The 144,179-nt window shown below is 35.4% G+C and overlaps 4 protein-coding genes and 3 pseudogenes across 5 annotated transcripts; 5 read left to right on the forward strand and 2 right to left on the reverse strand.

Moving 5' to 3' along the window:
* Positions 1 to 47,186: 47,186 nt before the first annotated feature.
* LOC143624723 (notchless protein homolog) lies at positions 47,187 to 53,067 on the forward strand (annotated as a pseudogene). The gene is made up of 13 exons (XR_013152163.1): positions 47,187 to 47,342; positions 48,571 to 48,644; positions 48,745 to 48,834; positions 48,926 to 49,046; positions 49,472 to 49,596; positions 49,720 to 49,919; positions 50,028 to 50,091; positions 50,196 to 50,306; positions 50,388 to 50,525; positions 51,793 to 51,935; positions 52,019 to 52,073; positions 52,170 to 52,226; positions 52,938 to 53,067. The product of XR_013152163.1 is annotated as a notchless protein homolog (transcript).
* Positions 53,068 to 53,756: 689 nt separating this feature from the next.
* LOC143624721 (photosystem I reaction center subunit III, chloroplastic-like) lies at positions 53,757 to 56,034 on the reverse strand. Its single transcript, XM_077095281.1, has 2 exons — positions 55,643 to 56,034; positions 53,757 to 54,081 (listed from the first exon to the last, which is right to left on the reverse strand). The coding sequence occupies exons 1-2, from the start codon at positions 56,023 to 56,025 to the stop codon at positions 53,772 to 53,774; spliced, it is 693 nt and encodes a 230-aa protein (XP_076951396.1). The 5' UTR covers positions 56,026 to 56,034; the 3' UTR covers positions 53,757 to 53,771.
* A 2,466-nt stretch (positions 56,035 to 58,500) lies between these two features.
* On the forward strand, positions 58,501 to 66,542 carry LOC143624722 (hyperosmolality-gated Ca2+ permeable channel 2.5-like). The gene is made up of 9 exons (XM_077095282.1): positions 58,501 to 58,775; positions 59,865 to 60,005; positions 60,876 to 60,939; positions 61,059 to 61,262; positions 61,778 to 62,076; positions 63,235 to 63,514; positions 64,315 to 64,593; positions 65,289 to 65,522; positions 66,280 to 66,542. Exons 1-9 carry the CDS (start codon positions 58,501 to 58,503, stop codon positions 66,433 to 66,435), a joined length of 1,932 nt encoding a protein of 643 aa, XP_076951397.1. The 3' UTR covers positions 66,436 to 66,542.
* A 4,215-nt stretch (positions 66,543 to 70,757) lies between these two features.
* On the forward strand, positions 70,758 to 85,571 carry LOC143624763 (uncharacterized; annotated as a pseudogene).
* A 10,199-nt stretch (positions 85,572 to 95,770) lies between these two features.
* Positions 95,771 to 98,398, forward strand: LOC143624724 (DNA-directed RNA polymerase V subunit 5C-like; annotated as a pseudogene).
* Positions 98,399 to 101,756: 3,358 nt separating this feature from the next.
* On the forward strand, positions 101,757 to 106,212 carry LOC143624725 (obg-like ATPase 1). The gene is made up of 12 exons (XM_077095284.1): positions 101,757 to 101,846; positions 102,631 to 102,798; positions 102,970 to 103,093; positions 103,312 to 103,403; positions 103,763 to 103,861; positions 103,957 to 104,070; positions 104,154 to 104,218; positions 104,334 to 104,450; positions 104,571 to 104,646; positions 104,757 to 104,849; positions 105,178 to 105,228; positions 105,937 to 106,212. The coding sequence occupies exons 1-12, from the start codon at positions 101,763 to 101,765 to the stop codon at positions 106,033 to 106,035; spliced, it is 1,182 nt and encodes a 393-aa protein (XP_076951399.1). The 5' UTR covers positions 101,757 to 101,762; the 3' UTR covers positions 106,036 to 106,212.
* Positions 106,213 to 107,488: 1,276 nt separating this feature from the next.
* Positions 107,489 to 111,613, reverse strand: LOC143624726 (enoyl-[acyl-carrier-protein] reductase [NADH], chloroplastic-like). The gene is made up of 12 exons (XM_077095285.1): positions 111,326 to 111,613; positions 111,064 to 111,173; positions 110,921 to 110,976; positions 110,746 to 110,830; positions 110,578 to 110,625; positions 110,418 to 110,492; positions 109,050 to 109,161; positions 108,924 to 108,975; positions 108,777 to 108,828; positions 108,638 to 108,695; positions 108,024 to 108,122; positions 107,489 to 107,939 (listed from the first exon to the last, which is right to left on the reverse strand). Exons 1-12 carry the CDS (start codon positions 111,594 to 111,596, stop codon positions 107,782 to 107,784), a joined length of 1,176 nt encoding a protein of 391 aa, XP_076951400.1. The 5' UTR covers positions 111,597 to 111,613; the 3' UTR covers positions 107,489 to 107,781.
* Between the last annotated feature and the right edge of the window lie 32,566 nt (positions 111,614 to 144,179).

Genomic DNA, 144,179 nt, shown 5'->3' on the forward strand with positions numbered 1-144,179 from the left:
AAGCGCAGAAATCACCTATGTAGTTAGTACCTTTTTACAGGAATCAACCCTGTGATGGTAATTTTGCAGATATCACTTCTGTGGTATGTATTTTTTTTTCTTTTTTTTTTTTTGCAATCAGACCGCCCGTCATGAACCAAAAGTTAGTTTTCCTGTGAAAAGACAATAATCATTTACATTTTGCATCCATGTGGTCTTTTAATATATGCAATTTGAACCCTCAGTGTGTTATACATTTTCCTCCAAAATTAAAACTAACAGATTTTTGTCTTTCTTTGTTTGATTTTCTATGACCCGTTGACTTTCATTGGAAGCTGCTTATTACACTCAAGTTAGCATAAAGAATCCTAATCTTGACTATCTAAATGGTCCAATGCTTAACCAGATTACCAGAATGTAGATTATCCTAAGGTAAACTGTTTATTTGTATAAGTTAAAGTAAATTGACATTAACTACCAAATTGACATTCAGTTTGACACACAAACATACATACATATATATACACAGTTATACACAAAAATACATATATAGACACATAGATGCATATATAGCAGACACACTCAAACATAGATACACCTACATAGATATACACACATCGCACATAACACTCAGACATGCATACATATAAAAAGACACTTATCCCCTTACACAAATACATATACACACATCGCTTTACAATGTCAAACAATTGGTTCTTTAACTAATGAGTTCGTTTTTGTTATAATAATGAGAGTTTACAAAGTCAAATAGTGGCGCATACAGTTCTTCCACATACACAGATGCAACTGATTGACTTTGTAAAGAGTCAATAGGCACAGACACACAAATACATATGCATATGCCCCTATACAAATACATATACACATTGCTTTATGTGCACACACACATAAACACTAATACAAACGCATTATAAGTAATAAAGGTTGTCATTGACTCTAAACCAAGAAGATTGACATTGTCCACAAAAGATCGATCATGCCACAAGCATGCATACATACACACACATATACTAGGAATAAAAAGTACATACTAGGAAACTATGTGAGGCTATCTATGTAAACTAAATCCTAGATCCTAAGAAACTCTTTAGTATTTTGAAAAATACTAATCTTAGCCACTAGATCCTAGATCCAAGGGCCTAGATCTATTTTTACTCTTTTTAGAAAAACTATCTCTTTTTATTTTTACCCACCCTATATATATATATATATATATATATATATATATAGTTTGAGGCCCGTGTATTACACGGGTAATTTATGAAAATTTTAAATTTTAACCATTAAGTGAAATACAGTCAATTAGATGAGCATGTGTTGTTAATACAATTATAATTTACATTAAATTACAGAAATTACATAATTAAGATTACACAAATATGTTAAAAATATGTAAGACCTTCCTTATACACTATATTTGTGATTGTATTGGTTTGTATACATTGTTTATCAAAAATCAAAATCTTTAGTTCATGTCTGCTTGTAACTATTGATAAGGTAACATATAGGTTTGCTTATAACTCTTCTGTATGACAAATAAGGTTCTTCAAGTACAAACCAACCTTAGATAAATGATAATGTATCCATGAAGCTAACAAAAAAAAATATATTCATGCAAATAAAATATCATACCTTTTAATCAGTTAATATGATGTCATTTGAGATCATTTGCTCATGTTTATCAAAAAAACATGATTATCTCAAAAACCAGATTACCTGAATGTTGTTAATATAATCATGCCTAGAATTTTTAGAGCATGTTTGGGATTGAGTTTGAAATATACTTATTGGCTTTTTTAAAAAGCCATTTTGAAAAGTCATGATTTGGGGCTTTTAGAAAACTATTTTTTAACCTTTTAAAAATAATAAAAAATAATAAATATTTCTATTAAGTTATATTATAATAAGTGTGAATCTTAATGAACATTTATAACATATTTTAATAATAAATTTTATGAGTGTAGTTTAAAAAAAAAATCTATATGTAGCTTTATTATTTTGAATATAAACCATAATAAACACTTAAATTTATGTACTAATCAATATGCAACACTAACGTAAATCCAATTTGTCTTATATAAACCATAATAAACACGAATGTGTCTTATAAGGCATATTAAATTAACTATATTTAAATGTATTAAAAAAAGTATAAATCAAGTCAAAAAATATATGTTTATAAAGCATTTTTGTTCCGAGCTATACAAGAAAATATTGAAAACTAAATATTGATCTTTTAATTTTGAAAATATTTTATGCCACACAAAAAAGCCATCTAAATAAAGGATTAATTTCATATGTACCCTTACAAAATGACAGATAGTTCATATAGTAAATCGTTATACATATGGATTATAGTTATAATATTCGACTTCAATGATTTAATGATAAACACCAAGATATATATAATATGTATTCTCCATGTTTGTAATATTTATACAAAATATTTGAAGAAAATTAAGAAAATACACATTTTTTAAAGTTCAAATGCATATGAGAAAATTATTAAATCCAAATTTGAAATCAATCTTATATAAAAAATTATACACTGTTGCTCGAATCCCAGCTTAAATACAATTTTTAGTTTACCATACAAATCCAAATTCTTCGACAATGATGCATCTTTATTTTCTTTATTTGCAATTACCCGTGACTTTAAAATTTTATTCTAACAGATCTGTAACTTCAATTTTTATATTTCCTTATTTTCTTATTTCACCATTAATATTAATAAATGAATCGGTTATGATTTACATTTAATAAAAATTATTGAATTCATTTATTGAAATGGCTTAAAATACAAGTGCCATATGTTAAAATTGGTTGAAAAAAATATGAGGAGAGATATGAGATTGACAAGTGGCAAAAGTGATAGTCTTTTTTTAGAGTAGATAGATATATATCACATATGGTGAGTTCATCGGTGAATTCCAAAAAAGTAGGAAACTACGGAACTCAATCTTAGACCGTTCATCTATTCTTATGGTACACATTTTCTCTTCTTTGATCCTCTACATCTCACATGACTTTATCAAACTAAAAAACTAACCCCACCCCCCACCTCACCCCAGCTAAGAAAGCCCCACCCACACCCCCAACCCCAGCTAAAAAAATCTAACCCACCCACGGCTATGAAAAAACCTCAGTTTTGAGCAACGTTTCGAGGTAAATTTTACATCAATTGACCCGTATCCTTATTCCGTTCAAAAAACCTAAAATTTCCGTTTGAAATTCGAAAACAAAAAATTAACAGAGTTAAGTTTTTTTTTTTTAACATAGGTTCAATGAAAACAATTAGTGTGAAACGTGGGACCGGTGGCAGCTAGTTTCTTAGGTATCCGCCAACAGCAAAAAGATTAGATTATTAAATTCCAATTTGTCATATATATATATATAGACCATATTTAAAAACCCACATGAGTTATAAACACTCTAAAAACCCGACCACAACCTTTGATCTTTTTAATCAATGGATCACATTTAAAGAAAGTGATTCTCATTAAAAATATTACCATGTTTCCGGGAGATTAAAAATATTACCATTATTCAGATGGTATCTATCAGACATAAAATGATACATTACAAGAAAGTATTAGTTTCCTGATATTTTAAATCGCTTCAAAATCTAAGGTTGTCAAATCATAGGTTAGTCTTGAAAGATGATGCTGAGGTGATGTTGCTTAAATGGTCGATGCAATTAAACTAAAATACATGTAAAAATACAATATGATAACCGTGTTGTAGAAGCGGAAATCATATTCGGAAGTTATACTGGAACTCTCACTTTTTTTCTTAAAAAGAAAAATCCTACACTTTTAGATAAAATGATTAATTTCAAAGAATGGAATTTTCACTTTTTTTTGTTTTGCAATGAAGATTAATAAAAGCGGTCAGTCACTATAGATGGTTGCTTGGTTTGGGGACAATATTTTAGCTTGTGGTTGGTTATGTGTTACATTATCTAGAGTTAAAAACATAAAAAATATGAAACTACTAAGTTTTGATATAGAAAGTAAAGTTACAAATAAAACTACAAATATTGCGTACAAGAAAATATTTAGGGATTTATGAATTTTCTAACGACTTTATTTTTATATTATGTAATGTGTAATTTGTTCTACTATATAGTATATCTTTATATCTGTTGAATATAATTTTTTGTATTTGACATTGTGTTATTATTTAAAAATTTTTATTTATTTCAACCTGTGTGCTACACGAGTAACTAACCTATTGTGTGGGATTGGTTATGGGATTGGTTATGGGGTTTGAATGAAGATAACGACTTGTTTTTTTATATTGTTTAACTTCTGAACCACTTTTCTTTTTTATTAACTATTTATAAAATACATTATTTATAATGTAATAAGATCTGATTTTATTAATAATATAAATTAATCATTCCTTCAAAATTATGATTACTTACAAACTAATTTTACTTTATATATATATATATATATATATATATATGTTTGTGTGTGTAAATATATCTGTTCATATTAATACAAATTTTTATATATGTTTAAATAAATAAACATATATGTTTATTTGACAAGTTTACTAATTTCCACCCGTGTAGTACACAGGTTAATAACCTGGTGTGTGTGTATAGGATTGGGATCGTTTGAGAACCATTTTAAAATTGAGAACTTTGAGAACCATTTTTTACCAAAAAAAATTCTTTTTTAAGAAACATAAAAAAAATTATAAAACAAAAAAAACGCCAAAATAAAATTAGTAAAAAAACCAAAAATTTTTATCTTTCATACTGGTTTCATAAAAAATAAAAAAAAATATTGGTTATCAAAATTATACATATATTTATAATATTTATTCTAATTTTATACATGTTATTCTTTATGCACATATATACAATTAAGATAAATGATAATGTATATATGTGTGCATTATGTAAATGGAGATTAAATAAAATATACATATGTGTATAATTATTTTTTTTATGAACCGATATGAAAAATAAAATTTTTTGGTTTTTTTACTTTTTTAAAATTTTCGTTTTATAGTTTTTAAAAATATGTTTTTGAAGGGGTTTTTTTGTGATCTAAAATGGTTTTTAAAGTTCTCAATTTAAAAAGTTTTCTTAGGATCCTCACCCTATATATATATATATAAGGGAAAGATCAAGAGAAAACTCCTAGTTAGGGAGAAAACTAAAAAACTCCTAACCATAGGGTTATATTTGTAAAATGACCCAAAATGCATCTTTAACACACCTGACAGCTTCCTTCTTGTTTACGACCTTCCTCTCTACAACTTTCTAATGCGTGATGGACTCTCTCAAATCACTTGTAGATCGTGAATCGTTACAACTTGATAATTAAGAACCCTAAATCATCAAATAAATCACAGATCGTGTCTCTTCATTGTTGATTTCAACCATTAAACATGACATCTGAAGGTACTCTTGAATTCAGACTTTTATCTTCCTTAATCTTGTGTGTTTTTACCGATTTTCATTAGTTTCTTGTTAAACTGATGATATTGCTCTATCTACACATTCTACAATCAATATTGACTCTATAATTGCAGAATTTGGTGATTTTAGGTCAAAATAGCTAGAATTAGGTGATTCTAGGTCAAAAAACAGCCAAAATCTGGTGATTATAGGCCAAAAACGGTTGTTAGCCATGTAAAAGCCATAATTTGTTTGCTTCATGTATTGATTTATGGTTTAATTGGTTATTCATCAACAATTTTAGGAGATATATGAGTATTACAAATGAGTACTAATATGTAATACCGAGCATTACATATATGTAATAATAAAAGAAATATTACGATATGCAGCATCACATTGTTATACATGTTCAGTACCTAGTTTACATATGTTCAATACTGGGTATTGAGTATTACATGCGTGTGATAATGTATAATACCAAGTATTGCATGTATGTAATATTGTTAAAAAATACTTTATGAATAATCCTTACCTTTAGATATTTGTATCTTCTATGTGTTAACAGAATTGCTATGATATTGACATGAGCTCTGCAGTTGACTTTGTCTTTTGTTGATGTCACATTAGAAGTAGTTATCTTAAGGACTATAAGTTTGCCATTTGTTTTGGAATTACATTTATTTGAAGGTTTTAATATTCTTTTGTTGGAATAGTGGAATTAATTTGCCATTAGTTTGTCGTATGTTAGTTTGGAATTAGCTTTCCGTTAGTTTGTCGTACGTAATAAGGAATAATATCATTTGTTGGTTTAAAAAATAGTTGTTCAACATTATATTTGTTTGCATAATTCTCTTTATAATTCACAAAATGAAGGGAATTTTAAAGATTCCATTTGAGGACCTGTTTCGGTCTTGGTTTATGATCAGATCATATTGCACGTTCTGGGCTTGACTTTTACATGTCAACATATTAGTCATGGTGCAGATCTGATTATCGGATTAACAATTTAATATTTCATTTGCTCTTTTTTCATGATGCCCGTGTCGCGAACATCATGGTAACAAACGAATAATGATCTATTTCTTTGTTTGTGCAGATAATAAGTGATATTCTTATGGTTAACTTGTATTACACTAAAATGTGATTTTCCATTGGTTACGCTGCCACTCTTATGGTTTGTTTCCACTCTTTAAGTTATGTAGAGTTTATATTAATGACTTAAAAGCGGTTGGTTGAATTAGATGCTGGATTGGGTTGCTACAAATTTGTTTGGCTGCTACATATATGTTGGATTGCATACATTTTCAAAAAATGTGAAACAACCTCAATGTGTAAACATAAATGTCGATCTTGCATTGAGGCTCTTAAAGTTTTGGACAAAGGAATACCTAATCATATGGGAAGATTTAGAGATACTAACTGGAGGATTTTTTTCATAGACGAACGCACACATAAATCATGGGTTGGAGAAAGCACGCAAACCTGATGAATTCAACGAGAAATAGACATGGTTGGTTTATCGATGAGGACTGACTTTTTTCATGTTTAAGTATTTGTACTAGAATGTTCATTGAGTTATGAATGCTTTGGTCATTATATATGTATTGCATGTATGTATTCTATGTTTGTACTGCATATGTGTATTAGTTGTTTTACTTGCATTTTAAACACTATATATGCGCACTTCATAATATACAATATTATTTCAACATTATATGTGAATGCATACAATATTTAATGTGCATATGCCGTGCATTTGGTATTGTTTAACAATGTGGCATACACATACATGGTTAAAATATAATATGCATATTAAAACATAATGTTTCTATCACATCCCAATATTTATCACATATCAGTCACCCATTAACTACTACCATAAATTGCATATTAAAGCATCATGTTTCCATCTTCTCTTGATCAAACTTGTCAACCATAAAATGCACGAGTGCAGCAGGAATACCATTTACAACGAAATGCAACATCTTTCTAAATCCTAGCTCCCGAAAAACGCATCGTAGTTTTTTTGATAACCATGTGATGCCTTTGAATAACTGATGTGGTGACGATCAGGCCCGTATCCCGTGCCATAAAACTACTCTTTGTGTTTTACTCCTTCCATATGCTCATTTTTTTTCTACCTGTAAAAAGCACCGTTAATGCACATATTTAATAGATTAACAATTCATATGTGTATAACCTCTAGAATTCACATATGTAATACATCTACATTAGCAACACATACATGCATTACATCATTAACGTCTACATATAATGTGTGTGTAATGCATTACTAATATGTGTATGTAACGCATTACTAATACACATAATTGTGATACATCATCAAAGAACATATTATAATACGGTAGTACATAGATGTAACTATATATATTAAGCATAATCTAAGCAATTTTGATATTTTTTCGTTAAATTTACCTGTATCATCATCTTCTTCATGGTCTAACATCTTCCCCCAAGTCATATCACGTTCCCTTCTTTGCCCGTGCATTTTCTTGCCTGCAATTTCAACGAAAAAAAGTATATTATTTTTGTGTTTGTACACATATGCATTACAACATTAATGTGTGTATACAATGTGCTTGCAATGCGCTACTAATACGTATACTCGTAATGCATCGCCAATGCATGTGTGTCTGTAATGCTGTAGTACACGTGTAACTAATTATATTAAGCATATTCTACATAATCCGTACCATTCAACGTGTTATCTTAGTCTTCAATATATTTAGTTTCTCACCTCTACGCTCTGGTGTGTCTTTATCGTCCGCTAATGTCAATCGTTTCAGTTTTAGTGTAGGCATTGACTTCCCCGTACGTGGTCGCTTTGGCTGGAAAAAATACATTTAATGTCAGTTCGATATAAACTTGTGATAACAACACTGATTGTTTCCTTTTTTGCCCATGCGGGTTATTGTCAACTGTTTCAATATAACAATGTATTTATTATGTTTTATTCACATACGCAATACGCGTATCATATGAATGTGCTGCCAGTAATGTAGTACATGTATTTTGTAACTTACCGGTCTTGTCGTCCTTTGTTCCTTCTCCGTTTTTTGTCGCTCTATATACAAATCACACTTTTCTTGGGTTCTGTAATTGTTTGCTCAGCGTCTTCCATTATTGGGACCTTAATAGGCTTTGACGGGTCGTGTGTTGCGTCTCCTCGTTTGCGTTTTCCTGAAATTTGATTGTTTCTTGTTATGACATATAATTGTTAAATTACTTTATTTGTGTTAATAAACATTTAACGAACCGAACGTTCTTGATTTCATCTTTTTTTATTACCTAAATTATGAAACAACATTATAACTTGATATTCACATGTATGATAAAACTGTTGTGTTCGACTAACATATCCAAAAAACGCACAGCCAAACACACGTTTCACGTATTTGCATATGTGTAATACTCTTAACGGTTATGATTAGATGCATCAGCGTATTAAGGTTATAATGTATTACATGTGTGCATTATAACCAGATATTCACATGAACGTACGTAATTGTAGTGTTCGACTAACATGTCTAAAAAAACGCACAGCCAAACACGTGATCAATGTACCATGTGTGCGCAATCGCAAACAAATACAATTAGATACATCAACATATATATGTTATAATGTAATACACCTGTGCATTATAACTAAATATTCACACATACGGTAAAATTGTTGTGTTTGACTAACATATCTAAAAAACATGGAGCCAAACACGTGTTTTAAGTACTACATATGTGCAGTAACTGACAAATCATGCAGAGCATGAACAAAAATTAACTTAAATCCCCGTATTGTTTGTCGATTTAAAGCAACACACACAAACTTGTTCATATTTGGCACGGTAACATGCCTAGTCGATTCAAAATGCAACCAAAACATGCGATTTTTGGTACTACATATGTGCAGTAACTTACAAATCATAACAAAAATTAACTGCAATCATCATATTGTTTGTCGATTTAAAGCAACACAAACAAACTCGTTTGTACTTGACACGATATACACCTAATTGTCACTTGTAATGTTCCTAATCGACTCGAAATACAACCAAACACGCGATTCAGGTACTACGTATGTGCAATAACTAAGTAATCATGCAAAACATGAACAAAAAATAACTGAAATCATCATATTGTTTATCGATTTAAAGCAACAGACAAAAGCTCGTTCGTATTTGACATGGTATACACCTAATCGCCACTTGTAATGTTACTAATCGACTCGAAATACAACCAAACACGTGATTTTAGGTAATACATATGTGCAGTAACTGATAAATCATGCAGAACATGAACAAAAATTAACTGAAATCATCATATTGTTTATCAATTTAAAGCAACACACACAAGCTCGTTCATATTTGACATGGTATACACCTAATCATCACTTGTAATGTTACTAATCGACTCGAAATACAACCAAACACGTGAATATAGGTAATACATATGTGCAGTAACTGATAAATCATGCAGAACCTGAACAAAAATTAACTGAAATCGTCATATTGCTTGTTGATTTAAAGCAAAACACACAAGCTCATTCATATTGACACGGTTTACACCTAATCGTCACTTGTAATGTTCCTAATTGACTCGAAATGCAACCAAACATGCAATTTTAGGTATACATATGTGCAGTAATTGACAAATAATGCAGAGCATGAACAAAAAGTAATTAAAATTGTCATATTGCTTGTCGATTTAAAGCAACACACGCAAACTCGTTCATATTTGACACGGTATACACCTAATCGTCACTTGCAATGTTTCTAATCGACTCGAAATACAGCCAAACACGCGATTTTAGGTAATACATATGTGCAGTAACTGACAAATCATGCAGAACATGAACACAAATTAACTGAAATCATCAATTATTTGTCGATTAAAGCAACACACACAAGCTCGTTCGTATTTGACACGGTAGACACCTAAATAAGAATAAATAGTTTTGTGAAAATAATAAGAACCAACAGATAATGGACATGTGGCATAGTTTTTAATTTAGAATAAAGGGTATTTAGGTAATTTTCTATATGTATTAAAGTAAATTAAAACGGTTTTATGTCCTACATTCAAGGGTTGGACATGATTAGTTTTGTTTTTTTTTAATATATCCATCAATTCATATATATGCATTTAAAAGATTACGGTTACATATTTTAATGTTTCATGAAAGTTGTCATAGTGTTTCAAATTTTCTTGTTAACAGTATATTAGTTTATTAAATATGAATAAATAGTGTTTAAGTTCATGTATAGTTTCTAAGATCATGATGACATATTTAATATAAAAAAATGAAATTCTAAGTTCACATTAACATATTTGATAAATAAAATAAAAAAAGAGAAAAAAAAACCATCGCACATGCCTTTCATGATTTGACTAAAATAAACTTGCAGTTCAATCTTTTAATAAATTGTTTGGACAATATTGTCCTTAACAAACTATGGTAGATAAGTAATCCTAAGAAACAATATGGTTTTTTTGTAACTTCCAGTCTCAACCATTAGATGCCTTGATCTAATGGCTTAGCCTTATTCCTATCATTCTTAGAAAACAATATGTTTTTACAATAACTCTTCCCTATATATATATATATACAGGATTAAATACATTTTATTCTTAGCATGAAAATAGCGAGAACAATTTGCTATTATTATTAGATTTATTTTTATAGGTGTTTACTGTTATTTTTTGTTCGTATTTGCTAATTTTCGATTATGAGACGCTATAAGTATTTGCTTAATTATATTTTATTGTTATTATTAGATTTTTTCTTTTGCTGTTAAAAGTATTTGTTGGTATTTGTTGTTATTATTTTTTTCTTCATTTTGATTCTTTTGTTGTAATTTTTAGGTTTTTTTCTTTGTTATTATAAATTATTGTTTATGTAGATTGGTATTGTAGTGGATTTTGTTTCTTATGGTCTCATTTTTTTATAAATTGTTATTATTTCTTACGTTCTCATGTTAAGATTAAAATGCACATGAACCTTCCCCTATATATTATAACACCCGTCAACTCCGGTTTGAAGAACTAAAGCTTGTAGAGTATGTATAAGTCTCGGGACTTAACCGACGTTTCTCGAAAGCCTTCACGTCATCCCGGTATGTTAAAGAACCTAACTATTCCTTCTATTTTTCCTTACACTTGAATCTACAAGGACTAGAGCATAATATCTTAAGTTATAACATAAAAAAAAATAAAACCCTAGCCCCTTTTTGAAGTTGGCGATCGGCAGAAAGAAGCAACAACAAGACCATCGATTTTCTTTTTTGTAGCCAACTTTAAGCCTTAGAACTTCAATTCAAGGTATGTACTACGATTCCCCAAGTCTTTTTCATGTTAATTGACCCTCATATTGCGTGTATTGATCGAAAAACGTCTTGTTGTAGGCTAACCGGGTGGCTGCCCAATTGAGCTTTTCCGGGGTTGTTTTGAGTGAAGTTTTCGCATCAAAATCCCGCTAGGTATGACATGTACATCATATTATAATTTCATGGTCATTGGAGGTGTTTAGGTCGGTCAATCGATTTTAGTTCGAAAACTAGGGTTTACCGGGTGTAGAATTTCAAATTGTTGAGCTTGATGCGTTAGTTGATCGGATGACCGACCGATTCAGTTTGTGCAGCCCTAGGGAGGTTTAAGGGCTGTGGAACTTGGGCCAAGTTGTTGGGCCTTGGGCCAAGTCTTGGGCCTTGGGCTAAAGTGTTGGGCTTGTGCGGCCCATTAGGCTAAAGTCTTCCTACAGTCTAGTTTAGTAACGCGTTATGTATAATTTACAGGCCCTTGCTTGTGATTTTGCCCTTAGGAACTTCCTAGCTCGTTGCAAGTATTCGATCGATCTCAGGTGAGTTCATGATGCCCCTTTTTACTCTTTTAAGTTTTGGGCTAGCATGCACACCTAAGAGTTTTTCTTACTTGATGAAATGTTTTGAATGATTTTACATAGGCTTGCTAGTATTGGTAGGCCTTGGAATGTTATAGAATGTGTATGTGTATATATATATATATATTTATATATATTTAGAATGACCAATATTTGGCGAATGTTGTAGTCGTCTCGACTACTGAATGTTGCGTATGCCTACCTTGTGTTTGTATGCGCCGAATGTTACGTGTTTGGGTTGTACGTTTGCTCGACCCTGAATGTTTGTAGTCGTTTCGACTACTGAATGTTGCGTATGCCTACTTTGTGTTTGCATGCGCTGAATGTTACGTGTTTGGGTTGTACATTTTCTCAGCCCTGAATGTTATTTATTGAATGTTATATATATATATATATATATATATATATATATATATATATATATATATGATATATATAGAAATGCACGTATAGAGATGCTTATACGTAAGAATGACTATTTATCGAATGTGGCGACCTAACCGATGTATTTCCATTTACCGTTTTAAAACCGTTGGAATGATTATTTACAAATTTGTTACTTATTTAAAATTTGAACTCACTCAGCTTAAGCTGACTTTGTGTGCATGTTAGTGTAAGTTTCAGGATTTGGAAGAGAATGCCTTATCGCTTGAACGTGCACGGAGCTACTTAGGTGGTGAAGGGCATACTGGAAGGAAGAATTGTTATGAATATTTTATTTCAAGGAAACTTATAAAAGTTATATTGACTTTGGATTTTGGGCAAAATTCCCGGGTTTCGGGGACTTATTTCATTTTTCATGTTTTCCGCAAAATTGATACTCTGATACGTTGGTTTTAATGGAAGAAACCGTTTTCAAGTTTAATTATTTTCCTAAGTGTTTTGTATGATTACCAACTGTGGGGTTCCCGGGGTTCGGGGCCTTACAAGTTGGTATCAGAGCCATGGTTTGAGGGATCCGAGCATCCCCGAATGCTTGGACTCGAACTGTAAGAAAAGAGACCAGTATGCCCACCACGAGTTGCTGCACGCCAAGAGGTAACTTTAAATTTTTTTAGTCATTCCTTTACATTTAAGATTTCCCTTATGTGATTAACTGTTTAAGTGTTAGATGGAAGGCTAACGAGGTTAGGGGCAGGGGGTGGTTAGGACGGGCGGGTAAAGTAAACGACTATTTACACTTGATCAAAGTCACTAGCAGTTTACCCTTACCTTACATGTTCTAATTACCACTTGTACTTGACCGTGTTAAAATTCTGTCTTTGTAGGGATAAGTCATGGTTAATACTCGAGCTGCTAAGAGAGGTGGTCCTAGTGTTCGCGGCCGTGGTCGTAAGCCACGTGCCGCAGCCGAAAGAGAGATTCCTACTCCCCAACGGGATGAGACCCCGATTCGTGAGGAGGGGGACAACCCCGCCTTAGATCCTGCTTTGCGCGCGGCTATCACGGATGAGGTTTATCAGGTGCTCCATAACGCCATTCCTGAGATCGTTGCTGAGGCCGTCAGAGCCATGGAGGAATCACTAGTTGGTAAGGGTTCGGACAGGGGAAGGAAGAGTAAGGAGGTACAGGTCGAAGAGGAAGAGGAAGTGTATATGCCGAGTGGGGATGAAGATGAGGTGCGGACAGTTAGTGTATCGACCCGAGGTTGCTCGTATGGGGACTTTAAGAAGTGCGACCCCCTTCTTTAGATGGTACTAAAGATGCATTGGCAGCACATCAGTGGGTGAGAGAGATGGAGGCTGTTCTGAGGGTTAGTAAGTGCAAGGGGGAGGATATGGTGACTTATGCTACTGCATCGTTTCGTTCCGAGGCACTATGTTGGTGGGATAACTTGACGCAAGCTATGGGGGATCGTTCGATTAGGAGGATGACGTGGGATGAGTTGAAGAGATTGGTTCTCGATCAGTTTTGTCCTCCGCATGAATTAGATAAGATAGAACAGGAATTCTTGACCTTGGAGGCTGGTACTATGTCGCATCGGGAGTATACCACAAAGTTCAACAAGATGGCTCGCTTATGTCCCGATCTGGTTACCCCTGAGGCAAAAAGGATTAAGAAGTACGTGAAGGGCCTCCCGGTGGATGTTCGTAGGGGTGTGGTGACCACCTACATGAACTCCTTTCACTCGGTGGTTACCTTGGCAGGTACATTGTATGAGCAAAGGGAGAAGTTACCGCCGAACGAGGCTAGGAAGACCTGGAACACTAATTCGTATGGTAAGCGGCCTGGGGGAAACAATTTTAGTTCGTCTGGCAAGAGGGTGAAGACTAAAACTTCTTAGTTTAGAAGGGATGCGGCGTTCGGTAACTGCAAGAAGTGCGGCAAAATACACAAGGGGGAGTGTAAGAGTGGGTCCGGCACCTGTTTTCGTTGTGATAAATTTGGGCACCCCCATTACGAGTGCCCGACTCTGACTTGTTTCCGCTGCAGGGGTTCTGGTCACTTGTCATCAAACTGTTCTACCAGTAAGGTGGGGGGGTCCGGTCAGGGGACTTCCTCAAGAGGGAAAATGGATGAGAAGCCGAAGGCCAGGGCGAGGGCCTTTAACATCTTCAAGAAGGAAGCAAAAGGGGATGCGGATGTCATTTCAGGTACTTTTTCCTTATTTACCTTTCATTCCACCGTTATAATTTCTTATTCCTTTCAAATCGTATGTGTTGATCGTGTAGCTAAGCAGTAGTATAATATTGTCCTAGGTACCTTTCTACTTGATGAATTACAGGCGTTAGTCTTATTTGATTCGGGCGCCAGTAGAAGTTTTGTGTCTACCACTTTCTATTCCTCGTTGAACAAATCGCCCGAGCGCGTAGTCGATGTGTTTGAGGTTGAGGTCGCCGTAGGAAAATCCGTGTCCGTGTCTAGGGCTATTCAGGGTTGTTCCATCGATTTGTCTGGGTATAGATTTCCAGTGCAGTTGTATTTGATGCCGCTTGGCTACTTCGACGTGGTGCTCGGGATGAATTGGCTCACGAATGTTGATGCGCAGATCATTTGTGGTCAGAAACTCGTTCGTCTAAGGGCCCCGGATGGGACTCAAATTACGGTCTTCGGTGATCGGAATGTTGCGACGCCACATATTATATCCATGCTTAAGGCGAGGAAGTTGATGCAGCGGGGGTGTGGGGCATATCTAGCGCATGCTATGAATGTGAATACCGAGGTGACTACCGTCGGTGATGTTCCTATTGTTCGGGATTTCCCGGATGTATTTCCAGATGATTTGTCAGATGTGCCGCCGGATCGCTAGGTCGAGTTCCAGATAGACCTTGTACCAGGCGCCAAACCCGTTGCCCAAGCTCCCTACCGCCTAGCGCCGAACGAAATGAAGGAGCATATGGCTCAGTTAGAAGACTTGCTCGATAAGGGCTTTATTCGACCGAGCATCTCACCTTGGGGTGCCCCGGTCCTGTTCGTTAAAAAGAAGGACGGTAGCATGCGGATGTGCATTGACTATCGTGAATTAAACAAGCTCACTGTCAAAAATCGGTACCCTCTTCCAAGGATCGACGATTTATTTGATCAGCTCCAAGAAGCTAGTTGGTTCTCGAAGATCGACCTTAGGTCCGGGTATCATCAGCTGAAGATTCGGGAGGAAGATATTCCTAAGACTGCCTTCCGCACTCGTTATGGACATTACGAATTTTTGGTGATGTCTTTCGGTTTGACCAACGCACCGGCTGCGTTCATGGATCTTATGAACCGGGTGTGTAGACCGATGCTCGACTGCTCGATTATTGTGTTTATCGATGACATTCTTGTGTACTCTAAAAGTGAAACCGATCACGCCGGTCATCTCAAGAAAGTGTTGGAGGCTCTGCAGAAACACAAATTGTATGCAAAATTTTCTAAGTGTTCCTTCTGGTAACGTGAGGTTCAATTTTTGGGCCATGTTATCAACCCGAGTGGTATTCTGGTTGCCCTGCAAAGGTGGAAGCCGTGAATGAATGGGAGTCGTCTACGTCTCCAACTGAAATACGTAGTTTTCTGGGTTTGGCGGGGTATTACCGCCGCTTTATTCCCGATTTTTTGAAAATTGCTTCTTCACTAACCAAGCTGACTAAGAAGAGTGTTAAGTTCGTTTGGGGTACGGAACAGGAGGAGGCTTTTCTCGAGTTGAAGAACAGATTGACGCATGCCACGATCTTAGCTTTACCTGATGGCACCGATAATTTAGTGGTGTATTCTGATGCCTCTTATCAGGAGCTTGGGTGTGTTTTGATGCAGCGAAGTCGAGTCATCGCTTATGCCTCACGACAATTAAAACCTCACGAGGCGAATTATCCTACCCACGATTTGGAACTGGCGGCGGTTGTGTTTGCACTTAAGTTGTGGAGGCATTATCTGTACGATGTTCCTTGCACTATTTATACCGATCATAAGAGCTTAAAGGATTTCTTCGAGCAAAAGGAACTGAATATGCGATAACGTCGATGGTTGGAATTGATTAAGGACTATGACCTGGAGATTATGTACCATCCAGGTAAGGCTAACGTGGTGGCTGACTCGTTGAGCCGGAAGGAGAGACCGAAGACTATTCGTGTGAAATCCTACCAGCTAATTCTCAAACCCGACATTTTGAAGCAATTAGCTAATGTGCAAAATGAAGCGTTGCAGGTGGAATGGATTATTTCAGAGCGTATTTGGGGTCAGGAAATGTTGTTGGAAGACGTAGGTGATGGGGTGAAATATAAGGATGGTCGTTTATGGGTACCGAGGTATGGAGGATTCAGAGATAAAATTTTGGATGAGGCACACAAGTCGCACTATTCTATTCACCCGGGCGCGACCAAGATGTACCAAGACTTGAAGAAAAATTATTGGTGGCCTGCAATGAAATTTGAGGTTGCTCAGTATGTGAGTAAGTGTTTGACGTGTCTACAGGTTAAAGCCGAGCACCAGAGGCCATTTGGGAAACTTCAGCCGTTGGAAATACCTGAGTGGAAATGGGAGCATCTTACTATGGATTTCGTGACTAAATTGCCTCGTACTCCTAGGGGTAATTATGACACCATTTGGGTAATCGTGGATAGATTGACCAAGAGCGCTCATTTCTTGCCGATTCGAGAGACTTTTAATTCTGAGCAGCTGGCCGATGTGTTTATTCGTGAGATCGTCTCTAGGCACGGGGTGCCGATATCTATTGTTTCGGATAGGGATACGCGTTTCACTTCCAGGTTTTGGAAAAGGTTTCACGAGGAGATGGGCACCAAACTCCTCATTAGTACTGCTTATCACCCGCAGACGGATGGTCAGTCCAAGAGGACCATTCAGACTCTCGAGGATATGTTGCGGGCTTGTGTTATCGACTTTGGTGGTAGTTGGGACCGTCACTTACCGTTGGTGGAGTTTTCGTATAATAACAGTTACCATGCCATGATTGGGATGCCACCGTTTGAGATGTTGTGTGGTAGGAGGTGTAGGACTCCAGTCTATTGGGGTTCCATTGGTCAAAAGCAGTTGGGTAGTTTAGAGGTGGTCGAGGCTACGACTGAGAAGCTCGACAAGATTAAAGCATTTATGAAGGCCGCGTAGGATCGTCAGAAGTCTTATGCAGATAAAAGGCGAAGGCCTATTGTGTTTGAGGATGGGGATCGGGTTATGTTAAAAGTTTCTCCCTGGAAGGGCATTATTCGTTTTCGTAAAAGGGGGAAGCTCAGTCCGAGGTTTATAGGCCCGTTCCGTATTTTGGCCCGAGTTGGTGAGGTAGCTTATAGACTCGATTTACCCGAGAAGCTCGCGGGGATTCATCCTACTTTTCACGTGTCCCATCTGAGGAAATGCTTAGCGGATGAGGAGGCCCATGTGCCTCTTGATGATATTGAACTCGATAGTAAGCTGAATTACGTTGAGCAACCGATTGCTATCCTTGACCGTCAGGAGAGGCGCCTGAGAAATAAGGTGGTTAGGTAGGTGAAGGTGCAGTGGAATAATCGCAGGGGTTCTGAGGCCACTTGGGAGTCCGAAGATGAAATGATGAGGCATTATCCGCAGTTGTTCCTGTCGCATCGGGATTCGAGGACGAATCCCATTGTAAGGGGGAGGACTTGTAACACCCGTTAACTCCGGTTTGAAGAACTAAAGCTTGTAGAGTATGTATAAGTCTCGGGACTTAACCGACGTTTCTCGAAAGCCTTCACGTCATCCCGGTATGTTAAAGAACCTAACTATTCCTTCTATTTTTCCTTACACTTGAATCTACAAGGACTAGAGCGTAATATCTTAAGTTATAACATAAAAAAAATAAAACCCTAGCCCCTTTTTGAAGTTGGCGATCGGCAGAAAGAAGCAACAACAAGACCACCGATTTTCTTTTTTGTAGCCAACTTTAAGCCTTAGAACTTCAATTCAAGGTATGTACTACGATTCCCCAAGTCTTTTTCATGTTAATTGACCCTCATATTGCGTGTATTGATCGAAAAACGTCTTGTTGTAGGCTGACCGGGTGGCTGCCCAATTGAGCTTTTCCGGGGTTGTTTTGAGTGAAGTTTTCGCATCAAAATCCCGCTAGGTATGACATGTACATCATATTATAATTTCATGGTCATTGGAGGTGTTTAGGTCGGTCAATCGATTTTAGTTCGAAAACTAGGGTTTACCGGGTGTAGAATTTTAAATTGTTGAGCTTGATGCGTTAGTTGATCGGATGACCGACCGATTCAGTTTGTGCAGCCCTAGGGAGGTTTAAGGGCTGTGGAAAAATTATTTTTTTGGTGCTCGGGGCTGTCGGGGTTAGTGCTTTGTCAATCGAGTTGGCGGTGCGCGAATTTTCGTTTAAATGTTAAAGCAAGTGTTGTAAAAAGGAACCATCAACCCTATCAACTCGGGTGACATATTTATGATGAACGAAAAGGTTTAAGACAGAATTTGGTCCATTCGGGGCTGATTCGGTTAACAAATGGTTTTAAGGATTATTTCGCGCGCATTCGACCCGATTTGACTATCTTTTGGCCTTGGGCCAAGTATTGGGCCTTGGGCCAAGTTGTTGGGCCTTGGGCCAAGTCTTGGGCCTTGGGCTAAAGTGTTGGGCTTGTGCGGCCCATTAGGCTAATGTCTTCCTACAGTCTAGTTTAGTAACGCGTTATGTATAATTTACAGGCCCTTGCTTGTGATTTTGCCCTTAGGAACTTCCTAGCTCGTTGCAAGTATTCGATCGATCTCAGGTGAGTTCATGATGCCCCTTTTTACTCTTTTAAGTTTTGGGCTAGCATGCACACCTAAGAGTTTTTCTTACTTGATGAAATGTTTTGAATGGTTTTACATAGGCTTGCTAGTATTGGTAGGCCTTGGAATGTTATAGAATGTGTATATATATATATATATATATATATATATTTATATATATTTAGAATGGCCAATATTTGGCGAATGTTGTAGTCGTCTCGACTACTGAATGTTGCGTATGCCTACCTTGTGTTTGTATGCGCCGAATGTTACGTGTTTAGGTTGTACGTTTGTTCGACCCTGAATGTTTGTAGTTGTTTCGACTACTGAATGTTGCGTATGCCTACTTTGTGTTTGCATGCGCTGAATGTTACGTGTTTGGGTTGTACATTTTCTCAGCCCTGAATGTTATTTATTGAATGTTATATATATATATATTGATATATATAGAAATGCACGTATAGAGATGCTTATACGTAAGAATGACTATTTATCGAATGTGGCGACCTAACCGATGTATTTTCATTTACCATTTTAAAACCGTTGGAATGATTATTTACAAATTTGTTACTTATTTAAAATTTGAACTCACTCAGCTTAAGCTGACTTTGTGTGCATGTTAGTGTAAGTTTCAGGATTTGGAAGAGGATGCCTTATCGCTTGGACGTGCACGGAGCTACTTAGGTGGTGAAGGGCATACTGGAAGGAAGAATTGTTATGAATATTTTATTTCAAGGAAACTTATAAAAGTTATATTTACTTTGGATTTTGGGCAAAATTCCCGGGTTTCGGGAACTTATTTCATTGTTCATGTTTTCCGCAAAATTGATACTCTGATACGTTGGTTTTAATGGAAGAAACCGTTTTCAAGTTTAATTATTTTCCTAAATGTTTTGTATGATTACCAACTGTGGGGTTCCCGGGGTTCGGGGCCTTACATATATATATATATATATAAGGAAAGGTTCATGTGTATTTTAATCTTAACATGAGATCGTAAGAAATAATAACAATTTATAAAAAAAATGAGAGCGTAAGAAACAATACCCACTACAATACCAATCTACATAAACAATGATTTATAATAACAAAGAAAAAAACCTAAAAATTACAACAAAAGAATCAAAATTTAGAGAGGATCAAGAGAAAACTCAACTTTAGAGAGAAAACTTAAAAACTCTTAAAGAATTATTTTTAATTAAAAATAAAAAAATATTTTCAAAATTCTGTTTTTGCCATTATTCTTATAATTCTTACCCTTCACTCGAAAAATATAAAAAAAATATATAAAAAATAAAAAAAAATCCGTTGTAATGCACATACGTATTACTGCGATACCATTGTATTACACATGTGTATTAATATGTATTTTTAAGTTTAATAATGTTTAATTGCATATATTCAATATTTGTGTATTTTATATGTTGTGTAGTGTTGTTTATATGAAAAAAATAATAATAATAAAATAAAAGTCGATGTAGTGCGCATATGCGTTAATGTTGTATTACACATACGTACTAATGTGTATTCGATGTGCGTATTAGTCTTATATTGCATATATACAATAGTGTATATCAAATATGTGCAATAGTGTTGTATTCTATGCAATACAAACACTTTTGCATATATGCAATGCACACTATTACACATGTGCGCTACACCGACGAGGTCATCGACAAAAGTTTTTTTTTTTTTGGAACCAATAACAACATATAAGAATAATGGAAAAAAAAGAAACTTCAAAAAAAAATTTTAAAAAAAGTTAAAAAAAGTTTTTTAGGAATTTTTAAGAGTTTTTAAGTTTTCTTTTTAAGAGAAGTTTTCACTAGATCCCACCCCTATATATATATATATAATTTTCATGAGTGTTGTCATTTTGTATATAAAAATAAACTTATATATTATTAATGCTGAACAAAATGATCCAATTATAACAGAGAGACTGGTAAGCGTGCAACAAGCTGCGTTGCCACCCCCTTTTGAATAACAGTGGGATCGTTAAACAATATTTAAGAATGGGTCGGTACTCCGCTGCTGACATGTGCTGGCCTAACCCTTCGATGGGAATGATGGTCAAGAAATCTTATTCTTGAGCATGAGGAGCCTGAAGACATTCTAACACCGCTCTCTGGCAAGTGGATAAGCTAAACTTCTTTCCTAAACTTTGGACAATTTTACTATAAAGGGCACTCGCCAAAGTTCTTGGCTTTAAGGGGAGGTGTCCTTATTAGAGAACTCGCCAAGATCAAGATCTGGAAGGGGATTATGCAACCAATCCAACGCATACCCATAATCCGAATCAAGCTCAGCAACACCGCAATCCTGCAAAATGTGGTCTTGTAACTTCCAAGATTGTGCCCTCGATGCTACGAAAGCATTGGTGGAAACATCCTTAGCTGAATATAAACCTAAATCTCCAAAACGGGTTGGGAGAGAGGCCAGTCTCCATTGAAAATCCCCAAAAAATGGACCCCCCCCCACATACCACAATATCCTCGATCGCCTCTCGGAGCCCTTTATCACAAATAGAGACAACATCCTTTACAAACACAGGCTGGCATGTTCGGAGACCGAATAACAATTTTGCAATCTCCATACAAGAGCAAAGTAAGAGGAGCTCACATTGAGGGTACCTACTACAACAAAACATATGACAACATTTAGCATAAAACTGGTGGTACTTTTGTATTAAATAAAAGTTTTCACTTATATTTGGTTCGCAAAAAGATAATCATATATACTTTACTTTAAATGACATTAAAGTTGTAATTGTTTACGTCAATGTATGGACACAGCCTCATAGGGGTATTCGAATACATAAAACGAAGAATAAAAAAATTACCCCAGTTTTGCACTCGCCGTGAAGGTTGATGGGTATCCCGAGCACCATCTCAACCTCTTAGATCTGCCCCGCTCATGATACATTGCATACTTGTTAAAATATAACTCTTCTATTGTTCATCCATCAATTATAAGGGTACACCTAAATTGTAATATGAAGTTTACAATACATACACAAGTTACAAATATATAAATCAACTTTTTTCAACTCTATATAACTATACAAATGGCATGTATGTGTGTTGTAGAATATATCAAGTTGGGTTGACTAGGAAAAAAATAATGGATGATGTCTGGAAAACGTGTGCATCTTTTACCTTTCACCATAAATACAGGCTAGTGGCTAGTCTCATAATTATCATTCAAGCATCAATTGTAAGGTCCACTTAACTTATAATATAAAGTTAAATAAAACGTGTACAATTATATAAACCAGTTTTCTTTTTCAGCTCTTAAGGAGCATGAGTGCATATATATATATATATATATATATATATATATATATATATATATATATATATATGATGTCTGGAAAACGTGTGCATCTTTTACCTTTCACCATAAATACAGGCTAGTGGCTAGTCTCATAATTATCATTCAAGCATCAATTGTAAGGTCCACATATATATATATATATATATATATATATATATATATGATGTCTGGAAAACGTGTGCATCTTTTACCTTTCACCATAAATACAGGCTAGTGGCTAGTCTCATAATTATCATTCAAGCATCAATTGTAAGGTCCACTTAACTTATAATATAAAGTTAAATAAAACGTGTACAATTATATAAACCAGTTTTCTTTTTCAGCTCTTAAGGAGCATGAGTGCATATATATATATATATATATATATATATATATAATAGAGCTAGAATAGGGGTCCATATGTGAAGCATGGTTTGTCTGTTAAAAAGCAAAATGCAAATCTCTATCATTGTCCTTGTGCTTATACTGCATTTGCACATGTTACCTTTTTCATATTCCAAATCAATCGTTAAACACCTTCCTGGTTTTTCCGGCGAGCTTCCGTTCACTCTCGAAACTGGGTATGTGTCTATTTAAATTCTCGCTCTCATTATGACATTTAGAGTTTTATATATATATACGTGGGCGGAGCTTTATTAGGGCCAGTGGGGCCGGCAGCATAAGTTTCGCCCATTATATTTGAATAATATTATCTTTATTTTGTTGGGCCTTGATGAAACATGGGTTTTTCGAATATTTTTGGCTCGACAACGTAAATGTTTAAGTTTCGTCACTGCTTTATATGCATGATGTCGGAATTTATGGTTGAAAGGTATGTCGGAGTTGGAAAACAGGAAGAAGCACAATTGTTCTATTATTTTGTTGAATCTCAAAGAAACCCAGACAAAGACCCGTTGCTTCTTTATCTCACCGGAGGTCCGGGAACTTCGGCCATTCTTCCCTTCTTCTATCAAATAGGTAAATTTTCTCACCTTTTATTATATTTAATTAATGTGTGTATAATGTATTCATAGAAAGTTTAGATTGAAATAGTGTGAATACACAATATTGAAATAATGTATGTAACCGTCTTTGTTTCTCTTTTTTGTTATTTCTGATTATCTATGTGTGATGTCTTAGGGATTAGATCAGTATCGTATCTGCGTATCATACCATACCATATTGGTACCAGTTGAAAAGTAACTAAAATATCCTATTGCCATTTGTTTTCAATGATTTTGGTATTCTTCAATCTTGGTAATTTTTATATTTTCAATGATGCCTGTACCAATCAATCATAATAGGGAAGGTATTCAGTATAGAGATTAGCTCATATTGGACCTGTAACGAAAACGCTCATCCCTAGTATTTGGTATTCGAATTGATACCTATCTCATCGTACACTATATGAGGTAAATTTCAACCATATATGTGTCTATAAAGGTGAATCACACAAAACTTGTAGCCTTAGCTTTTCGAATTTAGATCCATTTTTATCACTATTCTATTAAGGACCACTTTTCTAAAATATCACGTTTATGAACTTTTTAGTTTAGTGAAAAATCATGGGCAGTTAATTTATTAATTTATTACCGTAGTGAAATAGACAAACAAAAGGTCACGTGGTTGAGCATCTTAATTAAATGGAACATCAAAAGTTTAGTGTGTTCATTGGTAAATACAATGAAATTTTAGTGTTACTGTTAAATACAATGCTTCTGGATTATGAGATGGTTTATATATAATTCATTGATGAAATACTATTTTCTGGTCATTTTTATGTAGATTTCAAGCATAGTTTAGTGTATCACCGTTAATGCACTATTTAATTATTATGAATTTAGATGCACAAGGAAGATAATAGAAAATTAGATGTGCAGATCTTGTAAGTACAGATGCACGAGGAAGATAATAGAAAATTAGATGAGAAAAGTCAATTTTACATGGGTAGTGTTGTAATAGGGCTAGGTTCAAATAAGAAATTTGATTTTCTTAAGAAGGCTAGAAAGAATGGTATTTTTGTCTAACACTTTAATATCAAAATTCACTTACTTTAATCTTAAAACCCACTTATATTAATTTCAAAACTCAATTACATAAAACTCATTTACATCTTCACTCATCTCCTACAATCACCACCACTCCACCGCCCACCGCCACCACAACCGTCACCCAACGCCACCACCTCGCCAGAAAAGCCTATAGAAAATTCGCTGGAAAAGTCGTTGGAAAGTCACAGGAAAACAATCCCGAGAAATTCCGCCGGAAAAATCGACGAAAAATTCACCAAAAAGTCGCCGAAAAAAAGTAACCGGAAAGTAGCCGCCGAAAAAAACACAATGGAAAACACAATGATAAAAACACAATAAAAAACACATTTGTATGACACAATGTAAAAAAAACAATGAAAAATACTATTGTATAACACAATTTTGGTAAAACACAATTTGGAAAACCCACTATTTTTTTTTGAATTTTTATATAACAATATGGTACTCATATAAAAGATAAAAAGACACTCGTTATTATGGTGAATTTGTTTTTCAATAAAAACGTCGTAAAAAAAGTTATGGACGTTTTAAAATGATGGGGGAATTTGGCATGTGCCTTGCATGTGGAGAAAGAAAGTCAACAAATGTGTTATTCCTTTTATGCCCTCTACCTTGTGTTCACACTTGATTTCCCACTGAACTAATCTCAACCCTCCATGTTCAAAATTAATGGACAAGATTACTTTTTATCATTTCTACAAAAACTATACTTCCTATTATAACCTAACCATACCCTTTAATACTTGTATAACCATAGACTAGATTTATAAAATGTAACGATTTGTGGAAGAGAATCGTTTCTTAATTTTTAAAGTAGTTTTTAAATATCTATCTATTTTAATAAAGTAAAATAAATTAGGACACTTGTCATGTTTTGGTTAATTCTCACAATTTTTTCCCTCTAAAACTAATATACCCTAATATATGTAATAAATCAATAATTATTCACTTTCCTTTTACACTATATTTATATAATATATATATATATATATATTTATAAATATAAATATTAACATATTATTTTACTATATATTTCAAAATACTTTGTGAATTCCAAAAATTAACAACAAATCATGTTTCTTACATGAAAATTGTTTCGGGTTTTTTGTGGAAGTTAAATTTGATTTTATGGGTCAAAAGTTGGTAAATAGATTGTTTGGTACAAGTTAACTACATTTAGGTCAAAATTTGTTACAGGTCAAAAATGAAAATTTTGAGTATTTTTAAAAGTTTGAGAATGCAAAATAGATTTATTGTCAAATTTGTTATGGGTTCAAAGTGTTGACTTTAAAATGTCAAAAGTATGAAAGTTAGAACTTTAAACATGATTCGAGTTTCAAGTTTATTTTTAAGGGCATTTTTTTAAATAATCAAAAGGTTAGGGATTTGGCAAATTGACTATTTTTCCCTCAACTATTAAAACTTAAGAAAAAATTGCGACACTTTCGACATGCTACCCCCATGCCTATCAATGCTTTTAACGTTTATCAAATTTTAAATATTTATATATATCAACATTAATTTTTCCTTCAATGGTGATCAGAACATTGTATGGAAAGCATGTCATGCAAAACTATGCTCAAATGAAACTAAATATTCACAAAATTGAATGGGTTAACATGTTATTTTTTATGTTGTCATTATGACAAAGTTGAGAAGCCCTCTGAAACTTATCAACATCTTTTTTATAGTGTAGCTCAGAAAAACATAGTTCTTGAAGAACATCCATTGTTACAATTTAATATCCTACTTTCCTTTGATGGATGGTAAATTGATAAATATATCAATAAATGTAACGCCTGTTTGTATTTAAGCTGAGTGGTTAGAACTACTATCGTATGAGAAGTCTTATTTTCGAAATTGGTTCATAACCAAAATTCTTTCAATTATATATATATGACACCGAGAATGAATTTTTCAATAGAAAGAAGCATTCTCGGGTACGATTTTTCACAGACATTTTTTTATTAAGTTCATTTAAAAAAAACCATTTTGTGATATAAATAAAATCAATTTATGTACACATTGTATAGATACAAGCATAGATATAATACATTTTTTTCACATATGCTATGTAATTATTTGTTTTATTTATAATTTTATAATTTAAATTATCCCGTGTGTAACACGAGGTCTAAAACTAGTTAGTTTATATTCACTTATATGTACGCCACTAGAATGTAGAATAGTATTTGTGATTTTTAAATATTTTAATGCTAATCTAGTGTATTGTACATGATTAAATTTAATCAATTAATAATTTGACAACTAAGTTGGTGTATATAATAAAGAAATATTTATACTTTTTAATTATTTAGTGCTAATCATGTGTATATGATTAAAAACTCAAATTGTAATTAATTATTAATTTGACTATGTTGCAACTTGTGTTTGACGTATCTTTTCTTAATGATTATTAAAGACTATCTCTTAATGGTTTATAACCTTTCAATGGTTAAGAGATAACCTAAAGTTTGAATGACTAGGAGGTAACCATCTTAAAGGTAACCTCTTAACTGTTCAGACTTTAGACTACCTCTTAACCATTAAGAGGTAGCCTCTAATAGCCCTAATCTTCAATTTTATATTTTAATCATCTTACAACCCCCATCAAAATAAGAATGGCAATAATTTGCGTTTGATTAATGACAAAATTATATCCATAACAGTATTAACGACGTATAACATTTGTTAATTATTTTGATCATACAAACACAAGGTATATTGAGCAAGTTGTTGTACGTAGGTCCTCTTAATTTTGAATATACGAATGCGTCAAGATCAGATGTTAAGCTGGAAGTCAACCCATATACATGGACCAAGGTGTACATTCTTGACTCATACTTTTTATATAAGCATCACATTTCTTTCTAACTAACATAACAATACAAGTGTGTGGTTTGTTGTAGACCGCCAATGTAATATTCATAGATCAACCTGTCGGCACCGGATTTTCATACACCAAGCCATCGAAATTATCAACAAGAAACAGCGATACCCTTGCAGTTAATCATGCGTATGATTTTATAAGAAAGGTAAGACAAAAATCCGTCGCCATCCTCGAAAATCGTAAAAAAAAGAAATTAGCCAGAAGACGAGAAATCATTTGGGTCTTTAAGTAAAATGGTTTTTTTATTAGGTTTAAACAATTAAATTTTTAAATGGGCATATTAGGTTGTGCAAAAAAAATATGCATAAATGCGCTTAAATGAATTGGTTAATTGGTTTTAAACATTAAGAATACAATTTTTTTTGCAATATATATATGGGAAGGTTAACGTAAAATAATTGGTTATCGTACATTAGGTACGCGAGCTTTTTGAACGTCGATTTCAATTTCACGCGGTGGCATAATTGTAAATAATTTAAATTTAATTCTATGATCTAATTCATCAATTGATTCATCGAGCGTCCATCCATATCAATATAATTCAACCGTCGATCAGTATTAAACTAATTTGCAGATCGATATCAAACTAATTGAGTTAATTATCTAACCCTAAAAATGTTCGTTACCTGCAAATAAAACAGAACGTTTTATCAAAACGTATAAGAAGAATCACAATTTAAGGCAGAGTTTCAACCTAATCACAAATAAAACGTATAAACCTAGAATGTATTAATAGAACCTTTAAAGGTTTAAAACGTATAAGGAAGAATCACAAATAAAACATTTCAACCTAGAATGTATTGATAAAACGTTTAAAACGTATTAACAGAACGTTTAAAGGTTTAAAGCTAATACGTTCTGTTAATACGCTTTAAATCTTTAAACCTTTAAACGTTCAGCTGAAACATTTTTAGCTTTAAACGTTCAATGTCAAAAACCCATCAACCAGAACTCAAAATTGATCGATTGAAGCTTCAAATTGATGATTAATTGAATCGATTTCAAAGATTAACCGATCAATTGACTTCAATTTCAATTCAACTAACAAACCTGTGACGAGTTTTGCGTTTTTTCGATGAGTTCGTTGTCGACGACGATGATGGTGACGAAAAGTGTTGATGGCGCCGGCGAGCGGAGGTGAAGGAGGTGTGCTGATGTCGGCGACTGGTGGTGGAGACGGAATGAGGGAGAGGGACGAGCATATGAGTGTAATTGTGATTTTGGGTTTTGAAAATCTAACGGTTGGAAGTGTCGCGTACGTAATATACGATAAAGGATTATTGTATTTTATCCTTTATATATATATATATATATATATATTGCAATACATTTTTTTAGTATTTAAGAAAGACTATTTTCTATTTCGAACACCATTTTTAGCACTCCAGTATTTCATAGATCATGTCTATTTTAAGTTCTAACTTGGACAACGTTTGGTTCATCCTAGAGTTGACATCAAGGAAAACAAAACCTATTAAGTAATAATTATAGTTTTTTTTTTTTCAAAAGTCGGTGAAAACAGTACTTTTTCATGAAAACCTGTTTTCAATCATTTTCCAACAAATTTGATTAAAAAATTTATTTAGAGAGTAATTAACGGATGATCTGACCCGAGATATCTGATTCCACCATTGTATGTATTGGTTTAATTTTGTTTTATGCAATAACTATTGTATACAGATTTTTGTAACGAATAGTTATCCTTAAAATTAATTTGTTTTTAATATTTGATCTTGTTTCAATGAATACGCAGGGCTCATAGAACATCCAACTTTTCTCAATAATCCATTCTATGTAACGGGCATTTCTTACATGGGATTTTTCATTCCTAGAATCGTTTCGAAAATATATGTTGGTAAAATTAACCGTCTTTGATGTTCATAAACAAAGCAGGCTTCCAAGGACATGTTTGAAACTGATTTATCTTTTTGTAGGCAATGAGCATGGGGATACACCAAAAATAAATTTTACGGTAACTCGATACGATACGTCTTGCATAAACTCTAATATTGTTAGCTGTAATGGATTCGTTGTTCATGTATTTGGATCTTGGTATAGGGTTACTTGATTGTGAACCCTTTTACGGATAAGTTCATAGATCTTAATTCAAGAGTCGAATTTGCTTATCGAGCTGGACTTATAGAAGAAGAAATCTATGAGGTACATAATTCATTTCTTTAGTATAGAAAAATTAAACACCGGTATGTGTGTGTGTGAGAATAATTACAATGTAAACTTAACCAAATAATATCTCCTAATAATGATAAAAAATAATTATTCATTATTCTTATCTTTGGATCCGTAATAGAATAGTAAGGTTAATATTGCGGGATCGAGTGGATGAAAAAACCACTTATATATATGTAACTCCTTTCTGATTTTAGTTAGGTCTTTTCTAACCAATTTCGAATGTCTATAATATAATTATTTTGTTGTTAAAAAAAACTAATATATATATAGACACGCGCGCACACTAAAAAGAGAGGCAAAGGCGTAGCACAGTCCTTAGGTATACTTTCTTCGATAAATATTCGTTAGTGAGTAGTGACGGAAAATTTCTGTTATAGATAAATTTTCTCGTAATTTTTTAGACTCCATTATCATGATGGATCTTTAGTGATAATCTTACAACAATTGTCACTAAAGGTCTGTTTTGTAATAATGTTTACTTTATACATCAAATAAAATGTTTTTGATTCATTGGTTTAATTCAATACCTTTTAATGGTGCAATTTGTTTGATTTTGCAGCCAGCGAAAAAAAATTGTAGAGGTAAATACGTATTTGTTGATCCAAATAATACATTATGTTTAAATAGTCTTCGTCCGATAAATGAGGTGAGTTAATTAAAGTATGTCCTTGTTTCTTATTTGATCACCTCTTGTATATCTGCATCTGCTAACTTATAAACCTTTTCATGTGTAGTGCATAGATCGACTTAACGTAAATCACATATTGGAGCCGCTTTGCAATCCACAAGAACCCAAACTAATTTGTCGAGTAAACTTATTTCTAAACCCTAAATATAAACCCTCATGTTACATATATCTTAACTGCATTTTATTTTTAGGAATCGATTTATCGATTTTTTAATATTTGGGCAAACAAGAAATCCGTCCAACAAGCTCTCCATATTCGTACAGTAAGTTGAAAAAACTTGTCTAAATCGAATATTGGTTATTAATTAACATTAGTTGTGATATTAAGATGGTAATTCCATAAACGTTTAAATGTGTGTATTTGGTCTATATAGGGGACAGTGAGCACATTTCAATTTAGCAACACGACCATCAGTGCCTCCACTGGGAGACCAGACACCATATACTACTCTCACGATATCGTTAGCAGCTTAAGCTACTATAAAGAACTTGCTACCAAAAAATGTCATGCCTTAATCATCAAGTAATCTTTTTAGGCAGTGTACACGCAGTCGCACTCTCTCTATCATAGTTTATTGAATAGTGTGTTGAATACTTGAACTTATTTTGTAGTGGTGATCACGACATGACATTTCCATATGTGGGTACGAAGCAGTGGATAAATAGTCTCAAGTTTAGAGTCACAAGCCCGTGGAAACCATGGTTCGTTCGAACTCAAGTTGCTGGGTGAGTTCAAGTTTCTAATGTTTTGGACATTCGTCGTACTATTTTCTTGATACGGTTTATGCATAGATTGTTTTGAATCTCAACAAGTCTTGATTTTGAACAATTCTCTTGTTGGTATGTAGATATGAAAAGACATTCTCTAAGGCTAAATACACTTTGAAATATGCGACAGTTAAGGTAAGATGCAAGAACTATATGATTGTCAATTGCATATTAATGCTCACATATTATATTGTCACATTGTGTTAATAACAAGCCCTTGATGTATCTCTATACAATTATCTATACATAAATACATTCTACTTAAATTTATGTTTAATAATAATTCTGAGCGAGAGAAGAGTATGAAATTGTATCCAATTGTGGTCATATTAACAAACATTGTATGAAAATAATAGCACTAAACATGGCTAAATAATTTATATGTGTTGCAGGGTGAGGGTCACTCGGTGGCAATTTACAAGCCAGAAGAATTAATGGTCCTTGTGGATACATGGCTTGCTTCTCATACTAATTCTTCAAAATCCACTTTTAACATGGTTTATGTTGCAGTTTGTTTGATTACATTAACCATTGTTTTACTCTTTATGTATCAGATGTATATGCTTTGCTTGCAAACATGGAACTAAATAACGTTGTTTGGGCCTATGAGCTTTGAATAAGAATCTTGAAATGTCTGCTAATTAGTTTATGTAAATGAACTACGTTAGATATTTCAGGCTACTAATGATTTATTGATTTGTGTTGATTCATTGATCCATCATAAAATGTTTTCATGATGTTCTTTGTGTGCATAAACTTAAAATAATGAAAACCATTTTAGGTATTTCATATCATAATTAGATTTCAACTATTATTAGAAATACAACATACAACAATTATGAATTAGTATAATTGAGAACTTTGGTGCCATAAAAGTTTTTTAGGGTTACGACTTTGACTATCAAGCCCGGCTCTGAGAAAGCAAAAAAAATTTTGGGCCGAAGGCGAAAATTTTTCTGGGCCTTAAATGAAAGGAGTATTTTGTTGGGTTAAAAAAATTTAATTTTGATATGGGTTTAATTGGTTATAAATTAGGTTGTGTAAAAAAACTTTTGTATAAAAATAAGATTAAACATGCCTCAAATGAGACTACAACCCATAACCTTTTGGTTGGGAGTAATACCTCATTAACACTAGACCAAGCTAATGTTTATGCAAATGAGTTTAAACACTAAAAATATATATTGTTTTAATAAAAATACATATAAATTTAAAAAAAAATTTCAGGCCTATGGCCGTCGACCACCCAGCCGGCCCTGTTGACTATTTATGTATTTACTTTCAAAATTTATTCAAATTATTAAGTGGGTTTGATGGTTAACGAATGCTTCATAGCTCTTGATATACTAATTAGCCCAAGTTCAAGTCCCATACACATCTTTTTTTCTTTTTTTGGCTTTCTTTTTTGTTATAGGTTTTATTTGCTTATTTCTTTTAAATATGACAAAACTATTTTTTAGGTTTAGTTCTTGTACATGTAATGAACCTAATTGACACTGATATAATTCGCATCAAGTTGTCATTACGCCAATGTTTTTGTTTTAATAATGTTAACTTGATGGAACTGTTTTTTGGGTTTAGTTCTGAATCATAACAAGGTTAGTTGACACCAACCAAATGCAACGACTATGTTTTACTGACCGAATAAGCGTTGTTTTAAATATGTAAAATGTTTGTATCATATGCTATACTAGTATCGCTACTATTCTTGGTGTTTACTAATTTGTGTTTTGGGTTTAATGTATGTACAAGTACGAACCTAGCTAATACCAACAGAATACGTATCCGTTGCCACAACGCGGCGGGTTGCTCCCTAGTTATAATTACAAATGAAACATAGTCTAAGCATGACTCTTATTTATGGTAAATGTAGACAACTAAACGCAAAAGGGGGGGTACATTTATTTAACACGTGTAATACATGAGATTCTAACCTGGTATGTAATAAATAAAAATACACGAATCTCAATAAGATAAGTTAAAACCCTTACCTAAAGCATTCCTTTACCTAGATAATGGTTTCTAGACCTCAAGCAATTTGATTTCCAACTCTATAATGTGTGAAAAGCCTGTATAAGTTGAGCTCCACCGACTCTCCTCTTCCCCGTCGATATACACAACCCCACGTACACACACCCACATTTGATTTTGACCAAGAAATCCCCATCTTTGACCACTTAAATAAACTTTCACAATTACAATTTAGCCTTTGAAGTTTCATAATAACAAACAGCTACTAAACTTAAGTTTAGTTATTTGCATTTAACACGCCATAGCTTTTATTATTGAACCATTACCTTCATAACTAACAAGAAGTCAAACTTTACAAAACTGATAGACTTAACTGCATGGTTGGTCCGTGTGGTTTCTGAATATTACAAGCTTGATCCCCAAATTAACTAATTACAAACTTGATCCTAATAATTATAATTAAATTTATTACAAAGGTGGTTCAAAGGTATGAATTATGTAACTACGGTGGACCTTATCTGCTAACGACGTTAGAACTTTTTGTTAAGTCACAGTCTAATGATCAAAATTCCCTTAATAATAATAAAACTAATAAATATGTGGTGGCCCCCATGTTTCATCCCAACTTCCCAACATAACCCCCCCCCCCCCCCACCCCAAATCCCTAAATCCCCTTCACCTCCGATGTCACACCCCGACTAGCACAATGCAGAAGCGTAAAACGGGAATGTAACAGACACATCTGGTATCAACACATTGTTTATAAAGAAACATTACAAACTAATTTACAATATATTACATTTCTTTGTTCTATCATTGTTTTACAGTCTAGGTGGTACAAACAAAACTATTTCGTTAACTAAACGTTCTTACTACTAACACCCTTGCCTCTATTCACATAGCATCAGCCTCACACCTTGGGCAAATTACAGATCACCAAATCATTCCAATTTAGGTACACCTGAAAAGCAGTTTAAAACGAGTCAACTACTAGAGTTGGTGAGTTTCACGAGTTTCAAGAAATCAGTAATGAGTATTCACAAGTCAGCACTTGTAATCATGAAATAAGTATGTATGTATGTAAATGATGTAATTATGCTAAGCTACAGTGAAGCCTCGACTGTATGTGCTGCGTGCACCCATTTCCCACGCTCCATCAACCACTGTGGCCGCTTTCCGCCCACAACATGCCCCGGTAGCTATGTCTAACACTACATAGCCTGTTTGTATAAATATGGTCATGTGCAAACGGCGCTATGTGACACAGCAACCAGGCCGATTCCGTTTGGGTTTGTCAAACCAATAGTACTATTCACAAGCCACCGGCTCGAAATTAATCACTGTGATCGTGGGGACTTTCGTGTGTTAGCACTTAGATAATTCACATTAGTACATGTTTCAGGTATGTATACGTAATCAAACATGCTTTTTACCCCAAAAGTTCGTAAAACAGTTTAAAAGTGGGGTCATGAAACTCACAGTTTAGTAGATAATCAGTACTGTATCAGCTCGTGGTTTGTTCGGTCTGCTATCAGTAGTCCCTATAATCAATATTATAATAATATTAATATTTTAATATTATTATAATCTCAATACTAAACTGGGCTATATAACTGATCTGGTATAGTTGGAATGCCCAGAAAGTGGCAATAGGCTTAGGTTGTGATGTTGTTCAATGTCTAATACTTAAAACCGAACTTGGCTCAGATTCTCGTTTTCCCAGTTGGGCCAAGTTGTTCGTTTACGCGTTCAGAAAACAGTTATGGGAAAATAAGCTTGGGTAAATGTATTGGTTAATACAATGATTAAGTTATAAAGAAGGATCACACACTGGGGTCCCGGATTAGTCACGGGGCCCATTTCCGTTTATTCAGTTTGATTTAAGAAGAAACGCGCACAATCCATCCGGATTGTCCAGGTTTTTCATAGAAAAGTTCGTTTTCACTTAATTAGTCCAAAAATATGATTTTTGATCATTCTTGGTGTTTTGATATTCCCGCAGATTCGTTAGTCGCGAACTTGCCGGATTTTATAAAAACTAAATTTATTTAATATTCAAATTAGCATAATTAATTAACCGTTAATCATTAAATTATGAAAATTTAGCCACTTATCAATTAAAATATGTATATTTTTATGAAAATATTTCTGGAATTATTTACTGATTTATTAATTTATAAAAATTCATTTTATCAGCTATATTTCGCCCGAAAATCGTCCGTTTATCCCAAAAAAATTCCAAAAATTCCAAAAAAAATCTTGAATGCTCAAATCATGTCCCAAATCAACTTGTATCAATTCCAGAATGTAAAAAGTTCGTGCGATATTCTTTTTGGCCCAAATTCGGCTATAAAAATTCACACGAACGCAAATAAACAAAACACCTTTAAACTTCTCCAAATGATTCCAAAATTTTATATGTGATCAAAATACATCAAATCTGAGTTCCCAAAAAAATTTCATAATTTTTGAAGTATTTTAGCTATTTTTCCCAAATAAACGTCCCAATTTGGTAATAAATTCGCCAAATATCTCGGATGGTCGAAAAATTACCAAATTTGAACAGGGACTCATTGACATGATCCCTGATTTCTATGAAAAATTTCAAGGCCTAAAAATATGCACATCACAACCTTAACCTAAATAGCCCGTAAGCGAGTGTTTCGGCATTACCTTAGCGGGTTTGGCTCGTTTCCGACTTTTTAATCAAGTTTTCAGGTTCTTGTGCTTCTAAGAAAGCTAGGTACAAGTCCTATATCACAACCAAGCAATATTTCATCAACATAATAGCCCTTAACTTAGGGTTTCGGCTAGTGCACAAAAACGAACTTTTGAACCGTAAAAACGCCGTTTCAACCCTTTAATCCGTGTTTATGGCCAAAAAAACTATCAAAACAGGTTCCTTACCATGTGTATGATCAAAACATGTTTATGGACCATTTTTAGGATTTTTACATGGTTAGGAATGATTTTTAGTAACCAAGACATGTTTTTATGGTATTAAACAAGTTTAAACAAGTTCAAAAGCTACTTATTTAAGCTCTTTACTTTAGGGTTTTAAGGTTTTCTGGAATTTCAGCTTGCAGCTGCTTGGACCTCAGTTTTTATAAACCAAAATGGATAAACAAGCTTCCAAAACAAGTTTTATAAAAAAAATGGGGGGTGGGTTGGGCTGTCCGATCGGAAGCCTTCATGGGCCCATGATGGGCTGTTTTGGCCCAATAATCTGGTTTCTCAAGCCCAAATACAAAAATCCCCGTCCAAATTTAGTTCGGGTTCGGTTTTTGGCGCGAAAAACTTATCGGGTGCGTTAAACAACGCGAAAACAAGTGTTTTTCGGCTAGTTTTGTGTAAAATTATAAAACCATACTATATGTTTGTAAAAATCAAAAATATTTTCACGGATCGCTTAAAACATTTCAAATAAGTGTTTGGTAAGTCTTTTTCGGCTTAACGGATGATACAATGCTTGGTTTGTAACTATCTTTTGCGTTTAAATCTATAGCGGGTAATTAAACGAGCATATTTTTGTTTAACTTGTTTGCTATCAAACTAAGGCCATATTTCTAATGTTTAGCTTGTATCGATCGTATATCACTTATAGATGGCCCCCCCGAGATATCTGGGTCATAACCCGACCCGTTCGGTTAATCGTTCGTTTGTTATGCCAAAGGCGTTTATTTGCTTAATCGGTAAATACGTACTGAGGTGTACCTTGTTTTGGCTCAAATGTCACATCCGATCATCTTCTTCGTTCACCTCCAATCATCTTCTCCGGTAACCATATCAATTAACACAGTTAATGGTAACATAACGATTACCTTCTTCCACGCCTTAGAAGACAAAGGAGCACATATACGAAGCTTATCAATCTCCGAGACACGTCTCCAAACACCAAACCAAACTCGGAGGGTGAGCGAGTGGTCTCTGATTTGTCACCTTCGCAGCCTCTATATCAGTGTCTCATAACATTTCGAAAACCATTATGCGTATGAGCAGGGGCAGATGCACTTCATAAGCAGGGGTAGCATCGGCAGTCTAAATTTTTTTCTTTTTGGGTCTGTTTTCGTATTTCGCTACCCCTAAAAAATATTATGTTACCCCTATTTGTTTAAAAGTTCAAATTAAATAAAGCCCAAACAAATTTATAGCCCAAAACAAATAAAAACAACTAATCTTTTTTTTTCTTTTGTTTGAACAAGAAATATTAAACAGAAACAGATTAAAACAGAAACATGCTCAATAGTCAATAGAATCATAATTTTTTAAAAATTCAAATCAAATAAAGCCCAAACAAAGTTTAGAGCCCAAAGAAGATAAAAACCATTAACCTTTTTTTCTTTTGTTTGAACGAGAAACATCAAACAGAAACATTAATCTTTTTTTTCTTTTGTTTGAACGAAAAACATCAAACAAAAAGATGCTTAACATAATCATCATTTTGAGGTTGAAAATTTTAATACGGTTTTGGATATGCAAATTCAGTTAACTTAGAAATAGTCTTAGTGAGGTCTTAATTAACTAGTTTGTTAGAAAATATATATGGTTTAAATCTTAAGATTCGTTTTCCAAGTTTGACATATCTAAGATAGTGACATTTTCGGACATGTATTCGAATGATTTTAGTAATGAAGAAAGATGGTGTACTTCTGGTGATCGTACAGTCTTTTATCACACTTTAAAGGAAGATGATAAATTTTCAAAATTTTGAATGTGTGACCTTACTCGTGTAATGGTGGAAACAGAAAAGCACACCACCTTTTCTTTTGTTTATCAAATATTGAATCTTGCGTTGGTTTTATTGATTGCAACCGTAACCATTGAAATATGTTTTTCTAAAATGAAACTTATCAGTACGGGTTTGCGTAAGCGAATGGGTGATGAGTATTTGAACAATGCTTTAATTTGTGCAGTCGAAATAGAGACGTTCGATAAAGTAAAAGAAAAGAACAAGGTGTAATGGCTCGATTTCAAGCTTTCAAAAACCGAATAGGAGAAATTTACACCCCATGTATCATGTTTTTATTTTTGTTTCATTTACATTGTACAAAATACGGTAAAAAAAATTGAACGTTACTCATGAGATTTATGTCTAAATCTGCCACTGCTTGCGAGGTGGTAGCGGTGGCTCTCTGACGTGCCAAAAATGTCACACCCCAACCTAAGGCGGAAATACCGGGGCGTGATCCGATTGTTCACAGCTCGAAGATACTATCATAATTATAAATGACATTATCTAATTAATTATTTTAATTCAAATATTCACATATGTTTACAAACATTACAAAGCAAATCAAATATATGATTATAAACATGATTTAACGATCGTCTTCATTATAACATATAGTCTTGACTATCCATACTTCAATCTAAGAAGCCTGCATATGCGTAGAAAATGGAGTTTGTCAACAACACATGTTGAGTGAAATGATCACCAATTTGACACAACAAATAATGTATATATGATAGATAATTTGATAATTGATAAGTGATAAATACGCAAACCAATCATGTGATAGAAATCAATCAAAGCATAACAAGCATGTATATAGCAAATCACAACCAAAGACAAAACCAAGACTTGCTAGTGTGCCAAGGAATCGTTGCCAAGCGAATCGGGCATTGATTACAATGACTAAAGTTGTCGTTTTACCTTTGCCAAGCGAATCGGGCTCCGATTACTAGGACGAGCGTATGATCATACTAATGAGAATCTCCAAATGCTGTCAAGTAAACAATTAAGCATGTAGCAATAAACAAATAGCATTCAACTGATATACACACAATGACTATGTTTGCGATTTTTGTGTATATATAAGATAGAAAAAATATGAATAGATACGCATATGTCCCCAAAACATTTGAAAAGTGTGTATAAAAAGGGGAATGATCAAACGCACCTGATCGAATAAGCCAAACGGGAATGTTTATGACAAGAAACGGAAATCACGCTCCTCGAGAATTATCGACAATAATCCTAATTAGATAATATAATATTATGAATGAATTTATAGTGATGTAATACGTATAAAGAATTTAGGATTTCGATGTGTATTGAGTTACAAGTATGATTAGTATGTTATGGATTGAACGATTGACCTTTACGGATTATTGTTATCGTTTAATTATAAAAATCATTGTTTAATGTATAATCGAAATTACAAATAATTATTAGTTTGAATAAACATAAATTGAAATCTATTATAATAATACACGTTTAAATATATAATGGTTATAAAATTTACATTTTTAAAATCCTTAATGAAACCAACAGTAAATATATAATTATACTTTTAATATGTTTATTTTAGTTTTGTTTTAAAAATAATACATATATGTGTATACATATATATTTATAATAAATAAGAGTTCGGATTTTTAAATAAAACAATGATGATTTAGTGTGTATATATATACATACGTATACATAGATACCCAAAAACTTGTAACGAGCTATTTGACTCAAAACTTCAACTTCATGATGTTGGGTTAAATAAAATATTGTTTATTTGATATCCATTATTAATTATAATATGTTATAAATCATTTAAAATATAGTTAAAACAATAAAAAAAATTGAAAATACCAAAACATGGCTGCTGGGACTCGAACTCGTGACCTGTGGCCGGACCATGGTTGAAAACACACACCCTAGCCAACTGGGTTCAGTTGCTAACAGTTTGGAAAAGATTCATTATATACAGACGCAATTCAATACCCAATTGATTAAGAAACCCTAGCTTTTCAATCGATCAATTCATTCAGTGTTTGTTAAATTAATGTTATGGTTAATGTATAATGATGTTATACAAATCATATCCATGTTTTAGTTACCTCTAAAAACGAGTAATCAAGGGAGAGCAGCGACCTCGTCTCCGGCGGCAAGAACGACGACGAACAGACAGGTTACAGCCAAACTCAACGCAATTAAGTATAGGGGTTTAGGTCGTCTGCTTATAGAGATGGCGTCTACGCGTTTAATTGAATTATTATTATGTTTAGATAACAATTCATGAGTTGGGATCTTGACGGATTCGTTTAATTTAGAATCAAATCAGTTTTTGATATTCTTACCTAATTATAATAGGGTTAGGTTGGTTTAAATCTTATAAACGATATAGAAAGATCAATTTTGAATATAAAACGAAGATTATGGTTCAAGCAATATAAACGAGTCCACGGGTTGGGTTATACGGATACGGGTTACTGGTTATGGGTTTGGGTAAAAGGGTTATAAAATATTATACAAAATTTGCAGATTAGTCCTTAGAGGTTGAAGGTGGAAACGATATGGATTTAAAGTTTGTATTTTGGGTTAAAAGTGCATAGTTTTCAAAGTTATCTATATATTAAATAATTAATAAATAAATATAAATTGTATAGAATTTCCTCGATAAACGTGATACTTTTTATAAACGTGATACTTTTTATTGTTTAAACTTTCCCGAATCATAAAACGAGTCGGGTAAAAGATATAAATTCGTTCGTTGGAAAACCCGAGTTGTTACAAAAAAAATCATGTAGAAGGTTCCTTCATGATTGGTGGTTCTAGGTGGACTGACGTCCGAGTCCAGCGGTGGTGCGGGACGCCATTGTAGAGGTGAAAATTGGTGATTTGATAATTTGATTATTTAATTTGAGTAGCGTGTGTGTGAAGGTGGAGAGAATGATTGAGATAACATATTCAATTTGATTAGGGTTTCTAAACAAGCCCTAGAACAAAAGAAGAGAAAGGGGATGTTGAAGTTTTGAAGCATTCATGAGAAGATGACGTCAAGGAATGAATGAAACATGGGGCCACCACATATTTATTAGTTTTATTATTATTATTATTGATGGTATTTTGGTCATTAGACTATGACTTAACTTAAAAGTTTAACGTTGTTAGCGGATAAGGACCATCGTAGTTACAAAATTCATACATTTTGAACCACCTTAGTAATAAGTTTAGAACTATTAGAATAAAGTTTGTAATTAGTTAAGTATGAGGATTAAGCTTGTAATATCTGCAAACCACAAAGACCAATCATGTAGTTAAGTCAAACTATTATTATTATTATTAACATATATAATTATAGGGTTAATTGCAATTATGGTCCCTGTGGTAAAACCTAAAACGCAGCTTTCAACCCCGTGGTGACTATTTCGCAGGTAAGGCCCATGTTGTGGTCCTTTTTTTGCAATCGGGGCCAATCGTACCTTCGTTAGTTTCAGGGGCAACATAGTATTTTCACACCTAAAACAAACGCCGGCTCAATATCACCCCCCCTCTTTTGCAATATACAACCCAAAAATCATCCCGTTGTCGTATCCTCATCGTCTTCCTGTCGATCGTAACAATGGCTTAGATTGTTGATGCAATCCTTAATACTATGTTTTTCACAGGTACCGGAATTCACATTTCCCTGTTAATTCATTTGTTCGATTAAAGTTAGTTTGGGTCGATGCTATGTATTTGAGATGATTATGTTATTGGTTTTATAATCGCGATTTGGCTGGGTGTTAGCTTTGACCACCTGAAACTTGAGCCGGTGGTTTTGGTGAAAACCTGGCCATACGGGATCTACACTTTCTAGTTTGAAGCAGGTGGCCAGGACCAAATCGAGTAGGGTTTAAGCAGTTAGTGGTTTGTGGTGTTTTGTATAATATTAACATAACTAGTAATGACCTAGATTGGTTATCATGTATTTTGTATTATATCAATAACTAATTAGGGTATTTTGTATTAACTTAAGTAGCAATCTAGTAATTATGCCTTTTTAAATGTAATGATATTATGATCACTAGTTAGCTGTAGTGTTGTCAATTTGATCAATGTGTGCGCATATGTATGATTAATGTGGGTGTGGTTATGTCTATATCTATTTATGCTTGTTTTTGTGTATATGAATTTGTAAAACTATGTGCATATATATGCTTATATGTATTTATTTTTTGTATGCATAATTAGATATATGTGTGACTGTATTAAGGAATTAAGTTCTTTGTTTGATTTTATTAGATGTATGTATGTATAGTTAGTATGCATCTTTTGACTTTGTAGAACAACAAAAACAAACTAATTAGTTAAGAAATCAAGTGCTTGCAATGTGTGTACGTGTATTTATGTAAGGGCATAACAGTCTTTTTACGTATGATTGTATGTGTATATATGTATGTATGGTTGTTTGTGTATGCATAACTGTGCGTGCATATACTAAGTGTTGTACTAGGTGCTTATATACTAAGTGTCTATATACTAAATGTTTTATACACTGTCTTTTGTGTATTAACACTTAGTTATACACACACACAATTTGTATAAGCCATTGTACAGGGCATGAGTGTCATTTCACATCAGTGCAGAGGTGCACAAATCGGGGTTTTCAAATACCCGAGTTCGGGTATGGAACCAGGTTCGGGTATGACTGGGTATTGGGAAATCGGGTATTGGCAATACCTGATTCGGGTCCGGGTATTCTCTCTAAAAGCCATACCCTATGCATTGGGTTCGGGTCGGGTATCGAACCGGGTATTTGAATACCCTATTTTTGGGTATTGAAAAAAACCTATTTTTGGTTTTTTTGGAGCTTTTTTCGGGTATAGATTGGATTTTTTTTAAGGGTTACAATTTTTAAGGGTATTTTCGGGTATTTTTCAGGTATTTTTTGGGTATAGATTGGGTAATTGAAAAACTTGGTTTCGGGTATTGGAAAAACCCGGTTCCGGGTATTACCATAAATCGGGCCCGATTCGGGGTACGGGTTTTGGTACTAAAATACATACCCTATCCATACCCTATGGGTAGGGTCAGGTACGGGTTGTATGCATGTATGTGTTTTGTATGCATTTGAATGTATCTGTATGTAGCTAAGTCAAACATTGTGTTCAATAAGTTAATCATCTATATCTATAATATTAATATACAATACATATAAAACATTTTAGATGGATAAAATGGTAAATTTGCAACTTATTAGGGAGACGCCGCTAAAATTAACTCAATTCTCTCCGATGACCCTTGATTGTCTAATGAAGTTATGAAACCGCTCCAATCATACAATCTCTGGCGACATTATTAACCCTTAACCATTGACTCTCCAGTTCCAGTAATAATCATCGTAACCCCTGACTCTCCAATTGAAACACACGACGTTTAATTAGGGCTATTATAGATATCTAAACCATCAATTTTTCATTGATTGATATTAACAATCGTAAATATTTTATGTTTGTTCATTTGCGTTTGTTTATGATCGTTAGTTTGCGTTGTTTAAGTTCATTCATTTATATGTATTCATTTAATTTTTTTGAATTATTACAATTTCGTCCAGCTTTATGAGATTATGTTAGTGAACCGTTCGTATATATACTATTAACAAACGAACATGAACACATTTATTTCCTTAACGAACACGAACAAGCAAACCTTATTCGTCTAATTGTTTGTGTTCGATCGATTGTTATGTTAAAGTTAAACGAAAGAACACGAACATCTCCTGTTCGTGTTCGTTCGATATTTTCACAAGTCAACAACTCATTTAAACAAACTGTTTGTTTTACAGCTTCTGTCTTCTTTATGCGCTAAAATCCTATTTCATGTTTTTTTACAATATTTAGATGATTGCATTACCTTCCAAATTTCCTACGATTTTTTCACAAGCGCCTTTAAGGATGAGATCTATTGTTCTATTATATGGTCCTCTTGATTGTGGTAAAACACATACTGTTGGTGCTGGCTTGCTGCTGCTGCTGCTGCGGTGTGTTCATTACGGTCCATATCGACTAAAGGGCCCAAGCAGCTGAACAAATACATTGGTGCTTCTGAGCAAGCAGTGAGTAATGCTAATATTACTTATTTACCCCTCTTTGTTACCCTTATTTACATTGTTAATTTTAGGTAAGTGAGATATTTTAAAAAGCAGCAGCTTCAGCATCATGTGTTTTTTTAATGAGTTTGACTCCATTGCTCCAAAAAGAGGTCATGATAATACTGGTGTGGTGTGACATATAGAGTTAGTGTATTATTATTGACAACTCAATTTGCTTCCTTGGCCAAAACCAATAATCTGGCCTTCTGTTTCCTGTGATGCATCATTTGAAGTTCTTGCTAAATAAATGTATTTTATAAACCCTTTTGATAAAATAAAAATGTTAAAAGTAAATAAAAATTCAAGTTTTTTTGGAAATATATAGATGTTGCTTCAAGTTACACCAAGAGTCAAGCATTTTGGGTTTAACTGTTGTTATTTATATTATTGATTATCATTTGGATTATGTTATTTTTAGGTTAATGATGTAGCAATACTAAACTGTTTATTTGGCCATCTTTAACAGTTTGTACCATTTTCTTATTTTTGTTTGTTTGTGTTCATTTATAAGTTTATAGCAAAGTTAAATGGTATATTTTTAGATATTGATCAAAACAAGCTTGTAGTAGCTATTGGTGGTGCAATAGCTCTTGCTGCGGAGACCCACACAACATGGTATACACTTTGATGTATTGGTGGTGCAATAGCTCTTGCTGCGGAGACCCACACAATATGGATGTTGGGGCTGAATTTCAATTAATTTTTGGGCAGGTATAGGGGTATAACGGTAATTCCCCCAGGGAAGCTAATCGACAAAGGCGGTGGAGGAGCAAAGGCCTATGAATCGGACGCTACAAATCTACACCAACCAAAAGATCAACTTCCAAATGTTTCTTTGATTTTTTTACTCTTAACATGCTTTTAGAGGACATGGTGTTTGAATATATGAAGTTGTATTCTTATTCTTTTTTACATTGTTTGTATCAGCGTTTTGGACCGTAAACGTTTCTTTATCATGGGTGTTACATGTTCAAAATGCGGCAACAATAACTTGCAACATGTTAATTAACATATGCCTGCGAAACCCTCCTACCTTTTTGCACCGTACACGTGCAAAACCCAGATTGACCTAAGTATCAATGTCTGAGTTTGAAAATTTGTTACAAATTGTTATCGTCGTGGCATCGCGCGGGTTTCTAAACAAAACCAAAAATCAAAACAAAAAACGAATGCCGAAACCAAAAACCAAAAAACTGAAACAAAACCTAAACGAAAACGAAAACAAAACCGAAATCGTTACAAAAAACCAAATAACTGAAACTAAACATAAACGAAACCAAAAAACTGAAACTAAACATAAACGGAACTAAAAAACGAAACCGAACAAGAACCAAAACTAAACTAAAAAACAAAATAGAACCGACACCAAAAATGAATAAATGAAACTGAACTTAAACAAAACTAATAGAACCAAATCATAACAAAAAACGGAACAAACTAAAACCCAAAAAAACTTAAACGAATCCAAAACCAAAAACGAATAACGAAACCAAAAACCAAAAAACTAAAACACCTAAACGAAACCGAAACCAAAAACGAAAACGAAACCGAAACCAAAAAACTAAAACAACACCTAAACGAAACCAAAAATCGAAAACGAAAGCGAAACCTAAACAAAAAACCAAAAAACTAAAACTAAACATAAACGAAACCAAAAAACTGAAAATAAACATAAACAAAACCGAACAAGAACCAAAATGAAACTAAAAAAATCAGAATCGAAACGAAACCAAAAATGAATAACTTAAACTAAACTTAAACAAAACTAAAAAACCAAATCGTAACAAAAAACCGAACAAACTAAAACCGAAACGAAACCAAACACACTGAAATCAATCTAAACGAAACCAACAACTGAAAAAATCTAACCCAAACGAAACCAAAAATCTTACCAAAAACCGAAATCCATAACTCAAAAAACTAAATCTGAAATGAAACAAAAAACCTAAGAAATCAAAACCGAACCGAAACCAAAAAATAAAAAAATTGATGCACCATTCTATTTTTGTAACAATATAACAAGCTGCTCTAATACTTTTACAATGACATAATTGAGAAAATGTAATGTGACAAAAATCTTATAATGAACCCGTTAACGAATTGTCTTGGCCCTTGCTACCAAAATCAAATGTGCATGTCCATTGTTGTAGCAAAAGTCAGGTTTTCATTTTTACCTTGATACTTTGGTTTATTACTCAAGACCGACCCGAACCCGATTCTTAATGAGTTCTAAAGCTCGAGCTCAGCTCATGAGTTGTTTTTCGCATTGAGCTCGGTTCATTTGGTACCATAACGAAACGATCCCCTACCGATGGAATTTGCGTCGTGTCCCCGCCCCGCAACGCGCGGGCTCTTTGCTAGTTAATGTTATGCAAAGATTTGGAAGTCAAACTGTGTGTTTTTGACCTAGGGTTCTTGGATTTGCAAAGTCATAGTTTGACTTAGGAAAGTTAAACATTGTGTTCAGTGGGTTAATGTTGTGCAAAGATTAGGAAAGTCAAACGGTGTGTTTTTGATTTAGGGTTCTTTAATTTGTGAAGTCACAGTTTGACTGGGGGTGTTCACGGTTCAGTTTGAAACTGTGAAATCGCCCAAACCGATGACTAGGGGTGTTCACGGTTCAGTTTGAAACTGTGAAATCGCCCAAACCGATGACTAGGGGTGTTCACGGTTCAGTTTGAAATTGTGAAATCGCCCGAACCGATCATCTGTTTGGTTTCACGATTGGTTTTCTTTCTTAACTTTTGGTCTATTGGTTTGAAAATTTTTAAACCGTGCCAAATGATTTGTACTAAAAACCAACCGTGTAAAACCAGATACAAAAGATGACGGGCTAATGTTATCGAGCTTTAAATGCTATAAAGAAAATAAAAAATAAAACTACAACCGTCCATCATAACCCACCTCAAAACCCTAATAAACAAACGCCTTCTTCTTCTTGTCATCTCACAGCCAACACAGTTTGAAGCTGCAAAAATGGAGATTGAGTCAAACGAGTTGACCAATAACGTCATGTGTCAATTAGCGGATCCTGAAGGAAACCCACTTGGGGCTTCCATGTATCTTCCTCAAAGCATTGGTCCTAAAGAGCTTCAGCAGATGGTCAACAAGCTGCTTAATAATGTAAATTTTTCATCTTTTTCATATATTTCTGTTAATTAACGATATGGTTGATTAATTGGTTATGGATTAGAGTTTATTAATTAGGTTCTTGGTTGTTATATTTAGATTAGGCAAGTTAACTTAACTCTAACCGACTTAACCGATTCGGTTTGGGTTTTGTTTAGTGGCGTAATTTAACCGAATCGGCTATGCGTAATGCTATTAGGAATATGTGATGTTACCACTTGCCTAATTAGCTATTTTATATGTGACATCTGTATGTGTGCTTTTTTTATGGCATTCTACTTCTGTCGATTCTGATGATAATGGATTCACATAAGTGAAATGCGATGAAAAAGGCTACATGACTCGGAGTCATGATGAACATCCGTGTTTTTAATAGCTTTATGTATGATCGGGGTGGATATGCCGCACGCTAAAATTGAAATTGAACCATAGTTTTCGGTTATGGCTTAACCGAACCTTAGGCTAATTTGGTTTAAATGCTCACCCCTGCTGAGACAGCGATTGAATACGGTAGCTTCCGGTCAAAATAGGAATCACTTGTCCAAAAATAAAAGTTTTATGCAACTAGAAAAATGTAGATCACAGTTTGTATCGTGTTCCGTCATAGCTTTGTATGACTACAACTTGCGGCCGCAGCTGCACCATTTGCAGTAACCTTTGAGGCACAGAAACAACAGCTGCGCATCATTACAACTTTAACTATTGCAGTCTTTTACCTAGATACTAAAGAAAGTATGATTACAACTTACATCATTTTGTTTTGAGAAATTATTTCATAATGAATTAGCGGTTTGGTTTGATATCCAAACGGTTCGATTTTGCGGTTTGGTTTGGTTTGGTTTGAAACTTGAAACTGGCTGTTTAACCTTTATTATTTACATATAAATAGTTTTTTGTTTTTGGAATATGTAATTATGTTTGTGTATTATAACCATGAACCATCTTTGACATTATGAAAAATTTAAATACAAACTACTGTTTTGACAAAAAAAAAAAAAAATCGGTTCAAACTACTAAACTCGAAAAATTGGACTTCCAACTGGTCGGTTTGGTTAGTCGTATCATGAAACCATAGTTAGGGGTTTAGTCTAGAATTTGCATCAAAACTGACGGAACTGGCCTGTAAAAACCTGCAAAATTTGATTTCAGTTTTCTAAATTATCATATTCTTTTTTTACTTCCAAAATGATATTAAAATGCTGTTAATGTCTGATTATTTCAGGAGGAAAAACTGCCTTATGCCTTTTATATATCTGACAAAGAGCTTGTTATACAACTATTTGCAGAAGCATAAAGGTATACAAAAACCATGAGAATTTAAGTATAATATAGCCACGGATGTTTTTTGTTTTATTTTGTTGCTAAATTAATAAACCTCATATCAACCTTTTTTCAGTTTCTGTTGAGAAGGCAGTCACAATAGTGTACCAACCACAGGCAGTCTTCCGCATTCGTCCCGTTAATCGTTGTTCTTCTACAATTGCTGGTATGCTTATTACATTTTGTGCATTTTTTTTTCCTTAAAACTGTCTTCAAGTAATAAAAAATATCATTTTTTATGTAATTAATTCTTGCAGGTCACACAGAGGCTGTCCTTTCCGTTGCTTTTAGTCCTGATGGACATGGCTAGTGGTTCCGGTGACACTACAGTCCGCTTGTGGGACTTAAATACCCAAACGCCCCTCTTCACTTGTACAGGTCAGCATTCATGACCCATTTTGCACAGTACCCTTTTTGACCCGTTAACCGACCTGAACTGACCTGCCTTTTGAGCTCGATAAGTGAGGCTTGAGCTCGGGCTTGTTTATTAAACTAGCTATATATATGCTCTGGCTCAAGCTTGTATAAGCTCGGCGCGCTTTGAGCTTTTAGCGAGCTGATCTCGAGGAGCTCATGAGTAGCTTGGCTTGTTTAAAGTACTAGCATAAAATGTTCACTTTTTTTATAGATAAAAAAACCGTTTTTGAAACTTGTCATTCATGTTTGATTTGATATTTGTATTAAAACTGTGATATAATTAGCGCCTTAAAGCTCATTAGAGTTTCTGTGACATAACAACTTTTTGTAAAATTGTGCTAAATATTTGTGTCATTTTTATTTTTATATTTTTATCGTTCGCTTAGGGCACAAGAATTGGGTTCTCTGCATCGCATGGTCACCGGATGGTAAGTATCTTGTTAGTGGAAGCAAGTCTGGAGAATTGCAATGCTGGGACCCGCTAACCCACCCATCTGGCGGTCTGCTCACTGTAAAATTTTCTTAACCATCTTCAACTAATTCAAAACAAAGTCGATCAACTTTCGATACATGTTATATGACAAAATTAATCTTTTTTTTCCGGGACTAATTTATAATATTTACAATGTTTCAGGGTCACAAGAAATGGATTACCGGTATATCTTGGGAACCAGTACACCTCAGCGCGCCATGTCGTCGGTTTGTCAGTTCTAGCAAAGATGGCGATGCAAGAATATGGGATGCCACATTAAGGAAAAGTGTTATATGTCTTAGTGGCCACACTCTTGCTGTAACTTGTGTGAAATGGGGTGGAGATGGATTCATATATACAGGGTATTTATATTATTCCAAACTTATAAAAATCTCATATTAATGAAATTTTAATAAATGGAATTTAGAAACAAAAACAACATTTAATTAGTTTTTTTCTTCATGGTACAGATCTCAAGACTGTACGATTAAAGTATGGGAAACTACTCAAGGCAAGTTGATTCGTGAATTGAAGGTATAACTTATAACTAACGGCATTATTATATTTTGATACCTGTATAAACTTTAATATAGTTATATTGAGGTAATAATATTATATTTTTGGTGGTTGAAATACAGGGTCATGGGCATTGGGTGAATTCTCTGGCATTAAGCACAGAGTATGTTCTTAGAACCGGTGCTTTTGATCATACACGTAAATATTATTCATCTCCTGAAGAAATGAAGAAGGTAACTTTTCATTTTGTACATGCCAGCTTTTCTTAATACAAACAAAAAGTTGAATAAAGTTTTCTTTTGTTATTACAACAGGCGGCTTTAGAAAGGTACAACAAAATGAAGGGTAATGCGCCTGAAAGATTAGTTTCAGGTAGTGATGATTTCACCATGTTTCTCTGGGAGCCATCTGTCAGCAAGCACCCAAAAACCCAAATGACAGGTCATCAACAGGTACTGCTTTCATCTCTGTGTGTGTCTGCGCGTGTATACATAGGGAGAGGTTCATTACAAAAGACTAAAGTATTACGAGAACAAACTTAAATTGTTCAATTTTTTCTATCAATGGTTCATATTTTAAAATTAGTTTACTTCTTACATGCAAATGTCTATGCTATGTACATAAAAGACCATTTAAAGTAACACATGATTTGAGCATGTGTAGGTTTTATAAATAAACGAATTTTGGTTATATGCTTTTTAAAATGTTGTTAAGAGATGATAGCATTGCATTTCAATCATTTTCTTGTATTTTAATTTTTTTTTAATTGAAAAATATGTTGATTTATTTTGTTCTTTCTGTTCTCACAAAAAAGTCTTCTGCATAGAATCCTCCCTTGTATATATATTTAAATTATGTATGTATAGTTAGGGTATGTTTGGTTGGAGGTAATGGAATGAAGGGGGAATGGAATGGGAGAAGGAATGGAATGGACAAGGGAATGAAATGGATCATTATCATTCCTTTTTCTTGTTTGGTTAACCTATAGGAATGAAATGAATTATTAATATTTATTGTTTGGTAACCAAAAAAATTGTAGAAATGGAATAGAAATAATAAAAACACTTCTATCTCAAAATACTTTTTAACCCAAAAAAAAAAAAACCTACAATGGCGACGGTGGTAGCTCCGGTGACAAAAATGGTGGTGGCGGTGGTGATGTTGGTGGTGGCGGTGGTGGTGTCGGCGGAGTTGGTGGTGGTGCCGATGGTAGTGGTGGTGGTGGTGGTGGTTGTTAGGTGGTGTTATTGTTGGAACAGTAGGGTGAAGAGGAATGGAATGAAAAAAAAGGGGATGGGAAGGAATGGTTTTGATGGAATGGGATTCCATGTGTAATGGATGATTCCATTCCATTGAGCAACCAAACACCACTTTTTTCATTCCCACGTAATGAATCATTCCATTCCTACTGTCATTCCTACAAACCAAACGCTACCTTATAGTTGTAGTTTGATTTATATACGACACAATATGTATTCTTTGGTTACCTTTATCATAATTTTGTATTTGTTATATAAAATAATTTAATTTATACAAGTACTATGCTTGTTTAGTCTTTGCGAGCCTAGTCAAGCTCAGTGTGAAGCTCAGGCTTGTTTCGACTTTCGAGCTTTTATCGAGCCAATCTCGTGTTTTACTCTACTTATATGTGAAAATCGACACTAAAAAATAATTAGAACTTTAGATAAAACCCCTTTTCAAAAATCTCGTCTTTTGCAGTTGGTAAATCATGTTTACTTTTCACCTGATGGGCAATGGATTGCGAGTGCTTCGTTCGATAAATCTGTCAAGTTATGGAATGGAATCACTGGGAAGTTTGTTGCCGCCTTTCGAGGTCATGTGGGGCCTGTTTATCAGATAAGGTTTGATTCTCTCCTTTTTTTCGCATTTATACAGAATCATTAATAATATTGTTTACCTTCTCACGAGCTGTGGTTTTGTGCAGCTGGTCTGCTGATAGCAGGCTTCTTCTGAGTGGTAGCAAGGACTCTACGTTAAAGGTAACGTCATATTTTTTGTATGTTTTTTTTAAAATCTGTTTTACATTATAAAAAAAACCCTATATTATGATCTTTAATGATGCAATATGTTTCTAGGTTTGGGATGTCCGGACGCAGAAATTGAAACAAGATCTTCCTGGTCACGAAGACGAGGTTTTTTTCCTTTTTTTTACTTGATAAAAGTCGGATTCCAAGGCTGACTAGTCGGTCCTCGGACCCCTACCTTGGAGACTTTTTCCAAGTCGGCCTGGATTAGTCAGAGGCGGTCAAAAGTCGGGCTAGTCAGGCTAGGAATTTCTAAAAGTCGGACAAAAAGTCGGGCTAGGCGGTCAAAAGTCGGGCTAAGCGGGCTAAGGTTCTCTAAAAGTCAGTTAAAAGTCATTCAAAAGTTGCTGAGAGCATGTTTGGGATTGAGTTTGAAAAATGCTTATTGGCTTATTGGTGTTTTCAAAAAGTCAATAAATTAAAATGTGTTTGGCAATCACAAAAATCTTTCCTACTTTAACTTTTTGAAATGGTTAAAAAGCATTTTTTTTCAAAAACCCCAAATCCTGGCTTTTCAAAATAACTTTTTGAAAACGTCAATAAGCCAAGCATTTTTCAAACTCAATCCCAAACATGCTCTGAGTCAGCTAGAGTACCCTTTTAACGTGAATTATGCTTATTTTGACAAATATATCATGTCGAAAAATTAATTTTCGTTATAATTACCATGTCCGGGTACTTCCCGAGTACTCTGACTACTCCCAACTCCCCAGTCGGCCGCGTAGGGTCCGTCTAGCGACTTTTGCAACATTGAATGTTAGCAACACCAAAGGTCAGTTAGAGAAGAGGTAATTATTGATTGTTTGCTTTGTTGGTAAGGTTTTTGCTGTGGATTGGAGTCCGGATGGTGAGACGGTGGCATCGGGTGGCAGGGATAGAGTTCTCAAGCTATGGATGGGTTAAAAGGTGGTGTAAACTATATCAAGTTGTACAAGGATTCATGGTCCTTTATGGCTGCGAATGAATCTATGACTACGAATGATGGCGGTAGCACCTGTGACGAGATTTGGATTGGATCATTGGCTTGAAGGGTGATTGGAACAAGGTTGTGGGAAGCAGTTTTTTATATTTTCTTAATATTTTAAAGATAAAAGATTGAGTAGATTTCTTTTAAACAAAATATATGTTCTCAGAGCCGAGCCCTGTCTACTCGCCCTGTTTTGGCTTATAAATACGCTGTAAAGTTTCATCTTAAGTAGTCACCAAATAAGATAAACTGTTGGTAAACAACCATTCTTGTTCTGGACCAACGACAGCCAGTTAACCCCGAAACCATTGATGTCATTCGTTTGGGTTCGAGCTAATGAGCCAGTTAAATTGGTACGTATAAAGCGATCCAGAAAGAACCCGTGGATTTTGGGCCCAAACCGGATTCAACGCATTATATAACTAGTTAGTTTCTTAAACAAGTTTCAGCTTACATATACTATAATACTAAAACCGATTGATCAAATAGGATCCGAAGTTCCGAACTGAGGCTCAGAAACTCGGTTATATACTTGAGAAAGTTGTTAAAACCCTGAGATTTGAATCTCAATAAACTACTATTTGATGTTCCAAACAAGTACTAAAAATGTACATTCCAATTGTGAAGCAATCCCTTAAAACTTTAACACCAAACAATGTATCACAAACACACTAGATACATATACATTAGACGGTCGGGTCAATGAGTTCACCGTTCAAGAGCTCACGGTAAGCAGCAACGGGCCAAATGAATCCCCTAAACACCAACCGAGATGCCAAAGGAACATCGATGATGATCTCCTTTTGTGTAGGCTTCTTTTCATCACGGATAGCGATCAGGTAACTCCTTCCAACCCACCCTATCCATCCAGCTATGTACAGGAACAGAATCCCGGGGGTGATGAACTCGCCCCAATGTCGTTGATCTCCACTTACGATCAAGTGTGGTAACCCATCCGATCCACACAACAATCCATACTTTCCGTAGTTGTCAAATCTGCATGTAGGTTAACAGTTTGATACAAATTTAGTGCATATGTTCAATGTTTTAAAAACCGGTATGTATTGGCTGGTTGAACTGGTTATTCCGGATTTTGTTAAGACAACCGGTATTTAGAGTCCGGTATTTTTGGGTGGTTTGCTAGAACATCGTACAACCAGTATTTTAAAAGTATCGGTTTAAACCAGCAAACCGGTTTTAGACCCAAAAGATTTTTTTACATTTTTTTGCAGCCCATATTTCATAAAAATGACTTTTTACTAGCGGATAAAATTAAAACGAGTAAAGACAGTAAATGGCGATTTGTTAATTTACCAATTTTGTATCCTTCAAAATGCAAGGTTGGTTTATTTGCATCTTTTGTAGTTGGTTAATTTCGTATACAAAGTAAAAACCTCCTATTTGACTTGATTATTGTTCATGTGTGATGTTTATTATTGTATTTTTGGATTATTTTTTGAGTTGAAGTTGTATTTATATGGAATTACATGGCAAACTATCCAGCCCGGTTAAACCTCCCGATCTCACGGTTCAACCGATTATACCATCTTTGTATTTATATAGAAATTACATGGCAAACTATTCAGCCCGGTTAAATCTCCCAATACCTCACGTTTCAACCGATTATACCATATTTGATACAAATCCGGTATGAGTAAATAACTGAATTTTAAAACATTGCATCTATTGAACTAAAGAAGCAAATTTGATCAATATGATCAAATCATTATAGAAGCCAATTAATAAAAAATCGGTGATGAGGCGATGCCATTTCAGTTATCTGACCTAAAAATCGTTCAAACGGTTATCGGTCAACCCCGGTCCAAATCATTCAAAACTGTCAAAATTGTTCAAAATCTTTTAAGTATTTGAAAAATTATACTTATTCTTTGAAAATTTATATATAAAATTTTGAAAATATATATACATCTGCAATAAACCCATATTATTATCAATCACTAATAAAAAATCGGCGATGTGATTTCATGTTATCGAGCCTAAAAATCGTTCAAACGGTTATCGTTCAAATCCGGTCCAAATCGTTCAAACGGTCAAAATTGGTCAAAATCTTATTTCAAAAATTTTTGAAAAATTATATATAAAATTTGAATATATATATATATATACATATATAATTTAGAGAAATTACATATAAAATTCCAATCCAACTAATCTCTATTAATCGCTAGTTGATACCCCATTGTGGTCTAGCGTAGAGGTGGGCATACAAACCGGTCAACCGAACCGACCCGAAAACTGAATCGAAACCGAACCGGTTTGAAACCGATTTAACTGTAGGTTCGGAACCGGTTTGTAATTTTCTCCACCAAAACCGGTTCCAAACCGGTTAACCGAACCGAAACCGGTCAAACCTGAACCGTAACATACATTATAAGAAATTGGTTTCAACCCGAACCAAAACCGCTCATAAACCGGTTTTGACTTTTGCTGACAAACCAAACCGGTTTTAAGTTTTAAACCGGGCGTTTGTGGACCTCTAGTCTAGTTGATTGTGTGTGTATATGACATGTTATACCTAAATTATTATTATTATTACCTGCGCTTGGTCTTCTCAATTGTCGCCTTAATCGCAAGAGCAGGCGCACTATCAGGTGCATAAAGCTGAAGCGAATTCTCCAGCTTCTTCAACGACTGCTTCTCCCTCTTGGCAAACTGCTTCGACTCCTTACACGGAGTCAACCCCGATATATCCGCATTCGCCGGCAACACTGGCACAGTCGACGTCACCAGGATCGACGAAAGCGCCAGCGCAGCCGACAACGCCTTCAACGATCCTGTTCGGTCGTTGCTACTCTCATTATTATTATTATTGGTTGATCCGGAACACATGAGTATCTTGCTAGGCTTTGGTTTGGGTGAGGATTTTAGGTTTGAGATCTCGAGTGGCTGGAGGAAGTTGGTGGAGAGTGTGAATGACATGTTTGGTGATGGTTGGATGCTGCTTAGGGTTCTGGAAGATGATGATATAGACATGGATGGAATAAATGGATGCATGAAATATTGTTGGATAAGATGGGATGCTGACGTGGGTGATTGTTATTGGGTGGTAATGGGGTTAGTGGCTGTGGCCGTGTGTTGCCAGATCCTTTGTGTATCTTTTGTTTTTCCACGTAAGATATTGATATCGTTGTTATTATTATTGAAATCTTTTTCAAAATGTACACATTTTCTTTTCTGTTCTGATATAAGGCTAATGAATACTGGTTTATAATTTTAAATTCTACGTTTTGTTATGTACCACCGTATACGTTTTAAAAAAATATTGATAACTAGGTTGTTTAATGGTGTATGACATGGGCGAAATTATAGATATAGTGAAGTAAATAAATATACAATTTCAAACGACAACTTATTCTTTAATTTATTTTTTAAAGACAACAACATGATTTTTAATTGTAATTCATATTAATACACAAACAAAGTACTGATCAAATTACGTAAACTTGTAAAGGAAAACTTTACATAGTAGAATGCTTATGAGGAAAATTTAAAACTTTAAAATATAAACTTCTTAAACTTTAAAAATAATATTAATAAAAACAAACAAATTTCACAAACATTAATCTGGAAAGCAAGCAAACAAGAAAATAAGCATACAGGAAAGATTTTCAATAAACATCCAAAAATGATTCAGACTTCTTTTCTTTCTAGACTGGAAACACAGTTGATTCACACATCAATCTAACAAACACAGTGACTAACTACAGAAATTGTTTTTATATTTCATGTGAAAAGTCTTACACCCTAATAAACTAAATCACGTCCTAAGCACATTTAAGAACCAGAACCAAATCGAAACCTTTTTAAAAATGACATGTTTTGACCAGAATCAAATTGATACGTTTTGAGAATGACCCATTATAACCCGAACCAAATTGATATCTTCTAAAATTGACTTGGTATGACCCGAACCAAATCAATATGATTTTAAAAAGACCCGTTGGAATTCGAATGAAATCAATACCTTTTTATATTGACTCGTTGACCAGAACTAAACTGATAACCTTCTAAAATGACATATTTTGACCCGAGCAAAGCAGGTCGAAACATTTATAAAATGACCTGTTTTCATTAATGAAAATTGAAATAACACACTTGAAGACTAAGAAGAAAAATGAGGTGTAACACATACAACGTTCTTAGCTTTTGAAATCTTTTTTACCAAATACGAATTTATTATTACTTGTTATGAAGATCTAAAAAAATATAAAGCTTCCATATACTTCAACCCATCTGTAAGTTGAAACTCATATAAACATTTCACTTAATTTGTGAACCCTTCATATTATTTTATTTTTCAATAGACACTAAAACCAAACACTAAACAAATTAAATACAAATTGAAACAAACAAAACTGAAAAAAAAAACTAAAACAAAACTAAAACCAAAACCGAAAACCTAAGTAAAACCAATACCAATAAAACTAAAACAAAAACAAAAACCAACATGAAACTTAAAAAAAAAAAACCAATAAATCTGAAACTGACCCAAAAACAAAAACTATAAAAGCCGAAACGAAAAACTGAATAAAGTTAAACCATCTAAAACGAAACTAAAAAAACAAAACCAAACCAAAACAAATTTATAAAAACTAACACCGAACAAAAACAAAAAACTGAAATAAAACCGAAACAAAAAAATGAACACCATGAAACTTTGAAAAGAAAAAACCAAACTTATTAATGAACAAATGTATTATAATTGTATAATAGATTAGATATGTTGAATGTAATTTGTCGAATGTAATTTAATTTAATTTTAAATTATTTAATTAGCAAGAAATTATGAGAAGCCATACTATTTTTTAAAAGAGTTACAGTTTTAATAATCTACTAATAAGAGACACTAATCATGAAGTGTATTCAAATACTCGATGAAAGTGTATCTCAATTCGGTATATCGGTTTATGCCTCATTTTGCAAAAAGTTTGTAATTCATAAGTGCATTTCTTGCCATTCTAGTTTTTAGATTGTTTTGTTTTTATATTTCTTAAGAAGCTACAACTCAAAATATGTGCATAATATATTATCCAACTATGAAGATGATGGAAAAAAATAATATCCAGTGAAGATTTAGGTAAACACGTATATACATTTCTGTACAAGTGAAGATGTTGAAATCAATCAACAAACGTTGACACCCTTAAATAAAATTCGTATCAATAGAACTAGGAATGATATAAAAATAAAATGACATTTCACGTATGGACACAATTGCAATAAAACTTGTTTTACGATAAAAAGAGGGAAAATTAGTAAAACTAGTATTTTTTACATTGTATGATAAACTAAAGAGGATATTGTGAATATATATATTATCGGTTACGTTAATGTCATTGTAACATGATATCTTATTTTTCTGTAGTAATTCATCAAATGCCATTAGAATTAGAAATGTCTCCGGAAAGCTTATTAGCATCAGCCAGCATCAACATCGGCCTGATAATCGTCATCCTCTGCCTCTTCTCCGTGTTACGCGGCCACCATTCCAATGCCAACATTTACTACCCCCGTCGCCTCTCTCTCAACCACCAGATCCCCTCCTTCACCCTTCGCCGCTTCCTGCCGTCCGTCGATTGGATTAATGACGCCGTTAGGGTTTCCGATGATGACATCCTTCGTACCTGCGGCCTTGATGCTCTCGTTGTTATTCGCTTCTTCAAATTCGGGTAATAATAATAATAATAATAATAATAATCCTTAAATGTGTTTCACAGTTCAATTATATAAATAATTGAAATTCGTTAGAAACAAGGGTGCAAACGAGCTGAGTCGCTCATGAGTTACTCGAGATTGGAATGATCAATTGAAAGCTCGAAATAAGCCATGGTTTTTTGAGCTTGAGCCGAACCCGAGCCTAAAATAAAGCTCATTTAATTATCGAGCCGTAGTGCGAGTCTTGTGTGGGAAGTTCGTCTAGGCTCGTCGATCCATAACGAGCTTTCAGCCTTGAGTATTTTTATGTTTAACTTCTTTTGGACTTATATGTATTAAGCTAACACTTCACAGCCGAGCATTGGCTCGTTTAAGGTGCTAAACGAGCTCGAGCCGAGCTTAGGGTTGTTTAAGGTCTTTCACAAAATATATACAAAATCAATAAAAAAAATGTATATTAATTAATTAATGAATAATAAATGAGCCGAGCCGGGGCCCGAGCTTGAAGAAAAACTCACGAGCCGAGCTCGAGCTTTAGAAAAAGTGGTCGAAACAAGCCGATCTCGAGCTCAAGCCCTCATATGTCAAAACTCGGGCTCGGCTCGTTTGCAAATGTGAGCAGAGCCGCTTATGAGCTATTCGCAATCGGATCGATAGAAAGCTCGAAATGAGCTGACCTTTTTCGAGCTCAAGGTCGTTTAGTTATCGAGCCAGAGCTCGAGCTTTGTATGGGATGCTCGTTTAGGCTGGTCGAGCCTTAACAAGCCTTGTATGTTTATAAGTTTTACCTCTTTTGGGCTTCTGTATTAGTTTCACATTGTACAGCCGAGCTTAGGCTTGTTTAAGGTTTTTCTCAAATATATAAAAACAATTAAAAACGTATATATATTAACTAATAAACAAGTCAAGTCCAGGCTCGAGTTTGAGCTTTAGAAAAGAGCTTACAACGCTCGAGCTCAAGTTCTTGTAAGTCAAAACGAGCTGAGCTCTAGCCTAGTCAAGCTCGGGCTCGGCTCGTTTACACCACTAGTTAGAAATGTAGTTGAGAACTGAGATTACTGATATTGATGTCTTAGATGTTTTTGCAATTGTTGAAATGGTAGGATAAAGTTTTTTGGGGTGTGTTCTGCTGTGGGATTGACGGTTCTTCTGCCACTCAACTGGTCTGTTCCTTCTGATATGTCTTCAACCTCTCGTTCCATGGATTCTCTCACAATTTCCAATATTCCTAAAGGATCAAACAGGTACGGTCGTTAAAATCTATTAAAACAATGCTCATCCTTGTTGCAGAGTTGCTGTGAGTTTTTATGAACCGTTGAAACCAATTGAACTGTTCAAACCGAACAACTCGACATGTTGAAATTTATTTAGTTGGGTTCATGGTTTTGATGGTTTAATGGTCCGTTCAAGCGTTTGGAACTCGAAACCGGGCTGTTTGGGGATAATTCACTTAATAGTAACCAAGTTTACTAAATATTCCACTAAAGTCACTCAAAAACATTTTTTATTTTCTTTAAAGTCGCTTAACTTTCATTCGGTCTCACTCTTTGAAGTTTTTTATAATTGCTATTTTATAAGAAATTTAAGTAAATGATATGGAGAATATATGAATTCTAGTTGGTGTTTAGTGAAAGTTTTTTTTTTAAAGATTTAACTTGGTGGGAGGTAATAGTGACGAAAAAAATCACTGAATTATACCCAAGTTCCATAACTTTCAGTTTAACTTAAATTGAAAAAAAAAAATCTAATAGTAACTGAGATTCATATACATTTCATTTAAGCCGCTGTATTTAAAAAAAAAAGTTTTAACATTTATAAAAAAGTTCACAAGTTTGGAACGCCTAATAAAAGTTAAGTGACTTTAGAGGAACACCTAAGAAACTTGGTTATACTATTGGGCAAAATTATCCCTAATTTGTTCATTTATCTTTTTCTTTCAATTCTGAAATATGCGTATATCAAGGGATGTTCTCTTCAGAACCAATAATGTTAACAACCGCAGAATGCATTTGTATTATTTGAAAGTTTTGATGCAAACTGAAGATTAAAAAAAGAATATCAAATTGTCAATGCTGAATCTAACTCAGACCAATTCACTTCTTTCTGTTACACAGGCTTTGGGTACACTTTGCGTCGTTGTGCTTTATATCTTTTACGGGAATATATCTGCTTCACAAGGTAGTATATCTAACGTTATTTATGTTTCTTTGTAATGCATTTAAAGTTAAATATTTATTGCATTTGTATATTTTAATGAAGTTTATAACAGGTGACCTCCTGCTCCATTTGATCTCTAGGAATACAAGACTGTTCTTGCGAGAAGAGTTCAACAATTGTGTAACCGCAGGAATAAACCTAGTCAACTCACTGTTCTGGTTCGACAGGTTCCTTTATGTGAGGAACACAAAACATTTAGTTGCAATGTTGATCATTTCTTCTCTAAGTATCATCCTCATGCTTATCATTCGTATCAGATTCTATATGGCGGTAACCATATTGAGGTAATGTGACATAACATCATACATGTTACATGCATGATGCATTCATATTTATTCCACATTGGGTCAAATGATTTGTAAGATCAACATGTGGTTACCTTTTTGCTTTTATTTCTATGTTGCATACATGGTCTCATAAGATAATATTATACCAAATTTTGAGGGGATGTATGACATATCCCTCAAAATAAAATGACCATAAACAACATTTTTGTGAAAACTACAGTGGCAGTTTGTGAAATGGATATTAAAGTAATTCAAATTAGTTTAAAAGAAGTAGTAAATAATTTGAATATAGTTTTACCATTAGATTATGAGTGCCGTTAATCTATTATCAAACAAAGTTAATTATTTGACCCTAAGATAATAAGACAACTAGAAACACGATATGTTTATCCAAACGTTAAAAACTAACATAATAATCATTTGCTAAACGCAAATTCAAACTCCAACATAATAATATAGCATTGAAATTTGAAAACTTTCACATTAATCATCACTTAGTTTGTACTTTGTAGGAGTTGCCGGTTGCTTTCGTGACATTTAGGTCTCGTTGGGATGCTGCACTTGCTTCCCAAACACAACAACATCCAAATCCGTTATTATGGATAACTCAAATGGCCCCGGAACCTAGAGATGTATTATGGAAGAATTTGTCGGTCCCTTATAAGCATTTAATAGTTTACAGATTCGCGATTCTTATTGCAGAAATTATTTTCAGTATATTCTTTGCCATCCTGGTATCTGCAGTCCAAGGTATATCACAGTATGAAAAACTGAAAAAATGGTTTCCTCCAGCCATGGCTGTCCAATTGATGTAAGTTTCACAAGTTTGTAGGACTAATTGTATAAAAAAGTAACCAACATTAGTCAGATTTCTATTTTAGTCACGAAGAACCATTAAAAGTTTCAAAAAAAAATTATTTTAAGGTAATTGGCTTTATAAAAGTTCGGGTCAAAATGAGGGCTGTACCCAGTGCTTGAGTGTTAGCTTCTGCATTTGTGCAGGGGCCAGATCGCTTCACGGTCTAATGTACGCGACCTTACCCTACACTCTGTGCAGGAACCTGTTTCCCATGGCATGAATGCAGCAGCCTTACTGGTTGCTCCAATGCCCGCCCTCAAAATGAGGGCAAATATCATAAATAGCAATTTACTTCAAGGGCTTTGTTCTATTATGATAATAGTTGATATAGCTATTATTAGATTATTAGTGTTGCATAATCAGGGTTTATCTGTCATTAGTCCACGGCCCGAGTTAGGTTTATCTAGGGCTTGTTTCTGGTTTTTCTCCATTATTTATTTAGGTTTCTTACAAGATTTAGTTAATATGGTATCTTTTACAGTAATGATAACTTTATGATAACTTTTTTCGATTTGTTTTGATAATTTTAAGTTTTTCAATGACCTAGTTGGCTGATTAAAATTTTTTTTCTGTATAATAATTAAATAAGTTACTCTTTCAGTCTTTTGACCTTATCTCATTCAATTTTACGTTTTGACACTATTAATAAGTGAGTCGTTCAGAGAAATTTTAATTACCAAAATGGGTCGAAAAAGTTATAATTACCAAAATGGGCCACCGCTCAAGTTTGTTGCTATTCGTGTCATTTGCGGTTAATGTGCTGGTAACTTTGACTATGTTGACTTAAAAAACGTTTTTTCTCCCCTATATTAATAAATAAACAAGTTACCTTTTTGTCCTTATTTCGTTTATTTGTCACGTTTGTACGCTGTAATTTCAAAATTGGGGTTTTCAAAAAACATTTGACTATCAAAATGGGTCGGAAAAAGTTATAATTACCAAAACTGGCCACCACACAAGTATGCTGCTAATTTGTGCTATTTGCCCTCAAAATATGACGTTTGCGGTTAAAGTGTTACTAGCTTTTACTGTGTTGACTTAAAAGAAATTGGCTTTAAGTGTTCGGTGTATACACATTTCCACTGATCTAAAATAATTTATTTTCTGCAGACCCGGATTGAGCTCGGTTATTACGGGATATCTCCCGAGTGTTATTCTTAGCGGGTTTCTTTACGTTGTCCCGTTTGCTATGAAAGGAATGGCGGGATTAGCGGGTTATGTTTCAATAAGTGAACAAGAACAAAAGGCTAGTAACATGGTTTTCTACTTTTTAATGGCGAATGTCTTTTTCATGAGTGTTTTATCGGGCTCTTTACTTGATCAAATCGGGAAAACTTTTGTTAACCCACGTGATGTCCCGAGCCGTCTTGCGGGGGCTGTCTCAGCTCGAGTGAGTGGCCCAAGTTTCTTTTTCTATGGTGGAATGAAATAATATCTGAATGTAGGCTTGTAAATGAACTGAACGAACACGAACGGAGCCTGTTTATGTTCGTTCAGTTAACTTTAACCAACAAATGAGCAGACACGAACACCTAAACGAACAGATTTTCTTGTTCGTGTTCCTTTATGCTTGGCCGTTTATGTTCAAAACTAATGATTCACGAACACAAACGTATACCATATAAAATTATACGTGAATATCCAAATTAAAGTCTAAAAAACCATTATTATTACATCCGACATTTAAAAGTTTTAACAAGTGTTCTAAATTATGAAAATTAAATTGAGTTTAAAGTAATATTAGTAATAAATAAATTTGATAAACCAATGAACGTAAAAGAGCAAATATAAACGAACGCACATACATGAACTAAAGTAAACGGACGTTCACAAATGCAAATGAACGAACAAGACGTGCGTGCATATTTGTTTTGTTTATTTAAATGAACAAAACATTGTGTTTATGTTCGTTCATTTATAAAACTTACAAACTTCCTGATGAACAGTTCATGAACGGTTCTTTGAATGCTCGGTTTGTTTACAGGCCTATCTTAGTGCTCTATTTACACAGGAGGGAAAGCTCTCAATATATATGTAACAAACCAGAAAGCCTAGACAAACCTGTAACGGGTTACAGGCCGCGGGCTAAATAAATCCTAATAAAAAACTAGTGATAATAAACCCTGATTATAATTAACACTTTTATCTCGTTTTTTAAATTTTTTACGTAATTTATTAATATCTGTTCAGGCAGACTTCTTTATGACGTATGTTTTGTCGAGTGGGTTGGCTGGATTTTCTATTGAGATACTTCAGCCTGGATTATTTGCATGGGATACTATGAAACTGCATACGTGGGCTCGAGGAAAAAGGAAGTCGAATTACCTTTCTTCATATCCTTATCATAGAATTATTCCCTTTGTTTCTCTTTTTGTAGTTATTGGCATCGTATATGCGGTCATTGCACCGTTACTTCTCCCGTTTCTGGTCGTCTATTTCCTTCTCGGCTACGTGGTTTACATCAATCAGGTTTGAGGCCATCTTATAATTCCTTTTCTGTAAAAGAGACCAACTTTCAATATATAAAAAACCAGAAATTACCCCAAAAAAACTAAACTTGGGCCTGTGGGCTAAACACAAAAAAACTATGGTAATAACTAGTAATTAGTTATGACTAACTGGTTAATACCATAAAAAAACCAATGTTCTTATTTTTCATGAAAAAAGTTGCTCAACATAATTTGGCACATTTAAGTATCTCAAGTTGTAAGAAGTACACAAAAAAGTCACTAAACTAATCTTCTATATTAAAGTCCCTAAACTTGTCTAAAATGCACACACTTTTGACACTCTTTCTAAATTTGTGATTTGTTAACTCTTAAATCGGTCAAATAAATGGTATAGTTTCTTTTATTTTTTCTTTTCTTTTTTTGCAAAGATGTTTAGAAGTTTCTTTATCAAGATTTGACCAATTTAAGAGTTTCAAATTATTATTCAAATATTTTAACAAGTGCTAGCATTTTAGACAAGTTTATGACTTTAATATACACAAATTAGTTTAGTCATTTGTGTACTTTTTACAAGTTGAGAGACTCTTTCATGAATAATAAGAATGTGTGTATATATATGTATATATTTTCTGGTATTAACTATTATTATTTTCTATATCATAAGTTGATTTTATGTTTATTATTTCTAACGGTATAATGCATGTATTCATACAGTTGCATGATGTGTACGAAACTACATACGAGACATGTGGTCAGTATTGGCCGCACATCCATCATCATATTGTTATTGCCATCATCATCATGCAAATCACCATGATTGGGTTCTTTGGACTGAAATCAAAGCCCTCTGCATCTATTGCGACAATACCACTCCTTGTTGCCACTGTAGCTTACAACGAGTATTGCAAGATCCGTTTTCTTCCTACATTTTACAAATGCTCGGTCCAGGTATACATGCTTAAATATGCACTTCATTTTCCTTATTTACTTACTAAAATGCGTTGGATTTGTATTTTCAAATTTATTATCGGATTATTATGACATAAAGTTGTCATAATCAGCCTTTAATGTTTGTATATATAGATTCTGATCAAATTAATGGAGTCAAATAACCAATTTAATTATGTGAAATTGACTAAATGTCCCTTTTACTTGTCAAAATCAACATAAATTCCATTTGACCAGCTTTTTCCGAAAATGCCAACGCAAAATCCTGGCAACTCTACGGCTTTTAATCATTATCTCTATTCCGCTAAATTTACAAAAAAAAAAAAAAAAGAAATTGACGATTCATTTTGACGTTCACTATATTTCGGTTTTTATGGCAAACCTCTAATATTAATTTTATTTTGAAATTTACTAAACTTGTGATAAGTATTTGATAGAAATTTAATGGTAATAAAAACCTGTTGGACGGCGACGGCTTTTTCCCCGTTGGCCGAAGGATTTTTTTCTGTCTGACAACGGCTTAAAAAGAACCAGCGAACCAACGGTATTAGACCAAGTGGCTGAATCTTGTTGGCTTAAATACCATCGACTTAATGATTAAAAGTCAGCAATCCAACGCGTTTTAGCATAGACAGTTTTGGAAAACATTGGTCAACTAGACATTCTCTAGATTTTGACTAGTCAAATGGACATTTCGGTCATTCTCCCCTTTAATTATCGGTATGTTAATTTTTGATGATTTGGTATTGTTACTTAGGATGCCAAAGATAGTGATGAAATTGACAAAGACGGGGCGAGTGACGCGTTATGTGCAAGTGAAATCGAAGCCTATCGTCCACCTTCTTTGCGTCAACCATGTGTAACAACTGAAGATTCAACCTCCACACAACCATTATTATTAGCAACATCCTAATGATTCTCTCTTTTGTAAAAGTAATTATAAATGTATATGAATCAAGTAATAAATAACAAACAAGTCGAGTTCGAACTTCTGTAAGTTAAACAAGCAAAGCTCGAGTACAGACGAGTTGGCCCGACCTGACTTGTTTACAAAAGTGTCATTCAGGAGAAGGAATAACATAGGTGTTTAGTGGTGATGCTCATTTACAACACCCTATTCAAACCTTATGAGGTTTTGAGAGAGAGAGAGAGAGAGGGGTAAACGTGCACAAAAAAACCGGTTCCGGAACCTAACTGGTGGAACCGAACCGGAACTGGTTCCAGTTCCAACCCGGTTGGTACAATACCCGGTTTGGGTATTTTTCTACCCGAAAATCGTACCCGGTTCTCATATTTGTATGTTAGTATCAGTTCCAACCCGGTTCCTACCCGGTTCTTAATTGTAACCGGTTCGGTTCGTACCCGGAAAAACCGGTTCCAGCGGGTTTTTTTTGAAGAGTCAAACAAAAGTCAAAGTAGCCGTTGGAACCGGTTCCAACGGTAATATAGCCGTTGGAACCGGTTTTTTAGCCACCAATTAGCCGTTGGAACCGGTTCCAACGGTAATATAACCGTTGGAACCGGTTTTCGAGAGACAATAGATCCGTTGGAACCGGTTCCAACGGTAATATAGCCGTTGGAACCGGTTTTTGATGCCAAAACCTATATATAACTTGTTTTCCACCACTAATTTCACCACCAAACTCAAAAACAAACTAAAATACTACTCCTTTAGCAAACCCGTTCCGTTACCCGACCATCCAACTAAATATTATTATGGCACCCATCAAAAAAACTAACAAGAAGGCTAAGAAGAGTGTTTTTGTTGCCCCCGTTCCTGTTACGGAGGACCCAAGGGTTGTTACGGTAGTCAACCATAACCGCAACCAAGACATATGGAAGAATTGGGATTTGATTGTGGATGACGAAGGTTATCAAAAGGCTCGTTGCAAGCTATGTGGTTCAATATTAAAGCACGATTCCAACTCTACTTTGAGAAAGCACATCGAGAAGCCATATTGCAAGGCGTTGAAAGGGATTGGCGCGACCGATCAAATTGACTTGGGTAAAGATGGTACACTATTTCGTTACAACACGACTCAAGTTCAAGATAGAATGGCAAATTTCGTTATTCAACGAGGTTTGCCGTTTAACCACTTTGATGACCCGGAGTTGACGTCGTTGATTCGCGAAACTCTACAACCGAGATACACACATGTAAGTCGTACTACCTTAAGACGTCATTGTATCAGGTTGTGGGAGTGTGCTAAAAAAGAGTTAATCGAGTCTTTTCATTCTTTAGAAGCCATGGTTAGTTTAACTACCGATGTTTGGTCGGCACCACACGGGTTGCCCGAATCAAACATATGTGTCACCGCTCATTGGGTTGATCCGGTGACATGGCAATTGATGAAACGCACCATCGCTTTTGAAAACTTCCCGTTCCCACATACCGCCGAAAAATTGTTTGAATTACTTGATGAAGTTATAACGACTTACAACTTGAGAAATAAAATATTTTCGATTTCGTTTGACAACGCTTCAAACAATACTAAGGCGGCTGAAAAATTTATCATTAAATATTCACCACCTTGTTTCGGGGATTTTTTTCATGTCCGATGTGTTGCACATATCAACTTGGTTGTTCAAATAGGTCTTGACAATGAAAACATTTGTGATGATTTAAAATACTTTAGACTTATGTTACAAGATGTCTTCAAAAGTGGTAAAAGAAGACATCTTGAATATAAGAACTATTGCAAGTCGGTTGAAAGAAAGTATTTGGGGCCGAATTGGGACGTTCCAACCCGTTAGAACTCAACTTGTCATATGTTAAAGTGTGCTTTTGCCCAACGCCAAACTTTACAAGCTTTTCATAACAATCTTGTTGAAGAACGCGAGGCCGATATGTTTCCGGAAAGTGTTTGGGTCCAAGTCGGTTATTTGTTGGAGTATCTTGACGTGTTCAAAAAGTCAACAACAAAATTATCGGGAGTCTATTACCCTACTAGTTGTTGGGTTTTGCAAGAATTGTACTATATGTCTTGTGTTTTTAAAAGCTTTGCGGAGAAGAACAAACTCTTCGAAAATATTGTTGCGGTGATGAAAGAAAAGTTCATAAAATATTTTGAAAACATACCGCCGGTCTTTACTTGTGCCGCCGCATTAAACCCCTATTGGAATGTTAATGGGGTTGAAACAACGATTGAGGAAATATTCGACAACTTAGGTATGCACGAGATTGACCCGAAGTTGTCGACGGAAGCGAAGGACAAGTTCAACAAAAACCTTCAAGACCTTTATGACCATTATTTTCAAATGTATGGTCCAAGCACGAGATCGTCTTTTGTGAAAAAACAACTAGTAGGCCGTGCAATGACCCACTTATAAACTTGATGAATGAGATTCGTGAATCGGCATCTAAGAGGCAAAGAGGAAACACACCAAGTAGCGAACTTGGTCGATATAGTGGAGCAAACTATGTTAAGGGCGCAACGGTCGACGAAATTCGCAATATTGATTTGTTGGCTTGGTGGAAAGGTAAACAAAACGAATTTCCCATTCTATCCGCCATGGCTCGTGATTTGCTTGCCGTACAAGCCTCAACGGTTGCTTCCGAATCGGTTTTTTCTCTTAGTGGGAGGGTGTTATCTATGCGAAGAACAAAACTAACTCCCGAGTCTCTAGAGGTTTGCATTTGCCTAAAGGACCATTTGGATGCGGTGGATCGTGTACAACACAAGGCGAACTTTGAAGACGAAATACCAATAGAGCGTCATATTCATGATGAGGAGGCGGAGGACGGGGTTTCTTACGCTAACGAAGACGATGGTGAAGACGAGAATGAAGACGAAGAAGAGTTGTAATTATTTGTTTTGGTAAAATTATTTGTAACTTGTTCAACTAATATTTAGTTTTGATTTGTTTTATTATAGTTACTTTTGTTACTCATGATTAATTTTTGTTACTTTTTTAATAACGACGAAAATTTTATTTATTTAAAAAATAACTATTACAAACATTATTAAAACATAAACGATACTAAACATAACAACTAAAACATAAAAAACAAAGTCCGTCGTTTTAATCCGGGAATACTTATTTTTGGGTTGTAGAGCCGGACGACTCTCCCACTTCCGTTTTTTTAGCTTCCAAACTTCTTTTCTCTCGACAATACTTATTCGTATGTTTTCGTAATGTCGAGTTGGACCCTGCTTTAAAAAACTTCGAGCAATATTTGCAACGTGCCAACTCATGTGAGTCGGTCATGAGACACAAATCATAATGAACCCAAACATCGGGGCATCTTGTTGTTTCGATCACCATAACAACGTCATCATTAGTTGCCATTTGTTGTCGGTTTAAGGTTAATTGTGGTTTGGAGTGTGTTTTATAGTTTTGGAAGTGGTTTAACAAGTACACAAACAAACCTTGCTATTTAGAGTAAAAAAATAACCTATTTATAGTTAAAAAACCGGTTCCAACGGTCAAAAACGGCTATATAGCCGTTGGAACCGGTTCCTAACGGCTATGATATTTAAATTTCAAAAAAAACCGGTGGAACCGGTTTTTACGTAAAAACCGGTTCCGGTTCATACCCTACCCGGTTCTTAAAAGTTAGCATATCTGGGCATCGGTTCGGGTCGGGAACCGAACCGGTTCTTGATTGGAACCGGTGCCATTTTACAACCCGGTGTGAAAAAACCGGTTTCGAACCGGTTCGGGTTTTCCAGTTGAACCCGATTTGTGCACCTCTAGAGGGGGGGGGGGGGGGGTAAGGTGAACCCATTTTTTTTTCTCGTTTTATATTTTTATTTTACCTGTGCTGGATTTTCCGAATTTGAACACATAAGAAAACTAATGGATGATATGAATCAAAGATGCTTAAACGTGGAGCGGTAAGATGCCTTTTTTTTTCTGTACTTCAAGATCATGGGTGCGAATCTCAGCTCTCATGTTATTTTACTTTTCTTTCAACACGGTTCTCGTCTTTATCCCTAAACCTACTATTTACTCTAAATCAGAATTCCGGAAAAAAAAATACTCATCTTTACGTCGATGATTCCAAAATCCCATAAGTGTAAGTAGCTCTAGTTGAAGATATTCTAGCTATGTTCCTCAGAAGTTTAACCTATGTAGGTTTTTGTTTTGACTTGATTGACTGTCATTAATGATACGATACAACAAGATATGATTTGATACGATATGATATGATATAAATAATATGATACGATACATATGATACAACACTACATTATATAACCCCCCATTCCAAAATGCTTGATTCTCATAAAAATGGCTTCCTTTAGCTTTCTACTCTTCCTTCTATTAATCTTGCTACCTCTCACTCCTATTCTATGCACTAACGATGAAGGAACGGCTTTACTTGCTTTGAAAAGCACGCTTTCCGAATTCCGACCCTGGAAACGTCTTACAAAGCTGGGATCCTAGCCTTGAAAATCCGTGTACCTGGTTCCATGTTACCTGCGACTATACGGATCATGTTATTCGTCTGGATTTGGAATATTCCAATCTTGGTGGAGTTTTAGCCCCGGAGCTCGGTGAACTCGAGTATCTTCAGCACCTGGAACTTTATGGGAACAACATCGAAGGGGAACTCCCAACGGAATTAGGAAACTTGGTAAACCTAATCACCATGGATTTATTTCAGAACAACTTTCAAGGGCAAATTCCAGAGTCATTTGCTAATTTGAAGTCTTTAGCAATTTTGCGATTAAACGACAACAAGTTGTCCGGTCCCGTTCCAGCAGATGTTGCAAATCTCCCTAACCTTGTGTTGTTTAATGTTTCTAATAACTTCATTAGTGGTATTCGAAAAGACTGAAATGGTGCAGGTGGTTTGAAGTTGTAGCAAATGAATCACATTCTTGTCATGTGTTATAAGTATCACCAGAAATAATAAATAATTTACTGCTTTATAGTTTTTTTTAATTTTATGTTTAATTGATCTAATTTTATTTTTAACCTTGTTACATTTTTGCAAAAGATAAAAACTAAGACAAACAAGGGTAGATTTGTGTTTGTGTTAGGATCATAAGCCAAATATTTTTGTATTTTAGTTATCAGTATAACTTTTATTAAAATTTCATTTAATTTAGTTGAATCCCAATTTTACAATTACAGTATGTATTTTAAATATATGTTTCTTTTTCTTGTTACATATAAAAATATTGATAAGAAATCCGTGTTAAAAGTTTGCAATAGAATAAAATATTAATTAAAAGTGGTTAAACAAATCAATATATAATTCTTGTTATAGTATATTAAATAAAAATAAAATCCTTTCATATATTGGTAAGATGATAAAGTGGTTAGATTGTAGAATAGAAAGTTAATGATGATTTATTCCCCGTAGATTGTAACATTTAGCCGTTAAAAAAAATCCTTGTTAAGAGTTAAAGGTTGGTGGTCTTGGGTATGGAAGGGAATGTCTTGAGTTCAAGTCCTACAGACAAGGTTTAAAGAAATTTGTCATTAAAAAAAAGTTAAGAATGGTATGCAATGTTAATTAAAAGTTATTTTTATGCAAAGTCCTTTTTTTATGGAAAATCCTTGTTCCTATGAAATATTAATTAAAAATCTTATCAAATCCGTATTATGTATGGAAAAATCCGTATTAGGATTTGTTATTACTTATTACTAATTATTTTTCTTTTTTTATTAACGCGTCAATAAAATATTAAAATGGCACATAAAAGATGCATTAACTATTTATTGCTATGTTAAAAAGATGCATCAACTTTTTTTCCTTTTCTTACTACCACATCAATAAAATCTATAAGAAATATACTTCTCCTCACAATTTTATTATTTAATTTCTTGCTGCATTATTGGTCACAAAAACACATAGTAGAGTACAAATGAAACCGGGAAGCCATTGATCAAACAAATCTCGATAGAATTATTTCAACGGCGTTGGAATCAGCTAACCAAAAATCCTAAACACTAAGACAAAGGTAGCCTTTGGTACGCAGGAATGACAGTAGGAATGGAATGATTCATTACGTGTGAATGAAAAAAGTGGTGTTTGGTTGCTCAATGAAATGGAATCATCCATTACACATGAAATCTCATTCCATCAAAACCATTCCTTCCCACCCCCCTTCTTTTTTTTTCATTTCATTCCTCCTTCACCTTACTTTCTCAACAACACTACCACCTAACAACCACCACCACCATTACCATTGGCACCACCACCAACTCCGCCGACACCACCACCGCTGCCGCCACCATCGCCACCGCCACCACCATTTTCGTCGCCGGAGCTACCACCGTCGCCATTGGATGATTTTTTTTTTGGGTTAAAAAGTATTTTGAGATAGGAGTGTTATTATTTGTATTTCATTTCTACAATTTTTTTGGATACCAAACAATAAAAATTAATAATTGATTTCATTCCTATAGATTAACCAAACAAGACAACGGAATAATAATGATCTATTTCATTCCCTTGTCTATTCCATTCCTTCTCTCATTCTATTCCTCCTTCATTCCATTACCTCCAGCCAAACATACCCTAAGTATATCTTCTATGCAAATAAGACAACTATTTCTTTTATCAATACATTATGTAAAAGCATACAAGTTACATTTAATTAACCTATTTCAATCGCTAAAAATCGAAATATTCAATTATAGATGTATACACATAAACACGCTATACACACACACAAACTAATACTTGTTGATGTGATGCGCTATATGAGGACTTTCTTTTGGTGATTAGACTAACTTATTCACAACCCAACCCAACCGAACTTTTTAATAAAAAAAAAAAGTTAATTTCTCTCTCTTCCACCTACACAACCCAACTTTTCACTTTTATTCCTAACCCAACCCAACTATTTTAATACATATATCTTATTTAGGTTTTAATTTATTCTATAAAATTATTAAAATAAAAAAAATGTTTATTTTCTTAAACAATATTATTTTAAATATAAAAAATATTAAAAATTACGTTCATTAAACAAATTAAATTAAAAGATAATTCAAGTTACAACCATGACACTGAATTTAAAATCGCAACATAAGATGGAAATTACATAATATTCATCAAGGGAAAATTTTTGCCACATACGCTCAATCAGATCGTTTTTTATATCATTATGAGATTCTCCATTGTGAAGTTGTGCTCTGTTGGTCATATAACTTGATAGGTCTGCAATTCGTTCGGTAGAGTATTGGAAAGGTTGTTCATCGTCTTCAGTGGAGCTTCTTCATTGCCGATTTGTAGGCCTACCATTTAGAAATTCAGATGGATCATAATAGCGAAGGTATGTGTCTCGTTCATCCTCAACGATCATATTATGGATGATTATACATGCAATCATAAGTTTTCCCATAATATCCTTGTTCCACACAAGACATGGATGTCGAAGAAATGCAACTGAGCCTTTATAACTCCAAATGAACGCTCAACATCTTTTCTAACTGACCCTTGATGTTGAGCGAATAATTTATGTTTTCGAAGTTGTGGAGAAGTTATGGACTTCAAAAAGGCAGCCCATGAAGGATATATGTCGTCAGTGAGATAATGTCCTATTATATTCCTGACCATTCACGACGCAACTCACATTTGGTGCTCAACCAAACAATACATCATAAAAAATAGGAGATAGTTGGAGGACATTAATGTCATTGCACCACATGGTGTTTCGAAGAATGTGTGTCATATCCATAAGTCATATGATGCAACAATTTCTAAAATAATTGTTGGTTTACCGCTTCTACCTGCTTATTACCAGCCCAAGCGGTGGGACAATTTTTCCACCCCAGTGCATACAATCAATGCTGCGTGTTAGAGCATAATGTCTAGTACATTGATCTTATGGTGTAGGTTTAGATAGCATGTGATTAGGACTGAATTGTAACGTTTAGAAAAGAAGAAGCAACTTATGCGCCGCATAAGTTACACGACGCATAACATATGCGCCACATAAGTCCCATACAACCTATATATAGGTTGTTTGACCTTTGTGTTCATTTGTCCTTCTGAACCTCTGGTTGAGTTGGTCCATGTTGTACCTGAACTTTACACTGTCATATCTTTTGTACCTATCACTGCTATCAATGAATAGATGAGGATTAAAGAGAAGTTTTCGTGTTTTTCACTTTGTTATGATTTCTGCTTATAGCATCGTAGGGTAAATCTCATTGTGGATATTCGTACAGGTCACTCTGAAGATCCTTCCTGTACTTTTAATTGGTATCAGAGCCTTGTGGCTCATGATCTACCTCGAAAAGTTCAAAAACCTTTCTTTTCTACATATTTTTGATCATTCTAGACGATGTACCCGTTCAAACCTCACCAAAACTTCACATATTGTCATATTCTTGGTGTTGAACAACATACTCAAAAGTCAGATCATTTCATCATTGTTTTCCCACAAAATTTGTCAAAATTCTATTATGGTGACTTATACGACGCATAAGTCATATGGGCGCATAACTTATTCGCCGCATATGTTCAAACGCATATGTTTCAAAAGTACCTACTTATGCGCCGGATATCTTTAGTTTGCTACTTATGTGGCGCATAAGTCTATTGTTAAACATTCACGCCGCATAAGCTGTCCTCTCCGCATAACTAGCACGTTGAAATGTACGTATAAGTACTTACCTGCTTATAAGATCATTTGGTCATACATACTTATGCATTGCATACAAGACTTACACGTTGAAATATGAACATACACGCTATTGTCGATTGTATGCTATGAATACTTATACGATGAGTATTCAAGATCTTGAACTTGGAGAGAAGAGATGGGATTAAAAGTTCGTTGGTTTTTCTCATGTGATTGGATTGGTGGATTGATGGATCAAATACGATGAGCTTAAAAAGTATAATGTTCATCATTGAATGTATATGGGAAATGGAATGAGATAGCAATGGATTGAGGATTGCTGTGGACTCATGAAAGATACAAGACTTGATTTTAAAGTCGATAGTGAATAGACTTAAATGTCAAACCAGTTGAAGAGATTGTCTTAAATGTCAAATCATTTGAAGAAGATCGGGAAAGCATAATGTTAAAGGGGTCTTTTATCTTGATGATTGAGTTGTTTGTTGACCTAAATCTAAGCAATATCCAAGGGGGGTTTGTTGAAGTATGGAATGTCTATTTGCTTAGATTCCACAAGACCAAGCACTATCCAAGGGGGAATTTGTTAGAGCATAAAGTCTAGTACTTTGATCTTGAGGTGTAGGTTAAGATAGCATGTGACTAGGACTGGATTGTAACGTTTAGAACACAAGAAGCAACTTATGCACCGCATAAGTTACACGGCGCATAAGTTATGTGCCGCATAAGTTATATAGGTTGTTTGGCCTTTGTGTTCATCTGTCCTTCTGACCTTCTGGTTGAGTTGTTCCATGTTGTACCTGAACTTTACACTGCCATATCTTTTGTGCCTATCACTTTGTTATGTTTTTCACTGCTATCGTCGTGGATGTTCGTACACGTCACTCTAAAGACCCTTCCTAGACTTTTACTGCCTACCATTCCTAGGAATCCACATTCTTCCCCAACATGGAGTTGTCTTGCTAAATCATCATCATTTGTCCGTCTAAGGTACTCTTGACCGAAACATGAAATAACACCTTCTACGAACTTTATAAGGGAGGCTCTTGTTACAGCTTCACTCATTCTCAAACATTCATCATGTGCATATGCCGATATCCCATACGCTAACACCAGCATAACTTCAGTACACTTCTACAATGGTGAAAGCCCTTGTCTACCTGTGGCATCACGTCTTTGTTGAAAATAAATATCATTGGGCGTAACAGCAGCCAATATGCGTAAGAACAATGGTTTTTCCATTCGAAATCAACGCTAAAAAATTGCTTGATCATATGTTGGGTTATCAACAAAGTAGTCTTGCATCAAGCGTGCCTCTCCCTGCTCACATTCCCGATTACAGTACCTCCTTCTTGTACGAGGATGATCTCTTATGATCATATTTGGCATGTTTGTGAGTAACTCAATCATGATGCCTTCAAGTTGACGATTTGATTGATTAACTCATTCTCGCCATGAATCAAACTCATTCGAGTATGATGAATCAGAACTCTCTGATAAGCTTTCACTACGACATTTTTTAAAGAGATGGATATGGAAAGCTCTGGTTGGATGAGAAAGTATATCAACGTTATGCTATATTTATACAAGAAAAGTAATGGATTTTCATACCAGATAATGTTACTTTATCTTATCTAAAGAAAATATACGCACCCAACGAAAAGTTGACAAGTGAAAGATTTAAAGATAAAGTTAGATCGACATGATAATGTTATATTATCTTATCTAAATAAAATCCAGGCATCCAATGAAATATTGACAAGTGGAACACGAAGATAAATTTAAGTTTCATGGATAATGTTAAATTATCTTATCTAAATCAAAATCCAACCATTTAATGAAAAGTTGGCAAATGGAAAATTGAATATATGTTAGAATGAGCAGATAATATCATATTATTTTTATCTTACACATACATAAAACACATAAGTTGAAAATCAAATATCTTACACATACATAAAATATATAACTTGATAATCAAATATGTTGCACGTAAATAAAATACATAACTTGATAATTAAACATCTTACACGCCAATTAAATAAACTAAAGATAAAACATACAATAGATAATCTTGCACACACATATTTAGCCATGATCTTTTAGCCGCATTTCTACCTGTTGGATGTTGAATTGTTGAACAACCGGTATATGGCGTTTCTGGGTTGGAATAGTCCCCTTCTCCAGTAGTCTTCGATTTTTTTGTACTACCGCTAAATTTTTTATTCTCCACTTCATATTCAAGACGAGAATGTGTTGTGCCACGATGTGTTGGTAGCGCCCACTTCTGGTTTTACACATAACATCATTATAAACAACAATATCAGTAAACTTGCTTTTTAACATCTTGCTCATAAATTTTATGAGCTTCACTCTCAATATCTTTCTAGCTCATTCCGATTTTTACGCAACGACCTGCTTCCTCGTATGCATCAACCCACTTTTGGACACTTTGGCAAAGTCATTTATAACGACCTTTCATTTGTTGAATATTCTTGTTACCAAGCTTTTCTGGTCTTTCTGCCTAAGCTTCGGCATGCAACTTCTTTACCTTTGCCCACATTATTGTAGATTTTTGGTTTTTGCCACAAATTCTTTTATCTTCACTAACAATACACCATGATGACATTAAAGCGACATCTTCAGCAACATCCCATAAATCCCGTGCAGTTTCTTCAGTATTTTTTGAGGTTTGAATATTTTCGATGACGGGAACTTGACTCCGGTATGAATAATAAAAAGTGTTTTCATAGTATTGACTATTCGAGTAATCTCCATCTCCAAGACTCATATGATAGTTTGAAAACGAGGGATCAATTGTAGCGAATAAGAATTAAAAGAGAATTGGAGATAGAACACTATAAGTGGATGTGAATACATTCTTGTTATATCCAATATATATAATACATAGAAGTGGATAATGTTAGATTTCTAGATGAAAATTTTTATCCAAAAAATCTTACAAACCAGTAGAGTGTGGATACTTGGCAAATCAGATAATATCATACTTCTATTAAAAAATAAAACAACCTTGAATTTTTACAAGTATTAACCAAACAAAATTTTACATATAATAATATTAAAAAAAATACATGTTTTTAATAATGCTTCGTTTTTAACAAAATTTATATCGAAATGCTCATAAAAATAAACTAAATAAGACTGTGTTTTTAAAATTTTAAAATAAGTTAAATAACATAACTTATTAAAAAAATCAAATTATATAGAAAAGAAATCATGTGAAAGAAAAGAAGAACAAATGAACATTTAAATGAAATGAGGATCGTGACTTAGATTGTGCTCTCGGCCGAGTTGTTGGATTAATTTGATTTAATCTATTTTTTTTAATTCTTAAACAATGTAATTGTCACATCCCGACGTAGGGCCTAGGCGTGTGACATATTAGTTGGTATCTATTTTGTAAATATATTAGAGTTACGTTCTTTTAGCGGTAGTCTTTGAATAAAATATTATTATATTAAAAACTTGGGATTAAATACCCGGTTAATATTCAACTACATATCTTTTGAAAATATGATTTTTATAACATTCTGAAATAAAATGTATGAGCCATCATATAGCATCTAATGACTATATCTCCAATTTTCTATCATGTCTTGCTTGTCTGATTTAACCTTTACTGTTTCCCTGAAATGTGGGGAAAAATACGTCAGCACACAGTTGGTTAATGAAGCTGACTCTTGTTGTAAAATCTTTTCAATACCATTGTGAAATCAACAATAATACCTTTGTGACAACTCATTAGGCATCCAACTTAATGGGTTATAGTAACCCTAAGTACATTTACAATTAAAGCATACACACACAATCATTTCTCTAAATAGCCCGGTAGACTTCCAGAGGTGTATAGATGATTTGCATGGCCTCAGGTAAACCTGAGTCGCCATGTATGAATGCATCCAAACACATGTATACTTTTAATCAGAGTGTCCGTTTATTATTATTATTGTAACACAATGTTTTAAGGATTCAGAGATCCTATGCAAACATTCTGACTTTTAAAGAGTTTATAAAAGTTTAGGGCGTATTCACCTTTTTATTTATGATCAGTTTCTGTTACTGATTTCTGCTCCTGATTGTTACCTCGGACCTATAGTACAAGTATAACATTTGTATAAATATCTAGATCAACGATCTAGCTTCAGACCTTTAGTCTGTTTTGTATAGCTTTAAACCTTAACAATTTATTTGTTTATATAAAACATTTGGAACTTTAGTCCCTTTGTTTATTTACCAATTATATGATACGTATCTTCTACATGAAGAAACATCTATACCGGATTGCTTCCTCAAGAAGAAACATTAATTTAACTATAACCTTTATATTTAAATATTATATTTCTTAATCATCAAGAAATATTATTTTGATTATACCCTTGTATGTAAAAGCTTACGTTTCTTATAAAGAAACAATATTTTGATTATAACATCTGCTTATGGAAAGTCATATTATGCTTAAATGCGATCAAGGTTCGAGCTATACCCCCGACTATGGTATAAGCCATATAATATAATAATAAAATAATAACTTAAGCGGAACCCTTACTGGTGGTGTAGTGTGGTGATGTTATTTAATGGTGTTAAGAGTTGTTGATTCACACAAAACCTTATTTTAAATTTATAAAAATGATTTCTACTAAGACTAAACCACACACAAATAGGTAAGTGTACCTATCGTATATGTAGGATAGTATTGGTAAGAACCAAGTATCGATTCGTGGACACAAATGGTTTCTAATAATAAATCGTTGTTTTAATTTAATCAGAGGTAATAATCATTTAAATGTGGTTTTTAAGCTTTTTCTTTTTAATTTAAGATATATATATATATATAAAATAGGTGACAAGGAGATAAGTTTTCAAAACAAGAAAATTAGTAATTAAAGGTTACCATCTTAAATCAAGAATCCACTCCATTCTTTCTTGATGATTATCATAATAAATATGTGATGAACTTGCTTTAATAATATATGATAAAATTACCCCTCATTTCTAAGTGAATTACCCTATGACAAAGAAGAAAGTAAAATGCATATCTTCATGTCTACCACGAAAATGTCAATTTAAGTAAGCAAGTAGTTTTAGTGAAGTATTAAGATTAGGAATAACTTCGATTTATCAAATACCAATTCTAACCACTTCGGGTGATTATAGTTTATTCACACAACCTCCCCTTGGTTGATTTAAGTATATTATAATTACACAATCCTTTAACATATGATTTCTTTAACTAGCATGATAACCTAATCAATCGTGTTAACAATTTTATTTCAGAATTACCAAAACTAGAGAAATTGATCATAGCTTGTATCTCATCAATTCTAAGTATAATACAAGGATACATGTTTTGGATAAAATATCAAGATATTCTTTTTACCATTTCTAGTTTCCAAGAACATGAATGAGTGTTAATCATCAATCTTGAATGAGTGATTTAAGACAACAAAACATGTCGCATCAAAGGATAATTGCAAAATAGCCATGTACTTCATAAAAGCTAAATCACATATTCAATATAATCATCAATTAGAACAAAGCTTCTTCATAGATTTTAGATGGTAAATGGAGGTTTAACTCATAATGAGCATTATAATGAACATCAAAGAGAGTGAAGATAACAAGCACATGATTAAACTAGAACAATCTAACCAATATGGATGACACTCCTTTCTTCAATGGTGATGGATGATGATGATAGCCTCCAAGCCTTCTAACTCTCTTATGGAACTTCAACTCAAGTGAAAAGTGAGCATTTTGTAATGAGAACCGTCTTAAACCTCTCCAAGCACACTTGAAACAATTCACATTGCACTCCTATTTATAGGCTGTCTGGAGAGTCAGGCACGCCGGCGTGTCCAGGTGCATTAATTGTTCTGTCAGATCGTACATGATGACTCACCATGCCAACGTGCTTCATGGGGCACGCTCCCATGTTTTTGGTGTATGCCATATATTTTTTTGTCTTTTCTGAAAGGTGACCACGCCAGCATGCTTCCTGAAGCACGCCCGTGTCCAGTTGGAAGCAGATTTTGTCTTTTCTTGCATAGAGAAACATGGGGGTGTGCTGCTTGAAACGTAGGTGGTGCGTTAAGCTAATTTCTTTGATTTTCTTCATTTTTCTTCGCCTTTCTCACTTGTTTCTTTATTTGATGTTGGAATATACCTTGAAAGATGATACTAATTAATTCTGCAATTCGTTAAGCATTCGTACATCATGACCATTGTGCTTAACTATTTACTATCTGTATTCTAAGTATGTACTGTTGATAACTGGATTAGTCCTTGTGATTCAGTCTATCGAATCTATTCCATCACTGATCCTGATAAATACTTATCATTGGTTTTTCGTTGTAGTATGATAGTACCTTTGTGTTTTTAAACATATATGTTAAATATTCTTGAGCTCTTTTTCTTTTGACTTTTTAACCAACCATATCAATATTCTATTGGCTGTGTTTCTTGAATGTCTTGCGGTTAATCAAAAATTTCTTTCTATAATATACTGTCCTTCTATATTTGATATTTCCTACATTTAATTTATCTTTTCCTTTCTTATCATTCTTGGGGGTGATAGGTTAAATCAACATTTTATACGTTTTTGAACCTCTAAAAACTATTCAGGTTTGAATATCCGATTTGTGTTTCTTTAGAATAAATGAATATGAGCATTCTTGTGTATCGACACGATCTGTATGCTAACATTTCATTTATAACTTGGGGAATTAAAAACCTTTTTTTTCTATTTACAAAATTTCTTGTTTGAGTTACAACTAATGTACAAGAGTTAACTAATCTATTAAGATTTTCTGGTACTCTTTTGATATAATATTGTCTGTTCTAGTCTTGATCGTTGTCAGATATCTTAGGTGTTCTTCTGGTAATTCTTTCTTAGGATTAATCTTGACTAACTTTTCTTTTTGGGCAATCTGTTTTAAACTAGCCCGTTTCTTCACATATGAAACATACTCCTAGTTTCTTTATGTATTCTTCTATTGAGTGTCCTGCTCTCTTGCAGTATGCACACTTATCTGTATCTTTTAGTCGGCACTTCCCGATATGTTTTCTTCCACAAGTTTTACAGGTAGAATTTGGAGTATTTTCATCTTTTTTTATCTTCTCATGGCCGAATAAACAGTTTGTGGCATATTGGATTGTACCGTGTCTCTTATTTCTCTTAGTAATCCATATATATAGCGAGTTACTTTATTATATTCTGGAGTAACTAGATGTGGAACAGGTCGGCATATTCAAGGAATTTGATATTATATTCCTTGAGATTTGTACCAATAACTTTGTGAATCCATAACTGGGTTTGAATCTAATCCATTTTGTGGATCATGCAGAATTTCTTTATATTAAGACTTTTGAATGACTCCCAACTTAGATTGTACAATGCTTCTCTACCCTTGGTTTGGATCACGGTATTCCACCATTTGAGTGCTTCTCTTTGAACATTTGAGAAGAATACTGAATAGCTTCTTCACCAGTGCATTTGCTAATAATGATGATTGATTCTTGTTCTTCTAGCTATCTCATAGCGGCTATATCGTTTTATCTCCATAAAATTCTTTAGGATTGTAGGCTTTAAAATTCCTAAAGTTGCATCCTTTTGAAATTTTAATTTCTTTCGGGGTTCATCTTTTGAGTTACTATCAGCTGCAGATATGTTGTCACACCCCGACCAATGAAGGCGGAAATGTCGAGGCGCGACATGATTGCTCATTGCACAATGACACTATAAAGTTACAATATTTAAACAACTCATTTAAATCCATATCATCACAAATAACACAACAATTGTTCATACAAAATGCCAAATAGATAGATAAACAAATAACTTGTTCTTTTATTTTCTAATATCCTAAAGCCAAGATAATAAGTTTCTTCAAGTAATCCAATCAAGCTAACATCAAACCTGTAACATTGCATAAAATAGAGGTTGTCAACACGAAGGTTGGTGAGCAATTTTCATTGTTTTGGACAATAAGTATATAGTATGAAATCCACAACTAGTATATGAAAACAATAAATAATAGCAACAATTTAGATAATAAAACCGTCAATAAGAATACATTGACGAACCGTCAATAAGAATACATTGACGACAATAATGAAATCGTCAATAAGAATACATTGACGACACCTTTCTATATGGGGATACCATATATACTCGGAATTAACGTATGATCATACTTTGATGAGGCTACCCGCCTTAGCATTCAAGAATTTGCACATAATCATGTAAAGCATATAACACCAAATCGGACATTTATTTAAGTAAACATATACAATACGTGTTGTGGTTTAAGACTCAAGTATAAATCATTTGAATTTGAATAAGTATGCAATGTCACCCCCAAAACGAAAGATGGAAAATGGGGGATGAAAAAGTACTCACATTAACAAGTAACTTGAAAGATAGTGTCGTGAATAATCAGAGAGATCGGTTTAACGAGCAAGACCTATATTAAACGGGTCTTGTGTTAGTAGGTAGTCTTGGAAGGGTTTAAAATAAAATACATGACAAATAAAGTAAATAAATAAAGTTTAGGATTTAAAATGTAAATATTTGAGAAATTAAAGAAACGAGTTTTGTAAAATAAGTTTACTCGAAACCGGGTCTCGGTATTCTATTAATTAGTTTTTTTCTTTTTTTTTTACTCAACCTATGTTGAGTAATAATGTGGGTTAAAATGCGATATTGCAAAACCCTTGGTTATAAGAATACCAAAACGAGGTTTAAACGAGTGTTCGGGTTTGTCGGTTCGAGACTTGATAATTGACCAAGCTCACAGTTAACTTCTCAAAATAATAAATGTTATGAGATAACCCAATAAAATCAAAATAGACTTAACCAAGTATGTAGTTCTATTGTGAAGAACCTTAACGTTCGTTAAGCGAGTATACGACCTTACCGGTTCGAACTTGTTATAAGATCAAGTTGGTTACCGGCATGCCAAGTATGTTTAGAAATTAACTAAAATTGATTTAAAATATAATCTTGAAGAAAAATATGAGTTTTGGTGGCTAAAAACACACTTGTGTGTCTTAAGCGAGTGAACTCGGTTTAGTTTGGTTTTTGGTTCGGTCCTTGACTCGGAATAAGACCGAGGATGGTTACCACATACCCAATTACCATGGAACTTGTAAAATAACTTATAAATAATAATACTCAAGTTTTACATTCAAAAAGTTAACAATAAAGCTTTTAAACAAAAGTTCGGTTTTTGGTTCGGTCCTTGACTCAGAATAAGACCGAGGATGGTTACCACATACCCAATTACCATGGAACTTGTAAAATAACTTATAAATAACAATACTCAAGTTTTACATTCAAAAAGTTAACAATAATGCTTTTAAACAAAAGTTCGGTTTTTGGTTCGGTTCTCAACTCGGGATGAAACCGAGGCTAGTCACCACATACCCAATACCATGGAACTTGACAAATATGAACAATAAACTAAAATATGTAGAAGTTAAGCAAGTATAACAAGTTATATGGTTAGATTTGTTAAATATATAAACAAGGACTACAAAGTCCTCCATGTAACCTTGCCTTACTAGCCCGACATTTCAACCGGCCGAGACCGGAGAAATGAAAGACCGAAGGTAAACAAGGAGTGTATATTATATATATGTTGTAACATTAAGCTTTAAGTATTGAGAAGTTAGTTAAAATGAAAGATTAGCTTATGAAGAACAACCTTAGAATTCAAGAATTTGAGAGAGAAATGAAGAAATGAGCAAGCACAAATGAAGAAGATGGGTGTGTGTATATATAGGGTAAGTTGAATGGGTCTTTCATAAAGGGTGTTTCATGAAAATGGGTTGGTTATAGACCCAAGAAAGCACAAACTACAAATGGGTCCTTCAAGTCTCCATTTTGGTAGTTTTAGTCCCTGGAGTTTGTTTTGAGTGTTTTCGGGGAATTTTAAGAACCGAAAAGGGTGTTTTTTTTTATCCAACATAAAACAAATATTTAACATACAATTCATCATTTTGATAATATCGAAAGGTTCGGGATACAAAACGGGTCGGGTTTACATTAAGAATACAAGTATAAAATAACCCGAAATTGACAAATGTCACGTATGTCATAAGTTTCTTCTCGTAAGGCCCCGATCCCGGTGCCCTACATTGGGTGTTGGATTTACTCATAAACACAGTTCTAAAATTAGAGTTAATTAAAACTTTTCGCGGAAATAGAAAAGTCAACCATTCTTAAAAAGCAACAAGTACTTGCTTTAAACAACAGAACAAAAGTCTTCATAGAATTTTACGAAACGACAACAAGTTGTCCGGTCCCATTCCAACAGATGTCGCAAATCTCCCTAACCTTATATTGTTTAATGTTTCTAATAACTACATTAGTGGTATGATCCCTGTCGATGGCTAGTTCGCAAGTTTCCCAACCGAAAGCTTGAATACATTACTGAACGGACCCGAGGGGCGAGTGGTTTTGTGTTATAAGTATCCCTAGTAGGCATGTTCAAAACGGTTTGGGACTAGGAACCGGAACCGGTTCCTAACCGGTTCCTATATTCAAAACCCCCTTTTAAACCGGTTCCAGGCTCGAACCGGTTAGGGAACCGAACCGGTTCTCCCACCCTCGGACCCCTAACCTATCTAACCGGTTCTTACCGGTTCCTAACCCGGTTCCTGTTCGATCCAACGGCTATTTTTGACCCCAACGGTCAAAAAATGGCCAAAAAAAACGATTTCCAACGGCTATATTCGATCCAACGGCTAGAACCGGTTAGGAACCGGTTCCGGTTCCTACCCGCCCCCACTCAGAAATGCAAGAACCGGTCACGGATCATCGGGTTGAATCAGATAGGGTCCGGTTCCTACAAAAAACGGGTAGGAACGGGTTCGGGTCCACCGGTTCGGTTCCAGGAACCGGTTTCGTTAAACATCTCTAATCCCTAGAAAAAATAATTAAGTTACTGCTTTATAGTTGATCTTTATTTTATGTTTAATTGATCTAATTTTATTTTTAAACTTGTACATTTTTGCAAAAGATAAAAACTGAGACAAACAAGGGTAGATTTGTGTTTGTATTAGGATCGAGCAACAAATGACTTACATACCATAAGCCAAATATTTTTTGTATTTTAGTTATTAGTATAACTTTTATTAAAATTTCATTTAGGAGACTTGGGTTTCTCAATGGAGAACCGGTTTGAATCTCACTTACAACAGTTTGGAGAGGGCATAGGTGGCTCAGTGAAGTAAGACCGGGATCTTTGTGATCTCCGGTTTGATTCTGAGGGTGTCTGGGTTTTACCACCAGTGGGCCTTTGGGTGGGTGGGTTTCCCGGGAACTGAATATAAATTAGAGGCGCTTAAGGGCTTCGTACGGATGGGTTGGACTAACTGGCGATGGATTTTTGCCATTGGGTCACCTCGTATGGAGTACCCACTACCTACGCAATTCTCTGTTTGTAGACTGTTAAAAAAAAATTACGCGAATCCCATTTTTACAATCATAGTATACATTTTAAATACTAGTTTTATCCCCCCCCCCGTATTACGCGTTTTTTTTTACATTTTTAGTCTATAATATTTATATATTTTTTGGATTTTTATTTTATTTATTATAAGGAAGTTAATAATATATTTAGGGTTTGATGATGAAAGAGTTTTGCAAATAAATGAGATGTTATAATCCGTTTAAAAGTTGTCTGGGTTTGGTAAGACTAGAGGTGCACAAACCGGTTTAAAACTCAAAATAGGTTTGGGTTAAAACCGGTTCGGTTTAATCGGTTTAATCAACAAAAGTCAAAACCAGTTTATGATGGGTTTCGGTTTGAGTTGAAACCAGTTTATTACAATGTTACGATCATTTCGGTTCGGGTTTTGACCAGTTTTTGGCCGGTTTCGGTTCGGTTAACCGCTTTGGAACCGGTTTTTGTGGAGAAAATTACAAACCGGTTCCGAACCTACGATTTCAATCGGTTCCAAACCGGTTTCTACATAATCGGTTTCAAACCGGTTCGGTTTCGGTTCCGTTTTCGAGTCGGTTCAGTTAACAGTTTATTTGACCACCTATAGGTGAGACCCATGATCCGTTTATTTTTCTACTATAAAATTGTTTCTTAATTATAAATAATATCTTATTTTTAATCGGATATTAATTGTTAGTTTATCCCTATTTTATAGGATTTTCATATCAAATATTTGGTGAGATTAATTTTTAATTTAACGAGTTGTTATAACCGGTTTTAGGGCTATCTGGGTTTGGTGAGACCCATACCCGAATTCGGGTCAAATGCATGAGAAACCTCCATTTACAAATAAAGCAATCTGTTGACTTAAGAAATTGTGAAAAGCAACTAGAGAGCTTTTAAAGGTTTCGTTTACATGTATTTAAGATATGTATATTTTTCTTGTCATGATATAGAATATTGATATGAAGGGTAAAGTTAAAATATAAATAACAAAAATGCACAAGGGTGAGAAAGAATCTAATCAATTGATCTTAGATTTTGTAACATCCCGAAATTTCCAAAATGATATTAATTATATTACTTAATAATAGAGGGAAAGTTGACTCGGGTTCGGGAAATAAATAATAGAGTAGGAGTTGGTATGAGTCGGGCTAGTGTTGGATAAATGAGAATGGGCCTTAGGTCCATGGGATTTCAGGGGTATAAATATCCCCTAAACCCAAAATATCTTTCATTTACATCTATTTCTTCACACACTCAAAACACACACATTCTAACCGATCAAGATTCGAAGCCGAGACCCGAGATTTTGTTGATAGATCTGAGTTGGTAAGGTAAGAACAAATCCAACAAAGCTAATATTACTGAAAATGGTTAGGATTGGATGGGTTAACCGGACCCGAAACCCAAACTGCCCAAATCGGACCCCTAAAACGTCGATTTTAGGCCGATTTGATGGTTGGGATTTGTAGGCGCCGATCATACGATTCCGTGGGTACCAAAATCGAGTTATTTGGCTAAGAAACGAAGGATTTATGGGCAAACAGATCTGCAGCGCGATAACTTCGCCTGCAAGATTAAGTTCGCCTGATGAACTTCGCCTTCAAGCGTAACTTCGCCTAAGGATAACTTCGCCTACGGCCAAGTTCGCCTAAGGATAACTTCGCCTGAAGCCAAGTTCGCCTAAGGTTTAACTTCGCCTGAAGCCAAGTTCGCCTAAGGATAACTTCGCCTGAAGCCAAGTTCGCCTAAGGTTTAACTTCGCCTGAAGCCAAGTTCGCCTAAGGTTTAACTTCGCCTGAAGCCAAGTTCGCCCGAGGTTTAACTTCGCCTGAAGTGAAGTTCGTTTAGAAAATAAATTATAAAGCGATAAGTTAAAGTAAGCTAATACTAGGCCACCAGATTAGATCAGACGAGTATTGATACGTGTAACTTGTACAGTCAGCCGAGCTCAGATAGAGAAGGGATTTACAGCTATCAGAAAAAGAAGCAGAATTCAGGTGAGTTTCTAGCCCCATTTATGTGTTATGTTTTCGGGGCTGTGTGCATACTCAACATGATTGTTAATACACTTATCCTAAGAGATAAGTGTATGCCTTATGTGGATAATGTGAAATGTATGAATGATTGCTTGATGGTACGTGAACGATCTTCGGATATTGCACGTACTGTCAGGTTGTAACGCTATGTATAAGGTAAGTATGTTATGTATGTTTATGTGTATGATCATGATAGAGATAATAGAAGAAAGAAATGATAATGTATGGTTGTATGGTTACGAAAATGGTACCGAGCCCTAATAATACTCGAGGTATGATGTATGGTTGTATGGTAACGAAGAGGGAATCGAACCCTACTAATATTCGAGAACTAGGGAACCGAACCCTACTAATATTCGAGGAAGAAGGGTACCGAGCCCTAATAATACTCGAGGAAAGAGGGTACCGAGCCCTAATAATACTCGAGGAAAGAGGGTACCGAGCCCTAATAATACTCGAGGAAAGAGGGTACCGAGCCCTAATAATACTCGAGGAATGTAGGGCGTAATGCTCTTTATAACATAAGTTATGAGAGTAAGTTAATACAAAAGAAAGTAAGAAAGTATGAAAGTAAGAAAGTATGAATGTAAGAAAGTATGAAAGTATGAAAGTATAAAAGTATGAATGAAAGAATATAATGTTATGTGAATGGTATGATTATGTGATTATCTAGAACTCACTCAGCGTAGCTGACTTTTAGTATGCACGCAGGTGAGTAGGATGAGGCAGCTCGCTTGAGGAGACACATGGTACTGAACAAGAATCTGGCATCTGAAGACCTATGATGTGTTAATTTTAATGCTTTAATGTGAAAGACAATAAATGTTTTGAGACAAGTTATGAAATATTGTAATGTTTTATGAAAGTTTTATATTCCGCGTAAATGTTTTAAGTAACTCTGATATTTAGAACTGTGTTTATGAGTAAATCCGACGCTAAAGTAGGGCTACCGGGTTCGGGGCCTTACAAGTTGGTATCAGAGCATAAGTTCGAGAGATTTAAGCATCCTACATGCTTAGACTCGAACAGAGAATGGGATTTAAGTAAGAAAGGAAAGAAGATGCCAGTTCAAGAATGCCATGTGTCGCTCAAGCAAGATCAGTAAAGGTAAAGTGTATGATTAAATGATATATGTTAATGAGAAAGAAAAGATATGTGAACGATAGGGATAGGAATAATTGATTGTTTGATTTGACTAACTGCTTAAGTAGAACCAGCACAAATAGACTCATAAAGGGAAGTGTATAGGACACGGAAAGCAACGTGATCAGCTAGTCACAGCTGGCCACTGTTATTACCTGTTAGCCTTGCTATCCTTGTACTAAATAGTTCCTTGAGTGAGGATGTTTGTGTTTTCCCTTTTAGAATACTAATGGCTGGAGCAAAAAGGTTTGTTGGTAAGGGAGGTCACACTGGACGTCCTCTTGGAATACGCGTTGTCCGAGAACCTTCTGAAGAACTAGTTACTACCACGAAAAAGGATAAAAGTGAAACTTTGCAAGGACCAAGCAGCAATGAAGGGTATCAGCTAGATCCTGTTACTCAATTTGCCATTTCTTACGCTGTAGCTGATGCAGAGAAGAAATTTCGTACTAACAAGTCTGCCGAAAACCATGCAAGGGCCACTGAGAAGGCAGGAGGAGACGGGAAGAAGGGTGATGATGATAAGGAAGGAGCGAAAGGAACCAAAGGATCTGTAGATGTCGTGGAGTATGCGGGGAAGAAGATACCAAAGGTCGCGGGAAGGGAAACATGCAAAGTGTGCGGGAAGATGCACCTAGGAGAATGCAAGGCTGGTCCAAATCAGTGCTACCGATGTGGGAAGAAGGGACACATAACTCGTGATTGCACCGAGGACCAGAAATGTTATAAGTGTGGTAAGTCGGGTCACTTAGCTAGGGATTGTGGGGGAGCAAGAACGGTGGGGGAAAAGAAGAAAAAGAACCCAACCCCAGAACCAGAGGAAGCCAATGAGGTGGATCCACGCAAAAAGAAGGCAAGGCAAGAGGGGTTCACTGCTTGTGAAAAATGTGGGAAGAGACACCCCGGAGAGTGCAGAAAGGGATTAGGTGTTTGCTACAGGTGTGGAAGAGCAGGACATTCCTCTTGGGAATGTGATGATTACCATAGGTGTCACAACTGTGGAGGACGTGGGCACCTAGCAAGGGATTGCAAGAAGCCAAAGGGAGGACATGAAGGAGAAAAGAGTGCTTGAGGTTTAACAGATTCCTCCGTATGCTTAGAGAAGACATTCAAGAAGGCTATATGCTAGCCATAAGTATTAAATCTATGTGTAACTTATTGATGACTCGATGCGTGTTGTTTTATGTTGAAATTTAGACTGGTGTTTATTAATTATGGTATGAATTGTCTGAATGCATGTTAGTCATGATAAATTGACGTGTTGTGATAGAGTGTCGACTTAGGCTTTAGCATTAATATGATATAAGACAAAGCCTCTTAAAGATCGAAACGAGACTTGGTACATCGAGGGCCTCATGGACAAGCTACCTTAAATAGCTAATACACATGACCACCATTCGATGACTGTAAAACCGGAAGTAAGAAGGGTAACATAGAAAACGAAGGCGATTCAATAAAGCGTGTAAATATAAGAAGTTTTCCTTTTATAGGGAATAAGTTAGGTTTCGGGGACGAAACCTCTTTAAGGAGGGAAGACTTGTAACATCCCGAAATTTCCAAAATGATATTAATTATATTACTATATAATAGAGGGAAAGTTGACTCGGGTTCGGGAAATAAATAATAGAGTAGGAGTTGGTATGAGTCGGGCTAGTGTTGGATAAATGAGAATGGGCCTTAGGTCCATGGGATTTCAGGGGTATAAATATCCCCTAAACCCAAAATATCTTTCATTTACATCTATTTCTTCACACACTCAAAACACACACATTCTAACCGATCAAGATTCGAAGCCGAGACCCGAGATTTTGTTGATAGATCTGAGTTGGTAAGGTAAGAACAAATCCAACAAAGCTAATATTACTGAAAATGGTTAGGATTGGATGGGTTAACCGGACCCGAAACCCAAACTGCCCAAATCGGACCCCTAAAACGTCGATTTTAGGCCGATTTGATGGTTGGGATTTGTAGGCGCCGATCATACGATTCCGTGGGTACCAAAATCGAGTTATTTGGCTAAGAAACGAAGGATTTATGGGCAAACAGATCTGCAGCGCGATAACTTCGCCTGCAAGATTAAGTTCGCCTGATGAACTTCGCCTTCAAGCGTAACTTCGCCTAAGGATAACTTCGCCTACGGCCAAGTTCGCCTAAGGATAACTTCGCCTGAAGCCAAGTTCGCCTAAGGTTTAACTTCGCCTGAAGCCAAGTTCGCCTAAGGATAACTTCGCCTGAAGCCAAGTTCGCCTAAGGTTTAACTTCGCCTGAAGCCAAGTTCGCCTAAGGTTTAACTTCGCCTGAAGCCAAGTTCGCCCGAGGTTTAACTTCGCCTGAAGTGAAGTTCGTTTAGAAAATAAATTATAAAGCGATAAGTTAAAGTAAGCTAATACTAGGCCACCAGATTAGATCAGACGAGTATTGATACGTGTAACTTGTACAGTCAGCCGAGCTCAGATAGAGAAGGGATTTACAGCTATCAGAAAAAGAAGCAGAATTCAGGTGAGTTTCTAGGCCTATTTATGTGTTATGTTTTCGGGGCTGTGTGCATACTCAACATGATTGTTAATACACTTATCCTAAGAGATAAGTGTATGCCTTATGTGGATAATGTGAAATGTATGAATGATTGCTTGATGGTATGTGAACGATCTTCGGATATTGCACGTACTGTCAGGTTGTAACGCTATGTATAAGGTAAGTATGTTATGTATGTTTATGTGTATGATCATGATAGAGATAATAGAAGAAAGAAATGATAATGTATGGTTGTATGGTTACGAAAAGGGTACCGAGCCCTAATAATACTCGAGGTATGATGTATGGTTGTATGGTAACGAAGAGGGAATCGAACCCCACTAATATTCGAGAACTAGGGAACCGAACCCTACTAATATTCGAGGAAGAAGGGTACCGAGCCCTAATAATACTCGAGGAAAGAGGGTACCGAGCCCTAATAATACTCGAGGAAAGAGGGTACCGAGCCCTAATAATACTCGAGGAAAGAGGGTACCGAGCCCTAATAATACTCGAGGAAAGAGGGTACCGAGCCCTAATAATACTCGAGGAATGTAGGGCGTAATGCTCTTTATAACATAAGATATGAGAGTAAGTTAATACAAAAGAAAGTAAGAAAGTATGAAAGTAAGAAAGTATGAATGTAAGAAAGTATGAAAGTATGAAAGTATAAAAGTATGAATGAAAGAATATAATGTTATGTGAATGGTATGATTATGTGATTATCTAGAACTCACTCAGCGTAGCTGACTTTTAGTATGCACGCAGGTGAGTAGGATGAGGCAGCTCGCTTGAGGAGACACATGGTACTGAACAAGAATCTGGCATCTGAAGACCTATGATGTGTTAATTTTAATGCTTTAATGTGAAAGACAATAAATGTTTTGAGACAAGTTATGAAATATTGTAATGTTTTATGAAAGTTTTATATTCCGCGTAAATGTTTTAAGTAACTCTGATATTTAGAACTGTGTTTATGAGTAAATCCGACGCTAAAGTAGGGCTACCGGGTTCGGGGCCTTACAGATTTGATGGTGCAGATTAATTTAAGAGAATAAATTGATGGAAAGGGCATAAAGATAATAACTTACTTTTGTTGACTTTCTCTTTCTGCATGCAAGACGCATGTCAAATCCTCCATCATTTTAAAATGTCTATAACTTTTTTATGCAACATTCTTTTTTTTTTTTGAAAAATTCACCAAAATAACAAGCGTTTTTTTATCTTTAATGTGAGTATCATATTATTATATAAAAATTAAAAAATAGTTGGTTTTTTATATTGTGTTATTGGTTGTTTATTGTGATTTTTAATTGAGTTTATCTATGCATTGTGTTATATATTTTGGTCATTGTGTTATCAATTGGTACTCGTATTAAAGATAAAATTTATAACAAAGATGTTCAACTTCAAAATACCAAAAGGAAAAGGAGCCCGTTTGATCCATTTTCCTTTAGGAATATTAGGGGAGACCATAGGGATATGCATTACTTGGAAACAAAGAGAATCATGAAAACCAGAAGAATGAGTGGGATAATCAAGCTGCAATAAATCCTTACACCAGTGCTTGACTTTATTGATAATAGATGAAGAAGGCATAGCAACTAATCATGAACAACTGCATTTCTAGCAAGCCAAATCTCCTAGCAACCAGAGAAGATAAAGCTACCCCCATTTTAGATTTGATAGAACTGCCTTGCAAACAGGTCTTAGTGAAAGCAAACAGACTATCTTGAACAAAACTAGCATGGCCATTGTATCTTTGTGCTCATCATTTATCTTTCTACTTCTCATTGTGTTTTAGTCGTTTTGGAGAAAAAAGTATTACGTTCATCGTGTATTACGCTCATGTCATTATGTAGTATGTAGTTTCCATTGTGTTTTACGTTTCAGGTCATTGTGTTATATGTATTCACTATTGTGTTTTACGCTTCAGGTCATTATGTTATATGTATTCATCATTGTATTTTTACGTTTCAAGTAATTGTGTAATATGTATTCATCATTGTGTTTTACCTATTAGAAAATTTGTTGTTATTTTATCATTATATTTACATATTATTATTACACAACCATATTATTAGCATTTAAAAAAACACAATTATGATTTGAAAGACATAATGACGAAAGAAATACAATGATAAGTAGAAAGACACAATGACGAAAAAAGACACAATGACAAACAAAAAAACACAATGACGTAATTTTTGCTTTAATTTCTATATAACAAAGTTATACTCATTAAAAATAAAAAACGTTTGTTATTATATGATTTTCTTTTAAAAAAATATCATACGAAAAAGTTATAGGCGTTTTAAAATAATTGGAGAATTGACATGTGACTTGCATATGGAGAGAGAAAATATGTAGTATTACTTTTATACCATTTTTTCCTTTGGTCCCCACTTGACGCATGTGAATTAATTATGACATCTCACACTTCTCATTTTTGTTGGCCTTTATAAAATAACTTAACCCTAAAAGTTTGTAATGGTATAAAATATTAATTAAAAGTGGTTATACAAATTAATATATAATCCTTGTTATGGTATATTAAATAAAAGTTATAAAATCCTTCTGTAAGATGATAAATTTTTTAGAATGTAGATATAGGAAGTCAATGATGATATGTTGTAACATTTAGCCGTTTAAAAAACATCCATGTTAAAAGTTAAAGGTTGTTGATCTTGGACTCTTGGGTATGGTAAGGGAGGTTTTGGGTTTTAAAGATATCCATGTTAAAAGTTAAAGGTCGGTGGTCTACTCTTGGGTATGGTAGGGAAGGTTTTGGGTTCAAGTCTCACAAACGAAAATGATTAAAAAAGTTTTTCGTCTGAAAAAAAAGAAAAAATTAAAGGTGGCATGCAATGTTAATTAAAAGTTATTTTTCATGCAAAATCCTTGTTACTGTGAAATATATTTATTAAAAATCTTATGAAATCTGTATTATTTATGGAGAAATCTGTATTAGGATCTGTTATTACTTATTACTAATTATTTTTCCTTTTACTCATCAATAAAATATTAAAATGGCACTTAAGATACATTTTTCCTTTTGTTGTTCAATTTTTTGTTACATTATTGGTTCAGGTAAGTATCCAACAACCACAAAAGCACATAGTAGAGTACAAATGAAACCGGAAAACCATTGGTCAAACTAATTTCAGTTGAACTCATTTCAACAGCGTTAAAACCAGCTTGTCAAACAATAACCAAAAACCCTAAACTCTAAGTATACCTTCTATGCAAATAAGACAACAATTTCTTTTATCAATACATTATGTATAGAACATACAAGTTACATTTAATTAACCTCTTTCAATCGTTAAAAATCGAATGTACAATCATAAGCGTATACGCACATACACGTTGAGTATATATACACACACAAACTAATACTTGTTAATGTGATATGCTTTATTAAAACTTTCTTTTGGTGATTACACATGCATACTTTTCTATTGCTTATTAATTTTTATTACTTTTGAGTTTCCCATACACTCTTTCATTTTCATCTCAAAACCGAATCAGCAATGGCGACCCGTGCCGGACTAGGTTACGTGAGTCCACCTAGAGCCACTGACCATACCTGCATTCTCAACAAGGCGGATACCGGCACGCCGAACGGTTCTTGAGATGTTGAAAGATGTGAAGTTGATGAAGCTGAGTTTCGTGAGGTGGCTGGTGACGTGGCGGAGGGTGGTATTGGTGTTGATAAGCTTCGGGTTTGTGTTCCGTTGGTGGCGAAGCCGTGGAAGAAGGTAACGGTGGTTTTGTTAGGGTTTGTGGTTGATGGAGTGTACGGAAAGTGGTGAACGGCACCGTATTATTGTTGTTGTTGTTGTTATTATTATTATGTTCATGATGATCACCACCAAGTGGTGTTTGATCTGGTGGTATCGATGGATCTTCGCAATTAGGGGTGCAAACGAGCCGAGATGCTCGCAAGCTACTCGAGGTCGGATCGATAAAAAGCTTGAAACAATACGATCTCTTTTTGAGGAAAAGAGTGAGTTGAGTCTGAGCTTGAGCCTTGTATGGGAAGCTTGTTTAGGCTCGTCGAGCTTAACGAGCCTTGTGGATATTTAAGTTTAACCTCTTTTGGATTTCTATTATTAATTTCACACTGCATGACCAGGCTTGAGCTCGTTTTTGACTTACGAGGGCCCGAGCCCAGCTTGGCTTGCTTCGAGCTATTTTTCGAAAGTGGTGTTTGATCCTGTGGGTATTGATGGGGTCTTCTCAATAAAGGGTGTAAACGAGCCGAGCTGCTTGCGAGCTACTTAATGTCGGATCGATACGAGCCGACCTTTTTCGAGCATGAGTCAACCCCGAGCTCGAGCCTTGTATGGGAAGCTTATTTAGGCTCGTCAGTCCTCGTGGATATTTAAGTTTAACTTCTTTATGACTTCTATGAATTATTTCACACTGCACAACTAGGGGTGTAAACGAGCCGAGCTCAACTAGGCTTGAGCTCAGCTCGTTTTGACTTACAAGGGCTCAAGCTCGAGCTTGTTTCAAGCTCTTTTTCTAAAGCTCGGCTCATGTTTGTGTTTTCAAGCTTGGGTTAGGCAGCTAATTTATTATTTGTTAATTAATTTATATACATTATTTTAATTATTTTTATTATATATTTGAAGAAAAACTTTAAACAAGCATACGCATGGCTCAAGCTCATTTAGTACCTTAAATGAGTCAAAGCTCGACTGCAAAGTGTTAACTTAGTACGTAGAAGCCCAAATAGAAGGTCAAACCTAAAACTACACAAGGCTTGACGAGCCTAAATGAGCTTCTCGTGCGAGGCTCGAGCTCAGGCTTGATAACTTAACAAGCTTTATTTGAGGCTAGGGCTTGGCTCGTTCTCGAAAAAACTTGGCTTGCTTCAAGCTTTTTATCCGAGCTCGAGTAGCTCGGCTCGTTTGCACCAGTAGGTCTAGCACAACCAAGCTCGAGTCAAGCTTTGGATTGTTTAAGGTGCTACATGCTTGATCAAGGTTTTTCTCAAAATATGTGCAAATAACTAAAAGCCTATATAAATTAACTTATAGATAATAAACAAACCAAGGCCAAGCTCAAGCTCGAGTTTTCGTAAGTCTAAACGAGCCAAGCTTGGGCTCGGCTCACCTCGTTTGCACCCCTATTCACTCCTACTCAGTTTCCACAAGAGGCCCCAATTCACTGTGTCAATCATAAACCATGGATATAATAAACCCTAGGGCACATAATACTCTGTTTAATATGTTCAATGACAGGATGTTGTTTATTGTTTCAGATTTTGGTGGTTTTTGCTGGTCCAGAGGAGGTTAACAATGCCAAAGCTGCACACATTTTGATGAGCATTCTCAACAAAGAGAGCCTGCATCGAATCATTGTTGTTTTGGCGGGCAAGATGAACCATTTTGCTCGCAAAGAGTTTGAATCATGCTAAGTCAAAGTTGAAACTTTCCCTGTAAGATTTCTTTCTTTTTTTTTAAATGATTCAGCTTTAAAAAAAATTTATACCTTTTAAATACAAGTATGCATTTATGTACATAAAACCATCAAACTAATTTGTTCATGTGTATGTTTAAGTTTTTAAGCGTTACCTACAAATAAACGAAAAATGTGTTATGCATAGAGTCTTTCTTTATTAATGCGTTCTATAATCTAAAGAACTATATAAAATAGTATGTGATAGAAACTTATAAAACTGTTAAAACTTTTGAATTGTTAGATGTATAGTTTAAATACTGATGTAATGATAATGTTTCCAGATTACTGAACTGTTTGTGAACATCACAAAACATGTCACAATGCCAAAGCATGAAATACTAACCGCTCAAGAGAAAGAACAGTTGCTTGTGAAGTTCAAAATTGATGAGAATCAGGTAATTTAGATCATAATTTTATATTTACACTATCAATATTATGGTATTTGGTACAAATAATTCGAATAAATGCACTTTGTTCTAACAAAAGATTATAACTTTTAGATTCCACATATGCTTGAGAGTGATGCAATAGCTAGGTACTATGGGCTGGAGAAGAAGCAGGTGGTCAAGATCAGTTACAACAGCAAGATGACGGGCTCGTTTGTCACGTATCGATGTGTGAGATGAAGTACTCGATGCCAGTTAGTTATTTTGGTTTGATTAACATATTGACAATTACATTAATATGACTCTTAAAGGTCTTTCACTTCCTTTTGTCTACTATGACTTAATCATGTCCGCTTTTTTGCATTATCTTGGATTTACATGTTTTGCGGTCTTATTTATAGGCTTGGTAGCTACATGAAACTCGGGATTGTTATTTTATGAAAACATATTTTGTGTTTTCTAGTACCATTAATACTCTTTCAGTCTTTTGTACTTGCTTTACTTTGTTGAATTTTTGTGACTAAAGACAAAAGCTTTTCATAAACCGTTAAATCGATTGAATCGCTTAAACCGAAGCAAATGGGTTGGAGATCTGCACTACTCGATCCATGGTTCGGCTTTGCCAGTTTGACTGCTCGACAGAATCCCTTAAAACACGTTAAAAACTGATGCCCGTTTAAAATTAAAATTGGTTTGATCGATCAAACTGCCAAAACCAAACCATATTTTATAAGTTTTGGTAACTTACTTTTATAGCAATATCATAATTCATCAATAGTTAATACTTAATATTTGTTCGATTTTGATGAGACTTTAGTTATACATACAAAGTTCGTTAAAGGTGCCAAACTTAGCAACTCGACAAATTAAGTTTAGATCAAAATATGTTCATGTTGATCGGGATTCATGTCAAATCAAGTTTGGGCAACATACTAAAGTGTGAAATGATTGTATCAAAACCTTTAATTGCAACAAAACAAATACATGAGTCATTAAACCGGGTAGAATTAATACTCTTGATGGTCATTTTATGTTAGGAAGTGTATAAAAACTTTATTAATCACACCTTTTACTTAGTGTTTTTATTACTACTAAATAATAAACCAATAAATTATTTTTTAGTATTTTGAGAAAGGACACTAACGTGGAAAAAGAGAGAAGACCTGTCAAAATGGTTGTGAGTTATACTTTCAGTTAACGTATAAAATAAAAGATAAAAAATATTTAGATGTTCAAAAAGAAAAGGCCAATCCATTTTGTTTCTTCAATCATTTAAATGCCAAAAAGATCAAGCTCGATTCTTTTTTTCGCAAAAAGTGTAGTTTTTTATTAGTACGGCTGTCCAAACCACTCGTCGCTCGAACTCGCTCGCCGCTCGTTCGGAATTTGCTTGGAAAATGCTCGTTCGTTTTTCGCTCGATTGTAAACGTGCCGCTCCGCTTGGTTCGGTTTGTAAACGAGCCAAGCAACGAGCAAATATCCGCTCAGTTCGGTTCTCCTCGAATATTTTTGATTCAATTTATATATATTTATATACTCATATATACTCATAAATATACATTTGTTTAATATTATCTTGAATATTGAAAAATTGAATATTAAATATAATATCTTTTAATTATTGAATATTTTCTAGTATTTTAAATATAAAAAATAATTATATTTAGTTTTCAATATTTCAATATTAAAGATAATTATAAAAGTAAGTTATATATTTGTGTATATATATTTATATAAATAATTATTTTTTAATTATTAATTATTTTATTACATTATATCTAACTTCAAACTTCAATTTTATCAAAAATTACAAGCTACTAATTTTTTTAAAAAGCTACTAATTTATTTTCACGTACATCATATTCAACTTCAAACTTGTTTCGTATAGAAGAATTAAAAGGAAAAAAAGAAAAAAAAAAGTAATGCTCCAAACTCGCTCGATACCGCTCGAAAAATGCTCGGAATACTCGGTTTGATTTTGGCTCTGTTCGATCTTGACTCAGTTCGATTTGAAATGAGCCAAGCAACGAGCAAGCCCTCACTCAGTTTGGCTTAGCTTGTAAGCAGCCCTATATATTACCCAACAGCAATACAACATCATCTCCAGCACAGCCCAACTCCAAGAACATCAGCCCAGCTACAGCCCAATTAAAGTTAGCCCAATCTTCACTAAAACATGAAAAAAATAATAAACCATATTAACAAATAGAAACAACATGATACAATAAGTAAAATATGTGTGTTTGATGTTTTAGATATGATTTCAACAGTTGTCCCATGGCGTTGTTAAAAGAGCTTTTTATAGCATGAATACACAAACTAGCTTGACTCACTTGAAGCAAAGAAGATACACATATTGTCTACCCAAAAATATAAACCTTAATATAACATTCTTGGGGCCAGTATTATGCATACTTTTTAGTTTACTTCAAAACTTTCAGACTCACTTGAAGTCGGCACGTAGATGAAGATCGATAATGCACTAAACTTTCAATAAAAAATGTACCTTTTGGAACCAAGGTTTAAAAAGCATTCTAATCACTTTCTAACATTCATAACATTTACTGACAACTAAACAATGGATGAATTCACATCCATTCTTCTTCTTCTTCGTCTAAAATCGACGAAATTCAATAATGGATGCAAACATTTCCTCCAACACAGCCGTTCGGCCACATCAGATGCAATCGGGGCTGAATATGATTGTTTCATTATACTAAAATAAAGTTTTAACAAAAAAAAAGAGACTACAATTGTGAGTCAACTAGTTCTTCTACATGGCACGTTGTGCCGGCACAGTTGACAAAATTCAAGCGTTGAAACACAGGTGTTTGTAAAACCTGAGCGTTATAACAATGAGTAGACGCGATTTCGTTCTGTATCGGCTAAGTTCGTTAGAGTGGAGACATTGTTTATAAAGTTTGAGAGTTAAAGCCCAAAAAATTAATTCGTCAAATTAACATATAAAAAAACAAAATATTTAAAACGATGGTTCTTTGGTCGACAAACCCAGGCGGTGTAAAATACAAGTGTTGTTGGTCTCGGGCATTGTGGCAGTAATTCAACACGAATTCGATCGGTTTTAATTACGCTTGCTACGGAAATGGAGCTAAAAGCTGAAAGAAAAAAAAATATATAAATATGAATGCGGACCAATGGCTAATTTTTTTTTCTTTCTTTTTTTTTGTGGGGGAGGGGGGTTCGGGCGATAAACTTGCGCGTTGGTAAAACCCGAACATTGTCAGCCACGGCCGTTGAGGCGGCGAGTCTATTCGAATTTGGTTGGTTTCCGTCAGCTTCGTTATGATAACGGAACTAAAACAAAAAAAAATGGCATTTGGCCGGTTTTCCTTACATTCATTATAATACCTGAACTAAACAAAACATAAGAAAAGAAAAAATGAAAACAAATCACCAACTAATATGGTGCCGCAAAATGGCTCAATAGGACACTCGTCGCAACAAAGTCCTGGTTTTTATACAGTAGTAATGCTAATAGTAATTGCAAGCATTTATTTAAAATAATAATAATATGTAAAAGAAGGAAAGAAATGGTAGCAATAGTTTTGAGTGTTACTTATAAAACCCTAAATAATTATCATCGACCGCAGTCTCGGCCGGCAGCAGCTGCAATATATCTCAATTCCTCTGCACAAATAATATTAATATGCCTCCCAAAGCTGCGAAGAAGGAAGCACCAGCAGAACGTCCAATCCTCGGCCGTTTCTCTTCTCATCTCAAGATCGGAATCGTTTGTTTCTTCTTCTTCTTCTTCTTCTTCTTCTTCTTATTCTTATATACGTCATCACTTCTCATTCATTTCTTACTCTTTCCGATCTAATTTTACTATTCAATATCATTTTGTTGTTTTAATTTACTACAAGTAGTTGATTTCAGTATCATATCAACTTTAACCTTTTGCTAGGGTAATTAGCTCCTTAGGGTTTAGGATTTATTTGCTTGATTTAACACTTGTGATTTTCATTTTATAATCTGATTACTAATTAATAACTGTGCAAATCAGCCATGCTGCTCGAGATTGGCTAGTTAAAAGCTCGAATCGAGCCGAGCTTCAACTTAAAAATGAGCTTGTTTGATCAATGAGCCCGAGCTTGCAAGCCTAAAAAAACATATTATTTAAACTGTTTATATATATATATGTGTGTGTGTATAATAGTATATAATTTATAATGCTTATATAAATTTATGGAAAAATAGTATATAAATTTATATTATGTTAGATACTTATATATCAGATATATACAAAAATAAGTATAAATATAAGTAAAAAGCTAATAAATAGTAAACGAGTCGAGCCAGAAATGTACTTGAAAAACTACTCATGAGCCAGGCTCAAGCTTGAAACGAGCCGAGCTCGCTTTTTAAAAACTACTCGCAGTCTGAGATCAAGGCCAGGCTCCGCTCGGCTCATTCACATCCCTGTTGTCAGAATTGCTGATTTTTACAAAATACAAGTATGCTGATGCTTTTGTAGAACATGGACTCATTTTGTTGTATGCTGCTGTTGATTTCAGGTTGGATTGCCAAATGTAGGGAAATCTACTCTCTTCAATACCCTCACTAAGTTGTCGATACCTGCCGAGAACTTTCCGTTTTGTACAATTGAACCTAATGAGGCGCGTGTCAATATTCCTGATGAGCGGTTTAACTGGCTTTGTCAACTGTTCAAGCCGAAGAGTGAGGTAATATACATGCACTGCCTTTTCTATATACAGTTGTGAACAAGAGTGTGTGTGTGTGTGTATATATATATATTCACTGTGTTTATGTATCGAGTTATGCACTGTTATAATTCCAAGTATGCCAAATCGCTGTTTGAATTTCACACTATAATTTAACTGAGTTTTTGTCAGGTTTCTGCGTTCTTAGAGATACATGACATTGCTGGGTTGGTGAAAGGTGCCCATGAAGGACAAGGGCTTGGAAACAATTTCTTGTCTCACATTCGTGCCGTTGATGGCATATTTCATGTTTTACGTAAGATATATTTTTTTGTCATCCTTTTAAAGTAGTTATGTTAGGTCATCTTGGATTTGCTTGCCATTAATATTGATAACTGTACATCAAATCATACATGAACAAAGTTTTAAGATGCTACGCATAATTCATGCTGTTGGTCACCTATGGTTTTTGTTGTGAGTTTTTTCTTAATTGTTGTTAAAGTGAGATAATTATTGTATTTGTATTTGCAATAGGTGCATTTGAAGACCCTGATATTATACATGTTGATGACTCTGTGGATCCTGTAAGAGATTTAGAAGTTATAACTGCAGAGTTACGGTTGAAGGTATGCTATCAAATTATACGAGCTCACATCTCTGCCTTTGTGTTATGTGATATCCAAAGTTTTTTTGTTTTTGTGTATTTCTTAATTGATTAGTATTACTAGATAAACTATCTTTCTTTTAGTTATATACATGCAAGACAGTTATATAAACCTTTTTTTTGGCTATTTCTGATAATAAAGTTGGTAGGCTATAAATTTCTGATGTATAAAGCTATATACTTGTAACCTAGAGATTGTAAAGACGAATGAATTGCGTTCTATTTTAGTTCTTTTCTGTTTTATCTGCATCTGATACTGAATTATATAATGTTTTTTAATGTTAGTTATACAACTTATATATTTTTTTCTATATGGTACAGGATATTGAGTTCATGGAAAGAAGAATTGAAGATCTTGAAAAGAGCATGAAGAGGAGCAATGACAAACAGTTAAAAGTAGAACATGAAGTGTGTTTGAAGGTACTTTGTACATTCAAAACCTATCTAAATCAATCAAAAAGGACACATCTTTATTAATGAAATTACTTATAAGTTTTTTGGTCTATTTTCTGCAGGTCAAAACCTGGCTCGAGAGTGGGAAAGATGTCAGGTTAGGAGACTGGAAAGCTGCTGAAATTGAAATCTTGAATAGTTTTCAATTGCTCTCTGCAAAACCTGTTGTTTATTTGGTAAAATCATAAGGCCCTTTAAAATATCTTGAAACATGGGGAGTTTTTTTTTAAACTTGAACACGTGATGTTTTCTTGGGCAGGTTAATATGAACGAGAAAGATTATCAGAGGAAAAAAAATAAGTTTCTTCCCAAAATCCATGCTTGGTATGCTTGATTGTCAACAATAGAGTTCACTTATCATGGTTCTAAAGCATATTAGATACTCAATTTCATTATGTATGAAGTACAGATTTGGATTTTTTATAAATGTTTTTTTTAGGGTGCAAGAGCATGGAGGCGAGCCAATTATCCCTTTTAGCTGTGCTTTGGAAAGAAATCTTGCTGATCTGCCAGAAGATGAAGCAGCAAAATACTGTGAGGAGAACAAGGTTCAAAGGTTAGTTTAGATATAATTCTTATGAATATACAAATAATTCATGCATTTTACTGTTTATTCAAATAAAGCATGCATTTTGACAATAACAACTGCATCTTATTGTTTCTTTTTGTGTCACAGTGCTCTTCCAAAGATTATAAAGACTGGATTCTCTGCTATTAACCTTATATACTTCTTTACTGCTGGCCCTGATGAGGTATTGCCTTTTTTTGCTCTTTTTATCTATCAGTTGTAACACAAATTATATATATATTTTTTCTGAATATAAGTATATAATCTGAAGTTGATGTAACATGCCCCACGTAGGTAAAATGCTGGCAAATTAGAAGGCAAAGTAAGGCTCCTCAGGCAGCAGGAGCAATTCATACTGATTTTGAAAGAGGATTTATTTGTGCTGAGGTAGTGTTTTATCTTTTTTCTTCAAAATGCGTACAACTTCATAATTTTTTACAAGATGTCAAATACTCAAATCAAGGTTCTTATTTTTTTTAATCTAGTTTGTTCTTTATTGAATAATGGTCGTTATGATCATACTTCTATACGACCGTCGTTTTTACTATTCTTTTGAGGTGCCTTGTAAGAAACTTTTACAAAAGTCTATGTGAGTTTAAAGTTTTTATTGTTTTAATTTACATTAAATTTTCAATTAGCATATTAGAACTTGTTAAACGAGAGATTTAAGAGTTCGAAAATCAAAATATCTGAGATTTCACTTGGGATTTTGCAGGTTATGAAGTTTGAGGATCTTAAAGAGCTTGGAAGTGAAGCTGCTGTAAAGGTATTCTTGATTAATGGCTAATATTATATATTTATTTTACTTTTTCCTCGGTGGGGATTTCATTACATATTCTGAATAAACGCTTATAAAAGTTGCAATAATGGTTTTGTTATATATAAATAGTTACGATTTATGCTATATGTATAGCTGTTATAATTAATGTGTTAAATATAATTACAAAACAATTTTGTTACAATAAATCATGTATTTAACAAAAATAACTTTTAGCATGTTTTGATTGGGCCAACCCACAAACACTTTAATCTTTTTAGAGTTTGTAAATAGTTAATTTGTTAAATATGATTACAAAACAATCTTATTACAATAAAATCAAATTTTTAACCAAACACGGTCTTCAACCCTTTCGTTTCATTTCATACGTTTCATTTTTTAGTTATGGCCAATTCATCCCTTAAAACTTGCATAGTATTGAATACACAATTACAACGTGATTATTATACTCTTTTATTTATCCTTACACTTCAAAGTCTTATATCCCAATCCTAGTGGGGAAGGGTATAAATGTCATAACTCTGAAAATGAGTATTTGATGTTATGATTCTTTTCTTGGATAAATATGATATTATATTATGGCGGGATATATAAAATTATCCCTTTTAGTTACATCTGTTCGGTTAACCATTTAAGCCTTTTAAAGATAAATCGATGGGTCAAAATTGCGATTTATTTTGATGGTTTATTTTTCAGGCTGCTGGCAAGTACAAGCAGGAGGGCAAGACTTATGTGGTTCAAGACGGTGACATTATATTTTTCAAATTTAACGTCTCTGGTGGTGGAAAGAAGTGAGGCGGTGGCGGGGTTTGTTATTCTGCCATTTGATTTGCTTGCTATCCACAATTTTATCTGGATTGTGTACCAACTTTGTATTGAGTATCTAGAAACAGGTTTTTTTGGTACTAATGTTCTTTTTGACATAAGTTGTTATCCTTTGTTTTGAATATGTGTTGCTAAACATTCTGAATATTTTATGAAATATAGAATGGCATGCATGTACCAAATTATCAGTTATGTTTTGTTACAACCGTTAATTGTTTGACAGGAAGTTTTTTATGTAATAAATCAACGAGCGTGAGCATTTTCTATTTGTTTAGCTAGATGAATGAACATGAACACAGGTCGTGTTGTTTGTTCATTACGTTTATGAATGTTCATAATGTGATTCTTGATTGGTAGAACATAGATTTGAGATCTTCGTTCTTTCTAGAAAGAGGATGAGGGAGAATGCATTCATGTTGTGACAGCCCTATTCATTCTGATACAAAAGGATTGTGTTTTGATCAAAATAAATTTACAAAGTGTGAGGCTATTTCACATGTATAAGGAATTTTGCAGTGGTGTTTCACATATATGATAATACCGGTTCATATTTTATTTATATGCCATGTAATTATGAATAATGTGCCATCATTATTGAATTTTTTTTTCTGGCACGGTCTCTGTCAGTTTGATTTAGAGGATATTTTTTGGTAAATTTCTTAAGTATTGGATTATTTTACATGTGAAATTGCTTTATAATTACAAAAAGGAAAAAGAGAAGAAGTATATTAAGTGGGGGTGTGTGTCTACATGAGGAATTAACACTTTTATGTGCAGGTCCAAGATATTTTGTTTTAAAGTTAAAGTTCACTTTAAAATTACATTTGTTGTGTGTACAAGTTAGAGGAGCAAAAATCTAAAATGAACCATAATTTGAAAATATAATTGATCTTACTTGTTTATTGTTCAAATATCTATGCTTTTTGAAACTGTACTCTCCTCTTTAGCAGTGGTAACCTCCAGGCTTAATCTTTAAATAATATTGTTTTACTTATTTTTAAGAACTACTTACACGAATGTAACCTGTTACCTGCGGCTTAGCTAACTTACCATTACAATTACAGGTCTGGCGCAAAGCGCAAGTCCTCAATACTAGTTACTTTTAGATACTACTTAGCTAGAGCCATTAGATTATAACTTATGCAAGACTAGGATTGGTTCCCTACTCCCTAGTTTTCATTAGAAATGGGATCTATACCGTACCGGTATAAAAAATAATGCATTGAATTTGAACAAAACTGAGTATCGAATACCATACCGATTCTATTGGTTCGGTGCGGCTAATAGAATCGGTGCGGCACTCTCTCTGGTACCACTTTAGTATTTTTTTCCCTAATAGTCCGAAAAACCATATCAACTTTCATAGAAAAACAAGAAATGTACGGGTATCGCGATACATAATACCGAAATTGAGAATAAATGGGCACCGAATACCATACTATATGTATCGGGTCGGTACGGGTACGATTGAAAAAAGTCTCATCACTAGTTTCCATTGACAAATGCATGTTGGCATAAGCCTCATCAAAATTACCACTTTTGGTCCTTTTTGAACGATTATACATCCCTCTAGAAATGTTTTCGTTACATCATACAATGTCGAGACTGATCACCAAATTTCTCATCTTAATGTAAAACTTAATCCAAACAAAACTATCCAACTACACATTTATTTGAAAAACCAAAACAACATTGTGCTAGCTCATCACCACCACCTTAATGTTTGTCGGCTCTTGGGATGTCAAGATCCTTAAAAACCGGGCTGTCAACTCCAACTCCCATTGCATTCAGCCCGTTGTCTACATACAACACCGTCCCTGTAATGGCTGATGCCAGCGGAGACGCTAGAAAAGCAGCCGCATTTCCCACCTCCTCTGTATTAAAATTATTTTCAGCATCACATAATTAATAAATTATATATGTGTATATAATTTATATGGGTTCAAACTCAGACTGACCTGCTGATAGTTCCTTTTGCAGTGGTGCATTCTCGGATGAATAATCAATCATCATATCAATAAAACCGATCGCCTTTGCAGCACGACTTCTTAGTGGTCCTGATAATATGACCAACAGATATTTTTAAGGGCAATTTCATATATACCCTTACAAACATGGAAAATATCATATATACCCTTAAAAAGTAGTTAAAATATCGGTTATACCCATTCAATATGACAATTTAATAAATGACCATTTTACCCTTATTTTTCGAATACTTCAAATTTCATATATACCCATCTTTAACTTCAAGTTCTTTTATGCAACTCATTTTGGATTAAATTTTTATTACCCATTTTTAACTTAAGTTTTTTACCCATAAACAATCGTTTTCTCAAAATATATCATCAATGTCAATCAAAATCCAAATTCAAAATAAGGTTTATACAAATATAATGGAAAGGGGTAGAATGGTCATTCAGTAAAACTTCATTAATATGATATTTTAGTTTTGGTTGGGTATGTATGAAAATTTTCAAGTTTATAAGGGTATATATGATATTAAATCTTTATTTCTGGTGTTTAAATGTCTTATAAAAAAGAAATTTTTTGTAAAGAGGTATTGCAGTACCTGCAGATATTGTGTTTACTCTGATTCCATGCTTTCTTCCAGCTTCAAATGCCAATACCTATGTTTCATTATTAATAAATATTTTTGGAAGTTGATAACAAAACCAATGTGAACAAAAACCGGGATAGGGTTAACTAACTTGTGTGTCACTCTCCAAAGCAGCCTTGGCTGAACTCATACCTCCACCATATCTGTTTTTTAAAAGGTATAATTTTAAGTTTTTTTTTCCTTTCTAAAACAAGATTAAAATGAAACAAAAATTGTAAAAAAGAAATTATTTAATCACCCAGGTATGATTCTTTCAGAAGCAATGTAGGTCAGAGAGATTGAAGCACCGCCTGCAATATGACAATAAAGTTGAAGTTTGAGAATTAAAAATGAGTTTGACCAGTCAAAGAGATGAGAATGGTACCCGGGTTGATTATTGGGGCAAAATGTTGGAGCAAAGATACGTAGGAATAGCTTGATGCAGAGATGGCAGCAAGATATCCGTACCTTGATGTTTCTAGAAGCGGTTTGCTGACCTGCAAAATCAAGGTCAAATGGGTTGTTGACTTGATGCCGGTTGTGTTTTTATCTTAAATAGGTCAAATGAGCCAAATTGGCAAACTTAGCCTAAAGAGGTACATGTCAAATGAGTTAAACAGATCAAATGAGCCAAATGATCAAATTTAGCTAAAAGAACATGTCAAATGAGATGAATGAATCAAACGGGTCAACATCTTGGTTTTAAAGCGCAATTTATGTAATTTTATATTTCTCTGGCTTTAACCTTGGGCCTGAAATGAACTTTTGAATCAAAGCCCTCTATTAACTTTTAAAGTGTGGTAAAATACTGTAGGTACTATTAATCATGCAGTCTATTTATGTTTATATGATTACCATCTACAAATGCCAAAAAAACAGTTAAGGCCATTTAGAACTATGTTTTTAAGTCAAATAACATTGATAAACATGCGATTAAGCTTCCTTAGCAAACATATATTACTCTCCACATGATCAATTCAAAAGCATAAAATTATGAAACCTACATAACAGGAAATTTGTAAATAATGGCTATTGATCGTGTTTACATAATCTTTGCCCTTTAAATTTCATCAGTCTATGTCTATTGATCGTATGGGGAGAAAACATGTTCAGCGAGAATGCTTAATCACATGTTTATCAATGTTATTTGATTTAAAAACATAGTTCTAAATGGCCCCAACTGTTTTGGCATCTGCAAATGGTGACCACATAAACATAAATAACCTATGCTGCTACACGATTAATAGTTACCTACTAATTTTTATTACACTTAGAAAAAGTTCATAGTGGCCTCGATTCCAGAGTCCACTTTGTGGCCCGGCGTAGTTTTTAAAACCCAGGTTGATATGGGATTATGGGTTGTGTTTTAACCGAAACGGGCCAAATGAGACAAATTAATAAATTCAGCTAAAAAGAGATGAACAGGTCAAACTGCTTGAAAGTTGTTGATGTCTATTGATGCATGCAACTATACAAGTTGATTGCATCAAAAAACACATCTTTATAATTTTGTGGTCATATTTGACACGAACTACTTATAAAAAGATAATAAGTTAGGAGAAAAAAGGCTCCATGCCATAAAAATCACCAGTCTTTAATTTGTGTCACCCACCAATTTTGCTACCTTTATAGCATTTTATGGGTAAAAAAATTACATGCATAGATTAAGTGATAAACATGATGATGTACCAAAGTCCTAATATTATAATTACCATTAATAACGAAAAAGAACATAGTAAAATATAAAGCATACCTCAGGTCCATTTGCCAATGAATGCACAAGAATGTCAATACTGCCAAAATCCTCTTTCACAGATTCAGCTACTTCCTACAAAAAATGAACTTTGACTTCTCAGGAACGTTTTAACTTTGCATAGCAATGAGAACTCTAATAATGACTAACCAAATAATACCTTAACAGTCCACTTTGAGGACCCCGCATAACGCTTGTTTGATTTCACCTGCATAATTCAGCATACATTAAGGTTACGCGACAAACAATACACCATTCTCTTTTTTTCATAAATTACAAGAAGTCAAGAACATCTTTGAGACTTTGACTTATGGGAGGGTGAACTTACATCCTCGGGAACATCTTCAGGGGTATCATAAACAGCATCTAACGGGTACACTTTAGTGATTTCCATCAAAGACCCATCTGGCAACCTAAATGACACATATAATTCTTAGCTGACCAATCCGCCTATCGCCATATTCAAGTAAATGGAAAAAACATGATGGAATATGAACACTTACACACGTGATTCGTCAAACTTTCCCCTTCGAAGACTAGTCTCAAATATGTTGAGTGCCTAAAAGAAGGTTAATAGTGATTAACAACAAATACATTTTCAAGTAACTTGTAGACCGCTATTCTAGAACTAGGATCAGTAACATACCGGGACCCACGTGCCAACAAGAATCTCAGCACCTGCAGCAGCTAGAGATTTGGCTATTGCCCAACCATATCCATTATCATCAGCTATACCAGCAATAAATGCCCTCTTTCCTGCAGATAGCTTCCTAGGTTAGTAAACTAATAACATAATATTTAATCAAGAATTCGACTGTTAAGAATTGTAACTCATTTCTTAAATATCTAAGCAAATAATAATAATAATAATAATAAAGAAAAGAAAAAGACTCCACAAAGTTAACCACCTCTTAGATCAACAGGCAGCCCTGGAAGTGGCTTGATTTCACTTGAATCTGACGTGGCTTTCGTGATCATCTTTTCAAATCTCAAAGGACTCGATTTGACAGTCTGAGATATCAATTGCGCAGAAGAAATGTGACATGAGCTTTTAAGGCTTGCAGACAACCCCCCTTTAACGCTGCTACTGAAAACTGCAACACTCAGTTTTGAATCTTCACGAAGAGAAAAGGCCGAGGGTCTTGCTACAGCAATGTGCATATTAGTAGTAGCCGCCATTTCAATAAGTTAACCCTAAACCTGCAATTTACAAAAGAATCATAACAATTAACATGAATAATAGAATGAGTTTGTTTTCCTAGTTGGCTATGTTTACAACTTTAAATATCATAGTCAAACTAATTACTTTTCTGTAGGGGTCTTCACGGTGCGGTTTGGGCTAAAACCGTACCAAAAACCAAAACTTCGGTTTTTCAATTTTTGAAAACAGTTCCGTTTTGGTTTGGGTTAGGTTCTGTTTCGGTTTTGCCATTTCAGCCTAAAAGTTATGGCCCAAAGAATTTGGGCCTAAATCATTTTGTTAATCAATAACTAATTGATTATCATATATTTAAGCTAGATTATGAAAGTTACATACTAATTAAATTCTTATAAATTTCTTAAAATAAAATAAAAAAATGAAATCTATAAATCTGGTTCTGTTTTTTCGATTTTAGTCACACGAAAAACCGAAACCGAACTGAAAGTTCAGTTTATAAGAAAACATAAAACCAAATTGTCGGTTTTTGGGTACTTGTTCTACTAGGTTTATGATTATGAATTTGATCATCAAAATCAAACCAATTACTTTTCTTATCGAAAAACGACACAAACTTTTTCTAATTTTGTTTTTCCCCAAACTAAAACCAACTCTATACAGTTTCGAACCGAAGAAATCAACTTATTAGCAAGCAGTCTAACCCACACTCCAATTCATAGCATTAAACGCTTAAATCGAAACATTACACAAGCATTTCAAATACATTTTGCAGCTCAAACCTAAAACAAATTGAATTAACAACATAACAGATCGGAACTAAACTGATGAATGTAGTTGAGTGTGGATTATTTATTACCTCTCCTCCGATCGGGAATAATAATTTAGAAGAAATAGGTTCAATAATAATAAGTATAAAAATATAAGTGGGGATGCTGGTCGATTAAAACAAGGGAAGAAGAAATAAATAGTTGTTGAGATGGGCTTCGTGAGGGCCGTTGGGGAGCTTTGGAAGTATCGAAACAGCAGCAGCAGGTGAGAGATTGGTGACAAGGGTTTATACCATGTGGGCCCCGGTTAACTCTATACTTGCATTGTGAAGAGTTTCCTGGGTTTAAGTACCGACATGATGATGTCAGGGATGTGCTCTTTGACCCAAGAAGCACCTGTGAATTTCTTGATTGACTTGTTGGATGGAAGCTCACCTCTTCAACCGGCTGACATTTTGGTCTTTATGAGGAAAACATGCGTGTGTGGATTTAAAAGGAGTTTCCCCTTTGGTGAGCTTAGGAAGTAGTGGTTTCACGGTCGGTTAAGCTGCATTAAAAGTTGTTTCATGCAAAGTTACTAAATTTATTCAAATTGCATTAATTTTGTTTGACATAATGAGAATGTGTGTCTTAACAACCAACATGTATTTAGGAGGTGTTTGGGATTCCTTATTTTTACCTCCTTATAACTTATGACTTTTGATAAGTTAAAAAAAGTGTTTGGGTTTTCTTATTATGTGAGAGGAAATGTTGATAAGTTACACATTTGTAACTTATGACTTCTCCTTATAAGTTATAAGGAGGTGAAAATAAGGAATCCCAAACAGCCCCTTATACTTTTTTGTACTTGACACTTGTGGTTTACTCACGTCTGAAGTAGTGGAGTTACTTAGCCAAGTTCAGCGGGTCATGTATAGTAATGATACGACTCCAGATTAATTAATGTAGTTTTTAAAATGTTGAGTTTTGCAATTCAAAAAGGGGTAATAACGCAGATTGTTGCACGTTTGCTTTCTGTTTCAGTACAATCTTTACAAGACTACAACAAACCCATACAAACTGTTACATAATTGCCACATCACATTTCAAGTTTTTATCAAGAACCCCACGTCACATTTAAAGCTTGAAATAATCTGGTTTCAGTTTGAGTACAACAGTGGACGAAGTTAGTTTTCCCAATTCCTACAGCACTTTACCTTGTCAAGAATTTGCTTCACGTTGAATTTTATCATTGTTCAATCCGACATTATTAATTGTTCTGATTCTAATTGTATGTTTTGCATCTGTGTATTTGGCAGTACTATATCTTTGTATATGTGGATGCTCCATGGTATCAGATACTCAAAAACCTGAATATTATCAGCATCAGTGTGTTGTACCGCATAATTTTCAAGAAGAGGTCCCGCATATGAGTTTGGATGCATCAGGCTTGTATCTGAATTGACTTGAAGATTAGTCGAAGGCCTAGTCGTTAACTTTTTGTACTAATATGGGAAATATACGGGTCAAGTAATATTTGAGATTGTAGTTATAAATAAGTAGTCAAATATAAAGCTTGTCAGTATCTTTGGTCATTTTTTCGTTTTCCCCTCCCGTGTTTATAGATCTAGAGTTCTGCTGTCAATCTCTGTTCTAGTTTGAAGATCATCGTGTTGGCTTATTCTTTCTTTTGTTATAGTGTAGTGGTTGTGTGTTGCAAATCGTCACTTTTATGATCTGTGTGAGAGGTTTTGATCTCTATTCGTATCTGTTTAATGGTTTGTACAAGTTTGTGTTGATTAATCACAATCTGGTTCCTATTTTTCCCTATTGCTCTTGATTATCATATTTTGACAATATATTATATGTGCTGACAACATTGCTTGCTCGAAATATATGTTGATCATGCATTGAGACTCTTAAAGTTTTGGACAAAGGAAAACTTAAGCATAAGGGAAGATTTGAGGGTACAAAATGGAGGGTAATTTTTCCGAGACAAACGTACATAGAAATCAGACACTGGAGAAAACATATTAACTTGACGAAATGAGCAAGAGATAGACATGGTTGAGTTTTCGACAATGACTACTTGTGTGTGTTTAAGTATTTGTAATAGATTGATGCATTGGGTTATGAATGCTTTAGTCATTATGTTTGAATGGCATATTTGTATGTTTGTATCACATACGTGTATCAGTGTAACATTCTACTTTGTTAATAATAAATAAAGAATTTTTTTTTAATTTAATGGTGTGTTAGTGCTTGATTAGGTTGGGTATGGATTTAGGAATGGGTTAGGAAATGGGTATGGGCCTTAAGGCCTATAGACAAGGAGTATATAAACTCCAAATCTCACTCTCACTCATTTTCCATCACTTTATTCCATAAACACTATCAAGAACACACACCAACACTATCTTTCAAACCTCGATCCAAATCCGAGCTAAAGGAAGTATAGATCTCATGTTCAAGCATCATCAAACAACAAGAAACACGTCGAGATCCACGGGTTGGTCTAGATCTAAACCAAACCCGAAAACAGTAAGGTATCTTTTGAAGAAGACGACAAGTTTTTAAACATCGGTTGGTCTTAAGATTTGTTATGAGGGCAAATCGGACCTCGTAGTGGTAGAAAACGTAAACTTTGTAGTAAATGGCTTAACGGGTGCGATACGAGCAACATCCAGGCCATGTAAAAGCAAGTAGACAAAGTTGTTACGACCCGAAACTCACCAAAATAGTAAAACGGGACATAAGGAAGCGCCATGAAGCAAAATGGCTAAAAAATGGTAAAATGAAGAAAACAACAGTCGAATCGCATGGAAAAGAATCGCATCGCACATGCATGCGATGCGATTAGTTTACGGAAATGCGATGCGATTAGAATTCATCATGCGATGTGATTCATTTTGTTCCATGAGATGCGATTGGATATCATCCATGCGATGCGACTAGTTTGCTCCCATGCGATGTGTCTGGTTTGCATCCATGCGATGTGACTGGTTTGCATCCATGCGATGTGACTGGTTTGCATCCATGCGATGCGATTGAAATGTATCCATGTGAATGGTTTCACATGCGATTCTGATGAAGTTTTAATAAAGGCTTATTAACGAAAATAAAATTTTCCAAGCCGACCTAGCAGCTCGACTCCAGCCAGGGACTCCGCCCGTTGGACCCTGCTAGGGGTTGTCGCCCCCAAGAACCCCGCTCTCAGGGGCGCTGCCCCGGACCTCTGTTCATTAGGAACTTTACTAACCTAAAAGTATGATTTGTTAGAAGTAGTTAACCGATACTTACGATTATTACACAGTTAGCTGTGCATAGCTAAGGAAGAGTATCACAATTAACTCAGAAAGAAACCAACTTCAGGTGAGTTTCTAGCCCCTTTCCTTGTTATGTTTTTCAGGGCCGTATGCATACTCCTATACGATTAGTTAACACACTTACCTTAAGTGGTAAGCGTGTGCCACATGTATGTGTTATAGATGATATTGTATGTCATAGAAAAAGTTAAGAGTATGTACATGAAGGTTTGTGAACGAATATAATTAAAAATATGGGATGGATGTATGGTTTAATGATGGTATGGAAGGAAGGGACTGGATCCTTATAATATCTATGATGATATGGACCAGACCCTTATAATATCTGTGATGATAGGGACCAGACCCTCATAATATCTGTGATGATAGGACCAGACCCTTATAATATATGTGATGATAGGGACTAGACCCTTATAATATCTGTGAGGTATAGGGCGAAAGGCTCTTAAAATGTGGGGATAGTTATATATGTAATATGAAAGTCAAAAGTGAGAAGGTATGAAAAAACGTTAGTATAAGTGTATGAAAGTATGAATGAATGAAAGTATGTATGAACGAAATATATAAGCAGGTTATGTACGCAATGCATATCTTCGGATGCGTGTGTGTAAGTATGTGTATGCAATGTATATTTATAGTGAAGGTATGCCATGCATACTTTCATTATATCGGCCCAATGGGCTCTAACTACATGGCCTCGGGCCCAAATATACATAAACGAAACTAGAAGCAAATAAAATACATCGTGAATAATGCAAAATAATAAAAAAGACTATAATAAAAACGAGACCCTACACAAATGATAAAGCTTGAGCATTCCATTTAGATAATTTCTTATCAAATTTATCTAAGACCGGTTGTCAATTACGACTTCTACCCATGTTCGCACCAATTGGAAGACCAAGATGTAAGAACGGAATTGTACCTGATTTGCAATGAAGAAAATATGCACCACTTTCAACCGCCGATCTATCAACCTTCACGGCATATAAAGTTATAACTGTTTTATTTGGTAACTCAGATTTTGACTTAAAGCTTTAAAACCTAATTTAACAAGTCATAATGGATATACAAATTTATGGGAAAAATTGTACTAAAACACTTGGTGTCACGAACGAGAATGCATTCTTGAGAATTTTTGCAATAACAATGCTCCATTCAATTTTCCGTGAAAATTAAAATGCTACTGATATATTACCCAAATATTTCATGATCAAAGTCAAGATCAAAAAAGGTTCTAGTGATATCAATTGTAACATTTACTTTTACTAATTTTGTTTTTAAAGAGAAGTTTGTAAAGATGACTTTTAGTGAGTAGTTATTGTGGTGGTTCATCATGTTTTTTTTTTCTAATAAGAGAAATCAAATTTGAATCAGGTTCTGTTTTATCCTTTAAAAGGGCAATCGTATGACGATTTGCCTTGGTCATTGCATAGTATATCTTCGTCAAATTCAGTATAATGATGATCATCTTGATTCTCGTGTTACTTTTTTCATCATGATCTATAAAAACAGATCAGTGTGGTCATAAATCATATGATATGGTAAAGGATAAAAATGACAAGAGAACATAAAAAAATGTACATTCATAACTGGTGACTGTAATCAAGTTGGTTGGACTTCAATTATATGGGCTTAATTTAAGTTTAATCACTAGATTATTATATGTTATAGTGCCCATTTTGCATCATGGGTATTTTTGGGTGTTCACTAAGGATGGATCAAAATTAAATATTGAGTTCAGAACAGCGTGTTGGATCTAAACAGTGCATTGCAAATTCTGTGGAGATTGTATGGGCCAGACTAAATGCAAAGGAAAGTTTTAAGCAATAATTATTAGGCTGAAAAATTGTAAATCAAGTTTGGCCTTTGTTAATGGTGTCATTTAAAACACCATTGGACCGTACTAGATCAAAAGAATGTTTACACCTATGGGAGATATAAAACCCATGATCGTTTGAAATTGGACGAATATTATTACTGGGCCTTCAATGACACGTTTTTGTGTGTCACATGTACCCTTTAATGACATGTTTAAAGGCTTTCCTAATAGTGGCATTTGGGTTTTATATGCTATAGACGTGCACAAAATAACCGGTTCCAGACCCGAACCGGTGGAACCGACCCGGAACCGGTTCTGGTTCGTACCCGGTGTACCCCATACCCGGTTAGGGTATTATAATATCCGGATAACCCTACCGGGACCCATATATTTTTCAAAAAATCGGTTCCTACCCGGAGCTGGTTCCAACCCGATTTCGGTTCCTACCCCGAAATAACCGGTTCCGCCGGGTTTTGTCCGAAAAAGAGCCGTTGTAACCGGTTCCAACGGTAATATAGCCGTTGGAACCGGTTTTTGAGCAAAAAAACTATATAAAGGGTTGGATGATCACTTGTTTTACCACTCCAACTCAAAAACATCAAGAAAACTTATCGGTTTACACTTTACACTCCAATTTGTTTCACTTCCATTCCACCACCACTTGATAACTAGCTATTATGGCATGCCAAAACAAGGGCAAAAGAAAGGCGGCGGCTACCGATTCCGTTTTTATTGACCCGGTTCGTGCCGAAGATAACGCCGGAGTTGCAAAGATCCTACCTCATAACCGCAACGAAGAAGTATGGCGGAATTGGGATTTGGTTGAGTTGCTTAATGGAGACATTAAGGCTCGTTGCAAATTGTGTGACACTTATTTAAAGCATGATTCAAACTCTACTTTAAAGAAGCACATCGAGAAGAAATTTTGCAAGGCGTTGAAAGAAGTTCCCGCCATGGTCCAAGCCGAATTGGGTAAAGATGGGGTAATATTTCGTTACAACGTGAAAGCGGTTCACGATAGGATGCGCGAAGTTCGTGATTCAACAAGGTTTGCCGTTTAACCACTTCGACAACCCTCAATTGATGGCCTTGATTAGAGAGACTCTTCAACCGTGCTACACCCATGTAAGTCGTACCACTCTTCAACGTCATTGTCTAAAGTTGTGGGAATGTTCCAAAAAAGATTTAATTGATTTTTTTGACACTTTACAAACGGGTGTCAACTTAACTAGCGATGTTTGGTCGGAACCCCATGGGTTACCGGAATCGTACCTTTGTGTGACCGCGCATTGGATCGATCCGGTATCTTGGCAAATGATGAAACGCACCATCGCGTTTGAAAACTTTCCGTTTCCACATACCGCCGAAAAATTGTTTGAAATTTTTTGGATGAGGTAATAACCACTTTTAACTTGAGGAATTTTTTTTAATGTCGTTTGATAACGTTTCTAACAATACAAAAGCGATAGACAAGTTATATATAAAATATACACCACTTTGCTACGGAAAGTTTTTTCATACTCGATGTGTTACCCACATTATCAACTTGGTTATTCAAGATGGTCTTGACAACGAAACCATGGAGGGCGGTTTGAGATTATTTAGGTTGATGTTACAAGATATTTTCAAAAGTGGAAAAAGAAGACATCTTGAATACAAAAACTATTGCAAGTCGGTTGATAGAAAATATTTGGGGCCGAATTGGAACGTTCCAACCCGTTGGAACTCGACTTGTAATATGCTCGCTTGTGCTTTTTCCCAAAGACAACTATACAAGCGTTTCATAGAACGCTTGTGGATCGTTGCGAAGCCGATATGTTTTCAAACGGTGCTTGGGATAATATCGGTTACTTCTTGGGGTATCTTGATGTTTTCAAAACCGCAACAACTAAATTGTCGGGGGTTTACTATCCTACTAGTTGTTGGGTGTTACAAGAATTATACAACATTTCCTTGAATTCAAAGAGTTTGAAGACAAAAATGATCTTTTCGAGCATATTGTTGACCCAATGAAGAAGTTTCTAAAATATTTTGAAGGAATACCACCCGTGTTTACTTGTGCCGCCGCTTTAAACCCCTACATAAATGTTGTCGGGGTTGAGGCGTTGATCGAGGAAATATATGACAACTTGGGTGCGCACGAGATCGATCCGATTGCGTCGACGGAAGCAAAGGATTCTTTCAACAAATCCCTTCAGGAAATCTATGATCATTGCTTCAAAATTTATGGTCTAAGCTCAAAGTCGACTTTTGTGAGGCAAGCAACATCAAGTAAGCCATGCAAAGACAAGCTTATAAACATGATGAATGCGGTTCATGAGTCGGCGGCTTAGCGGCAAAGGGGTAACACACCAACTAGTGAACTTGGCCGATATAGTGGAGCAAACTATGGAGAAGGTGCAACGGTCCAGGATGTTCGCAACCTTGACATTTTGGCATGGTGGAAAGGAAAGCAAAACGAATTTCCTATTCTTTCCACCATGTCTCGTGACTTGCTAAGCGTCCAAGCTTCAACGGTTGCTTCGGAATCGGTTTTTTCACTTAGTGGAAGGATATTATCGATGCGAAGAACCAAACTCACTCCCAAGTCCTTAGAGATGTGCATTTGCCTAAAAGATCATTTGGACGCGGTGGATCGTATATAAGACAAGGAAAACTTTGAAGACGAAATACCACTTGAACGTCCCATCCAAGAGATAGAAGAAGAATCTTCGGGTGAAGAAGACGAAGTCGTAGAACTCGACTAATTTTAATTTGTATTTTTTGTATTTGTTCTAATCATTTTTGTATTTGTTCTAATCATTTATGTATTATGTAACACGAATCAATTAATTAATGTAACAAGTTTTTAAAGTGTTATTTGTTTGTGTTAAATAAAAAACTTGTCTTAAACACTTAAACTAACTTTTAAACATATATAAATAATTATAGAACATTACACAACGAACATTATTGCAAAACGATTAAGTACAAACATTATTAAACATAAAACTAAAAATAACAAACATTGTTCGTTGTTTTCGTCCCGCCATCTACAACCATCAAGCTTTGTTACCGGCGGCGGGGGCTTGACTTATAGAGCCGGACGACTCCCCGGCTTCTCCTTTTTTGGCATCCAAATGCTTTTTTTCCTTGCAATACTTATTGGTATGCTTTCGAATGGTGGAATTCGATGCCGCCTTCAAAAACTTGCCATAGTATTTGCATTGCGCCATCCCCTGTGTGTCGGTCATGACACACAGGTCATAGTGAACCCAAACCTCGGGACATCTCAGGGTGTCGATAACCATAATAACTTCGTCGTTGGTTGCCATTGGTAATGGTAAGTGGTTTAACAAGTAATTGAAGTGTTTAGCAAGGTAGGGGAGTTGGTTAAGAAGTTCTAAACCTAGGACGTCTATATATATAGTAAGTGGGGGTGGGTATAAACATTCAAAACCGGTTCCGACGGTCTAAAAATGGTAATATAGCCGTTGGAACCAGTTTCCAACGGTCAAAAATGGTTTAAATAAGGAAAACTCGCTGGAACCGGTTTTCGGGTATAAACCGGGCCCGGTTCCTACCCTACCCGGTTCCACTGGTTCCTGATATTTGCCTACCAGGGTCGGGTCCAGTTCTTACCCGGTTCCTGACAAGAACCGGTTCTATTTTGTACCCGGTTCTTAGAAAACCGGTTCCTACCCGATTATAGGTTTTAAAAAAACCCGATTTGTGCACGTCTAATTATGCTATTGCAATAATTGCTTGGATCGTATGTATAGTTGGGCCATTTACAGGCCCAATGCATGTTTGGTAATAGATTGGTGGAGTTTAACATTGTGCCTAACTTATTATTGGTGTTGTGTAGGGGTGTTCAAAAAATTTCAAAGCAAAATTATTAAAAATTTGGATATCCAAAATTTCGTATTCTAATTCATATAGAATATTTTAAAAAAAATTGGATTCCAGAATTATCCAAAATATTATTTTTAGAAATTATTTATAATTATTTATGTTATTTGTTTAACAAGCCATTATTTGAGATTGTTTTATTTATTTTTTCTTTTGGTAAAATGAAGTTGTTTACCCTTTTCGTCATTCTAATTAACAATATTTCAATGTGAATATTTTGCAATATACATATCCGACATCAATTTTCATTTCGTGAGCTTACGTGTATTTTAAATCTTTTGTAATAGTCGTCTTTGATTAATGAAATACACAAATGCGCAGCATCGCTTGGGTATAAATACTGTATACTAGTCAACTATGTCTTTTACAATTGACTAGTATACGGATAAATCAATTTTCCAATTTTATTTTTGTTGATTCGACCAAATAAATCAACTTTTCATAGTAATGCTATGGCCCGACCTTCTATGAATGTTATTTTTAAGTAACTTAGTTTTGCTATCTAAAAAGGCCTAGTGACGTAGCTTGTTGCTTGTTTGCCTTCACTTTTTAATAAAATAATAAAAAAATCCAAAGGAATAAATCAGATGCATAAAAAGGTCACTGATCTAGCTAGTTTTAATTTTACGTGTGTTACGAATGTCTTAATCTAGGGTATATAGGGGCTTGAGGGGGGTGTTGGGGATATCCTTCAACTTTCATGCGAAATACAAAATCAGTACAAAATCCTCTGCACGACCCACTATTTCATGTACTCAGGGAGGTAATATTAGGACACCTCTAGGTCCAAAAACATTTTTTTTGGATACCCTTGATTTTTTGTTGCATGATAAGTTGACGAAAGATTTTATAAAACTATACGATGAGCTTGAAACAATGCCAGGCCCGACTCTAGCCCTAGCCAAATAAATCATTCACTTTGGGCCTCCAGGTTTTTAGGGCCACATTTTTCTATAATCATTCCTTAGATTAGGCCCAAATTTATAGGGCTATTCATAAATCATTCACTTTGGGCCTCCATTCCAATGTTATCATTTTTTAGTTGACCATTCAAACTTGATTGTGTTTTGGAGTTAATTCAGTCTTCTGTTTTGCATAATCCAAGTGATTCAATGGTTAATGAGCATGAAGTGCACATAGTTTGAGTGCTTGTTTGCTTGCTTTATTTTTTTTTCCTTTTCTTTTTTTGTTTGCTTGTGTGGTATTTGAATTCTTTTATATAAATTAGAAGTTAGAACAATTTGCATTTTCTTAATTGCTTACACCTTAATAGAAGAAGGCCTCGATTTTAAATCTCGCTTAGATCTCCGGAAACATTGAGCCGGCCCTGAACAATGCCTTATATGAATCCTCTTAACCAAGGGAAGTGGCAAAATCAAAACATTGTTAGTCAGTATTAGCATCGAGTTCTCTTCTTTATAAATATAACTAATTAAATTTCCTCGTGTGATGTGGTGGGAATTCCACCGGCTCGCTACAATACTCCCTACAATAGATATAGAAACAAAAAATAAAACAAAATAAAATCAAATGGTGATGTTCCGAAAATAATATAGACACTCGTATAACTTACAATACAATACAGAAAATAAAAAAAAAAACTCTGTTAAGAAAAAAATTATACCAAAATGTTAAGAGATAAAATTAGCTTTAATTATATGAACAAAAAAAATACTTATATAACTTAGTTTTCAACAAAAATTTTATAAACATGTCAAAAGAAAAGGTAAAAATCGTACACAATCGTGTAATCAGTTTTTATAAAGCTAATGAAAATAAGTTATCAAAGAAAAATAAAATTGAATGGGTATTAAATGAGTTAAAAGGGTATATTATTTTAGAGTATAAATAAATGATAAAGTAAAACTAAAAAGAAACATTGGGTCACGAAAATCCATAAACAAATTTTAATACAATACAATATTATATCATACAAGTTTGATGTAATATTAGACAATGTAATATGATATATATGATATAACATGATACAATAAAATACAAATACAATATAATGTAATATATCACCCTTCAAATTTGTAATCAAACTAGTTAAGGGTAAACCAAAATTAAAATTCACAAAGCATACTTGTAACTAATTACAAAACGTGTCCAAACGAAGAATAACTTCTAATATTAGATGAGCATACATCTTACAACATAATATTAATTTAACATATGCAGAAATATTTTTACCCTAAGTGAGCTAGCCCTCATCACTTAGAAATCCAACTGAGACATGACAAAACCTGTCCAAAAGAGTAAAGATTATATTAGATGAGCATAGATGTTACAGTGACTAAACTGAACTAACCTAAACACACATGACAATTAAACGCACGATGTAAGCAGTTTAAATTTATCCAAAGTACTCTACCATAAATAAGAGACTAGTCGGATTCATTGCAACACCGAATGCAACCGAAGCGTACTGTAAAACAAATGGCAACATAGATTATATCAAATGAAAAAACACAAAAAGGAAATGACATAAGGGAAGTAATGAATAAGAAGTAACTAACATAACCCCAAAATAAAAAAATGTACTCTAGTGATGGTTGAATTGGAGGGTGAAACTGATCCCCTTAAGGCAATGATTCTTATCACAGTTTTGACCTTTGTTTGGTCTAAGTATCTTTTCAAATAGTTCCCTTCAACATAATCATAAGTTGTTATCTAGTACAGTTTTCTTTTACATCAGTTCATAGGTGGCCCGAGACCCGAACTGATGATGTAAGGAGAACCCAAACCAGATTGAAACTTTGTGGATCGATTGTTAAGTTCAAATCTCATGAAACTGGACAACCCTTAACATACTGGCTCGGTTTTGCCGGTAGAATCCTAACATGCCAGAACCCGCAGTCTGGAACAACCCAAACAACCCGATTGCTGTACGTTCTTAAATAGGCGGGTTAGGTAATGCAGCAAAACTGAGAAATATTAACGCCAACAATTTCACGAACACATTGTATCGGTTATTTGAGTTATATGTATGAGTAAATTCTAATAATGATTACAAAGAAAGAACGCCTCTGCAAACTTTTGCATTGTGATGAAATGTTTGCTAAAGTAGGGGTCCTTCAAAGTGAAGCCTTTTTTCGCTCACAACTAAGTCTAATGCCAAACTTTAGTCTGGTACGATAATAGCTGCTCATAATCATGTTGAAGTAAATTATAAGCGAACACCTTATGAACACTCTCTTAAAATATTATAACTACATGTATTTTTCACAATTTACTTTCAGTTAATTTATCATCAGATTCAATTTATGAAGATACCTTTTGATTAAAACCTCCGCCTTTGAGCTATACGGATGATATATAACTGCTGCTTCATACTATCCGGATGTGTCTACAAACTTTGAATCGCTGTAGAATACGGTGGTCGGCGAAGGGTTGCACGGAACAAAGTGGTGACGATTTTGGGCGGCCGTGTTGAACACGTCGGGAAACAAAGAAATTTTTGGGAGACAGAAATGTACGAAAGAAATGCGGTTCTAAAACAATTTCAGAGTAACACGTGTAGCAAAACAACACACATGGAGAGAAGGACACATACAAAGCAAAACTTACAACACACACCACATATAACACCCCTTAAGCATGAGTTAAAAGTATACAATGCCAAAATCACCCGTAATTATAAATATACGAGTTCTAAGGAAGCATGACCTATATAGCATGTTTCTCTCTCTCTCTCTCCCCCCCCCCCCCCCTCTCTCTCGTATCCCTTATCTAGTCTCTTGCTCACTTTTCTTTGAAAGTGTTATCAGGCAAGAAATAAACAAATTTCATCTTGCATTAACAAGTTTAAAATTAGAGTCCACTGAAAAAAAATATATTGCCGAGCATACATATATAACAATGCAAATGATGAAAGTAATGTCTATCAAGAAACCTTGCACAATATTAACGAGGATCCTTTAAAAACACATTTTCGATTCCTCACTTTAAAAACACGCCTCTATAATTTAACACCCCGGCTTTAAGCGGAATATGCCCAGGTGCAACTTACATATCACTTATAAGTTCGCAACACTATTAATAGTAACCATATAATTAGTTTATTACATAAAATTTGCAAGTACACATATAGTTTTGATAATAAGACAAATACCACTACATGATAATAAAACAAATATTATTCTTTATTTATATATCCTAAAGTCGACTAATGTTCTTCATCCTGAGCACTTCATCAGTAAACCTTAACCTGTAGCACGTTGAAAATAATATATTTTGTCAACATTTAAGTTAGTGAGAATTCATAAGTTTTTAAGATATATTTATAACATGAAATGGCTCGATTCATATGTCAGATGCAATAATGCCAACCACATTTAAACAATAACAAGCATGCAAATAATGCCCCACTCTCCCGACCAAAGTCGCGAAACCGGGGGAATGATAACCACCGTTTAGTCTAACCATGACATCGCATAGGTGACTGTCGGTTTTAAAATGGGGTTAGGAAAACTCAGTTGTTGAAATAAGCGAGTAAAAGCGAACTAGTGAATAAATGAGCTGGACCGAGTGAGTTTGGTTCGGCGAGATATCCTAAGAAATAATTTCTATAGTTATAGCAATTCTCATAAAATGAAATGGTAAAGGTGAAGATGAGTTTGTTTTCAAGTTTGGTGGTTTTTAGTGTTTTATGTCAAAAAAATATTTTTACTCTATAATTGGTTAAAATATAGAGTTTTGACGTAAAAGTGATTATTTTTATTTTAAAATGGAGTTTCGATAGTTGTTAATCAATTTTATATATTTGGTTCTTTCAATAAAATCAAACGGGCCCAAAAAGTAAGAAACTTAATTTACGCGAGTGGTTCAGTTTTAGTCGGACCAAACCCGAGTTTTATGTCGGGTTTGTTTCTGGTTTGGTAAAATGCTATTATTATTTTTTTTAAGTTGTGAATGATGAAATGTTAGTTTATAAGGTTTTTGTATGTAAAAGTTAACAAAACTTGAATATTATGCTTAAGCGAGCTGAGTTCATTTTCGGTTGGACTAATGCAAGTAAGGATTATTTCTTTATGAAAATTTTATCCCTAAACGAACTCAACTTACAGTAACAGTACTAATACTAACCCAGAAAACAGAAGTAGGAAAGAATCTAAATTTGAACTTGGGACGGGTTTGACTTTTGTTAATCAACTTTAGCAAAATGCAAAATAGCTTAACTTCTTTGAGAGTGTAAGTAAAGGGAGTTTGAGAAAAAGATTATGTAGAAAATAGTGGCCTATTTATAGGTGAACAACACCAAAGAAGTTATGAAAACATTTGAATTGAGTCAAAGAATTAAAGTGGTAATAATGTGCTTGAATGCCATGAATTTGATTAATGGATTTGAGTAGAAACTTAAGGAATAGAGTTGTAACATGATCCAATACAATAATATGGTTTCAAAATTGTTTTAAGTTTGAATGGGTGTTAATGAAGGATTTAAACACAAAAATGGTCAAAAACTCGTAACAGGCACTTCCTTATAGTTTGATGTTTTTGCTATTGAGGTTCCAAAGACATATAAATTAACTTTTAAGCGGTTACAAAACAGACCCAAAACATAACATGTATGAACTCAATAAATATTCCACTTTATTGTAACATCCGTATTTTTGAGAATAATAAATAAAAGAAAGTTTTAATATATCTGTGTGTCGTTATTTAATTTTATTAAGTAATAATGGGTTTGAGTGGTAGGTTTAGGATAAAAATGGACCAAGAGATGGTAACAGGCCTAAGGCCCATGGACTTGGGGTATTTAAACTCCTAAACTTTCCCAAAACCCTAACATTCTTATATTCTCCATCTTCTGCCTTCTCTCACACACCTCAAACACAAACACAAGCTCTCCTTCTCTCATTAGATCCGAAACCAAGTGTAACCAAGATGATTTCGCGACCTAGCATCATCAAACAACAAGAAACCCGTCTAGATCTGTAGGTTGGTCCAGATCCGAACCAAACCCGAAACCGTGAGGTATGTTTCGGTTAATAAGGTTAAGTGTTTGAGGTCGGTTGGCCATGAAACTCGGTATAATAGTAGATTGGGCTGTAAAATGCAAGAAAAACATAAACTTGGTGAGCCACGACTTAACGGGTGTGATATAGGACGAACAAGTGACGTTCGGGCTATGTAAAAAGTGAGTAGACAAAGTTATTACAACCTAGGACCCATTAAAAAGGTAAAATCGGGACATTAGGAAGGGTCACGGAGGAAAATGACCGAAAAATGGTAAAACAAAGAAAAACCCCAAAACGGATCGCATAAGGAAGAATCGCATCGCATAGACATGCAATGCGATTCATAAAAGAAATGCGATGCGAATCGTTGACCCATGTGATGCGATTGGTTGCATCCATGCGATGCGATTCGTTTACCCATGCAATACGATTGGTTGTATCCATGCGATGCGATTGGTTACATCCATGTGATGCGATTTGTTAACCCTTGCGATGCGATTCGTTGAGCCATGCGATGCGACTGGTTGCATTCATGCGATGTGATTCCTTCAGCCATGCGATGTGATTGGTTTTACATGTGATCCGAATTGTTGTAAAACTTAACCCGACTCGTTTTTCTGATGAAATTTTGATAAAGGCTTATTAATGAAAATAAAATTTTCCAAACTTACCTGGCAGCTCGACCCTAGTCAGAGGCTCTGCCCCTTGGACCCTGCTAGGGGCTGCTGCCCCTAAACCCCGCTACCAGGGGTGTTGCCCCCAGACCTCGTTAGTTGAGGGTTTCACTAACCTAGAAGTATGAAGTAGTAGAAATAGATATTGATACTCATAACTTGTTAAATAGTTAGCTGTGCCCAGCTGAGAAGAGGTGTGACCATAAACTCAGAAAGGAACCGACTTCAGGTGAGTTTTAGCCTCATTTCTCTTTGAAATTTTTTCGGGGTTGTGTGCATACTTGTAAGACTAGAAATATATATATATATATATATATATATATATATATATATATATATATATATATATATATATATATATATATATATATATATATATGTTGAACGTGAATAACTAATGCAAGAATAAAAGAATGATGTGAGAACTTGTATGTTTTTAGTTTGTTAATTAAATGTGATTGCAAGAGTCAAGTACGAAGGCAATGTAAGAGTCAGGGTGGCAGGCCCTTCTAATACATGAGCAAGAATAAAGTGGCCGAATCTATGATATCGGTGCAAGAGGTCGGGTGGCATACCCTTACAATATCTGTGCAAGAGGTCGGGTGGCAGACCCTTATAATATATGTGCAAGAGGTCGGGTGGAAGACCCTTATAATATATGTGCAAGAATGTAATAATAATTGTATGCTATGTAAGAATGTGCAAGAATAATGCAAGAATGGTACAAAGTAATCTTTTGTGCGAAAATGAAAAAACGCGTAAGAATAAATATATGTAAATGAAAGAATTAAACAATGTGTACGTAAGACGAAAGAGTACAAGTACAGGATAAAAGTAAGAACGGCATCTACGGGTACAAATATGTAATATAAATGTGTACGACTAACCTGTAACTTGTTAAACTAGAACTCACTTAGCGTAGCTAACTTTTTGTATGCGCACAGGTGAGTAAGATGAGGTAGGTTGCTTAAGACGGGACACATGGCATTGAAGAAGAGTCTGGCATAATGTGACACTTTTCCCTCCCATTTGATCAATGGGATCAGTTGGCTAGAGCGGGGTTGCTTGGCTATTCTTCTTTCGAGGAGACAAAGTAGTCTCTTGTACTGACCGAACCCTCAGTTTGGAAGTCTTCTCGTCAACATGTTACGAAGCTCCATCCAGTCTGGCGGTCAACTTGATACGGGAGAGGCATGAGTGCAGTTCGATCTTGTGGTGTATTCCTTTGTAGTGAGTAGGGCGCCTCTCTCTCGTTGATCAGTACGCCTCCTCTCTATTGAAAGGTCTCCATTGCATCGGACGAAGAAAGAGTCATGTGATGTTTTATGTTTTATGTTGAGACTATTTATCATGTTTAAGACAAGTTAACTTCCGTTAGGACAAGATTTGGGTGATTTGTAATATATTGGTTGATGTTTTATGATTCCGTGAAAAATTTTAATTCACTATGATGTTTAGAACTGTGTTTATGAGTAAATCCAACACCCAATGTAGGGCACCGGGATTGAGGCCTTACATTTATTAATGATTAAAGATCCGAAATACAAAACGAATTGGGCAAACGGATTCAAACACAAATACAAAAATGACAAATGTCACAGTAATCCCAACTGTGAAAGCCATGTCTGGCACCAGCTGGCAAAGCTCGTTGAAACGATTGGTGTAGGCATCGATATCCGTTCCTACCATGGTGTGGTTCCAGAATTCTTGTTGCAAGCTCTGAATTTCTGCGCGAGAGCAGAACTTTCTCATCATTATTTCTTTCAATTCTTCCCAGGTCTTGTGAAGAGCAACTTCTCGCCCCAAAGTCTTTACTTGGAGCTTCCACCAAGACGAAGCTGCTTCTTGGAACATGCAGGTCGCGTAAAGGACCTTCTGGTTTTCACTACATCCGCTGATGGAGAGAACGGTCTCCATCTTGTCAATCCAATTGTAGAGCCCAATGGCTCCTTCGGTGCCTTTGAACGGCCAAGGCCTACAGGCCATGAATGTTTTATAGGAGCATCCTTTGTTCAAGGCTCCTGATTCGGGTTCTGGGGTCTCGTTCTCTTGGCGACCCTGACTAGATTCGGCCTTGCTGGCCTCATGCGTTGCAATCGCCTGCGCGATTATTTCTGCGAGCTCCTCGGGTGTCATGGTAATTCCCTTGGCTCTGGTTGGAGGCATTCTTTTCATAAAAAGAAAATATAACAAACTTAGCGCATGTACTCAGAGCACATAATGTTCTTATCTCTAGACACTGTGACCCGTGTTCCTAAGTGCGTGTGTGATTTTTCTTTTGAAAATATTCTTTTGAAAATATTTCATGCGATTCCCCAAAGGTTATAGTCTAGGTTAAAAACTTCTTTTCCTAGTTCGCTATAACCAGTGCTCTGATACCAATCTGTCACACCCGGCCCTGAGCGGCGGAAACAGCCGGGCGCGCACGAGTGGGGATTGATAATTAAGCACGGGCCATTGCAAAACATTCAAAGATTTTTATTGCGCATGAGAAGTTTAGAACAAACACATTACATTGTTCAAAGATTACAAAAAGAAACATCCAAGTATAAAACTGAAGATTTCCTCGCCATATCCCCTTGCGCGGCGGGTAACCGTGCGCATCGAGGGGATAAAACCAAAATCTTCCAAAAAGCTTGTTTTAGATGTTCAGCGTGTGGTGCTCTAAGTGTGACTCCATGCGCTACCTAGTTATCTCCTGAAAGACACGTAAAAACATTTGAATCAGTATAAACTGAGTGAGTTCACAAGTTTTAGTAACTTGATAAAATCATTCTGAAACATTTCTGGCAACATTATTGACATCTGCTTGGTAAAATCGTATTAACACATAATTCTGACAATATTCTGATAAAAATCGTTCCGCGGGTTACGCGTGAACAAATTCTGGATACGGTGCTCGTCTATGTAAGTGGCGCAGCCACTACGAGCTAAAATAACGTAAAACCGTCCCGCGAGTTACGCGCAGACGTTTCTGGAAAACTATGCTCGTCTATGCAAAGAGGCATTGCCCCTACGAGCTAAGGATACTGTCCCGCGGGTTACGCGCGAACAATTCTGAGAAACTGTGCTCGTCCATGCAAAGAGGCATTGCCCCTACGAGCTAAGGATACCGTCCCGCGGGTTACGCGCAGACGTTGTGCCGGAAAACAAGGCGCTCGTCCATGCAAAGAGGCGCGACCCCTACGAGCGGGCTCAACCCCATAGTACTGCCCCATGCCAGGCACTCGTCCATGCAAAGAGGTGCGACCCCTACGAGTGGGCGGATCAAACCAGCAGTCCCTACCCTTAGAGTTCCAATGGTAAAGTGATCACTTACTCGAGTTCTAGCGCACATACATTGAAAACCTTAGATAACCGTTTGCATTGCTCATCATGAAACATAACTTAAACACATAATCGCTTGCATAGCTTGTAAGTATTCCATGATAAAACATTATTTAAGTACGTGTCCCTCGCCCCGAAAGCAGTTTAAAAACAGTGAAAACAGTGAAAATAGGGGCTGTGAGACTCACCTGAGGTTCTTGTTAAGGGATTAATCGAGATTCGGGTTTTCTTGGTGTTGGCCTCGGAATCGAAGGTCTAGTAACAGGATCGGAGCTGGAAACAACGGATGCTTGGGAAAGGATTAGTGCAAGTTTGTAGTTCTTTGAAGTGTGTTTTGGGTGATAATTTAGGCTACAAATTTATAGGCAAACTCAAGGGAACACAATCCCTTGCTTTAGGGGATTGAAATCTTTTCATATCTAAATGTAATGATGATAAGGTATGGAAGTTATTATTATTTACTTAAGAGTGGAGTGGTGGATAAAAGATTTTGATTTGATTTGGACAGAACATGCAGGTCTGGGGTTGGTGAGAATAGGGTGGCTGACAGTTGACTTTTCATGTTACAGTGTGCTTTTTCAGGTACTTTTGTCAGTGTACAGTAAAAAGTGGAAAATCTCTGAAACACGCTACTGTTTCCTTTCGGGCGGGGGTAATCTCCTTAACTGGAGAATAGACCAAGTGTTCTGCGCGTATAACTTGGTGCGCATAGCTTTCTGCGTATAGGACATGTCTTTGCTGCGGGTAGGTGCGTAACCTTCTCGCAGTTAAGGACATTTGAGTTTCATTTGTAGATTCTCCAGGTGGTCTTGGTATTTCAACATAGTGATCAGTCATGTTGAAGTCAATTCCATCTTGGAGCTTCAGACAAACTAGCTCTCAACGTTCCCGCCATGCGGGTAGGTTAGTTCCCTTCCGCACGCGCATAAACGATGTAGGATGCACCCGCCTTAGCATCATGCGGGATGGTCAACCCATAGACAACATAATGTTTAAGTTACATGAAAACATAAAGCCAAATCATTCACGCATGGCGCATATAACATATGCTCACGCTGGTTCTTAACATGGTGCGCTCGCGCAGGTTGCACATAACAACTGCACGCGCTGACTAACATGGCGCGCTCGCGCAGGGCGCACATAACAAATGCACGCGCTTAATATTTACAATCACCTAATTATTAGGTTGATTACTTAGCTTATGGGTTTGGGAAATTACCGGTTGTCACATTCTCCCCTCGTTAAAACGAATTTCGTCCCGAAATTTAGGAGACGTTGCTGGCAGAAGCCATGTTCTGAAAGAGGTGTGGGTATTTTGTGCGCATCTGGTCTTCTCTTTCCCAAGTGAATTCAGGCCCACGCCTCGAGTTCCATTGAACCTTTACTAACTTGATTTTGCTTCTGCGTAACTTTTGTTCTTTCCAATCGGTTACTGCTATGGGTTCTTCTACGAAGTGCAGCTGTTTGTCAATATGAATTTCTCCCAACGGTAAAATCAACGTTTCGTCAGATAAACACTTCTTGAGGTTGGATACATGAAACGTATCATGAACTCCACTGAGTTCGGCGGGTAGACGGAGTTTATAAGCAACTGGACCGATCCTCTCCAGGATCTCAAATGGTCCAATGTAGCGCGGATTTAGCTTTCCTCGCTTACCGAAACGGGGGACTCCCTTCCATGGAGAGACTTTCAAAAGTACTTTATCCCCTACTTGTAACTCCAACGGTTTCCTTCTCATATCAGCATAACTTTTCTGTCTGTCGCGTGCTGCCTTAAGGCAATCCCTTATCTGAAAAATCTTGTCTGTTGTTTCTTGAATCACTTCTGGACCAGTCATTTGCTTGTCGCCCACTTCAGCCCAACACAGTGGGGATCTACACTTGCGCCCATATAACGCTTCAAACGGCGCTGCCTTGAGGCTTGTGTGATAACTGTTATTGTAAGAAAATTCAACCAACGGAAGGTGGGTATCCCAACTACCTCCAAAATCGATCGCGCACGCGCGCAGCATATCTTCCAATGTCTGGATCGTTCGTTCGCTTTGTCCATCCGTTTGGGGGTGATAAGCCGTACTCATGTCCAGTCGAGTACCTAACCCCTCTTGTAATGATCTCCAAAACCTTGAGGTGAACCGACTATCTCTATCAGAAATGATGGACACTGGGACTCCATGTTTTGAAACTACTTCTCGAATATATAGTCGGGCTAACTTTTCCATTTTATCAGTTTCTTTAATCGGCAGGAAGTGCGCTGACTTAGTTAGCCGATCTACAATAACCCATATCGTGTCGTAACCCCCAGGTGTCCTTGGTAGTTTGGTGATGAAATCCATGGAGATTTGTTCCCACTTCCACATGGGAATTTCTGGCTGTTGAAGTAACCCCGACGGCTTCTGGTATTCAGCCTTTACCTTTGAACACGTCAGGCACTTACTGACATGTGTCGCGATGGCGCCTTTAAGATTGGGCCACCAATACAACATTTTAACATCTTGGTACATCTTGTCTGCGCCAGGATGTACGGAATACCGCGTCTTGTGAGCTTCGTTTAATACCTGCTCGCGCAGTCCTCCCTTGAGAGGGACCCATATGCGGTTGGCAAAATATCGAGTGTTCCCTTTAAGTTCCAAATTCTTAATCATACCCTCAAGGGATTCAGTTTTAACAAACTCTGGTTTCAAGGCTTCTTGCTGAGCGTCTCGGATGCGCATAGAGAGCTCTGCGTGAATTGTTAGCTTTAGGGCCTTGACCCGTAGTGTTTTTATTCGCTCCTTTCTGCTTAGCGCGTCTGCTACCACATTCGCTTTCCCCGGATGATACTTGATCTCGCAATCATAATCATTCAACAATTCAACCCATCTTCGTTGCCTCATGTTTAAATCCTTCTGATTGAATATATGTTGGAGGCTCTTATGATCCGTAAAGATTACACATTTCGTACCGTAGAGGTAATGGCGCCAAATCTTTAGCGCGAAGACAACCGCTCCAAGTTCTAAATCATGCGTTGTGTAGTTCTTTTCATTGGTCTTGAGTTGGCGCGAGGCATACGCTATAACTTTGTCTCGCTGCATAAGGACACATCCGAGTCCCTGGTGTGAAGCGTCGCAGTAAACGACGATGTCATCCGTCCCCTCTGGTAAAGATAAAATTGGCGCACTACATAGCTTCTGTTTCAACATTTGAAATGCCGCTTCCTGATTCTCGCCCCAAATAAACGCCTTGTCTTTCTGAGTTAGCGCGGTCAGAGGTAGAGCTAACTTGGAGAAGTTCTCAATGAAGCGTCGATAGTAGCCAGCTAGTCCAAGGAATTGCCTCACCTCAGTTGGGGTTTTTGGCGCTTCCCAGTTTTCGATGGCTTTAACCTTAGAAGGATCGACGTGTATTCCTTTCTCGTTTACAACGTGACCGAGAAAGTGAACCTCTCTAAGCCAAAACTCACATTTAGAAAACTTTGCATACAACCTTTCTTTCCTTAACAATTCCAAAATCAACCTCAAGTGTTGCTCATGCTCGGCCTTGGTTCGAGAGTAAATTAGAATATCATCTATAAACACAATCACAAACTTGTCCAAGAATGGTTTGCACACACGGTTCATCAGATCCATGAATATAGCCGGCGCATTAGTTAGCCCGAAAGGCATCACTAAGAACTCATAATGGCCATATCTGGTTCGGAAGGCTGTCTTTGGCGCGTCTTCCTCATGGACCCTAAGTTGGTGGTATCCTGACCGTAGATCTATCTTCGAATAATAACTGGATCCCTGCAACTGGTCAAATAAGTCGTCAATCCTCGGTAAGGGGTACCGATTTTTGACTGTCAGCTTATTCAGCTCCCTGTAGTCAATACACATCCGGAACGAACCATCCTTCTTCTTAACAAACAGTACTGGAGCTCCCCAAGGTGAAAAGCTTGGGCGTATGAAACCCTTATCCAAAAGTTCCTGTAACTGATTGGATAGCTCTTGCATCTCAGATGGAGCTAATCGATAAGGCGCTCGGGCTACTGGCGCAGCTCCTGGGACCAAATCAATTCGAAACTCGATTTGTCGCGGTGGCGGCAATCCGGGCAGATCTTTAGGAAAAACTTCTGGAAATTCGCGCACTACTGGTAAGTCTTCAATTCTTCGCTCTTCTCCTTTCTTCTCTACTACATGCGCCAGGAAGGCGTAGTACCCTTTCCTTAGGCACTTGCGCGCCTTTAGGCACGAAATCAGTTTCGTCGCAACTCCCTTTCTTTCCCCTTGAATCATCAAAGTTTCTCCGTTCAACAGTGGAATCCGAACCTGCTTCTCATGACAAACAATCTCCGCGAGATTCTCGACCAACCAATCCATACCTACCACAATATCGAAACTTCCCAAATCTATTGGCAACAAGTTTATATTGAACTCATGACCTCCCATGACTAATACACATTGCTCAGTCCTTTCATTCGCGCATAACTGCCTACCATTGGCTAGTTCTATAGTATAAGGTTTGTCTAGCCTACTGGTCGCTAAGCCCAGGGAGTTTTTAAACTCATGGGATATAAAACTTAGGTCAGCGCCAGTATCAAATAAGACAGATGCATAATGACCGTTAAGCAAAAACGTACCGGTTACCACATTCGGCTCTTCCTTTGCTTCACCCGCGCCGATCACAAAAGCTCTCCCGCGAGCTTGGTTTCCTTTCTGTGGGCAATCCCGACTGAAGTGTCCAGGCTTCCCGCATGCGTAGCAGCTGTCGCTCGATCCAGCTTCTCTGATGCGACAATTCATCGCCTTGTGTCCTGGTCTGCCACATTTGGCGCATTCGATTTTTGCGCATTCACCCTCGTGGTGATACTTGCATTTGCTGCACCATGGGCGAGGCCCGCTGTATCCTTTCCTTGATGGTTCCGCGGCTTGAATCGCGTAAACCCTTGTGCTTTCCTGCTTCTTGGGCGGTGGCTGCTTGAAGTCTGACCCTCGGTGGGAGTTCCATTTCCTCTTGGAGTCAGAGGTTCGCTGCTCGTTCAAGCGAGCGGTCAACATACCCGCACGAACCGTATCCCTTGTAAGGGTGATGGCTCGCGCAACCGCCTCGTCAAAGGTCGGAGGTGCGGCGGCGTTGAGCGGGACTCTAACGACAGGAGGTAACCCAAAGATATACCTCTCGATTTTCTTTTCTTCTGTGTTTGCCATGTCTGGCACCAGCTGGCAAAGCTCGTTGAAACGATTGGTGTAGGCATCGATATCCGTTCCTACCATGGTGTGGTTCCAGAATTCTTGTTGCAAGCTCTGAATTTCTGCGCGAGAGCAGAACTTTCTCATCATTATTTCTTTCAATTCTTCCCAGGTCTTGTGAAGAGCAACTTCTCGCCCCAAAGTCTTTACTTGGAGCTTCCACCAAGACGAAGCTGCTTCTTGGAACATGCAGGTCGCGTAAAGGACCTTCTGGTTTTCACTACATCCGCTGATGGAGAGAACGGTCTCCATCTTGTCAATCCAATTGTAGAGCCCAATGGCTCCTTCGGTGCCTTTGAACGGCCAAGGCCTACAGGCCATGAATGTTTTATAGGAGCATCCTTTGTTCAAGGCTCCTGATTCGGGTTCTGGGGTCTCGTTCTCTTGGCGACCCTGACTAGATTCGGCCTTGCTGGCCTCATGCGTTGCAATCGCCTGCGCGATTATTTCTGCGAGCTCCTCGGGTGTCATGGTAATTCCCTTGGCTCTGGTTGGAGGCATTCTTTTCATAAAAAGAAAATATAACAAACTTAGCGCATGTACTCAGAGCACATATGTTGGAATACCGTATGCCCGAGACACATAATTAGGTTAATGTGGCTAGCCGTGTTTGATCCAAGTCGGGTCATACCCAATAACGAGTTAGACACACACCAATTATATATTTGTTAAGATAAGATCTATAAAACAAATACAGAACACGACACATTCAGAAAAACGGGTTTCTGAATATTTACTTGAAAGTGTTAGATAAATTAATTGGTTAATTTATTTATTCAAATAATTATTATTGGAATGATTATTTAACTATGTATTCTTTTATAAAATGGTTTATAAAAGATGGGGTGTTTATATATTTTATAAAGTATAAAATAAATAAAAAAAAATAAAAAAAAAAAAAAAAAAAAGGATATATTGGGGCCGGTTTTGGGTGGGCCCCACACCCCATGTCTTGATCAAATCATGTCATGCATTTGAGTATGGGATACTTTATCATAATACCTAACATCATGGGAGATGAATGATGAGAATGAATAATAATCAAGACACACCAAAATATAATACTTTCAAGTAACCAAAAACAAAACAACTCTTCCTTTCTTTCTTTCTTTCTTGTTTACGGCCAAAAGGAAAAAGAAGGGCTCGGGTCTCGGGTTTTTCGTGTTCAAGCTTCCTAGCATAGCTCGGTGTGTGTTGGAGGCTCGGGGTATATTCCGTTTGAGGGTTTTCCTTTGAAAGTCTAGCATTCACATCATTATCTTCTTCAACCATCTACTAAACTCTTAAAGGGTTAAGAATGTAAGTGTTTACAAGCTTGATAGTTTAGATTTTCCGTATCATTTGATCTTTGCTTCGGGTTTCTAGTAAATAGATTATTGGTAATCTTATAACATGAATAAATTAGGTTGTTCATGTACACATTTTATAAACTTGTAACATATATATATAAACATGGATACATATGTTTAGTTTGTAAACATCACGCTTCCGCCTTAATTGTGACTAGTTAAATGGTTAACTAAGCTTGTAAATTCCATAGAAACCCAACAAATGGCATCAAGAGCCGGGATACGGGAAACTAAGCTTCGGGTTCTCGGTTTTATATTTTTTCCCCTTGAAAGATTTTATACAAAAATTAACATGCATGATTTTTTTTGTATTTAATCTTGTTATTGTTTTTGGCTTTGTTCAAAAAAAAAAAAAAAAATTAAAACCGAGTAAATGGGCCGAAGCCCAATTCGGGTGAATTTGGGCCGAAGCCCACTTTAACATGGTTATTGGGCTAACCGGAAATTAAAGGGAAAAGCTATATGGGCCGAAGCCCATTTTTGGTTAAATGGGCCGAGCCCATGAGTTTTTAATTGGGCCGAAGCCCATGTGTTTTGCACATGTGGGCCGAAGCCCATAATCTAGTTATTGGGTCAAGCCCAAATGGGTTGGGCTAGGCCCGATAAAGCCAAGGGGTTTTGGAACGGGTTTCTAAGACATAACGGGTTATGTTTGTTAATACTAGACCGAGCCGTAGACCAAGTGGATGTTTGTTTGTGGTTGATGTTGTGATTGTAGTTAATTATTCAAGTTTCGGTTTGTAATAATTAATTAGGGGCAATTTTGTAATTTTGTAATTATTTATTCATATGGGTATGTAATAAATAGGTTATTTGTAATATCTTTATTTTATAGAAAAATGTATTAGGACATTTGTTTTGTAAAATAAAGAAGATTGCAAAATTGGAAGTTTGGGCCTAATTGGGCCGGGTATGGTGATAATGGGTCTCACAAGCCCATTAAGGGATTCAAGCCCAAAAGGACCTAAGCCCACCAATTGAGCCCAAATGGAAGCTTATGGAAGCTAAGGCCCAAGTTCAAGCCCAATGGATCACAACGGGGTTGAAGAAGATGCTCGAAGCATTTGGATGCGGGATCGAGTGGGAGCTACAACATCCATGTGTCATGTGTCCCTTAGGATCGGACCTAAGACACACACTTGTTTCGGCTAACAAGTGTGGTCTAACTTAGTGGCTCGTGTCTAGTATAATTGTGTATGCTTGTTAATTAATTGATTGTTTGATTGTGTGGTTGTTAGATATTAGGATATCAACTTCGTCACATAGAATTAATTAACAAAGCATAAAACGGGTTCTAATAATTATCGGTAATTACGTGACACATAGTTTAATAAAATGGATTTATTAACTAGCCGTCTCACGCCCATAATAAAATGGCTTTATTATAAATTAGAATTTTGAAAATGGTTTCAAAATATCATGTTACTAAATGCATGTTAGAACATGATTTAAAGTTTTACAACTAGAATTATTAAAACTAAAAATCCCTTTTAAAATTAAGGATAATAAGTTAAACACCATCCTTTTGTATAACGCTTAACATATTAGTAAGCTCTTAGTGGGAAAAAGGTCACCTAACCGCGTAAGAGTAAATTAATATTTTAAGGTAATATTGGCATATAAATGGGAAAAAGGTCACCTAACCGTTTGTATGTTAATATTACAAGTTGATACAAGTAGGACGACTTAAATTAGAACCATGTGAAGAGGGTCACCCAAACATGGGGTCTAATAGGTGTTGATGGGATAAACATGCCGACACGAAATATGATTTCGAACCGGTCCCATAAACTCTAGAAGTTGCAAAAGGGTTTGCAATTGTTATGAATAATTACCTTGATAAATCGACAATGGGAAAAAGGTCACCTAACCGGAGTCGGGTTTATCGTTGGATTCTAGATTTTAATTATTAATTATATTTGGTATATATATAAAAGGGTATTAATAATTAAAAAGGTAAAACACTAAAATGAACTTAATTAAAATTCTGCAGATGGCCGCACACGTCGACGACAACATAATCCCTAACGTCCAAAATGTCTCTCTCCGATCTATTCTCGCTAAAGACCGTCTCAACCACAATAACTTTTCGGATTGGTTCCGAAATTTAAGGATTGTTCTAAAACAAGAAAAATTATATCATGTTTTGGAAACACCTATCCCCGAAGAACCGGAAGAGGGTAGTGAGGTCGAATATATGAATTGGGTCAAACTTACGGAAGATTCCATTCAAGTGTCATGCCTCATGTTGGCGACTATGGTTCCCGAAATCCAAAAGGATTTCGAAAACCATAATGCGTACGACATGATTACTCAACTTAAGGAAATGTTCCTTAAGCAATCAAGAGTTGAAAGGTTCGAAACAGTTCGAGCCTTGCATGCATGTAGAATGGATGATAATCAACCAGTTTCAACTTATGTACTTAAGATGAAAAGTTACATTGATCGCCTCGCCAAACTCAATTGTCCCATCTCAAAAGAGTTAGCAACGGATTTGATCCTTAACTCTTTGTCGAAAAGGTTCGACACTTTCGTGTTAAATTATAACATGAACGGCTGGGACAAAACCATTGGAGAACTTCACTCAATGCTTAAGACAGCCGAGGCGAGCATGGGTAAAAGGGTTTTACCCATGTTTGCGATCAATGAAGGCAGATCCAAAAATCGATCTCAACCCAATCCTAAGGCTAAGGTAGCAAAAAGAAAGGGTCCACCTCTGCATCTTAAGGGTAAGGGCAAATCACCGGTTATGGCAAAGAAACAAAAGGTTATGGAACCGAGGGGTCATAAGGATGATCCTTGTTTTGGTTGTGGGGAGACCGGACACTGGAAACGCAATTGCCCGGTCTACCTAAAAGAGCTAAAAGACAAGAGGAATGCGGCGCATACCTCGGGTAATGTCTTTATGATTAATGTTGAGCTAAATCTTATTTCTTCTAACACATGGGTATTGGATACCGGATGTGGAACTCATATTTGCAATTGGTTGCAGGGGTTCAAAAAGAATGAAGACTTAAAGAAGGGCGAAGTGAATCTTTTCATGGGCAACGGTGCAAGGGTGCACGTGGTCGCTAGAGGAGACTTCACTTTATCGCTTCCAAGTGGTTTGGAAGTTGTTTTGAGAAATGTTTTGTATGCTCCTAGTTTGACTAGGAACATTATTTCTGTGCACCTTCTTAGACAATGTAATTTTGACTTTAAATTTGTAAGATCAGAAATGCATGTATCATCTAATGGTATCTTTTATTTTAAAGCTGTACCAAACAACGGTATTTATGAATTGGTTCATGATAATACCTCAAATAGCTCATTATATCAAACTTCTACTAAAAGACTCAAAAAGGATTTGAGTGATTCCTACATTTGGCATTGTCGCCTTGGACACATAAACAAGAATCGTATAAATACTCTCCAAAAGAAAGGTCTTTTGAAAACAAACGAGTTAGGTTCGTTTGATGAGTGTGAATCTTGTATTCAAGGCAAGATGACCAAAGAGCCTTTCAAAGGTACAAATGAAAGGGCTAAGGATTTGTTAGGTATCATACATACGGATGTATGCGGACCTTTCAAGCCAACTAGTAGGAATAGTGAAAGGTACTTCATTACCTTTACCGACGATTTTAGTCGATATGGGTATGTTTATCTAATGAAACACAAACATGAAGCCTTTGAAATGTTCAAAGAATTTCAAAATGAAGTACAAAATCAGCTCGACCGAACAATCAAGGTACTCCGCTCCGATAGAGGAGGCGAATACCTAAGTGATGCTTTTCAATGTCATCTTAGAGATTGTGGAATTATTTCACAGCTCACTCCTCCTGGAACTCCTCAACATAACGGAGTATCCGAGAGGAGGAATCGAACACTGTTGGACATGGTTCGATCAATGATGGCACGAAGCTCACTACCGCCATCATTTTGGGGATATGCGCTACTCACAGCGGCTCGTATTTTGAATATGGCCCCGACCAAAAAGGTGGATCGAATACCCTATGAAGTGTGGCATGGAAAGGTTCCATCCTTTTCATATTTAAGGGTATGGGGATGCATAGTTTATGTTAAACGTGACACCCCAAATAAACTTGAGGCTCGATCCATCAGGTGTATCTTCATAGGATACCCAAAGGATGATATAGGATATATATTCTATGATCCTAGTGAACAAAAAGTGTTTGTTTCACGCAAAGGATACTTCTTAGAAACTAGGTTCCTTATGGAAGGACCTAGTGAAAGGAGAGTGGAACTTGAAGAGGTTCAAGAATCACTGGATGATACACAATTGGTCGATACTAGCTTTCAACACGAGGATGTTGAAGATGATCAAATGGTTGATCATACACACGTTGTTCGCAGATCTAATAGGATTAGTCGACCTCCCAAGAAATATGGATTTCTTGTGGATGATTGTTACTTGGTCGATTCGGATGAACCGATCTCCTACAAAGATGCTATGTCACAACCTGATTGTGACAAGTGGCTTGAAGCCATGAGCGCCGAGATGCAATCCATGCACGATAACCAAGTTTGGGAATTGGTTGATCGTCCACTTAACTCCAAACTGGTTGGATGTAAGTGGGTCTTCAAAAGGAAAACCGATATGCATGGAAATTTAGATACTTACAAAGCACGACTTGTAGCAAAAGGTTTCACGCAAACTCAAGGGATTGATTATGATGAAACCTTCTCGCCGGTCGCGATGCTTAAGTCGATCAGGATATTATTTGCCATTGCAGCTCATTTTGATTATGAGATATGGCAAATGGATGTCAAGACCGCTTTTCTAAATGGATATCTTGAGGAAGATGTCCATATGGTTCAGCCTGAAGGTTTTGTCGATCCATCTAATCCTGATAAAGTTTGTAAGTTAAAGAAATCAATCTACGGGTTGAAACAAGCATCACGGATGTGGAATCATCGTTTTAATGAAGAAATCAAAGCGTTTGGTTTCGTCCAAAACGGTGATGAGGCGTGTGTGTATAAATGGGCTAGTGGGAGTATAATCATTTTCCTTATTTTGTATGTCGATGATATACTTTTATTTGGAAATGATATACCAAGTATGGAAAACGTTAAAGCGTGGTTAAGTAGTCGTTTCTCAATTAAGGATCTTGGAGAAGCGACATATATCTTGGGAATAAAGGTCTATAGGGATAGACAAAGGAAATTGATCGGACTCAATCAAAGTGCGTACATTGATAAAATCCTGAAAAGGTTCAGGATGGAAAACTCTAAGAAAGGTTTGGTACCTATTCCTAGAGGAACCGTGTTGAGCTCATCCCAAAGTCCTAGCTCTAAGGAAGAGCAAGATAGGATGAAGCATGTTCCTTATGCTTCGGCAATAGGATCAATTATGTATGCAATGATGTGCACTAGACCGGACGTCTCGTATGCTTTAAGCATAACGAGTAGATACCAGCACAACCCAGGTGACAGTCATTGGATGGCTGTCAAGAATATATTAAAATACCTTAGAAGGACTAAGGATATGTTTTTAATATATGGGTCTGGTGAGGAGGAACTCGTCGTAAAGGGTTACGTGGATGCGAGTTTCCAAACTGACCGAGATGATTCTCGGTCACAGTCGGGATATGTCTTCATCTTAAATGGAGGCGCTGTCTCTTGGAAGAGTTCGAAGCAGGATGTTGTCGCGTTATCCACTACAGAATCTGAGTACATCGCCGCTTCAATGGCAGCCCAAGAAGCTGCATGGATGAAAAAGTTCATCATGGATCTAGGGATTATCTCTACCATTCAGGAGCCCCTAGAGATATTCTGTGACAATGAGGGTGCTATTGCACAGATCAAGGAGCCTCGTGCTCATCAGAAAACGAGGCACATTGAGCGCAGATTCAACTACATAAGGGATGAAGTTGAAAAGAGAAAGATATGTATTCATAAAGTTCATACCGACCAAAATATTGCGGACCCACTCACGAAGCTCCTCGATAGGCCAAAGCATGAGGGTCATGTTTGTGCATTAGGACTTCGGTATTCTAGTGAGTGGATTTAATCTGTATTTAGTGTTTGTATAAGAACGAATGTAATGGGTATCTCATGAAAATTAATTATGTTTTAATTATTCAATGAGTTATGTTCTATATTTGCATGTTTAATCCATGAATGACTTATGTTGTTCTAAACGTCCGTAGTCGATCATACTTGTGGGAACAAGTATGAAGTTAAGACTATTATGAACCCGGATTGGTTGATATTCATGTGATGAATATAGGGCATAGGTTTGCCACCAAGGTTCATAGATATTTGTGGGATACAAATATTGGACATGATCCGCTCTCAAGGA

Source organism: Bidens hawaiensis, unplaced genomic scaffold (assembly GCF_021521415.1).
Source record: "Bidens hawaiensis isolate Kalapana, Puna unplaced genomic scaffold, B.hawaiensis_p1.1 tig00003961_1, whole genome shotgun sequence".
Taxonomy (NCBI): Eukaryota; Viridiplantae; Streptophyta; class Magnoliopsida; order Asterales; family Asteraceae; genus Bidens; species Bidens hawaiensis.

Excerpts from the sequence above, each read along its gene's own strand:
- LOC143624725 (XM_077095284.1), top strand. The coding sequence starts at position 101,763 with ATGCCTCCCAAAGCTGCGAAGAAGGAAGCACCAGCAGAACGTCCAATC. Across the intron at positions 101,847-102,630 it reads CTCATCTCAAGATCGGAATC|GTTGGATTGCCAAATGTAGG; the intron begins GTTTGTTTCTTC and ends TGTTGATTTCAG. Across the intron at positions 105,229-105,936 it reads GAAGTGAAGCTGCTGTAAAG|GCTGCTGGCAAGTACAAGCA; the intron begins GTATTCTTGATT and ends TTTATTTTTCAG.
- LOC143624721 (XM_077095281.1), bottom strand. The coding sequence starts at position 56,025 with ATGTCATTCACACTCTCCACCAACTTCCTCCAGCCACTCGAGATCTCA. Across the intron at positions 54,082-55,642 it reads ATTGAGAAGACCAAGCGCAG|ATTTGACAACTACGGAAAGT; the intron begins GTAATAATAATA and ends ACCTACATGCAG.
- LOC143624726 (XM_077095285.1), bottom strand. The coding sequence starts at position 111,596 with ATGGCGGCTACTACTAATATGCACATTGCTGTAGCAAGACCCTCGGCC. Across the intron at positions 109,162-110,417 it reads CATTGGCAAATGGACCTGAG|GTCAGCAAACCGCTTCTAGA; the intron begins GTATGCTTTATA and ends TTGATTTTGCAG. Across the intron at positions 108,123-108,637 it reads AGTAAACACAATATCTGCAG|GACCACTAAGAAGTCGTGCT; the intron begins GTACTGCAATAC and ends TCATATTATCAG.
- LOC143624722 (XM_077095282.1), top strand. The coding sequence starts at position 58,501 with ATGTCTCCGGAAAGCTTATTAGCATCAGCCAGCATCAACATCGGCCTG. Across the intron at positions 58,776-59,864 it reads ATTCGCTTCTTCAAATTCGG|GATAAAGTTTTTTGGGGTGT; the intron begins GTAATAATAATA and ends TTGAAATGGTAG. Across the intron at positions 65,523-66,279 it reads TTTACAAATGCTCGGTCCAG|GATGCCAAAGATAGTGATGA; the intron begins GTATACATGCTT and ends ATTGTTACTTAG.